This window comes from Mustela erminea, chromosome 1, assembly GCF_009829155.1.
Source record: "Mustela erminea isolate mMusErm1 chromosome 1, mMusErm1.Pri, whole genome shotgun sequence".
NCBI classification, from domain to species: Eukaryota; Metazoa; Chordata; class Mammalia; order Carnivora; family Mustelidae; genus Mustela; species Mustela erminea.
Genome location: NC_045614.1, coordinates 47,667,882 through 47,812,060, shown reverse-complemented (window position 1 = coordinate 47,812,060; position 144,179 = coordinate 47,667,882). Strand labels below are relative to the sequence as shown.

Genomic DNA, 144,179 nt, shown 5'->3' with positions numbered 1-144,179 from the left:
AGGATTTGAAATCTAAGCCCTAGGATTTTTTTTTTTTTTTTGAGGCTTCTCTTCTGCTTGCTCTTATGGCATGAAGGATTCAGTTCTCAGCTCAGGGACTGAGTATGCAGTATGTCATATATTTTATTTCAGTATAAATGTAAAAATCTACCAGCACTGTTCTTTAAATTCGAGATATACTAAAGATTTTTTAAATATACATGACTACTAATTTTCTTGTTCCTTATTATCAACCACTTCTCCATGGATTAAATGACTGTGCGTGTGTGTGTGTGTGTAGAGAGAGAGATGCATATATTCATAAATACATCTTTGTACAGCTATCTATAGATAGAGAGATGTAGATATGTCTAGACATATGCATATTTCATACATCTAAAATCAAAACAAATAGTTTGGTTCATCACTGATACATCACTCAAGTCTTTGAATCATCCAGTATAGGGAGAAAGATGTTTATAAAAGATTTAGAAAGGAAGACAAAAAATTTCCATAATGGTTTAACCTACACAGACACAAAACACACAAAAAGCACAAAAACACAGAACCTCAAACATTTATTTACTGGTGCTGAAAATATGACGGGCTGGAGTGTGAGGCACAGCAAAGTTTTAAAAGATGAGCAAGGACAGATGTCTTTCATTTGCTTCTGTTTTCTATTCCAGAAACACTTTCTCTCCTCAACCCTGCTCTCTGAAAGAGGCTGAATACATGTATTGTGTTCACGGACTCCCATGCACTCTGGTTTCTGGCTGGGCTGAACCAGTTGGAAAACCCAGCAGAAGATGAGAAGCAAGAAATGCATTCCCCTGGCTCCTTTCTCTGGGTTAGACCTTCACTCTTTAGCCCCACATTCCCTCAGTATCTCTTGAGGCTTCTTTTCACTCTTCTTAAACCTCTGGAATTGGTTTCTCTTCAAATAAACATGCATCAAACTATCCTAATCAAAATGGCCATCTGTTTCCTCCTACAACCTGATACAGGTGACATTCCTACCTTCCCAACCTTCACAGTCTGGTCAAAGAACAGGGACAGTTCCCATGGAACGCTGCAGCTGCCATTAAGCAGACGCAAAGACATACGTGGTCAAGAGGAGGAAGGCATCATTTTGCATTCAGATCTAGAAAGATTTCAAGAAGACCATGGCATATGAGATGGTTCTTCAAGGACTGGCAGGCAAGACTGGTGGAAACAAGGTGATCACACAAGGTAAAAGGTAGAGGAAGCCCAAACCAAAAAAGCAGCTGAGTACATAGGCAGTTTACAGAGGTTTTCAGCTAGAAATCAAGTATGTCCAAGTGAAGAAGAGGCAGTCAAGCTTTAGAAGACTTTAAACTTCTGGTTGGACAATCCTTACAAACTGTATCTGCGGAAAATAAGAACTTACCAAGAACTTTCACGCAAAAAGTATATGCTAGCAAAGTATTATATTATTGTGTTTATTTAATAAATCTTTATCCCACTAGACAGTAAACTTCATCAGACCAGGGCTATTTCTGTTTTGTTCTGCTATATCCAGCACCTAATACAGAGCCGGGCACATATTACATACTTAATTGATATCTGATGAATGAATGAATGCTTGAATAATTAAAGATACTTTAGCCAAAGCACTCTTTGACAGAAACTAAGGAAATATAATGGAAAATGGAATATGAACTAAACTGTGATTGATGAGAATGGAAAGGAGGATAATATTGGAGCTTGAAAGGTAAATAAGCAGATGACTCAAGGCTTACTAAAGCTTACTCACGTACTGGTGAGCCTACACAAGATGACCAAGTGATAATTGATTTCTATGTGTATTATGATACAAGGTATTTTTGAAATTGTCTGTTTTAAAAAGTGGAGTATTTGATGGAGATTTAAGTTAATTAAAGCAATGGTGTAAAGACATGGCAAAGATACTCAATTTTGTTTTTCAGAGTCCATAGTCTCTCATGGTTCATCTCCCCCTCCAATTTCCCTCAACCTCCTTCTCTGAAAAACAATCTGAGGGTTTTGAAGGGGTGGGTGGGGAGGTTGGGGGAACCTGGTGGTGGGTATTAAGGAGGGCACGTATTGCATGGAGCACTGGGTGTGGTACATAAACAATTAATTCTGTTACACTGAAAAGAAATTAAATTTTTAAAAAAAGATAATTTGGGGAAGCAGGGGTAAAAGGCAGAGTGACAAATACTTAAAATAATTCCCTTTCAAAGAGAGAACTCCATTTAGAATAAGGAAAAGGGGGTTTCATCATCTGATCTGGAGACCCTAAAGGCTCATATTCAGCAGAAGAGAAAATGAAGTTTACACAGAAGGTGGAATCTAGAAACTCAGATGACCACAAGTTCCAGATGTAATCAAGTTCCAAGGGCCTCTATCAGTGCAAACCATCAGAAATTTCTATTAACTCTACAACTTGTGAAAGCCATTCAAGTTGTTCCTCTTACATGTTGTCTAAACTCAGAAAAGTTCTTTACCTCTTTATACCCCAATGCCTTCCGCCACAATGCATCACTGGATAGTTTAAATTTTTTTTTATTTTTTATTTCTTTTTTTATAAACATATATTTTTATCCCCCAGGGTACAGGTCTGTGAATCACCAGGTTTACACACTTCACAGCACTCACCATAGCACATACCCTCCCCAATGTCCATAACCCACCCCTCTCTCCCATCACCCCTCCCCCAGCAACCCTCAGTTTGTTTTGTGAGATTAAGACTCACTTATGGTTTGTCTCCCTCCCAATCCCATCTTGTTTCATTTATTCCTCTCCTACGCCCTTAACTTCCCATGTTGCATCACCACTTCCTCAAATAAATTTTTTTTAAGATTTTATTTTATTTGACAGACAGAGATTACAAGTAGGCAGAGAGGCAGGCAGAGAGAGAGAGAGAGAGAGAGAGGAGGAAGCAGGCTCCCTGCTGAGCAGAGAGCCCGATGCGGGACTCGATCCCAGGACCCTGAGATCATGACCTGAGCCGAAGGCAGCGGCCTAACCCACTGAGCCACCCAGGCGCCCCTTCCTCAAATAAATTTTTTATTTAATATCTGGAACATGGTAGGTGAAGAATAAGTCACTTATACTTTTTTCTTCTCTCTTTTCTAATGGTAGTATTTCATTCAGAGAAAAACACAGAAATTAACAGACACTGACATACCATGTTAGAAGTTATTGATTCTACCTACATATAGGACCAGTACCACATGCCTCCATTATATGAACTAGGGCTCTCAGCTATAAATAGTAGAAAAGAACACAAATTAACCAAGAAAAATGGAAGAGTTTTTTAAGAATTACAGGGACTTCAAGAAGGAACTGGAAATATGGCCTTGAAAGTAATCATATACTCTCTCAACATCTGATCTCACTCTTTATATGCACCTGCTCCTTTTTTTCTCTCTCTCTTTTTCTGAAGACTTCTGTTTCTCCAATCCTTCATATATACTCTACTGATTCAGTCACTCAGAGAAACTGAATCTCTCCTCTTAGTCCAAACCCAAATTCCCAGGAAAGGATTCTGATCGGCTCAGGTTAGGTCTAGTGCCCAAAATGTTCAATTAACTGCATTCAGCAAGGTGGGATTATGTGCCATATGGCTGCTGGACAATCCCCTCCATGGCTCAAAGGCTCTGTTAAGAAACTGGGAGTTTTTATTTTAAATTGGGCAGACTGGGGTGCCTGGGTGGCTCAGTGGGTTAAAGCCTCTGCCTTCGGCTCAGGTCATGATCCCAGGGTCCTGGGATCAAGCCCTGCATCGGGCTCTCTGCTCAGCAGAAATCCTGTCCCCCCCCCCCCACCCTCCCGCCGCCTGCCTCTATGCCTACTTGTGATATCTGTCAAATAAATAAATAAAATCTTTAAAAAAAAAAAAACATTTAAACTGGGCATAATCTCAAAACCTTACCCAAGAAAACTATCCTATTACTCAAGAATTCTTATTGCTTTTGCCATAATCAGGTTACTATAATTTTTTTAAAGTAGACCTAGTAAATGTAGTGAAAAGAAGGGCCACACATACCCCAATGTTCATAGCAGCTATGTCCACAATCGCTAAAGTATGGAAAGAACCAAGATGCCCTTCAACAGACAAATGGATAAAGAAGATATGGTCCAAATATGCAATGGAATATTACGCAGCCATCAGAAAGGATGATTACCCAACTTTTGCATCAATGGGGATGGGACTGGAGGAGATTATGCTGAGTGAAATAAGTTAGGCAGAGAAAGTCAATTACCATATTGTTTCACTTGCTTGTGGAACAGAAGGAATAACATGGAGGACATTAGGAGAAGAAAAGGAAAAGTGAAGGGGGGAAAATCAGAGGGGGGAGATAAACCATGAGAGACTGTGGATTCTGAGAAACAAACTAAGGGTTTTGGAGGGGAGGGGGTTGGGTGATGGGTAAGGGGATGGGTGAGGCTGGTGGTGGGTATTAAGGAGGGCACGTATTGCATGGAGCACTGGGTGTGGTACATAAACAGTGAATCTTGGAACACTGAAAAAATAAAATTTTAGAAATAAAGTAGAGCTAGTAAACAACAACTTAATATTAAGACAGTAAGTGTTAAACCCCTCTGAATCAGTAGTTTCTCTCAAGAAAACTTACTCTAGGAAAAAATTCATTGGAATAAAGATGCTTATTCCATATGGTTCTCCAATATTTGTTTCCTTTTTACCCCCCCAATATGTGTTTCTTAAAAAAATTTTTGATAAGTATCTAACCATAGAGGATCATTAATTAAATGATGGAATGTCAACTTTAATGGAGTATTAAGAACTCACTAAAAACAGCCATAATTAAGATGGCAACAATGCTTTTGATAGCAAGCATAATTTTGTGTTTTTCCTCGGTTTCAACTAATAGTAACTAACCAAATATAATTACAAATATTTTTGAAAATAAAATTCTTTGTGAATTTTGTACAATTTTAGATTAAAAACAAATTTTTAAATAGGAATTCATAAAAACACACCAGTGATTAATATAAAAGATTAAAATTGTTTTGTTAAAAGAACAAAGTTAAGGGTGATTTTTCCATTTTGTTACAAAATTTGATTACTAGCAGTAAAATCAACAATTCCACTGCAACTATTACAGAGTTTAGTCTCTGTACCAAGTAATGTACTATGTGTTTTATATAAATTACTTGGTTTAATTCTCAGAGCAATTCTGTAAGATTGATATTATAATTGTCACTGAGAGTTGAGAATTTACAGTTTTGAGAAGTCGATCCAATTGCCCAGAATGGTGCAACTTCAAAGCCACACACCCATGAATGATTAGACTCTGAGTCTGCATAATTCCATTCTGCATAATTCCATATCGGTTACCACTTTTCAAAACTAGCTTTAATACTGTGTGTGTTACATGGATGTATGTGTTTAAAAATATGAGTGGAGGGCATCTGGTTGGCTCATTCAATTAAGCATCTGCCTTTGGCTCAGGCCATGATCCCAGGGTTCTGGGGTCAATTCCACATCAGGCTCCCTTCTTAGTGGGGGAGTCTGCTTCTCCCTCTCCCTCTGCCTGCTGATTCCCCTGCTTGTGTGCTTGCTCACACACTCTCTCTCTCTCTCTCTCCCTCTCTATCCAATAAATAAATAAATAAATAATCTTTAAACATATGAGTGGAAATTTCAGAATCAAAATTAAAATAAAATAATAGATCCATTTTCCAGTGACAGCCAACAGGAGAGTGAGAAGAATGGAACAAATCACAATGATCCCAGCATTCTCCTGGGGAGGGTCAAAGCATTAAGCATCGAAAATTGCTTAGTTAACAACATTTATTTACTCCAAAACACTCAATTTTAGATTCTTTCACTTCCACTCCCTCATTAACTCTTCAAAAAAGAAGTCTCCCCTCCCAAACTAATCTCCACCAGAATAATTAAGCTGATAGCAGAAGAACTCATAGTATAATTTATATATGCTGAAATAGGAATATGGCATTTCCTTATCATGATTTTCCCCCAGGCAAAACGAAGCAAGTACAACATGTTTTGAAGTCATTCCATAGATCAAATCACTCAGAGATATAATATAATTAGTTTTATGACAGTAAAAATTTAATTAAATTAAGGAGGAACAATTATGACAAAAAGGATGAAAACATCAAAAATTAACATACCGTTGACATTAATATGTCAAAATGAGAATGTGATTATGGATACAAATATTTAAATTGATATAATTCTCACAAAGAATAAAAAATGTGCTGTCGTGAGCATTCTATCCTGGCTGTAGTGGAATCACAGTGTTGTTTTAAGTTACCAGAATGGGAAAAGTATGTTTTCCCCATAGTTTCTATGAAACATTTTACAAGACAGATTTAAGAAGAGAACATCTATAACCCTATCCAAGGATTTCCTTGGTACATTTACCCCCCATAAAAGCTCTATCTTTTTGCATTTTTGACATTACATGCTCTTGAATAATAGATTCAATGTTCTTAGCTCTAGTTTTAGCACAATAAAAGTTGTTTCTCACACTGGGTGAATTAATGTCTACAAAGAACAATTTTATCAACTATAACCAAAGCAAGTTTGTTTTAGCAACTGTTGCAGAGTGCTAATGAGTTAATAGAGGCTTAATAACACAAAGAGCAAACATTAACCATAAAGTGATATCGTATTCAAGTAGAAGTGGAATGAACCAGAGAAAGAGAAAAATTTTAGCACTGTCTTTTGTTTATAAATCAAAGTTCTGACATAATCTCTTCCAAGGGAAGCAACTTCACAGGTCCAGGACTGACATAAAGGCTTTTATTGTGGTTTTTCTATTTGTCTCAAATAATTGCTGTATAGTATCTGTAACATTTTTTTCCTGCTTGTTATTACTGGATGGCCCATTGAGAGGAACTCACCCCCATAAAACGAATACAGGAAATTTTAAAAGGTTAAATAGGAAACCAAAATAAAAAAGTAGAGATGCTATTGCAGAGCCAGGATCTCAAATAATAATAATATTAATAAAATAACAATAGTGGAAGTAATAGCAATAATATTTACTGAAGAATTTCCTTGACTATCTTTTTTTCCAATCAAGCCATCCAAGGGTTGGATGGTGGGAGTTAGATGTGAACTAAAGAAAATACCCTTACTGCAAGAGACATAATTACCACTCCACCACCCAAAAAACATGATCCAGGTTAAAAATTTAAAAACTGATAACATATATCATACAAATACAAACAAACAGAAAGCAAAGCTTCTGGTTATAATATCAAAAAGGAAGAATATAAAAATATTAAATATTTTTAAAGAATATAAAAATATTAAAAATATTAAACATAACAAATATGGGCAGCTTATTCTGTAAAAGAATAATTCAAAATAAAATTAAAATAATCACAAATGCCTATAAACCAAAAAAAATAGCAGCTTTCATAAGATAGAAAATGTGTGATATAAAAAACAATGGGCAAAACACACACTACAAAAAGAATTTAATTAACCCCATCAATTAAGGAATAACATACCCGGTCATTAAAAATAAGAGTATAGAATTCAATAAATAATTAACAGGTATATGTGTTAAATATCTAATGCTGAATCCTGAAAAGAGAAAATATAGCTTCTTTTTCAAAAACTAATAAATATTGGGGTGCCTGGGTGGCTCAGTCGGTTAAGCATCTGCCTTCAGCTCAGGTCATTTCCCCAGGGTCCCCCAGTGCCAGGCTCCCTGCTCAGCAGGGAGTCTACTTCTCTCTCTCCTTCTGCTTCTGCCCCTGCCCCACTCATCCTTATGCATGATCTCTCTCAAATAAATAAATAAAACCTTTTTTAAAAAACCTAATAAATCTTAAAATCAATCATACATTGAAAAGCACACAGAACATTAAATTCTGAAAGGTGGAAATAAGTTTTCTTCAGAAAAATTAAACATTAGTAACATCAGAAAATACCAAGTCCCTTTCACTCAAAAGTTTAAATGCTGTTAAACATTCATCAAGAAAGAATGCTAAGTTGCACAATTTCTTTTAAAAAAATCATAAAACACAGCTATGACAGTATACAGAGGAAAATTCAAAGCCGTAAATACATTTATCATTAAGAAACAATGAAAAATTATATGAGCAAACATCTAAATTTTTAATATATAAATAAGGAAACAAATTAAAAAAGCAAAATTGGCAAACAGAAAACAGTACAACCAATCAATGTATTCCCAAACATTTCAAAAGGTTGCTCTTCAAAAACAAAATTAAAAAAACTACTAACTAACTTAGTAGGAAAATGGGGATGTCATAAAAGACACACAGTAAGTGATAATATAAAATATATTACCTCACATTTTTTAAATTATAAAAGTCAACTTTTCTTAATTTCATCCAAGTTTGAAAACCTAGATGAAACCAAAAATTTTCTAGGAAAGTAAGTTCCCACAACTAAGTGATTAAAAAATCTGAACAGATCAATTCCCCACCCTCCCCAAAGAAATTATTTTTAAAGATACAGGTAAAAGTGTCAAACTGCTACCCAACTTCCTCCCTCACAAAAAAGAAAACAGAAACAAAAACAAAACACCAGGGCCAGGTAAGTTTGTGGAGTGGTTCTAATAAATTCTTAAAAGTGATCATTTCTAAATCAATTTAAACTGTTTCATAAAAGGAAAACTTCCAAATTATTTTTTTAATGAAACAATTATAGACTATACACACAGCAAGCTACAAACTAATCTCACTTATTATTCTCAAAATAAAAATCCTACAGAAGATGGAAAATAAGCACAAGAAAAGATGCTTCAAATCATGCCATCAAGAAAATGCAAATTAGGGCGCCTGGGTGGCTCAGTGGGTTAAGCCGCTGCCTTCGGCTCAGGTCATGATCTCAGGGTCCTGGGATCGAGCCCCACATCGGGCTCTCTGCTCAGCAGGGAGCCTGCTTCCCTCTCTCTCTCTCTCTGCCTGCCTCTCCATCTACTTGTGATTTCTCTCTGTCAAATAAATAAATAAAATCTTTTAAAAAAAATGCAAATTAAAACAATAATGGTATACAAAACTACAAACAGATTAGAATGGCCAAAATCCAAAATGCTGACAACACTAAATGCTGGTAACAATGTGGAGGAACAGGAACTCTCAGTCATTACTAGTAGAAATACAAAATGGTACAGCTCCTTCAGAAGACAGTGTGGTGATTTCTTACAAAACTAAACATTTTTTGCCTGCAGTTGCACTCTTGGTATTTACCCAAAGGAGTTGAAAATTTATGTTCACACAAAAACCTACACAGAGATGTTTATAGCAGCTTTATTCATAATTACTAAAGCCTCAAAGGAATCAAGATGTCCTTCAGTAGAAAAATGGATAAACTCAAGTATCAGACAATGGACCATTATTCAGCACTAAGAAGAGATGAGCTATCAGACTTTGAAAAGATATGGAGAAACCCTAAGTGCATATTGCTAAGTAAAAGAAGTCGATATGAAAGGTTACATACTCTCTCCAACAAAATGATTCCTGGAAAAAGCTAAACTATGCAGACAATAAAGAGATCAGTCATCCCCAGTGTTAGGGGAAAGGGAAAGATGAATAGGCAAAGCATAGAGAATTTTTAGCATAATGAAACTGTTCTGTATATTAAAATAATGGATACATATCTTTAGACATTTGTCCAAATCCACAGAATGTCTGATACACACGAAGAGTGAACCATAATGTAAACTATGGACTTTGGGTGATAATAGTGAGTCAAAGTAGGTTCATCAATTGTAAAAAATATACCACTTTGATAGGGGGTGTCAATAACAGGGGATGTTGTGAGTGTGTGGGGGCAGGAAATATATGAGAAATCTCTGTACCTTCTATCAATTTTGCTATGAACCAAAAATAGCTCTAAAAATAGTTTTTATTTTTATTTTTTAAGGATTTAATTAGTGTATTTATTTGAGAGACAGAGAGAAAGAAAGAGAAAGAGAAGAAGAGAGCAGGGGGAGGAACAGAAGGAGAGGGAGAAGCAGACTCCATGTTGAGCATGGAGCCTGACACAAGGATCCATCCCACGACTCTAAGATCATGATTTGAGCCCAAGTCAAGAGTTAGTCACTTAACAGATGGCCACTTAACCACCAGACACCCTAAGAATAGTCTTTTTTTTTTTTTTCAGTCCTACATAAGCTATTAGGAAAGAGAACCATGCAACACTTTAAAAAGAAAATACTTGAGGGGTGCTGGGTGGCTCAGTTCGTTAAGCATCTGCCTTCTGCTCAGATCATGATTTCAGAGTCTGGGGATCAAGCCATCCAATGGGCTCCCTGCTTCTCGCTCACCCTCTCCTTCTGCCCCTCCCCACCTCTCATGCTCTCTCTCTCACTTAAATAAATAAAGTCTTTATTTAAAAAAGCAGAAGTCATTCTATTAAAAAAATTAATAAACATGTACTTGATAAAAATCAACAACTCACTGAAGAAAATCCAATAATATAAAAAAAGCTAGACACATTCTTTTTTTTTTTTTAGCACATTTTTTAAAGATTTTATTTCTTTATTTGACAGAGAGAGATGGCAGTGGGGTACAAACAGGGAAAGTAGCAGGAGGAGCAGGCTCCCCACTGAGCAGGGAGCCTGATGCGGGAATTGATCCCGGGCCCTAGGATCATGACCTGAGCCGAAGGTAGATGTTCACCCAGGCACCCCAGCTAGACACATTCTTAAAAAGGTGCAAAAATAGAGAATATGTTACTCTGAAAATAAATAAAAAATAAATTTTAAAAAAAGATAAAATATGTATCTCAGACCCAAAGCTGATACCATGTTTAAGAGTGAAACACTAGACGCATTTTAATACATCTCCAGAACAAAACAAGGATGCCTAGCCCACAGCCTTGATTTGACTTTGTACCAGCTAATGAAATTAGACAAGAAAAGAAGTCAGAATAATGGAAACTCACAATTTTTAAACAATGTGAGTGCATACATGGAAAATCCAAACTACTATAAGCAATAATAAAATTCAGTAAGTTAAGTGCATGTGAAATTTAAGAACTAACTGCCTTCATATATAAACACAAAAACCTGTTAAAAGATATTATGGAAGAAAACACTTCACTCAAAAGAGCAACAAAAAGGATAAAATGCCTAGAAGTAAATTCAACATAAACTATATCAAAACTGATAAAACAAAACTTTTAAGTATAGGCACCTTCATTCATCATGGGATGGACCATAAATTGGCACCATGTGTAAGGAGGGCAAACCAATAATACCCATTCAAATTGCAAATCCATATACCATCTGAGTCACCAATCTCACTTCTGGAAATTTATCCTATAGATATATTTGAACATGTACAAAATGATGCAAGATAAAATTCATTTGTTGCTTCATTGCTGTAATGGCTGAAGATTAAGAGAAACCTATTCAAGTATAGGAAAATGGTTTAGTGTAATTCGTATGAGACAATAACATGCAGTTGTATGCATATGACAAAGCTTTCCTTACATTGATAAGATCTCCAAATTATTATCTAGGTTAAAAAGCAAAACATGCAGTTTATAGAATACTCTATCTTTTGTACAAAAAGAAAAAATATATATATATCTATATATATATATAAACCTTTTGTTAAAGAAAATTTAAATAAAAGCCTTAAGAATGCCTAAGAAACAAATTGAGTGTGGAACACACAGGTGAAGTAAGAAGATGAAGACAAGCTTGGAGAGGCATCTAGGCACAGTAACATTGCAGATCATTTATTAATCACACACATGTAATATCTAGTTAGATGGTTTTTATGTAGTTTATATTTTAAAATGTTCTTAGCAACATTATAAATTATATTACTGTGCTAGTAGTCAACAAAAGGTAGGTTACACTGCAGTACCTAACCCTAAATTTCAGTGATATTTTGTAACAAGTTTACGCCTCCCCACACTCCATGCCCATCATGAGTCAACTGGCCAGGGTTGTGTTCTACATGGTTCTTTATTCAGCACCCAGGCTGACAGAGAAACATTGTCAGTCCCCATGCAGAACAAAGAAAAGTATCCTAGAGCTTCTCATACTGGCCATTAAGTCCTCCATCCCAGAAATACTACGTCCTTTCTGCTCACAGCCCATTGCTAGACCATAAGGACCCCTACAAAGCAGAGAGAGGGCTGTTAGGAGAACAGGAACATCTTCTGGTGAACTGTGGTAATGGCTACCAAGACCATTTCAGAGAACTTTACAACATCTCTTTAAAAAAGAAAAAAAAAAGTCACGTTAAGACTATAGATTGTGGAAATTACACTTCTGAGACCCTAGTCTAAGGAAATGTATAGTGTTAATAAATAAATGGCTAGTAATATTCACATCTGGACACAACAGTAACCAAGATCAGGAGAACTATTCCTTCTCCCTTCCTGAGACAGCTACATGCCCCCAACTACCACCGCGCTGCCCACTTAAAGCAAGTTGTAAATAAGCTGTAAACAAAAGATCAAACAAGCCCAAATGGACGTGCAGTGGTTTGCTTTTAATGCCTGGGGCATTGATCAGGTTTCTTACGTGCACCAATTGTGAAATGTTAAGTCGAAAATCCTCCACAATGAGGTAATTTAAGATATTCATATTGATGGTTTCATCTCCAGCCAAGGGGTATGAGCTATGCCATAATTCTAACCTAAGCTCATTTTAATTTCAATAGCAACAAATATCTTCATTTAGTCAGATCTTCACTAACAATGGAGAGTAGATAATTAAGGCAGATGAAGATATATTTAAGATTTTTTTAAAGGGAACCTAATCTCACTATAATTATAGGAATATATACATACATGTAGAGATCTATTTTTTTTTAACAGGAAAGTCATTTAGATAATCTGAGGTAAAGCTGCACTTACCATGATTTTGAAAGCCACTATAATGGATAGCTTAAGTGTTTAGACCCTTGAGTCTAACAGACCATGAAGTTTGATAGGTCCAGGTTTGAATCCCAGTTTTGTTCTTTAAAAGTTGTTTGGGGCGCCTGGGTGGTTCAGTGGGTTAAGCCGCTGCCTTCGGCTCAGGTCATGATCTCAGGGTCCTGGGATCAAGTCCCGCATCGGGCACTCTGCTCAGCAGGGAGCCTGCTTCCTCCTCTCTTTTCTCTGCCTGCCTCTATGCCTACTTGTGATCTCTCTCTGTTAAGTAAATAAATAAAATCTTTAAAAAAAAAAGTTGTTTGAATTTGGGTCAATCACTTAATACCTCTAGATTTCTGTCTCCTTATCTATTAAAAAAAATAAATGAGTGGTATTTGCACACATCTCATGATGCTATTATAAAAATTAGAGATAGTAGATGCCTAGCATTTATTGATAGGTCACATGATGACTGTTGAAAAATGTTCTATGTCATCTTTATTATAGCTGGTATCTGTGTTTATTTTTTACTAAGTACTTTTACATACATCATGTCATTTTTAATATTTAAACCTAAGAACATTCACATAACTGAATAAGGACATATGCTTTTCATGCAAAGGAAGATATGACAAGTACAAGAACAGAGGAAAAAGGTGCTCCAGACAGATCAGGGGTGGAAACTACTACATGCAACTATTCATGGGAAAAGTAGTATCCACACAGGTCAGAAAGAATGGGAGGGTTTCCATGGTGAAAGCTACCAAAGTTCCAAAAGATGATTTCAAGTAGAAGAAAAGGCCCACAAAAGTGTACATTCCGAACAATGAGAACAATGAGCAGTGCATCCTGGAGACATGCTCAGGACTAGTTGGGAGGAAGTCAGGCTAGCAAGATGGCGGGGGGCAAGCAGGCGGACTGAGGAGACACCCAAATATTAAGGCGGAAGGCCACATCTCATTAGCTAGGTCTGGGTGCAAGAGCAGACTGGAGGGAGGTGGACATGTTGACTCCAATAACATTCCAGGAGAGGACAAATAAAAATGGAAAGGTGAAGACAAAAATGAGGTATGTGATGGTACAAAGAAGTGTATTTGGCAGAAGGAGAGAAGAAGCCTAGACCAGAAAGACAGGGAATTCTTCCTGGAGGATGGACTGATAGGTCAGTGATGACGATGATGATGATGAGGAGGAGGAGGAGGAGGAGGAGGATGGTGATGATGGCAGCGAGGACAGCTCATTTAAGGAGCACTTGCCATATATGAGACTCTGTGCTGAGGGCTTTACATACATTTCTAATTCATTTCTAATTCAATTCTCAGAAAATTCTAAAGTTGTTTTTTTTTTTTCATTTCACTATGAAAATCTCATGATAAAACCAAGGTTCAAAGAAGTTAAATGATTAACCCAGAATCTCAAAGCAGGGAAAGAGTGGAGTCAGAATTCAAATTCAGCTCAGATTGTGCTGGTTCTATTGCTCCTCCTTTACCACTGGAGCAAAGGGTGAATGGAAGATACACATATTTCCTGGATCTATTTTAAGGGCATAAGAAACCACACCTTTTTGCTTATTGGGACCTAACTCTTGGGGCTGTAGTTTTGCTCCAAGTGACCTGACTATAAATTCCTAGGAGGTGGATATGCACCTTTTATCTTTGCATCCCTATATAGTACACTACATACTATTGATTTATTTATATTCATTCATTCATTTATTCCACATTTACTGCCTATTTCCTATGAGTCAGGCCCTGTGTTAGACACTAATATTAAAAAAACAAAGTAGGACTCACAGGAATCTAAAAATGAAGGTCATTGTTGTGGACAGATTGTGGGTTCATGGGCATTTTTTACACTACCCTTTCATCTTTGTGTCCATTTGAAATTTTCCATAATAGAAAGTATTTTAAAAAGAAAGGAAGAACAGATTCCACTGGAAGTATTCTTGCCAAGATTACTGATGAATTCCTTGTGGCTAAACATAATGAATACTGCTCTGTCCTCATTTTCCTTAAAGCTATCTCCCTGAACACTAGAAAATAATTGACAGAGAAGGACTAGTCAGAGAGATAGGAAACCACGGATTAAGGAACCCACACTTCCTCCCGTTTTCTACCTACCTCTCTAGCTGCTGTATCTCAGCCATCTTTCCACATGTCCTTTTCTTGCTCCCGTCCTTTAAATGCCAATGTCATACATGCCTTCGTTCCTATCTTTTTTTTTTTTCCCCTTACCTGGCTCTTTCTTTCTCTATGTTCTCATCCTGTCTCCAGACTTCCAACATTACTCATAGAGTGAACTCTTCCCAACCCATATTACAAGATCAGATCTTGCTCCTGAACATCTAACATGAATCCAAATGTTGATGGGGTATATACATTTTTAAATATTTGACAGGCGACTCAAATCCAGAATGCTGGAATTACTGTCTTCATCTTCCTCCTTGCCCACCCCCCTACTCACAACTGCTGCCCTTGCTTTTTATATAACTCAGAGCAATATAGGTATCCAAAGGCATCCAACAGTGGATGACCCCCCCAAGATTATGACCTCTTAACAATCTGCTTAATTTACCCATGTCATTTCTTCATTTAATAGACAACAGAAATTTGAATGAATGAAACTCAAGACATGACCTTAAAACATCCATCTTAGAGAATAAACCAAAACAGTATTGAATATTATTTCAAATATTTCATTATATCCCAAACTGACTCAAAATGTTCTCCTTGAAAAGTTGACTAAATACAAATCTAGCTTGTGACAGTGAGCATGTTCCTACTAGCACAGTATAAAAAAAATTGCTAGACCTCAACAGTTATGTTTTACTTAAACATTCATTCAATGAGTGGTTAGTTTTAATTTTGTGCTAGAGGTTAAAAAAAATCTGTTATTTTGAGCTGCTACCTCTTCAATATTGCAAGCTCTCAGTAGTGAACTCACCCTCAAATGTAATGCAGGCAGATTTTATTAGAACCTTGAAAGATGAACCAGATTACCAAGATCCAGGATGTTTTGGAGAAAACCATGTTGAGGTATCAATCATTCATGATAGCTGACTTTCAGTAACTAACAGTCTAACATGTGTATGAGGTAGACCTGCACAGCAAGTGTTTGAAGACCAAACGTTCCTCATATAGTCAAGTTTCAGCTCAATTTCAGAAAACATGTTATTTACTAGGCAAAGCTTCTCCAAAGTAACTTCAACTTCTTTCTTAAAGATATTGGTAGACTTATTTTCAAGGCAGATGGAAGGTTATACTGAATGATCTTTAAAAATTTTTTCTTAATTATGAAATACAAGGATTTTGACCTCAAAAAGATGGGACTGAATCTTCAAATAGTGATGTCATAACTCCTAGCTGTGTCAAAAACCTACAATAACTATAATATGTCTATGTCCAATATTACTTCTAAGCCTTGAGGGGCCACAAGTGGCCTTAAGAATAGAATGTGGTTCAAGGAACCAGAGGGGAATGCAATATTGAGAAGTCAAGTAATTTCACCTTCTATGCACCTTGATCCTGTGAGATCCTCCCAGCACCCAGGGTACCCATCAAGGACGGCAATTTGGGACCCTCCTCCTTCTACCCAATAGTAGTTAGTGCTATTCATCAAAATGTAGCAAGCTAGGCTCCTTTCACACTGTCTCCCACTATGTAAAAGATCCTCATGGGTATGTTAAAGAGAGGTACAAGTCTAATATCACAGACTGGAACAATCTCATGTTTGCAGAGTAGAAAGCGTGACTAGTCTAATTCCTGTATCTGTGCTTATGAAAGAGAGACTCTCTTCTTCACCTAAAGCTTTACCTATATCGTCTGGGATTTGAAACAATCTCTGGTCTGGGATTTCTACGATCTGATCATTATTTTGAAGACCTAAGGAAACAGGGGGGAAAGCCACCCTATTTAGAATCAAATCACAGACCACATGCAAAATACACGTCTTCAACATCCCCCCACATTCCTCCCCTCCCCACCACCCTTGCCTTCAGCACACTGACCTGGGTCCCAGTTGTCCCAGCAACATCCTATGGTCCAGGCTTCCCAGCCTCTAGCTTTGCAAAACTCCCCTGTTCAGGAACAGATCTGATAAACTGGAAAAAAAAATACTAAAATGATTTTTAATGCCTGTTTACAAGTAATTGATCCACACAGATTTTCTGGTGATTTCAGCCCTTCGATAATGGCTAAACAGTTCAAATGTCAACTGAAATCGTGTAGACCACCTGCTCCAATAGACCTGGATCATCAGTCTCACAGGGCTGTAGGAAAAGTCATACTCCCAATCTTCCCTTTCTACATAATGATCTGTAAGAATAGGAGATCCTCATCTTAATGTGCTTTGTATGATCTATCACCCAGATTTTTTACTCAGCACAATCTCTGGCACTCCGTTAGCCACGCATATGTCAGCTGCTTCCCTGAACAGCTCTGTCTTACACGACACTGTTCGTCAGTTTCTGACCCCTGCCCTACTTTTACTTCTTAAAGATCTACACATTTTCACACCGCCCTTCTCCCTACCTATAACTAAAGTTTTACCTCATGGGTCTTCACTCATCTGTTAAAAAGTCTATCCCATGTCTGGGTGGCTCAGTCAGTTAAGTGTCTGCCATGGGCTCAGGTGATGATCTCCAGGGTTCTGGGATCTAGTCTAGAGCTGGGCTCCTTGCTCAGCAGGGAATCTGCTTCTCCTTCTACCTACCACTCCCCCTGCTTGTGCTCACTCACTCTCTCTCTCTCTCTCTCTGACAAATAAATAAAAAATTTAAAAAAAAAAAAAAGTCTATCCAAATGTAAAGTACACATAGACCCATTTCCTGACCAGGTTTTCTTTACATCACATACTCTCTCAGAGCTTCCTGTACTCCTTTCATACAAGTTGCCAAAGCTCTGATTACTTTTATGCTAGTTAACATTTATCCCCCTCTAGCAGGTGAGCTACAGGGAGGCAAGGACTATTTCTGCTATGCTCAGCGATGGAGCTCCAGAGTCGTCTTAGTGGCCGACCTAGTGTGATCTTATAAATATTTGTAAAATAAATGAACAAATAACTTGACAAAAATGGACAATTTCAAAACAGTCACAATATGGTCATTCTGCCAAGTCAGGGTTGTGAAATAACACCCCAAGAGAAATTCTGGTTAGAGAACAGAGAGGGGGGAAAAAAAGAAACATGAAATGGCCTAAACTTTTTGCAAATGAAAGGAAAACTTTGACAATCCATATGCTTTAGGACTTGGAAGACAAATCCACTTGCATGCTTTATGTGCCTGGAGGCTGTAGTCATTTGCATAAAAATGAATTTAAAATTTAAAAAAAAAAAAAGGCAGCTCTACTGTCAGCCATTAAATAAGAAGCTGAAACCTAATAAGGAAATCTTAGAAATTATCATAAGCTGAACAGGGAGCTCTTTTTCAGGGGTTTGTTTGTTGTTGTTGTTGTTGTTGTTGTTTTTGTTTATAACACAAGGATTAGACTCCACACAATCCCAGAAAAATCTGTGCAAGTATTAACCATCACGACAGAAGTACTGAATACTTTTCTCACAGGGGTTTGTAGCCGGCCACATCCTCAGTGACCAAGAGAACTCACTGTCTTCTAAGGTGGGTTAGGCCAGAGCAATGGCTCTCACTGCTTCAGAACTACCTGGTCATTCTACACTGTTGGTGGGCCCAACCACAGAGTTTCCGATTCAGGAGGTCTGGGTGGGAATTTTTATTTCTTACAAGTTCCTAGCTAACTTTGAAGTTACATGCCGGTTTAGAGATCACACCTTAAGAAGAATTAACACATTTTGGAATAAAAGGGATCCTTCTCCTCATTTCCTCATTCTACCATATCCCCCTCCCCCAAAAATTCACTCTATCTAACTCTTGGCTTAGTTCAGACCGTCAAGTAAAGACAGCAGGTAGATCAAGGGTAATCTCCTTAAAAGTTGGGGGGCGGGTGCCTGGGTGGCTCAGTGGGTTAAAAGCTCTGCCTTCGGCTCAGGTCATGATCCCAGCATCCTGGGATCGAGCCCCGCATCAAGCTCTCTGCTCAGCGGGGAGCCTGCTTCCTCCTCTCTCTCTCTCTGCCTGCCTCTCTGCCCACTTGTGGTCTCTGTCAAATAAATAAATAAAATCTTTAAAAAATAAAAAAAGTTGCGGGGCGCCTGGGTGGCTCAGTGGGTTAAGCTGCTGCCTTCGGCTCAGGTCATGATCTCAGGGTCCTGGGATCGAGTCCCGCATCTGGCTCTCTGCTCAGCAGGGAGCCTGCTTCCTTCTCTCTCTCTCTGCCTGCCTCTCAGTGTACTTGTAATTTCTGTCAAATAAATAAATAAAATCTTTAAAAAAAAATAAATAAAATAAATAAAAAATAAAAAACAAAAAAAGTTGCTACTTGGAGCCACATTATCTCCTCTGGGACAGAACTTTTCAGTCTACAGGGCCAGCAGAGCTACTCAAATGGATTTAATTCTTGGTATACCTGGATTTAAAAGAACAAAAATGGCTGCCACTTGAACACTCTCCATGGGCTCATGGTTACATGCTAAGTACTATACACAGCTTAGGTCATACATACCTTGTTACAACCCTGAGGTACACAAAACCCATCCTCATTTTTCACATAGTCCAACTGTGCCAATTTACCCACTCTCAAATGGTCACGCCAAAAGCAGTACTCCCAGTATTTCACAGTCATCCAGACATGTACACGTTTCCAGCTAAGGTCAAACAAGTGGATGCTCTGCCTTCTTCCAGCTCTTGTGTGTAAACAAGTAACCTTTCAACAGTCTATTTGGTACCTCATTTTTCACATTTTGGTGATTTCACTGCTTAAAATGGCCCATGAATAATGTTGACACGCTGTCTAGTGTTCCCACGCGCAAGAAGGCTGTGATACAACTTATGGAATACATAATGTGTTAGATAAGCTTTGTTCAGGACTGAGTTACAGTGCTGTTAGCCATGAGTTCAACATTAAAAAAGTCAACAACACATATAAAATAACATGGCTTTAAACATAAAAACACACATAAAACAAGATTATGTATTGACTGGTTGACAAAAATGTGATCAGAATCTCATAGGAACCTAACTGTATTCACTATTCAGTGTTTACAGCAACTTTATAAACATAACTACCGTGAATAATGAGGATTGACAGTACTTATAACAACATAGGAGATATTCTTACTTCTCTTTCACAAATAATGAGATTGCAGCTCAAAGAGGTGAGAACACATGGCAAAGAAGGAGCAGAGTCTGGGTTCTAGCCAACTTCTGTCCAGCCATGCTATCCTACTACACATTGGAATGCGGGGACTGAACATCCTAATGCATGAACTGTGGGTTCAAATGTGGACTCAACCCTGACTTGACACCAAGCAGTTAGCTCCCTGTACCTGAATCTTTTTGTCTACAAAACGGAAATACTTGTTATGCATGAATAAGTTAATATGTGTAAGGCACTTGGGGCACCTGAGTGTCTCAACATGTTGAACGCCTGACTCTTGATTTTGGTTCAGGTCGTGCTCTCAAGGTCATGAGACTGAGTTCCACATCAGGCTCCATGTTGGGCATGGAGCCTGCTTAGGATTCTCTCTCCCTCTGCCTCTGCCCCGCTAACCTCAACTCCTCTCTCTCTCTCTTTCACTCTCTCACGCATGTGCGCAAAAAAATATATAAATGTGTGTATAATGTACTTAGGACACAGCCTGAGTTTATTTCAAAACTAATAGTCTATAGGAACAAGATAAGACCTTACAATTGGACCTGAGGAAAATAACCAAGTAGGTAAAGAAACTAAGTCCAGCTAACCAATCAGGTCCTGAGGTCCAGGAAATTTACATTCCTTGGGTACCATGTCTCCCCCACGGATGGAGACCAAATGGAAAATCTATAGTTCTTTGTACGTAGCCATGTATTATCTCTCACACAGTTGTGCGACAGAAAGCACATCGTGCATGGATTAACAAGCTTATTCTCTCCATAATAACCAAGCCTGAAATAATGCTATTTGTCAGTTTCTTCAAATCTATGGCTTTGTAATGTCACTAAGAAAATAACAGTTTCCTGGTCCTTTCCTAGGCACAGAATGAGGTTTTATTTCCATCTTCAGAAAACCAACCATGTAATAAGGTACTGATTATCATGTTATTTGGTACTATATAATACTGAAAGGTACTTACTCAAAATAAAGGTTTACATTTTTCTCTTCTGCTTTCTAGAATATACTAATACTTCAGTGTCATAAGTTATTTAGAACATTTAATAAAATGACACTTTGAAACGCCTAGCACAGGGGCACCTGGGTGGCTCAGTCAGTTAGGCCACCAGTTCTTGGTTTGGGCTCTGATCCTGATCTCATAGGTCATGGGATCGAGCTCCACTTCAGGCTTCACACTCTGTGGGAGTCTGCTTGGGTAATCATTGCTCTGCCCCTTCCCTTGCTCTCTCTCAGATAGATAGATAGATGATAGATAGAGATATAGATAAGATAGATAAAATCCTTAAGACACTTAGCCCAGTGTGAGTCAGTATCGGGACACAGTATCATCTTTTATAGGCTAGTTAGAGTTCTGACAATTCCTTTAACTTTCTATTTAACATTTAGTCAAGATGCTAACCTACTGCATCCGGAGGAGGAGGAAGACAAGAACCCTGTTGGCCAGTCCTTCCTCTTGCAAGGAATTCAGCTTTGGCCTCAGACTCACTCTAGAACTAGGTCTGTCAATATCTGCTCTCTTGACATTTGGGCAGGATAGTTATTGCAGGAGAAGCAAGCAGTTGTCTTGTCTACTGTAGAATTTATAGTGGTGTCCCCGGTTTCTACCCACTAGAAGCCAGTAGCACTCGCCAGCACTGAGAGCAACCAAAAACATCCCTAGAGGTTGCCAATAACCTCACCCACCACCAAATTGTGTGTGTGGGGGCGGGGGGGGGGTCATCACTCCCTCTAGCTGAAAATCCCTGCTCTGAGAATGCAGAAGGTATTTACCTGATAGGCACCAACAGGACCATCCTGGTATCCTTGAAATCTGAAATGTTTTGTCCGCACCCATGCCATACCCATCTGTTCAGTATTTCTGCTATCAGCCATAAGAGGTTGAACAAACCCCCTGGGGTATCACCTCCCACCACAGGCTCGTGAGGGGTATGACAGAAAATGTCTATGATCTAAGTGATGCAGTGTATATAGCACTCCCTGTGGGGGCGACATATGGTGACCACAGTCTCTCATTCTCACAGTGCTGGTCCCGTGCCACTCGGAGACGGATACTGGGCACCTGACCAGCCTGCTCTCAAAGCAGCTGTGCCTACGGTATTCCAAGTGTGACACACGATTGCTCTCATTGTTATTATTAATACAAACTTTCACCCCGTAGCTACCTATTTAACCTGGTGTTTTTAGAGTCAAATCCATCCACATACAGAGAAACCAAGAAAATATTATTTCACTCTCCTTTTAACGGAAGATCTCTGGTTAATACCCTTGCAGTCTCTTGAACAACTCGGGACAATGCTTTGCTTCTACATGAGCACTTACATTGTTTTCCTGCTCTGTGCAGTCGCAAATACATGCTGTGTCTTGATTCAAATCATATCCCAGGCACTGATCCCCCCACCCCAACACACACACACACACACACACACACACACACACACACACACACACTGTTCACAGACTGGACCTAAAGAGGTTGATTTAGGACATGAAGCTAGCACCCACGGCCTCTAAAACTACTCTGAAGCTTCATTTCAGATGTAGCCCATCGCTTCGGGAAACTAAAAGCATAAATGCCTTCACCATAAATAACAGCAAGCAAGTGCCATATGGTCTGACAGTTGCATGTGGTTACATATCACATCATTAGCTCTTGCATTAAACACCCTGATTAACAAGCGAGTGAAGCTGCCTCCACTTGGAGATTTTAGCCAACAGTGTCAGCACCTTAGCCAGGAGGTGGGGCAACACCAGAAGCCATACAAGCCAAATATTGCCCCCAAACATAGTTTGATCCTTCACCAGGCGAAACCTACAAGCAGTATGGCTTCCAGCTTCAGCAAAAATCCTAAGGAAAATATCACAATGTCCTCTTGCCAGATGTTCCTCTACCTCTAGGGAAAAAAGTGAACCCTCTCAGAAGGGAGGTAACAGCTAAGCATATTCATTCCTTGAATGAATTTTCTTTTGTTACATTTAGATGGAGTCTTAAATAAAATCACCTTTGCTGGAGGAAATGAAATAAACTCAAGACATTAAGGTTCAGATATATGAAAAGAGATACTAGCACACTGGGAAGAAAAGAATCTGTTTTAGTAACAGCTAGCCTTCATAAAGACAGTATTTGCCATGAGCTGGGCAGATTCTAAGAGCAGCTCATGAATTAGTGCATGTACTCATCACCACACCCAGCTGATATAAGTGTCTTATTAGAGTCATAGGTATGAGGCTCAGACAGGTTGAGGAACTTGGCCAAGACTGGCACAACCAGAATTTGAACCTAGGAAGTATGTTCCACAGTTCATGTACTTAAACACTGCCATAGATTGTTTTAGGATTTGAATCTTATTCTCAGACACTCACCTCAAGGCTTAATCATAGTAGACCAGCAAGGTTACTGGCTTTTTAACCTGGAGAAACTCAACTTTTTCAAAGTACAACTTCCTAATCTACAAAATGGCAATAATTACAACCCTTATATGCAGAGATAACACATGAAAATTCTAGGCAAATGTGAGAAATCATTAAGTACAGTGTCACAGCACAGCATGGTATAGTGTAAATTAGTGTAAAGACTTTACAAGATCGGAGGGGGGGACTAACTTTGCTGACCATCAAAGCACATACTGGAAGGAATATTTTAAGACATGAGAAAATGTGCATAATTTCCTAGAAAAGAACAAAGCTGAGAACAAAAAAATATGTGCACCTTGATATATGTAAATACATTTACAACCATATGTATAGACAGAAAAATTATGAAATTTTATAGAAAGTTTATCTTGTATAAAACATACACACATCCAGATGTACACCCACACAGACATACATGCACCTACATACATATGTATCTACTACACACGCCCCTTTAAGACTACAGGAGCATAAAGGAAAATATTAACAATAGTTCTCTTGCCATAGTGCCTTTCCGGTTTCCAAACTTTCTCAACTGAAAAGATGTTGCTGAATAATTAGCAATGAAACCAAAACATGTTCATTTTTAGTATGTATCATAGACAGGCAATGTGAAACCTTCTAATGTGTGAAATCATTTATTCTTAACTTAGAAAACTGGGGTAATAGTGAAGCCACAGAAACCCCCATTTGAACAGAGGTGGTACAGAGCAAGTCCCATGTTCATTAGCACACTGTCCACTTTCTCAGGTTTCCAAGGGGTTACCAAAACAATGCAATCTTCCCAGGAAAAAATAAAGGTTAACTAACTAGAAATATGGCAAAGTGCTCTGCCCAGAGATTCCACTGTCTCTGAGTTGGCCTGCCTCTTGAAAGGACTCATTTTTGTGGTAGGAACTCTTCCTGGATCATTATCAGAAAGCAGTGGGCTTCTCATCCCTTTGCAGAAGTGGATCTGAAATCCCAAAGCATTTTTGCCTGTTCATTTTGCTATGATTTAAAATAATCTCTGAAACTGGTGAAAACCATAATGTGCATTTTTAGCATCCTGCCTCTATCCGACAGCAATCAGGTTCATTTTCCTCCAGTAGGGCCAGAGTCAGATAACATCCTTCCTCAACTGCCTTTAATGGGCCCCTTTACATGCCAGTGCTGTCTCCACCTGCCTCGAGGGTTTCCACCATCAGGCTGAAGCTCCCCTTTTCCCTCTCATCTCCCGCTGCACCCATATCTGTATCCTGCATGGTTTTCTCACCACTGTCAAGTCGTGCTCCCTCCTCAAGGAGTCCCTGGCCTCGTTTGCTGGCGATCCCTCTCCCTGAAAGCTCTCCTTCCTCTACATCTCTCAGCCTATAGAAATCTTACTCAGTCTCCAAAGTCCAGCTAATTGCTCAAGAATTTTGTGCTTTTTAAAAAATATATCCTTTTACTGGAAGCTAAGTTGACATGTAATATATTATTAGTTTCAGGTTTAAAGTGATTTGACAATTATATACATTATATAATGCTCACCACAGCAAGTGTAGTTACCATCTGTCACCATACAACGTTATTAGGGTCTTATAGACTATATTCCATATGCTGTACTAATTTTTAGCCCCATGACTTAATTACTTTATAACTGGAAGTTTGTACTTCTTAATCCCCTTCACCTATTTCATCCATCCTTGACCCATCTCACCTCTGGCAACCACCAGTTTGTTCTCAGCATATACGAGTCTGTTTTTGTTGGTTTGTTCATTTGTTTTGTTATTTAGATTCCACATACAAGTGAAATTTTACTGTATCCGTCTTTCTCTGACTTGTTTCATTTAGCATAATGCACTGTAGGCGCATCCATGTTGTTGCCAAGGGCGAGATCTCTTTTTTATGACTAATATTCCAGTGTGTGTGTGTGTGTGTGTGTGTACACATACCACGTTCTCTTTATCCATTAGACACTTACATTGTTTCTGTATCTTCGCTACTGGAAATAATGTAGCAATAAATATAGGGGAGCTGGATGAATCATTTTAATTCTTCCCAAAAAAGATATACTTTCTCCTTCTTTGAGCACTTTCTCTCCCAGCACTTTCTGCTTGTTTTGTTGTTGTTGTTGTTGTTGTTGTTGTTCCTGAAAATATTCATTTCTCTATACTGTAGAGAGTAATTCAAGACCAGGACATCAACCTTTTCCCGCCAACATACAGAGCTTACCATACAGGAGGACTTTGCCAGAAAGTAAACAAAATAAGCTAGCATTTATACAGGACATTAATATACCAAGTGCTTCCAAGCACATTATTCCAAGTAATCCTCGCAGTCCTTCATGACAGATGTCACCAATATGATTATCCTCCTTTTGCAGATAAAGAGACCAAGTCTGACTTGGAGTGGCCTGAGATTTTGCCAGTGGTGTCTTTCTCAAACAAATCTGCTAGCATTTTACTCCAAAAGATTTTTTCATTGGTGCTTCCTGATGTCCACCCACATTAATTAACCTGCTTCTTGGAGAGGCCAGCCCTGTGTTGGCAGAGACAACAGCTTTCCCTCCACTAATGAGTCCCCAGAAGGAAGGTTACAAAGTGTTGTCTGGGGCTGCTGGAGCCAAGTTGGCAGAAAGGCCATTGGTCCCTAAAACTCATACTTATTCTGGTGGCTATAAAGCCCACCTGGCTGGAGTGACTTGCCATTCACACCCCATGTCCTCTCACTTTCAAGTGTCCTTTCACTCTCCAGGTGGTACCTAAATGAATGTGTCCAGGAGCCTAGCTGCTGGAACCAGGGCCCTTTCAGAGCTCTGGCAAGCAGGTCATTTCTAAGGAGACGGCGTTGCCCCTGATACTTGCAATGTGCCCCTGCCATTCTTCTGATCTGGAAATCTTCTAAATCATAGTTGTTCCTTTGGGCCAAAGACTTATGGCAGTCATTCATTCAACAAACAGTTGTCTCACCCCTGCTATAGGACAGATTACCATGGGCTCTGAAGACTGAAAAAGACAGACCCACACCCCGATCCACAGAATGGTGTTATCTTTCCAAAAAGACAAGCCTCGTACATGATCATGTGTCAGCTTGGGCTGTTGTAACAACAAACCATAGACTTAAGGAACAGACACATATGTCTCATAGTTCTGAAGGCTAGAAGTCCAAAATCAAGGTGCTGGCCAATTTGGTTGCTTCTGAGGGTTTACTTGCTAATCTGCAAATAGACCTCCTCATGCTATATATATCCTCAGGTAGCAAAGAGATCTCTCCTCCTATAAAGGCAATGATCCTACAATGGGTCCCCACCCTCATTACCTTATCTAAATCTAATTACCTGGCAAAGACCCCTCTCCAAATACTGCTCTGCTGGGATTTAGGACTTCACCATAAGACTTCCGGGAAGGATACAAATCCTCAACCCGGAGCATCACATTCCCTAAAAAGATACTTAAACATTAATGTGCCCTCACAAATCCCCATGAACCACACCTCCATAATGCGAATCCTCTATTAATTGATTTAATTATTTATTCACATAATAACTGAATATCTACTATGTGCCAGACAAGTAGACATTCTTTCCCCTGTTACCTCACCTAACCACGCTTTGAAAAAACAATCAGCCAGTCCATTTAAAGTGTCATGTTTTCAAATCTGAATTGTCTTTCCTAGAGAGTCCCAGATTTATACTCCTTCCCTAGGTCACGGTGCTATGTAAAACCAAAGAAATGTATTTTCAATATATCATGTCCCATAGTCAGTGATAGAACCCAGTGAGCTACAGATGCATTCACTGTGTCAACATCATTAGCTCTGGCTCCATCTGACCCACTGGAAACTTAAAGAAAATAAAACCTCATGCCTGTATTAGCTACTCTCAAATGAAGGAGAAGAACAAGAACTCAGTGATGGGAAGACCAACTCCAGTGGACAAATGTCCACGTGTTCCCAGTGTGCAGACCCCTGAACTTTCCCCAGTGGAGATTCTGACTCAGCGAGTCTGAGACAGGGCTCCACAACCTGCAGTATTCATATGCCCCTGAAGTGATTCTAATGCAGACTTCCAAGGACAGATGATTAAGTCTGAGCTCCGAGGAGGAGTGGCTCACCAAACACAGCACTCCTAGGTGAGAAACTAGCATATTTTAAAAAGATACAGGTATGAATATAGAGGCCATAGATAGAGTTGTACATATAGATCTCAATCCTTCTTGTCCCTTGGCACTAAGGCTAGAGGCCCAGAATGTTCCAAACGGTTTACTATCATAATGAAAGATGCTAAAAGGAACCTGTCTTAGAGATGAAGACTAGTCAGAAGAGACAGACACTCCACAAGGTTTATCTTACCTGCCATGATGCCTTAACTATACTGCAAAGAGAACTCTTGGGGCACAAGGCCACTTTAATTTCACCTCTGACTTCCGTCCCGGTCTCTAAACCTTGAGGGTGAAAAGAGGTAGTAATAGAGGATTGGCTGATATACAGCTTGTCAGTGTGCTAATGGTCTGACGCCACACGCCATTTCACAAAGGCCACTCAATGGCCCTTTGATATTAGAACCCAGTTACTCTCAGACAGAGATAAATTTAAAGTAATACCCAGGGGACAAGTCTATACGAGGTCAATAACTCCTGCTGGACCTGGGGAGTCTCCTGCTGGAACCAGCTACCTGTACAGAGAATGGGACTTGTTTACTAGAGAACCAATGACTCGCCTAAAGCCTGTGTTGAGCTGTGGCACCAAAGAATATTTCCATCAGCACCACAGAGCCCAAAAGAGATTCATTCATGCCAATGTTATGGAGGATTATTTCGCTTTCAAATCACCAGGATTTGAAGTCATCTGGCCAGGTTATTTACCCAGTTTAAATCTTACCTATGAGAATCCATCATTACAGACTATAATCCTAGCCAGTCTTTTCAAATTCTCTGCACTAGATATCCATGGAGCAGGAAAATATTCCAAAATTTTCCCAGAAAATAAATTTACTGTTATCAATTCTCTCATATACTTTCTTCCTTCCAAGTGATCACTGAATAATGTGTAATTTAATCTTCTTTTAAATAGACATGCTCCTACAATCATTCTATTATTAGAAATAATCAGGTACATAATAGCCTCTTTTAAACAGCACTAGATAATACTTCCAAATATTCTATTCTAATATACTTCTATAAAACACCCACGTAGAAGATCCATAAATAATACTAAGAAAACAGAGACTTTGGGACTTGGCAGCTATCGTTCATATTATAATGAGAAAGCAAAAAGTAGCAAACAATATTTTATTAATTCTAATATTTAATTAACCACACTGTATTAAGTGTAAGTCCTCAGGTGAAGGAATGAAACAAAATGGGCAATTGGGATGCATTTCTCTTAAAAAAAAAAAAATCCTCCCTACTTCTTTATACATGTGTGACAATTTGGTTTGTCATGGACCAAAATCCTAAATTAATATATATACTAAAGAGTGTTTGCATGAAGGAAACTTACATATCCAGAAAGTATGGCTAGTTCAAAAAACAAACAAGCAAATACTGTCATACAATCAGGGGGAACAATGTTCTTAAAATGGATCCTCAAGCTGGCCAGCCAGTACCAACCCTGGCCACCGACTCCGCTATATTGAACACGCTTGGGGCAGGCACATACTCTCCAGTTCACCTGCCCCACCACCCTCCAACACACAGAAATTCATACTTTTCTGCTCTTCTCTCTGGCCCCGAAGGCACATGAGAAGTCATGACCCTGCCTCCGATATTAACTATGCGAGATTAAGTTCCAGAGGCCAAACTCATTTTTTGCCACTTTAAGATACCAGAAAGGGAAAAGGAAAAGGAGCATACAAAGGAAGAGCAGGAGGCTGATAATGGTGGGTTCTCAAATATTAGCAGAGACAATAAATTAACTGCCTCCCCGACCCCTCTCTGACTTTTCCTTCACTTCACCTCAAACTCTAGCCGCTGATATGTGGATTCCCACTGCATTTAGCTATAATGTCCCCTGCCCCCTGGCCCCTAATAACAGACCCCTGCATCCCAAGCTTAAAAGGACCTACCTTTCTCCTCCCTCGTGGAGAAAATAAATCTCCATAAAAGCTGAGTTTAGGCCCAAAGTTCCTTCCCCTGACATGGCCTTCTGTGTTCATATTATGAACACAACTTCCTTGTGGTGAAGTAAACCCTTATTTATGAGTTCATTCATTCATTACCAAATATTTTAAGTGCACATACAAAAACTCAGGTATCATTTTGGCAATGATGGTATAGCAGCAAAAAAGTAAAAAAGACCCCAGTGTAAAAACATTTGCTTAGAAAATACATATAACTTAAGGATCATTTTAGAAAGTGGGTCTGTGCCATGAAGACAATAAAGCAGGATGAGAGAGAGAAGGACAGCGCCACCATCGATACAAACAGCCTCTCTAAGGAAGGGGCAGTGAGCCTGAAACATAACTGATAAACAGAAGCCATCCATTCAAATATCCGGTGGGAGAACATAGGCAGAAGTCCTGTGGTAGGAACTAGCTTGGTATTTTTGAGAACAGGAAAAAATGCCAATGTGACTGGAGCCTAGGAGTGAGTGGGAATGAGAGGAGATGACATCAGAGAAAAAGATAGGGGCAAATCCTAGAAGGTTTGGCAGGCAATGGTGAGTTGTTTGGATTCCGTTCTAAGTGCAAGAGGAGCCAGTTGGAAGAAGTTAAGCAGGGTGGGGGTGGGAAGCATGATTAAATTTCCATGCCACGAGATCTCTCTGGCTGCTGCATGGAGAATAGATTGTGGAAGCAAAAGTAGCTTCAGGGAAGGCCAGTCTGCAGGTAATTGCAACCGTGCAGATGGTGGCAGCATGAACTAGGGTGACAGCAAGGGAGGTGGGGAGAAATGGTGAGATTCGGGTTATAGTTAATGGTGGAATTGGCAAGACATGCTTCAATGAGTTGATACTTTACCTGCCTCCATCAGAGAGCATTTTAGGTGCTGACAGAGGGGTGATGTAGGTCTAACCAAAGGCATACTCCCTAAGGCTAACAGTGCATCACTCCCCATTCCTGTACTAGCGCTGGTAGTTAGTATAGCCAGCAGCCCTATTTAAAAAACAGACAAACACCTCAGTGTTTGTTACAAGAGCTGAGTAACAGTCTTAGTCCTGCAGATAACTCCCCATACAATCTCAAGATGGAACTTTCTCCTCATTGAGGTTCAGGTATCTCTTAGCAGAATGAAGCCAGTGAAAAAGATACCACCTTATGCCAGTCAGAATGGCAAAAATTAACAAGGCAGGAAACGACAAATGTTGGAGAGGATGTGGAGAAATGGGAACCCTCTTACACTGTTGGTAGGAATGCGAGCTGGTGCAGCCACTTTGGAAAACAGTGTGGAGATTCCTCAAAAAATTAAAAATAGAACTACCCTATGACCCAGCAATTACACTACTGGGTATTTACCCCAAAGATACAGATGTAGTGAAAAGAAGGGCCATCTGTACCCCAATGTTCATAGCAGCAATGGCCACAGTCACCAAACTGTGGAAAGAGCCAAGATGCCCTTCAAAAGATGAATGGATAAGAAAGTGTGGTCCATATATGCAATGGAATATTACTCAGCCATCAGAAAGGATGAGTACCCAACTTTTGCATCAACGTGGACAGGACTGGAAGAGATTCTGTTGAGTGAAATAAGTCAAGCAGAGAAAGTTAATTATCATATGGTTTCACTTACTTGTGGAACACAAGGAATAACATGGAGAACACTAGGAGAAGGAAAGGAAAAGGGAAGGGGGGGATCTGGAGGGGGAGACGAATCATGAGAGACCATGGACTCTGAGAAACAAATTGAGGGTTTAAGAGGGGTGGGGATGGGGGAGTGGGTGAGCCTGGTGGTGGGCATTAAGGAGGGCACATATTGCATGGAGCACTGGGTGTGGTGCATAAACAATGAATCTTGGGACACTGCATCAAAAACAATAAAAATTTTTAAAAATAAAATAAAATATTTACTTAAAGAATAAATTCATGAGTGAATAATTAGACTTGCACATAGAGAAAAAAAGAAAAGAAGAGAAAAAGATAACTGAGAAGTCCCCCTAACAGCACTGTCGCGCCAGGAGCCTGAATCCGTCACAGGAAGCTCTCCTTTCATACTTTGAAGCCACAGCTGTCAACAGTGATGACAGCCAACACTGAATGGTGTTTTACCGTGTGCTGGGCACCATGCTAAGCGCTTTCGATGTGTTGTCTCAATTATCATCTCAACACAGTGAGAGAAGTAAGATTGTCCGCATTTAATAGACAAGACTAAAGATAAGTAAGTGAAATAAGTTGCCCAAGCACAGCACCTAGTAGAAGGATAAACTGGGATATAAACCTAGACAAGTGAAGCCCAGGACCTAGGCTTATAGCCACCTTAATAAGCTTCCTCCCAGTTAACAGCAAGGCAGCCCCTGCTCCGCTGCCAACCCCACTTCACACCCCATCTCTGAACCATCATGTGCCCCGGCCAACACTGTCCCTTCAACTATCTCTACCTTGCCCAAGAAATCTTCGCGTAAAGGGCTTCTGAGTTCCTCATCCCACCATCTTCATAGCATGCTCTCTGGTTTGACTTCCTTCCCCTTAAAATGTGTCTCTCCTATGCATGGACACATTTTCCCACAGAAGACTCAACCATGACAAAGTTCCCTGAGAGTCTTTCTTCCCACTGAACAGATAATTTCTGAATATTCGGCTTAGGGATGCACTCATCTTTTCTTCTAGGCATTTATGTGTCACACCGGGAACATCTGGTTAAACAGTATAGGGTTATAGGTCAGCAAGTAGACACAGGAAACAGGAAAGCTACGAGGAGGGTCCAGCTATGCCATTTATTGGCAATGTGGCTTTGTGTGTGTCCCTTAACCTGTCCGAATCTCCTCCCTGCATCCATGCAAGTGAAATAATAACATCTGCTCTGAGCGGTGGAGATCAGATTGGGTTATCCAGACACAGGACTTGATAAAATCCCTAAGGAACATTTCAGTTCCTTAAAATGTGCAAATCCTAGAAATTGTGATTTTTTTTATGGGGGAACAGACTCAACTGAATGACATGGGATGAGATGCAGGGCATCCCAAGGCCCTAAATGACAAACTATTGTGCGGGAACCACCTAACTCCAGTGACTGGGCTGACAACCTGGAGCTACCACGTGGTTCTACACACAGGCTCTGACAATGTTCAGCTTCACCAGTTCACAGCGGTGAAACTGTGCGCACCTTGCTGGATCTAAGTGTCATTGCCTTCAGGGTAAGTGGAAATGGCGTAACACATTACTGGGTGGAAGTAATATATATCAAATGCTCACCACATTGCTGGGCACAGGGCGAGCTTTAGGAATACTGATGAGAAGTCATACTCTCCCTTCACTGGACCGTTATTTATTAAGCACCTACTCTGTGCAATGCATGGTTCTAGGAGCTTTGATACAGCAGTGAATAGTTGTCATTCTCATGTTGCTAATATTCTAGTAGAAAAAGATTGATGATAACCTAACAAATCAGTCTGTCAGGGAGTGGTAAGAGCCATGAAGAAAAGTCAAGCAAGGTCAAGGATTAGAGAATGATGGGGAGCTACTCTACACAGGGGGAGCAGGGAAGTGCTGATTACTGGGACAAGCCCCAAGCAGGAGCTCTGTCCAGCACTATTCTGCAGATAGGAGTGGAGAATTGAATGGCTCTATCACTGCACCTTGGTTTAGGCTAGCTGATTTTTTCTATAAAAAGGCTCACCGTAGTACAGCTTGTTAATAGTCGAAAGGTAATTTCCATTTGGCAACACTCTAATGAATAAAACATTGTCGGGAAGAGCAAGCAGAACGTGATCAGCTGGAGGCTATACACAGAGCATCAGAAACGAAAGGCTCTGACCCTGGGCCACCACTGAAATGAGAAGCACATGTTCCCAGACACTTAGGAAGAGAAAGATGTTTCCGTAAGTAAATAACACACTCTTGATCTTCCATTCGATTTCAGAAGTAACTGAGCTTTTTTCAACTCAGTCAAAAATAATTAAGAGGAAAATGGACTCCACTGGAACATCTCAAATTAGAAACCTTTTCATATTGTATGGTCTTTCATGCCTCTGGCATCAGAAGTCTGGGAAAGTGGAGCTAATCGCAATTTTTTCCTTACCCTCTGTACTCTTATGAGTCTTCTGAGATACCTGTGACACTGGCATTCAAATCAATCCAGCAGACCCTTATTGATCTTTCACTACATACCAGCTCACCAAGATAGAATAGGATCCAGTTTTGAATGAGCTCACAGCCAACTAGGGTGACAGCTGTATGAACAGGTAATTGCAATAAAGCAGGAGGAGTGAAACAGTGAATCTTGGAGTGCCTGGGAGGCTCAGTCGGTTAAGCGTCTGCCTTCAGCTCAGGTCATGATCCCAGGGTCCTGGGAATGAGCCCCACATCAGGCTCATCAGGGAGCCTGCTTCTCCCTCTTCTGCTCCCCCTGCTTGGGCTCACTCACTATCTCTATCTCTCTCTATCTCTCTGTCAAATAAATAAATACAATCTTTAAAAAAAAAAAAAAAGAAACAATAGGTATTTAAGGTATAAGAAAGTAAGAAAGGAGAGGGGCATTGAGGAATGCTTCCTAGAAGTAAAAAACCAGTTGGGCTTTGGAAAATGAACATGGACAAAGCAAATGAGAAACTCACCAGAGGGAGGCAACAGCATGAATAAAAACAAAGTTCTGAAGCAGTATGGCTCTTGAAAGAGCTATGAATAGATCTTGGGATTCCAGGGGCATAAACTAGAAATCGACTAATGTCAAGACAAGAAGCTCAAAATCGAGGCAGGGATCAGGTCTCAAAGAACCTGTTTGTACTGCTTTCTTATTTCACACATTTAAAGAGGGTGCTAATTGACTGTCTATTTAAAAATACCCATTAAAACCCATTAGTTAATTTTGTTCCTCACAGTGGTTCACACATTCATCTCCATCTTTAATAACTTGTTATTCATGGCCTGAGATCTCCTTATCCTATCCCCTCTGGAGTCATACCTTAATATATGAAATTGAATTTATGGCTAGTGAAGGGTAACAGATTAATAGCACTATAAATTAATCTATTCATCCATATACTAAGAGTAAAAAACCTAAAAAGAGGCAGTTCAATCTAACACCATCTATTATTGTGCCTTAAAACTCAAGCTCAGAAAAATGAGATGAAAATTTATAACCCAAGACAGAGGACTGGGGGCTAAGCAACAGCTGTGACCACAGGGAATACTATGCAATATTCAGTTTCCAGAACACCCTTAGGAAGACACTTGAAGGCAAAAAAACTGTGTTACATTAATATTAGATCAAATAACAGTGTTTTACTGCTTCACTGATAAAAGAAGCCATGTTAAAATGTGACACTCCAGTCAACTATCAACAAATAATATGATGATGGTAACAATAAATGAGTGAGGAAGGGGTGCCTGGGTGGCTCAGTAGTTAAATGTCCACCTTTGGCTCAAGTCATGGTTCCAGGGTCCGGATAGAACTCTGCCTCGGGCTCCCTGCTCAGCGGGAGGCCTGCTTCTCCCTCTCCCTCTCTGCCCCTGCTTATGTCCCCTCTCTCACTGTGTCTCTGTCAAAAAGAAAAAAAAAATCTTTAAAAAAAATGAGTAACAAAGTAAATAAGTAAGTAAATAAGGGACATGCAAGCTATTAAATTCTTTTTGGAAAGGAAAGGGGGGGATTTAATAATCCCTCATTAGCCATAGTTTGATCAGAGTCATCAAATACACAGCCTGTGTGCCACCATGCTCCATCCCATTCATATGACAGATATTACTGACCCACTGGAATTCCTTCCTCTACAGTCCTCAGCCAGTTGCCCCAGGCTGCCATTTTGAAGCTGACAAGCATAGTGTGCCACCCTCAGCCAAGAGACTCCTACCTTTTTTCTGACAAAACTATATATACCCTATTGGAATCCATCTCCACCATTACACCAAAGTTGTCTTTCTAAAAGTCAAAGCCAACCATATTATTCAGCCATATTAAGAGCTTTCATTGGCTCATCCATGCCTAGAAGGATAAATACCAATTCCTTATTAGTGTAGTCTAGAAGTCCTTTCACAATTTGGACTTACGTCACCTCCATTTCTGGCCTCTCCTCACCCTGCTTTGCTTTTCTATACCTGAATTCAGATACCTATGTCATTCCCCTGCTATTCAAATCTTTTTTTTTTTCTTTAAAGATTTTATTTATTTATTTGACAGAGAGAGATCACAAGTAGGCAGAGAGGCAGGCAGAGAGAGAGAGAGAGGGAAGCAGGCGCTCTGCCGAGCAGAGATGCGAGACTCGATCTCAGGACCCTGAGATCATGACCTGAGCCAAAGGCAGTAACCCACTGAGCCACACAGGCACCCCGCTATTCAAATCTTTTAACAACACCTAGATTTTATACATAACATTCCATTCTTCTTTATCTGGTAAATGACAACTCGTGCTACAAAGGGCATGAGTCAAAGTGTCACCTCCCCAGTGAGCGCTTCCTATTGTGGTCATCTGCTAGCATTCATTCCTCCTGATTCAAGACACATCCACCCTCCACTCTCAGGACAGAGGGCTCAGGAGAGGCTGTGTGAGAGCTCACATGACCTAAGCCTGGTCAATGACAATGGCATCATTCTTGACCCAGAGACAGGTTCACAAATGGTCATGTGACACCAGCTGGGCCAGAATACATTTCATCCAGGACTCCTTCACACTATTAGGAAATAGGCATGAATTTTAAAAACCCAATGAAGAGGGCGCCTGGGTGGCTCAGTGGGTTAAGCCGCTGCCTTCGGCTCAGGTCATGATCTCAGGGTCCTGGGATCGAGTCCCGCATCGGGTTCTCTGCTCCGCGGGGAGCCTGCTTCCTCCTCTCTCTCTCTCTGCCTGCCTCTCTGCCTACTTGTGATCTCTCTGTGTCAAATGAATAAATAAAATCTTTAAAAAAAAAAAAAAAAAACCAATGAAGAGTCACCCTGCTGTGTAGATCATTTTTGCCATCATATGGGAAGAGTCTGCAGAAGTGTGAAGTCTTCACTGAGGAAGCGATAATCAAAACAGGAATAACAGGCCTGTTTCTTTCTTTTTCTTCATTTTTTATTTGTCAGAGAGAAGAGAGAGAGAGAGAGAGAGCACAAGCAGGGAGAGCAGCAGGCAGAGGAAGGGAAGCAGGCTCCCTGTTCAGCAAAGAGCCCAATGTGGGACTCAATTCCAAACCCTGGGATCATGACCTGAGCCAAAGGCCGACACTTAACTTACTGAGCCACCTAGGCATCCCAACAAGCCCATTTCTAATGACAGTATTTGGGTCCCTGGACTTCGTTTTCCTTAAGTTTGAGTTTTTATTTGCCAACAGAAAGATCTGACATATTTTCCTAGTGCCTCCCAAAAAAGAATTAATCACTATTTTATTGTCCCACAAATCTCTTCTTAAAATCCCCAAAAGAGCAATTACGATGACAGCTGTGCCCATAACTAGAATGTGAGCAGTGCATGTGTCTTATTCACCTTTGGGACACCCATGCATGACAGAGTCAGTGCAGATGTCTGTTGGAAGAAGAGGCTGAAGAATAAAGCCCTCGCCCAGACTTCTAGCTTCATTTTCATCTCAGAAGAACCCTACAACAGTTAAAGACCAATGGCCCCACATTTTCCTACCCTCTTCACAACATTCAATGATACCAAGGGTAGTCATGGTTCCATATTAGCTTATAAGTCTCTCAAATCGTGAACTATGCATTTCAGTGGAGTTAGGCACCACATCAGAACCTCTGTAAGGCTAGTCTCTTAATGTTTATGTAGGAACTGCAAGGAAATCTAATGTTTTTATATGTAAATTATGAAAAATAAAATTCAATCCAATCTTTCTGACTGACAGGACCAATGAGAGATTTCAAATTGGTAAAGATAAATAGCAAAATGTTTAAAGAGTTATCTCAAAGTAGTAGGGTATCAGGTGATTTATTTTTCTACTTTTTTTTATTCCTTTCCATATTGTCTTTCTCATTTTATTTTATAATGAGTATAGGAGTATATATTAAAATAAGAAAATAAAAAGTTCTTTTCATTTTAAAAATAAAATAGAATGTCTCCTTTGGCCCAATACAGAGGAAGATGGAAAAGTCCCATCTTCAAATGAATCAGAGACCCAGGCACCACTTAAGCCACATGCACCAGCCCCTCCTCTTCAGACCCTGACATTTTGGTCAGAATCATAAATAATTGTTCTTATGCCCCCCCCCACCCAGTTCACTGGGCTCTGCAGATGCAACCCTTGATGTCTACTTTAGAAAAACGTGTCCCTCCAGTGATGTAAACAGCAGTGCCACAAACCATATCTGTCATCTTAGAATATTCACACTCAAAGATTTAGAAAAAAGAAATATATACCATGAACAGCCACATGACAATCAAAATGAATCATATTTGCAATTAAAATTTCATACAGTCGCTCAGGGCCTGTGTCTTGAGGTTTCAGTTAAAAACAAACAGACCCAAAAAAAGTCAGTTTCCTTCTCCCTCAGTTAACATCCCATGGCAGGGATCACCAGCTTCCTGAAGAAACTAAGAAGCTAAATATCACGTGGCAACCCTCAAGAATATGTTTTAAAAAGGTCCCACACATGGCTGACTGCAAGAAAATTCTGCAGGTAGGATGAAAACAGTCATCAAAATGGCCAACAATGATCTCATCCCCCTAGAAGCAATCCTTACCTGTCCAAGATACACATGGCTTCTTCACCTCTTCACCTGGACTTCCATAACTGCCAATCTCATGCCCACCTTTAATGAAGTCTTCCAAAATCTTTTTCCCCTAAGTTCGGTTGATGTTTATCAAGCACCACCTTTGGACCAGGTAGTGGTTTGCATGGGAATGTTCAAAAACCAAATCTGGCTGAAAACCCTGCAAAACCTTGGTTTGTAGCATTTGCCAAATTCCATGATGAATTCCTCCATCATGGCCAATTTCAAGCTAAGAATGGAAAGTCACTGAACATGAAATTGGAAAGAGAAGCTCCATGCACTTCACTGTATTAGGGTATCCCCACTACAAGCAACATAGATACACAAATAATTTCAAGAGCATGGATAACAGCAAAAGGTAGAAAAACAATGAGAAGTGGTGATTTTTGAGTATTTGTTTTATTTGTCTTTGAATTCAATTAGAGTTTTGTGTAATTTGGTTTTTAGTAATTGTTCTATTTAACAACTTCCTTTCAAAATTCCTTACATATTTAACATTTAGCACTCACAAGTTATTATGAGCCACAGTACTGGTGCTGAGACTTGTGATAAGGTGTGGATACATGAATAAAATCTAGTCTCTGCTCAGAAGCAGCTTTCAGTCCCATAATAAAGAGAGACATAAGGAAATTACAGCAAAGTGAAAACTGCTAAGAGGAAATGTCTACAAAACACTGAGAGCACAAACAAGCCTGAGGGGAGAGGCAGGGAGAAATTCAGAATATATTGGGCAAAAGATGCAACATTTGAGTTCAGTCCCAAAACATGCTTAGAAGTGGATAGAAAAGAGTTTGGGCAGAATGACAGAGACACTGGCATTTCAGTCCAAGGAAAGAGCCCATGCAAGAGTTTAAATGCATGAAAAAGCCAGATATTCTCTAGGGATTTCAAGACATTTGGAACATAGAATTCATGTGAAGGAGAAGTAGAAATGAATGTTCAAGTACTTTTCCCTTTATGTCAAAACTATCCTCTACAACAGCGGTCTTAAAACACTTGAATGGCATGGTTCTTAAATAGAAGATTATTGTAATAATGCCCAACAAGCATTTGGGGATAAATGTGCCACTTCACATTCCATGGGAAAAAGAGTGAGCTTCTTGAAATACACAAAAGATTGCAAAAATGAATAAGATACCTTACCCACCCTTGAACAGCTCACAAGAACCACACAAAAACAATAGTTAGAGAAAGACCGTCTCTACAGTCTCTCTTATATCAAAAACATGGACACATTGAAGGGGCCTGTGGTGGACTGCATGATATGACTCCTAGATCTCCTTCACTGGTGAAGGGATTATTCACCTGGACACTGGAATGTTACTAGAAGATGATCCTGGACTGTCAGCTTTCTTTGAAAAATGTCCTCCTCCAGAGCCATACCCCCTATGCAGAGAAGTTCACATCCAATAGAGATGGTCAGTGAAGCACTATGAAGGCCCTGACCCCTTGCCTCAACTCAGAGCAATACTGAAGGGAACGTCTCATAGACTAGTGAGAATTTGATAAGAATGAATCCTTTTGCCCAGTCCTTCTTTCCTCATCTTCCTTCCACTGGTATTGACCCTAATAAACACCATCTGTCTCACTGTCTCCTTCCAGAGAATCCAATGTGTAGCAAGAACCAAAGAAGACCTAATTCCTTCCTTTATTCAGTAAATATTGGTTAAACTCTGACCATGTGCCAGGCTCTCTGCAGGGCACTCAAGTTTCAAAAGTGAACAAAATAAATTAAAACAAAGTATACAGCCCTTGTTTCATGAAGCCTAGTGAAGAAGACAAATCTGAATCAAAGAGTCATACTAATGAATGTGCAGAATATACAATTACAAAAATAATTGCTCTGAAAGCAAAGAATACAGCTCCAAGAGAGCATGTAATAGAATGACTGAACTATGATGGGGACTCAACTAAGGGAAAGAAGTGCCAAGAATTATAAAAGGTCTGCTATTTTCCTTGCTTGCACATTACAACCTAGCCTGCCACAGCTATATGGATGCTGGTAGAAGACAGGTTTCCAAGGTCAGAGGTGAAGGACAGCTTATTACTCACAGCAAGAGACACAGCATCAGCATTTTTGCCCCATTTCCCTAAGCCCCAATTCCAAAAGAGTGATATGAAGACAGTCCAGTGACACCTGCCCATATGGTATCTTTTATCATAAAGCAAGGAGTGCTGAGTTTAGGGAACCCACATCTTTTATACTGGGCAAGAAGGATTCTTGCCCCTTGGTCCAGGGGGAGACATTTTTTTCTTTCTTCCAAAGCTGGCCACTATTCAAATATCCATGAACTGTCAATCTGAATAGTTAAGTGCAAGACGTAAACATGTACAAGCATGCAGAAACATGATAAACCTATACAGAATTATGTCCCAAAAAGCAGGATACATAAACCTGCCTCACTCTGTAAGATATCTTTACCTTAAGTTCTCTATATCCTTAACTAAGGCTTATTAGAGACACATTCATGGTGGATATTTGCCTTCTGTACAGTGGGATCTTAACAGTCTTGGAGAGACACTGCATTTCCTTCTGGAAATTTCCTTCATTTGTAGGCTCTCTGGAGTTAGTATGTAAGATAGAAGGATCTCCTTTTTTCTATCTTAAAGGAGTTAAGTAACTTAGAATTTGTATGTATAAATGCCGGTTGTTAGGTAATGTGTAGGCTTTTAACGATATACTTGGACATCTAAAAGCTGGAAGCATTGAGTTGCAACAGAAACTTTTACAACCCAATTTTTGGTACCCTAGCATAGAGGTCAAGAACCCAGAAAAAGAGGCATAGATATTTACTATGAATATAAATCTTTGGGCATATAAACTAGAAGGAGATTCAGAAAAGATACCATCATGTGGACCCAAGGCTGCACTAACATCATCTTCCTGAAATATTTACCCTTTGAATTAAGCTTTTAACATTGCAGAGAATACTCCCATTACATGAATAGACACTATGAGGTCAGAAAAGCTTTACAAATCTGAAACAGGTAGATCTATGTTTTCCATGCATTACTCTGGGCCCCAGAGCTACAGACAGAATTAGGGAAGTATGAGACCTAGATTTAGAGTAAATGCTCTAAAATTATTCTAGAATACTTCTACTACCTAGGAAGGAACAAACTGCCAAGTAATCTTTGTAAAAGCAATTTTTACCACTTTTTTGCTCTTATATATACCCTATGTAATACTGTACTATGAAATACAATTTAAATGCTCTGGTACAGTTCTCAGTGTCTCCCCAACCAACACCATCAAAAGCAGCCTTGTCCGTCACCTGGGAAGTTGTCAGACACAAATTCTCAGGTCCCAGTCTTGACATACTGAAACAGAAACTCTAGAGTGGGGCCCAGGGATCTGTGCTTTCACAAACTCTCCAGTTGATTCTAAGTATAATAAAGTAAGGAAGCACTGCTATAAAACTATCTAGGGATGTTTAGAGATGAACAGTGCTGTTGAACCCAGGAAAAACAGATATACCGTACCACCATCAGCCTAGTGACTTTAATCTGAACCTTTCCTCCAGCAGCCATAAAAGAAAACGGTTGACAACTTTTACTTTATTTTGCAGTTTAACAGCTTAAGCAATAAACCCAACTGCCTGAATTATCTTTCTTATCAAAACAAAGCAGATTCTGGTCGGGTGTGATATATAGTGGCAACCACCAGATTCAAAGAAAATCAATATGCAAATCAATATATTTAACTCCAAGTCTCGTCTGTCAAGCCTTCCATATAAACTGGTTTAATTAGGAGCTCAGTGAAATGCAAGAATAGGCCCAACTCAATATCCCATGCCAAAGCTTTACCAATAATAGACAATTTTCCAAAGGAAGACACAAAGGATCAATAATAAAGCTGTCTTATCTTAAAAATTGAAAGCTGACAAACCATAAGTGACTCTTAATCTCACAAAACAAACTGAGGGTTGCTGGGGGGAGGGGGTTGGGAGAAGGGGGGTGTGGTTATGGACATTGGGGAGGGTATGTGCTTTGGTGAGTGCTGTGAAGTGTGTAAACCTGGCGATTCACAGACCTGTACCCCTGGGGATAAAAATATATTATATGTTTATAAAAAATAAAAAATTTAAAAAAAAAAATTGAAAGCTGAGCTTCCCTCAGAGACAATTTGGTAACTCAACCTATCATATGTCCACTAGTAGGAGCTTACAAATGGAAGAAAACTTTACTTTTATCTATACAGAACCCTCTTCATTAAAAGGTCAACTAATCTTTAAAAGCTGACATCTCGTAAGACTACATCATCCAGAGGAAGCCACTGCAATGGTTCTCAGTATGGGCTGCTCATTAGATCAATCATTAAAAGGCCCCATGATCAGGCTATACATCCAAGTTCAATGGTTCTTTTAACATGCATCAGATAATAATAAATAATAAACTAAAAGGCTTATTAAAACATGGAAAATAATAAATAAATAATAATAAATAATATTAAAACATGGAAAACCATACCTTAATAACAAATTCCCCCTACCCCTGACCAGTTAAATCCACATCTTTGAGGCTAGGACTTCAATTCCACCATCTTTTAAACTCCTGTAAGGGATTCTGAGATACGGACAAGGTAAGAATCGCCAGTTCATGGGCTGACTCAGCCTGCCCACATTTCTGAGATCTGTCCAGCATGGAATGTGTACAAGAGAAGAAAGGGAAATAAATACAAACACCTGGGAAATTTTATGCATGAGCCTAAGATGAGGGATATTTTTCCCAACATATCCAATGTTCATTAACCAAAATAATGTTACCTGTGTCAAAGTGTTTCTAACCACTGAATTACTGGAAAACCGGTGAAGGATGCTGATATTGGTGGGGTTCACAAAATATTATAATCCTGTGAGATGGCCTAGGCACAAGAGAAGACCATCTCAGCAGATCTCACTTGCAATACTGCATGAGGCCACGGACCACACAGTAAAGTTTACCAGGTGGACACTGAATTGGGACAGTCATGAAGAGTAATGACTGTGAGTGCCTGAGTGTAACACTCACCTGTGTTAGGGTATGGAAGGAAGATAGTGCCATAGTCGGGTCAAACGGTATTAAGTGAAGAGTCTAAGAAAGAAAAGAGAAGACCAAAATCAGATCTCCTGGTAAGTTTCACAACAGACTTATTAGATGAATGTGTTTAGCTACAAAATTGAGTAAGAAAGTGACCCCAATACAAACCTCATCTGGCCCAAGGATGTTGGAGTTCTTAAAAATACAGTGATAAAGCAAAATAATAATAATGTTAATAATAAAAATAATAACTAAAACTTACTGGGCCTTTTTTATGAGCCAGGCACAATTTTAAGAACCATACATACATTGGGGAACCTGGGTGGATCGGTTGGTTAAGCATTAGACTGTTGATTTCCATTCAGGTCATCATCTCAGGGTCGTGAGATCAAGCCCCTGCCACCCCTGCCCACTACAACATGACCCTCTGCACTCAGGGTAGAGTCTGCTCATGTCCCTCTCTCTCTCTACTCCTCTCTCCACTAGCGTGCTCTTGCAAATTAATTAATTAGCTAATTAATTCTCTTTTTTAAAAAAGAATTTTACATATATTAACTCCTTTAATCTTTACAATTTATAAAATGGGGGCTTTCGAGAGGCCAAGAGAGAAGCAGTAACTTGCCCAAGGTCATGAAGCTGTTCTAGGTGGAGCCCTGATTTGTACCTGGAAGACTGGCTCCACAGCGCATTCTTACAAACACATCAGAACATTTTGTGTGCCTCTCTGCCTTGCCCAAGAGCACCTGCAGAAACTATTACACATTTCTAACATTAGTTAAAACAGCACTCATTGCTGACTATTAAGTTAGAGAGAAAGATCTTCAATTATACCTGTTATGTCAAATACATGCGCTGAATATTTGAGGCACTTAACATTTCCAGATATCTAATTTTTCTTTTCTAACCACACAGTGAAATTGTTAAAGATAGCATAAAGGTACTATTGCTTCTTTACTATTCCTTAGCAAAAACACACAGCAAAGACAGAAAAAAGGCACGCAAAAATCTCACGTAATTGTGACTGTCCCCAAACTCCATCTTCATTTGCCTGAAAACAAAAAGCATCTGTGGCATATAAATTATTATACTCTTTGAAATGATAAAAGAGTAAAAATGCCTCACCTATTTGAACACCTATGATAAAGGATTACAAATCCAAACGGATTACATAGACAAAAACAATAAACTGGTCAAAGAATACAGTCAGCTACAAAATAGAATAAAGTGACCCAAATAAATAGTCCATTTAACCCAAGAGCCTTCTAGGGGCCTCAGAGGAACTGGTAGATTTCACCAGAACCAGAACCCCCTGGCAGGCCTCTCTGCCAATGCTGATGCAACATCAGCTATGTGCAGTCAAGCTTTTCACCAGTTAAACTGACATAAGGTACACATTTATTTGTTTATTGTCATTTTCCCTGTTAGAATATAAGTTCATTGCAAGAAAGAACTTTTCTTCCTACCATATCATGCCCTCCTTTTTTAAGAACAGGGTCTCAAACATAACCGGTACTTAATAAATACCTCTTAAATAGAGGGATCATGTTGCCCAGAGAAAAAGAAAACAAGCAGTAATGCAAGGGGGCGCTGCTGAGCAGGGAGCAGTAGTGCTGAGCACTTGCACTGGAGATGGTGGGTACATTGGCTTGAAGTTGGCACTGTGTCCGAAGAGCTTTAAAGATATGCTTTCCTGCCCTATAATCAGCAACCATATATCTAGGCTTCTTTCTGATTTGAAAAAAAAAAAATGTGATATTAAATATTCTTTTACCAAGAGGCGCCCAACATTATTCTTTTTTTTTTTTTTTAAAGTAATTTAAAACAACCTAAACCTCCAAAAGGAACAAAGGAGTAAAGGAAGCAATGGAACATCCACACAATACAACTGTTAATGACAGGGAAAAAAGGCTTAAAATATAACATAAAACAAAAAGAAGAGAAAATAAAACTTTACACACACTGCAACACCAGTTATGCCTGCACAGGTACAGGTGTACAGAAAAGAGACTCAGAAGAAATAGACCATTAATATTCATGGTTGTTTTCTCAGGCTGTGGGAATAATCATGTGGGGATAAATTGCTTTTGTCTTCATGCATATGGGTATTTTTCAAACATTCCACGATTTACCCAAAACAATTTTTTAAAAAACATTTTTAATTGTATCTTCCTTCACTTGAGACAAAGAAATGATCCCAACTAAGGCAAAAGGTTAATGTACAAAATTTTCCCTTTCCTTCTCATGGATAAAAATATTTGTTTCAAGTTTATCGATTTTGAGTTCCCAGAAATAAGCACTAGAGCAACTGGATGGTAAAACACTTTCAATTTTAGCACACACTGATTGATACATTAAGCAGTACTTTTCAAACTTGCACTTTGCTACAGTTGGGTTGTTTTTTTTTTTTTTTTTTTTCCCAAATGAAGCCTTAAATGGAATAGCAACATATAAAATGGAAACATTAATGATCTATTCAAAGTAGGGGTCAGCACCCAGAGTGTAGAGGCTGTCAATCTTCTTCTGTCCCTGCAAGGACAGCCTCAGGGACCTCTGAGCTCCTGGAAGAGAAGTCAGCAGCCACCACACTGGAAGCTCTGCAAATAAAAATCTTTTCTACTACAACAACAACAAATTCTGCCCAGGTCCTTGAAAGCTTACGCTAAGGTCCTCTCCCCGACTCCCTATTCCCACAGGTGATGAATAATCATGTGTTGCAGATTTTGAGGGACAGCTTCTGTGCTTGTGAGTAACAGCTACACAAAATCCTGTGTGATCATGATTGTGAGGCTTTTCGAATCTGCGTACGATAACGTTAAAATTTCACAGCACCTAAGGAATACAAAGATAATAAGCCCTAGTCAATCAAGGATTCTTTGACACTTGCTTAATGTTTCATTTAATACCATGACTGTTGTGATGACAGCATACTGGAGGTAGTGCAGTCCAGGTTACCTGGATCTTCATTACATGGATGACTGACATTAGGCTAGTTGTCTCAAGACCCAACTTTCAGGCTTGCTCTCCACACCTCAGGGGAGTGGTATCTAAACTGTGTTCCCTGGATCCTATGCTCCCCTGGGGTACCTGGGAACCACCACAGGGGAGTTGGAGGAAAAGGGGGTATGAAAAGACCTGTTCTGCTTCTCCTCGATTTTGGTGAAGACAGTTTTATTCTTCATCTGTCTTACATATTGGCACTTCATACAATATTTGATTTGAAAAGAGGGCACCACTGATAATATTTGGAATTTGAAAATGACCACATATAGATGTGTCTTTCTGATGCATTACCACCCACTAGGACCTGCCCTTGGAGGGAGGTACAGGTAATTCCATGATCCAGAAATCAGCCCTGCTAACATGTGAGTATATAACAGTCAAGCTTATTTCCTTTGCAACCTTTTCAAAAATATATAAATAGACCTCGAGAACATTGTGCTAAGTGAAATATAACTCAAAGAGAGACAAATACTGTGTGATCTCACTTATATGTAGAAACTAAAAACATTGAACTCAAAGACACAAAGAATAGAATAGTGGTTGCCAGGAGCTGAGGGTAATGGGGAGATGCTGGTCAAAGAGCACAAACTTTCAATTATAAGATAGTAAGTTTGGGGGATCTGAGGTACTGCATGGTGACTAGAATTAACAATAGTGTATCACATACTTAAAAGTTGCTATGAGAATAGGGCTTTGATATTTTCACCTTAACAACGGCTAAATGGTAATTATGTGAGGCAAAAAATGCATTAATTAACCTTATTATAACAAACAGTTTACAACAAATTCATATATCCCATCATTAAACCTTAAACTTGTACAATGTTTATGTCAATTATATCTCAATAAAGCCAGAGAAAAATACATCATTTTCTATAATTTTTATAAAACTTTTTAATAAAACTATATGTACTTTTAGTTTTGTTTTCCAGTTAATAATATATCTTGGGCATATTTTCACACCATTAAATATAAATCAACATCATTCTCAATCTACAGAATTTCACTGCAAATGTCTATCATAAATCTGTCTGCTCTTAAAATAATTTTCTAAACCACTGAGCAGGCAGGCAAAGTATTTTGCTGGGTCAGGAAGAGAAAGCCCTTCCCAAGACCTGAAATCATGGTCCAGAGTTAGTTACCAGATCTGACTCCACACAAAGCTAGGTCTGACAGCTGAGGAATGACCCATTAAATACAAAGCCATGTGCAGTTATAATGAACAGCTATCTCCGATCTGTAGTCAGTGTCACAGCAATTTAATAACCCCAGTTAAATGGTGAAATCTTTCATTGTTTCCTTAGGAAGAGCTTGTCTGGACTATTCTTATCGAATTCTATGCTTCATAACACTGAATGAGGGGCCAGGTAGAGAGGACTCTGAATGTACTTCTGAAGTATGATTCTCTTGGTGCTCCACCCCCTAAGATTCCTGAAATCTCTTCCTGTCTTTCAAGCCTGTCTTGAAACTGTCTTTCAAGCAGTTTCCTAATGCAACACACATGTGGGAAGGACTGTCCCTGATACAAAATGCTTCAGCACTACCTGAGTCATGGTGTTTTGAAGTTCCATTCAAAATGACTGTGAACCAAGTGTACTTCAATAGCCACCAGAAAGCTCTTTTTTTTTCTAAAATGACATTCCCAGGAAAATTTCTCTGGACATAAGATCCAAGCTCCTCCAAGAGGATTGGTTTAATGAATGATGATGTGGGGGTATTTTAAGCGAAAATGTGTAAAGCAAGGGCCAGAAGAGCTATGCCTCTACCACTCCCAGCCACCTTCAGTCGCTGCGAATTCATTTATCAAACAAAAATGTCACTTTCTAACTTGAAACTTTGCAATGGTACCCAGGGGCACACACAAAGAAAAGCAGATAGAAGAGCTGGAAGGCCAGCAAGAGCTCTCGGTTCAAGACACAAAAGAAAGGCTAGTATGGAAAAGGAAAATGTCAAAGATGAGATGGGATTTAGGCAGGAACCAAATCATCTAGGCTTCTAGAACATGGTAAGAACACTGGTATTATTTCAAGTGGGCTGGGAAACCATTCTGTGGGTTTAATCAAGTGACAGAGTCTGACTCTGACAAATATCTTTGAACTGTGACTTCAGCTTCCTTGTAACGAATGACTTGAAGGAATATGCCAGGTTTTCACATTAGGACCACAGAAGTGAAGGACCACAGGCTCTATCCTGGCTGCCCCAGTGGCTTTGCAATACTCCTTAGTCCTTCTCTTTGCCCTAGGAAGCTGTCTTTTAAATGTACACCATTGGTTTCCAAATGGAATGAGTTCCCAAGTGGGATCACATCAGCACAAAATCATTCCTTATTTCCAAAGCACCCAAGAATGCAACAACACACATGTGGGATATAATAACCACTCATAATATAATATAATATAATATAATATAATATAATATAATATAATAACCACTCATGCATACAAAAAGTATTTATAAAGTACCTATAAGCCAGGAATCAGATGATAACTAATACTGCACATGTGGATGTTTTATAGAACTTATTAAGGAAATAAAGATACTATGATGTCAAAGGTGATTTTTGCTGACGTTGTAGTTCAATGGGTAATATCAAGGAGATTCTGCATGCTCTCACCTTGGTCAGCAACAAGGCTTTCTCTTCATGCCATCCTCAGTTTGGCTAGCCTCAGAAAAGGGATGAGTCAGATGGGAACCTAGGAACAGACTGGGCAGAAAACAATGTGGGCAAATGCAGCTGGACCAAAGGCAATCAGTGGTTCTTAAGGGTAATGGTAACTGTGTACCCACACTTCCATGCTGCTTCCTGGCATTAATTCTGGAACATCCAAATTCTTGGAGGGCAAGGGGTGGGGGAACTCTTCACAAGTGTCCCACTTCTCATAACTTCTCCTTCCCACATATCACGTCTTCTTCAGGATTTGGAAACTCTACTTAAAGAATGCACCAAAATGGTTCTGTCCCATTCTTGGGCAACACCTTCTTTGCAGTCTGATAGTCACACGTGATGTCCACCTAGTCCACAGAGAGCAACTCAGTTCTGTATGTGAAGGAACAGACTCCAAGGAGGTTCTCTGGATAGCAGTTGGCATGGAAACATGCTACTTAATATTGATCCTTTCACACTAGAATCAAAATCAAGTATAGCAATAAAGGCACAAGGATCTCTATGTCAGTCTAAATCATCTGCATTTTTGTGTGTCTTAGAAGATAAGGGATAAGAAAGTGCTCTTCCACTGCTTTCTCTGGATATAACTTGATCTCTGTTCCTGCCACCTTTGGCTCCTTGATCTAGGGCACCAGCTTCTACAGAGCCCAGCGGCTATAAAAGTTTTCAGAATTAACCCTTCAGGTATCAGTTATCACTTCAAAACCAACACCATTCTCAGCTCCCAAGGAAGGTATGCAGTGTCCTAATCAGATGGAGGGGTAAGGTCACTAGAATGCCAAAAACGGGTAAATCACATGTGTTTTCCAGGCACAGTCGAGAGTGACAGACAAGGTCCCCAGTTCTCTAAGGAGCTTGTGTTTCGGTGAAGGACAGGGAGGGATGTTAAGCAAAGAAGCTAAAAACTACACATGAATTAAAAAATAAGCATAGGAACCCAAAAATGAACACAAGAATTTCACGAACTGCTATGAAAACAATAAACCAGGGTAATGGGATAGAAACCAACATGGTGGGGCAAAGGAGTTGTGGCTACTACTTCAAAAAGAAGGGTGTACCTGTTTCCTAAAACTACTGTAACAAAGTTCCAAATGCTGGGGCATCTGAAATAACAGAAATGTATTCCTTCACAGTTCTGGAGGCCAGAGGTTAAAATCAAAGTATTGGTGGGGTCATGTTCCCTCTACAACCTCTAGCAGAGGTTCCTTTCCTACCTCCTCCAACTTCTCGTAGCCCCAAGCATTTCTTGGCTTGGGCATTATTTGAGAGTGTAACTTCCATATCTGCCTTCATCTTCACACAGTTATTCTCCCTGTGTGCATCTCTGCCCAGATTTTCCTTGTCTTACAAAAAGACACCCATCATTGGATCAGGCCCAACCTTAATGAATTCATCTCAATTTGATGACATCTATAAAGACCTTATTTCTAAATGAAGTTATATTCAAAGGAACTGGAGGTTAGGACTTTGATGTACCTTCAGAGGGCACTGGTAGTGGAGGGTGTGGGCGGGGCCACAATTCCACTGATAATAAGCGGTGAGAGAAAAGCTCTTTGCAGGAGTGGCATTTGGGCCAAATTCTACAATGATGGTGGGTCGTTGGTCTGGCTGTTTTTAAGGTGAAAAGTCTCCTAAGCTGAGAGAGAATAGAAAGTACACTGGCCCCCACCTCAAGGCAGCTGCTTAGACAATTTCTCAAGAGAAAGAATAATTATGATGTAGTAAGTTTGGGGAAGGAAGAAATAAAAGTGCTAAGAAAATAATCATGAACACAGGAAACCACTATTCAGGTCCCTATGGCAACATTCCTTGTGACTATGAAGAAGCACAAATACAGCAACAAGAAATACTCAGGGAATGGTACAGAGAACCACACAGCATGCCTATTCCGCAGCCATCTAAATGGAGGTTTACAAAAACGATCCAGAAAAATGGAGAAATGCTTACATGTGAAATCAGAAAGTACAGTATATATTTTTTTAAATTATGCAAACACATACGTACCTAAAAGACTATCAGAATTGCCACCCCCATGAAAACACTGTGATGTTAAGGTATTTAAATTATGGGTTTTATACTCGTAGCTCATTTGTGGGTGTTTGGGTTAACATCACTCTTCACAATAAAAACTAATTTTGTAGGGAAAAAATTACATTTCAAAAAAATTGTTGTGTATTATGTAAATATCACAATCATGTATTTACTATAAGAACGACTTAATTACAGGGTCTTTCTGTATTTACTTCTGGTTTATTTTCCAAGGAATCGAGTATTTGGGATGTAGCTGAAGTCCTCTGTGGAGAGGTGATGTTTTAAAACCAAGAATGCAAGGCAAAGAAAAAGTTGTCACAATATTCTTAAAACAACAGGGCCTGATGGAAGGAATGCAGTTGTCACCCAGCACTGAAACAGAGAGAGAGGCTTCCACTGCTGTCAAAATCATCTCTCGACAGGAACAGCTACTGGTTCCCAACAGAACCAATAAAATGGCTTTCGCTCTACCATGAGAAAATTTAGATACTACTCCCTTTCCCACATTTTTTTTTTTTTAATATTTTATTTATTTATTTGACAGAGACAGATCACAAGTAGGCAGAGAGGCAGGCAGAGAGAGAGAGGAGGAAGCAGGCTCCCTGCTGAGCAGAGAGCCCGATGCGGGACTCGATCCCAGGACCCTGAGATCATGACCTGAGCCGAAGGCAGAGGCCTTAACCCACTGCGCCACCCAGGTGCCCCCCTTTCCCACATTTTAAAAAGTACTGCATGCTCACAAAATGACGGGGCTGTGTAAATGTTCTTACAAGGAAGAGTTGAGATTAATAAAAAGCTGGGGACAGGCTGAAAGACAGGCCGGCGCACAGTCACATGTGTGGATCAGTAACCTCGCCAATGAAACATAATGGTTGCATGGGGGTGGGAGGGGGAACGTCTCTCTCCATCTGTACAAAAACATGCCATTTTAAAGTATCCCATTTTCTAATGTGCCCATCGAAAATTTCAGTGGAAAAATAAGTTGGTTTTATCTGGTGATATCATACAATGTATCTAACATGGAGAGGAGGTAAATTTTAGCATCAAGAAGACTGTTAAATTCCCAATCATAAAATGAGAAAGGTTGGATCCCCTGCCTGTGTTACCAAACCTAAGTACTTGTACTTCCATTAAGTTAGCACTCAAGCAAAGCAACAACTGTTTTTATTTTGTCACTTTTTAAAGCACGGTTCAGTTGACACGCTGCACTTTGAAGCCCATTTTATAAAAAATTAAAACAAATAAAAAATAAAACTCACAATGAATCAAAATAACCAGATGTTTCCAAAGGCGGGGTGGGGAGGGTGGGGAGCACTGCAAACTTGTTTTAGTGTCCCAGCTCACTCACTATTTAACTGAGCTCAGGCAAGTCACAGTCTCCTTCAGCCTCAGGTTATTTCATCTGGAAATTAGAGATAATCATGCCCACTTAGCATGTTGGGAGAATCAAAGAAAACACAGTATCTGACATTGTTCTGTAAGTGATAAAGTCTTTTAATAATACTATAATATAAAATAAAATAATACATATAAAATATATAATATATATCTGTGTATATTATTTATAATATAGTTAATATTATATAAGTATTATATAATATATAATATGATATAAAAGAATATAACATAATAATAAAATAATCGTATCACCCTCTAAAGATGGTGATTAGTATCAGGCAATGGGATAACCCTGCCGGGTTGTCTCCCCAAACCCTTAAAATTTGTTTTAAGGCATTACATACAGAAAATTATACTGTCCTTCTCTCTTCAAGTTTTTACTTCCCAGAAAGTTAAGGTCTTACCACCTGTTTAATACCACTGTAGGACTAACTATCAAATAGCAGGAACCCAAATATCTTCAAAGTCTTTACTCGGCTATACTGTAATTTGCTCAATTATTTAACCTTCTGGAAATGAGAAGGTACTGAGAAAGACTTTCCATATTCGAATCTTTTTTTTTTTTTTTTTTTTAAATTCCTAAGTCAATTTATTTTTTTTTTTAATTTCCAGCATAACAGTATTCATTATTTTTGCACAACACCCCGTGCTCCATGCAATCCGTGCCCTCTATAATACCCACCACCTGGTACCCCAACCTCCCACCCCCCGTCCCTTCAAAACCCTCAGATTGTTTTTCAGAGTCCATAGTCTCTCATGGTTCACCTCCCCTTCCAATTTCCCCCAACTCCCTTCTCCACTCTAAGTCCCCATGTCCTCCATGCTATTTGTTATGCTCCACAAATAAGTGAAACCATATGATAATTGACTCTCTCTGCTTGACTTATTTCACTCAGCATAATCTCTTCCAGTCCCGTCCATGTTGCTACAAAAGTTGGGTATTCATCCTTTCTGATGGAGGCATAATACTCTATCCCCAGGGGTACAGGTCTGTGAATCACCAGGTTTACACACTTCACAGCACTCACCAAAGCACATACCCTCCCCAATGTCCATAATCCCACCCCCTTCTCCCAACCATATTCGAATCTTAATAGACTTCCCTTCAAGCTCTTTAGCCCAAAAAGCCGAAGCAAGGATTTTTATTTTCAGAGGCAAATGTTGTGAAAGTTGCACCAAGAAAGACCTCTTAAAAACTGAATATTTTCCTCTGAACCAATGCAGGATATTTAAGTGAAAGAAACACCTTTAGATAGATTGGGGTTTTTTTGTTTGTTTGTTTTTGTCTGTTTGTTTGTTTGTGTTTGTGTTTGTTTTTAACAGCAAGTTTGTGTGACTACTTAGTTGTTCCAACATGAATTCTTCAGGTTGGTACAATTTTGGAGATTTTCTTTGTGCAATGAGAGTCATTTAAAAATTTGTGCAACATTAAGCTCTACATTTTCATCATGGCAAATCATTCTTCATACTCAACAACGCAGTCAGGAGTGACTTGTGACTATTTCCAGTAATCTAATTCACCTGCAAAGGTTGACAATTTGCCACCCTTGTCAGTGTTCAAAGAATATGCCACAGACTCCAGATATATTACCCTAAGAGAAATTGCAAAAATATATTGCTCAAGATCAGCATCTTTAGAAAAAGTGATTACTTGCTGACAACATGGAAGAGAAGCTCACAATTGGATATATGAGTTCTAAATGTGTTTATTAAATATTGATCACAGCAACAATTCTAAAATCCTGTTTTTGCAAATAACTTACAGAATGCTTGCAATAGTACAGGAAAAGGAAAACAGAATAAAAACTGTATTTGTTCTTTCAGATAACCATTATTTATTGAGCCCCTGTGTACTAGGCACTGTTGTAGATGCTGAGGACCCAGCAGTGAACGAGTTTATCATAATGTATCAGTTGTGTTTAAAAGCAAGGAGAGTGATAAACAGTTCACATTTGACACAATGTTCCAGGTTCTGTGTTGAGCACTTAAGTAATTTATCTTTTGCTCTGTGTTATTACTACAAGAAAAGTGCCATTATACCAATTTTACAGGTAAGGAAATTGAGGCATTGATTAAATAACTGACCAATGTTATAGAGGCCGAGGGGCAGAGCAGATCTGGAATCTCTTTCTTTTCATCCAACTCTGCATTTCACTCTGCTGCTCCCACACAACACACTGTCCTGCTATTATCTGCTTTACCCATTCCCTGCAAATCCAAAATAACCCAGAAGCCTTTACCACCTGAGCAAAACTGGGACACACCTGAGAATAACAAGATTCTATTCAAACTTGTCTCCTAAAAATTTCATCAATGTTGAATCCTCTAGGCCCTTCTTCAATAGAAGACTGTAACAAATCGTCCCAGGACACTCTGCCACCTACCCAATTCGGTCTATTTAATTCTTTGCCTATTTCCCAATATAGGTGACACTTGAACAATGTGGGGGTTAGGGCTGCCATTTCCTGACCACACCCAGTCACAAATCTTAGTGTAACTTGTGACTGACTTCCCAAAAGCTTAACTATTCATAGCCCACTGTTGACTGGAAGCCTTAGCAGTAACATTAAGAGCCAAATAATACATATTTTGTATCTTATATGTATTAGACACTGTATTCTTACAATAAAGTAAGATAGAAAAAAAAATGTTGTTTCAAAAGTCCTAGAAGATACCATGCTCAAAACAAGAGATGAAAACCTGACATTAAAGATGCAGATCTTGGGGCGCCTGGGTGGCTCAGTGGGTTAAGCCGCTGCCTTCGGCTCAGGTCATGATCTCAGGGTCCTGGGATCCAGTCCTGCATCAGGCTCTCTGCTCAGCAGGGAGCCTGCTTCCTCCTCTCTCTCTCTCTCTCTCTCTCTCTCTGCCTGCCTCTCTGCCTACTTGTGATCTCTCTCTGTCAAATAAATAAATAAAGTCTTTAAAAAAAAAAAAAGATGCAGATCTGATAACATTTTGTGTTATTTAGGTAACATTAGCTGCCAAAGCAGATCAACCCTGAAACCTCAGTGATGCCACATGATAGAAATTTATTTCCTTTTCAAAGATACCCAATGCTAGTGTGTCTGACAGTCCTACGCATGGTCCTCTACCCATTGAGATGACAGATAAAGAAAGATCACGAAGGCAAGCCTGCTTCTTTGTCTCTTTAAGAAATGACACACCACTTCCACACTCACATTCCATTGGCCAGAACTAGTCTTAGAGTCTTGCCAGATGCAAAGGGTGCTGGGAAATGTAGTTTTGGGAGGAGACCAGTTACCAGCTGGAAAGGGACCATGAAGCTTTGGGGGTCAGGTGATATGCTGGCCACACATCCTAACCAGATGGTATGGAAAATTACAATGACAAGATCTACAAATAATCCAACATGTGAAAGAGAAATGAAGGACAGAAATCAGAATAAAGCTGGGAAAAATTGGGATCTGTTAGTAAGAAGTCAGGACAATCGACAAAAAGACTGTCTTGGCCACTTCAAATGGTTACCTCAAAAGAAGATGAGAAAAAAAAGATTCTGAAGTAAAATTGTTTGAAAAGAGCAAAGAGCTGAGATCATAATTGTTTCAATCAATAATATGACAAAGGAAACTAATTCCATTTAAAATGATGTCCTGTTTCCAGAAACTGTGTGTCACTTTACAAGCTGAGATGTGGCACACATTTAATTGCTGTTTTGTCAGAACCACTAATTCTCTTGATTGTGTTGTGAAAACAAAACTACTGAAGAAAATCTTTGTGAAAGCCCTCAAAGAAAAATTAATATTTATACACAGCTGTCCATTTGAAACCATACAAGGTTGAAGTCAATAATTAGCATGATCAGAAAAGTTCCAACAAGTGCCCTTATTTTGAGGTTATTTTCATATAAGCTTTTCCCTCTTAAATAAATCTGTTGGGCACGAATGTGAGATGAAAATAGTGGGGTAACTTGGCAAATCAAGTTCTCATATGTAAAGAGTACATCATTCAGGGAACACCAACCATCTGGACTTGGGTTTCATCCAGTTAAATAACAAGGATTTAAGATATTTTTAAATCCTCATAATACTTAGAGCATAAGCAGTAAGGTTTTGGGAGTCACAAACCTCAAATTTGGGGGATGAAGACTAGGTTTGCCTGGCTTACTCCATTCCCTATTTTCCAGATGAGGGCATGGAATATGTGACTTGGTCAGATCACAAAAACAGATAGTGATGAAACCACATCTGAAACTTAGGTCTGTTGACCAGGAACTGTTAATCAAGCTCCAATACTCACTAGGCTTGCCTTTAGATCCCTCTAGCAGAGAGCTCCCTGTACACCAATATCAGCTATTCCTACAACTCCGGGGATCCAGCTTGAAAATGGGGTCATTAGTACAACAGCAAGACAGATTAATCTCAATAATCTATAGCACTGTGGCAATGACAGACACCAGGCAATGGGCCAGAAGCATGGAAGAGAAGCCTGTGGGTCAGATTCTGCCAGAGAAAGGACAGGACTTTAGGGAATTTAAAGGTCTACAGAAGGCAAGTATAAGTTAACTTCTGGTATGTACTCATTCTACTGTCTGGTCTCTTGACTTGATCCCTGCACTTTAAATGGACTCTGCTTCTGCTCAAAAGCCTGGTATTCTTCCAGTTGTCACTCTTCAGAAGAGGAACCTCACTGCTTATCATTTATGGCATTGCTACATCCATCCATCCATTCCACAAAGTTTTTCTGAGTGTATATTAGGATCCAATGCTCAGGTGTAAACAAACCAAATAGTAAACAATACACAGACTTGGTTTTTGAGAAGCTCCCAGTGGAAAGAGGTACAGAAAAATATTATATTCTGTGATTTTCCTTACACGCCCTCATGGAGAACACCAGCCTTGATTACGTTGCTTAAGAGAAATGCAACACTCAACACCAAAGACCACATGGGCAACCCAGTCATCTATTAAGGACTTAAAGTTCCAAGATAGGAAACTTCATGCTATAGTATAAAGCCATCTACTCTAAGGGTGGTCTGCAGCCCTAAGTTCAAGCATCGCCTTGGAACTTATTACAAATACAGCATTTCCAGGGGCTCCTGGGTGGCTGTCAGTTAAGCATCTGCCTTCAGCTCAGGTCATGATATCAGGTCCTGGGATTGAACCCTGTTGGTCTCTGCAGTCAAATAAATAATTTAAAAAAAAAGTGTAGCATTTCCAGCCCAACTCCAGAGCTAGGGAATTGTGTTTTACATTTTAACATAATCCCCATGTGATATGTCCCTGTGTATAGTCAAGTTTAAGGTGGTGAATGGTATATTAGAACTTACGGCTACAACTGGCTGTATGGAAAAGAGATCAGAGGAGAAACTGATTTGTGAGCCAGAATTTCTCAAGTGAGTTTTGAGGAACAGTTTTCTTATAGTAAAACTCATCCTTTCAAAAGCACAGGTTGATGGTTTTGACAGAGTCATGTAAGCACCAGTGCTACCAAAATTAAAAAGAGTGGCCACCCCAAAATTCGTCTTTGTGCCCTATTGTTTTCTATATCCTCCCCATAACCCTAGGCCCTAGAAATCACAGATCTTTCTGTCCCTATAATTTTGCCTTTTACAAAATTATCTAAATGGAATAATACCGTATATAATCTTTGGTATTAGCTTTTGTGACTTAGCATAATGCTTTTGATTTTCATCCAGTTTGTGGCATATATCAGTCATTTGTTTCTTCTTATTGCTGAATAGTATTCAATTATATGGATGTACCACAACATGTTTAGCCATTCACCAGATGATGAACATTTGGGATGTTTCCAGTTTAGGGCTATTATGAATAAAGCTGCTATGAACACTCCAGTACAGGTCTTTGTCTAGACCTGTTTTCATATATATATTTATTTATATATATGGAATAGATGTGTGTGTGTAGATATAGATATAGATATAGATATAGATATAGATATAGATATAGATATAGATATCTAGGAGTGGAATTCCTGAATCATTTGGTAAATATGTGTTACTCTTTATTTTAAAAAAGACAAAAACATTTCCAAAGTAGCTGTATAAGAATTGCATTTGGTGAGCTAGAATTTTTTAATGATGAGATTTTACCAGATAAACAAAGATCCTGAGAAGTGAAAGAATATGATGGGTTTCAGGAAAGAGAAATAGTTCAGTAGGGATAGAGGGTAAGGTAGCTGTAGAAAAGGAGATGGATGTAATGTAGGAAAAGTATACTGTATGGACAGCTCTGTACTGCTCTCAAGTCATTTTTATGAGCTTGCTTTGAAATTCAGAAAGCCTGGATTTTGGATTACAGAGATCATCAGGTTGTTTGTTTTCCTACTGCAAAATTTTCTTTCCATCATGTAAGTTAAATGGAAAAATACCAATTTTCCCAGAGTGTGGGAAAGGGTCTACCCACATGTCTATCCTAATCTGCTGTTTATCTAGAATTATGAAGCATGGGAATTAAAATTATTTATAAAGAGGAATTAATTGATTCTATCCTCAAGAGTCCATCCAGGAGAAGGCAGGAACCCATCACAACTAATCTTTGGATCAAAACTGCTCTCTATCCCTGCTTTGCCTCTGTGAATTAAACAATACAAAAAACTCAAAATCTTTTTTCTTTCTCTAAAAGCATTTTTCAGGGCTCTTTAACTTCTATTTTATATATATTTTATACATATAATATATAACACTTATATTTATACATGTCATATATAACACTTCTCTGGAAAATCAAAATGTCCTATGGTGCCAAGGAAAAAATTGGTCCAGAAGCTGCTTGGTAGGTTGGGCTGATGTGCCACACACTTTTTTTTTTCTCATTCTTTTCTTTTGTTGAGTTTCCTTTAGACTACGTTGACTCAGGCAAAATAGGACTGCTTCAAAGGATCTGGTAGGACATTACCTTTTCTCCCTTCTTTTCTTTTATAAACATGATGATCTCATGGTGAGTCACTGCCATTTCCTCCAAAGTTCTCTCTCTGTACATGGTGTTACTGGCAGTGATGCCCCATCACCTTGGAGCCTTGGTATTTACTAGGCCATCACCTCTCCTGCAGGTCTTCCTCTGTAGATGGGACTAAATCTAAGATAATGAGTTTGGGAGCTTCTTATCTGAGATCAGGAAATGACCAAGGACAGGTGAGAACTGACAGCCCCACTCTCCTTCATTTTATCCCCACTTATCTCCATATACACTCTATAGGAGTTCCAGGTCCTGAGCATGAGACTGCTTCCTTCAATGATCAGGAAATGGCAAACCCAATCATGTTCTGGTTATGTCTTGTGATTTCGCTACATGCCTTCGAGTACAAGTACAGATCTTGACCAAGATGCTCAACAGGAAGGCAATATTCAACATTCATGGACTACATGGGAGTCTAATTATCTTTCACTAATTTAAGTTCCCAAGATAAGAAAACGCACAGTGGAGAAGAAAGCCATCTATCCATGGCTGCAACAAAAGCACCATCTTACAGCTTGTTAGAAGTGCAGAATATCTAGCCCTGCTTCACATCAAGTGAATTATGATATGACTTTACATAAGATCCCCAAGTGGTATGTGTGTACATTCAAGTTTGATGACAATTTCCTCACACTGTACGGACTAACAAAATACTATCCAAATAGAAAGGACATCTGAAAAGAAGATAAAAATGCACATGGCTAGAGATGGATGGGAGGTAGGAGGGAAGAGGTTCGAGGGGGGTAGAGGAGGATAAAGTTGACCAGTGTTCACGAGAGCACCATGTTATCTCAACAGATGGGCATGAATATTACCAGCTAGGAGCCATTCCTATTGTATCCCACATGATGAGTGAGGGTTGATGCCCCAGCTGTGCAGGCAGCTGTCTGCCATGAGGCTATACACCCAGCTAAATGGGAAATCTTTTCAGAAATTTATGAGCCATACTCAAGCAGCATCCAGAGCTCTGAAACTCCCCATCAATCATGTCACCCCTTGCATGGTCCTTTCCCTTGATTTAGGCAAACAAATGCAAAGAGGCCTGGACCTCATGAGTCCTTTCCCCCTAAATATGCACACCAACCACACTACCTTTTGGTAGAGTAATCCTTGCCTCTCTGTAAGAGAGACAATCTTTGTTAACATATGGAGGGTCTGAAATGAGAAACTATAGCAAAAACGATTCATCCAAGTCTCACAGAATGACCTTATTTTTTGAGTAAGAGATACACACCAGTCAACTAGAAAACCACACCCAAGAATTTTGACATAGGAATGCTCCCTGTGGATATTCACTTTCAATGCACCTCTGATTACGAACGAGGAATGGCAGATCAAGGTCAAACCATCTATTGGCGGGAAGACTGATGTTTGAATTCAGGTTGTAGGACCACTACTTCAGTTCTCTCTTCTCCATTCTCTTGTTAAAATGCATGCAATAAATAAATATATAAAATGCCTAAGGCCTTCTCTTTGAAGCCCAACCCCGCCAGTCAGAGCAAGTATGACTTTGGGCAAATCATCTAACCTATCTGAGCTTCTAAATTCTTTCTTTGCAAATGGGAATCGTTGACAGCTGTATGAGACGAGATCAGGCTTATCCAGGGAGGTTTGGCCATAGACAATGATGGCTATAGGAAAGCAGTGTGAGTTAGTCCAGGGAGGTACTTCTTGTAATTTCTGGCACATAAGAGACTGTCGGCAAATGGGAGACAGAAAGAGGGTTTTATTACTCCTGTCTTTCTTGCCACACTAGCGTTAATATCTCAGCACAATCCCTGCCAGTTTTCCTCCAAATAATTTGACTCACTCATAATCGCAGTACACAGGTGCTGTCACATGGTGGTTTATTCACGGTGCTGTGCCATCTTCAGAGTCCTTATCCAACGGATCCAATGATATTTCACTGCGTGGATACACCCACCTGGAAAACACCATTAATCTCATTGTTAGGTTGTTTACAATTTTTTGCCTTTAGGTATTTATCTGCAACAAACATCTTTTGGCACTCAGGTTTGTCCATGTTTTGAGTTAGTTCCTCAGGCTAAATTCCCCAAAGAAACCATTTTGGTTCTTTGAATATAAAGAACTCTCTGAAATTATATTTCACTGTAAAAAATACTTAAATCTCCACAAAACTGGGATTATCAGATTCAGAATTTCTTCACACATACACACACACATATATTCAAAAAGAAATAAGATTCAAACCTCTTTTAGACAATGACAGAATATATTTGGATCAAACCATTTTGGGAGGTATATTTTAGCACAAGGGAAGAACAGAACCTATAAGGAATCTGATAATTTCGTGTTAAAGGCGAGAATGATGCAGACAAATGCAGTATGGCTCAGAAAAGGAACAAAATGTCTGAGGATCGGATTTACAGGGAAAGACCTAAAACTAATACATATGTATAGCTTGGCTCAGTTATAAGTAAAGGAAGAAATTTGAACAGCCTCTAAGCTTCAGAGAAGTAAACATCAGAATAGGAAAGAAATTTGCTTTATCTTGCATTGTATCTATTTGCTTAACAAAACTCCTAAAAAGAAGATTCTAGAACACATTTCATCCAAATCTCCCTCCCCTAGTCTTGGCCCATTAATATCAGACTTAATTATTTGCCATCACTAAGAAAGGAGGAGGAGGAGTCATCTTCTAGGTCATGAATGAGTCTTACCTACACTTTCCACTCTGATCTTTTCCTCTGCTCTGAACTAGCTGGGATACACCAGAGAGCAGGTGGAAAAAAATGATGTGGGATTATCATATAGCTACAGAGTTTCACAATCTAAAAAATATCAAATTACTGTCTCCTCCTTTTCTTTCTGATTCTCTGTTTCTTCCGAATGTGGACTGTGGGACAGGTAGACCCGCCTCACACTCAACAGAGGGAAGAAACATGAATGTGCCTGCTTTATGGAATGTATCTTTTATTCAACCTAAGAAAAGTTTATCAATATGCATATTACCATGCCATTTGAACCTTATATGCCATTGATATAAGGGTGTCATAATACTACTCAGCAACAGTTTTTAAAGAACAAGATTCAAGAATGCCATTCTGACTTGTATAATTCAGAGAAAGATTATAAGACAGCATTCCAACACATTACCCCACAAAAAGCACACCAAATAGCACCATATGTAAGCAAAATAATAAAGGAAAAGAATAGTTCAAGAGAGCAACTGTGAAAAATAAAAAAAAACACACATTTATTTGAAAAGGGTCCTACTCAAATCTGTTTTACTATTTATGAAGTGGTTAAAGTAAATGAGAAATGAAGTATGACTCACAACCCTAAGGCCATAATATTAAACTTTCTGTAACCCCAGAACTATATCTCCAAACAAAATCTTACTCAGAAACTCAATATACAAAGAAAGTCAGGAAGTAAGGTGGAAGCCAGAGTACAAATCTGGGAATTCCACCAGGCCTGGTTAACTCCACAGAACCCCAAAATGGGTAGGGGGGGACCCCGGTGTGACACCACAGTCCTAAGAGAAGCTGGAAAACAGAGGAGTTTGAGATGATAGTGATGGCAGAAAATGAAAAAGAATATGGAGAGACTCCTTAAAAGGGAAATTAAAATGGAAGAGAAAAACAGGGGTGTAAGACGGGGCTGGCCAGCAGAGAGGGGAAGAGAAAGGAAGAAAAACAAATCAGTGTGTTTAATGTTAACTCTCTCAACTTTTTGCCCAGAGGAGTTGCTTTTTAAAGTGCTCTCTGGGGGCGCCTGGGTGGCTCAGTGGGTTAAGCCGCTGCCTTCGGCTCAGGTCATGATCTCAGGATCCTGGGATCGAGTCCCGCATCGGGATCTCTGCTCAGCAGGGAGCCTGCTTCCCTCTCTCTCTCTCTGCCTGCCTCTCTGTCTACTGTGAACTCTCTCTGTCAAATAAATAAATAAAATCTTTAAAAAAATAAAAATAAAAATAAAAATAAAGTGCTCTCTGACTGTTAAGACAGAAAATGTTTTTTGGGTTTTGTTTGTTTGGTTTTTTTTTGAGACCCATGATAAATGGTGTCAGATAATGGCACTGGACCAGCAAACTTCGCTAAAGCAACGGTAGGACAGAACCACATTTCACACACATCTCGCTTCTCAACCTTCAGAAACTGAAATACATGTAAAATATAAAGTAAGACCTTCTAAACAATAGTCAACACACCCCAAGATACATTCAGAAACAAACACCAAAAATATTAGGAATATAGGAACTCATAGAGCAACCAGAGGTAACACACAGCCTTGCAGGCAGGGCAATCACCTTCCACCGGATGGGAATTTTGAATTTCCCACCTGCCTACCCATACGTACCTCTGAGCCAGCCACATCCAACTTTCCAGATCATTCCAGAGCTCTAAATCCCTGTGAACTATTCTCTTTGATGATAAACATATCCCTACACCTCTCTTTTATCAAGTCCATATAGAACCAAATATCAAATATGGTTGCTCCATCCTCAGACTTGACAACACACTTTGTTCCATTTGTTGTCCATGGTAGGGCTTATCATAATATTAGATAATCACTTGTGGCGTGTTTTCCCCTCTCTTATTAGACAGGAAATATCATAAATAAGGGGACTGAACTTCATTCTCGGTACCAGCCCACTGTCTAGCACACAGTGGCTATGAAAGTCTTTGATGAACAATAAAAAGCAACATGTACTGAGTGTTCATTATGTGCTAGGCACAGAGCTTTAAGCCCTTTACATCCATTAGCCCATTTAATCCTTAAAACAAAACAAGATCTTCCTTCTTATTTTTGTCATTTTACAGATATGCAAACTGAGACATCTAATTGTTAAACACCTTGACCAGTTACATAAGTTCAGGAACAGGTGATGCCAGGACTCAAACCCAAGCAGTCAAACCCAGAGTCCCAGCAATGAACCGCTAAGCTGATTGACTAACAAGCAAGAAAGAAAATGAATGTAACATAGGACAAAACTGAGAGATTTTAAGGATCCTTTCAATCCAAACATTCTAGGTTCCCAATGATATAAAAGAGTCCTACTTTGGGGGTGCCTAGGTGACTCAGTGGGTTAAGCCTCTGCCTTTGGCTCAGGTCATGATCTCAGGGTCCTGGGATGGATCCCTGCTACAGGCTCTCTGCTCAGCAAGGAGCTTGCTTCCCCCTTCTCTCTGCCTGCCTCTCTGCCTACTTGTGATCTCTGCCTGTCAGATAAATAAATAAAATATTTTTTTAAAAATTTCTGCTTTGATTCTTTTTATTTATTTATTTATTTATTTATTTTGACAGAGACACAGTGAGAGAGGGAACACAAGCAGGGGGCGAGGGAGAAGCAGGTTTCCTGCTGAGCAGGGGCTCAATCCCAGGTCCCTGGGGTTGTGACCAGAGCCAAAGGTAGACCCTTAACAACTGAGCCACCCAGGTGCCTCCCTGCTTTGAATCTCAGAGCACTTCTGCCCTTTCTCTTCCTTGCCTAGCCACCCTTTCCATCACTGTGCTTTGCACACATTTGAGGACTTAAGAAACTCTGAAATAGACATAAGGCCCCTTCCCAACTCAGCAGCCTGGATGTGTAACTCCATAGGTGGGTAGACGTCTATGTAGTGACAGGAACGTGGGTGGATGATTCATAAGCCACCCAAAGTTCCACCTCTAACAGCTCCTATCCCTGCCACTCAATCTAAAAGGTTAAAGGTTGAGTGTAAATAGTAAGGGACAGGAAAATTTTAAAAAAAGGCTGGCAGGCTTTGGTTCATAGAGCCAAATAGTAATAATCCCTCAAAACATTATTTTCCTTCTGGCGGAGCTCTCAATGGCCATTATGAGTTCAAAACACAACACTGTGTATATGCATGGGTGAGTCAGTGAGTTCACGACCTGATGTGAGTCACTCTGCCTTAAGCAGAATGCTAGTTCTGATCCCTTTCTTTTGGAAGGAGTTCTGAAATTATGATGAAAGTTGAGATTTATTTGCAAGGATACCTTTCCAGCAGCTCTCTGAGGCCTGCCCAAATATTTGCAATAAACAGGCACATGGGCCTCCTCTGATAAGGAAGGAGGGAGGAGAGAGGAGGGAGGGGGAGGGAGGGGGAGGGGGGAGGGGGGAGAGAGGGGGGAGGGAGGGGGGAGGGAGGAGGGAGGGGGGAGGGAGGGGGGGTGGGAAGAAATTTGGAAATGTGAAGTATCAAAAGCAAATAGGAATGGAAATCCTATGCCCTCAGGCGTGGGATGCTTGGATGGAAGCAGGAGTAGTTGTGTAGTACTATTGCTCTTGGGTATTCTCATCAATAGCTTCCAAGCTATTGATGTTCTTTCTTGGCTTTAAAAGGAGGGGGGCAGTGGTGCAAAAAATAATTACTGAGCTTCTGTTACGTGCTGGGCTCTGGGCTGTTGAGATTATTGTAGTCAATGAGGTAAGCATAGTTTTTTCTCTCATGGAGCTTATAGTTCCATGATAAATCAGCTACAAAAAATCAGCAGTGTAATGTCTCGTGCAGACATTCAGGGTGCTACAGGCTAACATGAGAGCCAGAGACCCCACTTCAAGGGCAGGGAAATACCCTCCCCCTATTCGGAACTTCTATTAAATAAGTAATAAAGTATTTGCTAGGCAGAGAACAGAAGAGAAGAATGTTCTGGGTAAAGGTTATGTGCAAAAGTGCTGAAGCTGAAATGAACATGGAACATTTAGGACTCGGAAAGTAGTTCAATGAGGCTAAAGCACAGAAAGGGTAGAGGGAATGCAGGGAATTCAGAATCTGGGAGGGTTCTTTGTTTATCCACTGATCAATATGAATTTATCAACTCCTATCATGTGTAAATCCTGCTTTTTTATGGAGTTAGAGGAATATGAAAAAAAAGATACATTAATTCAGTCTACTTTGGGGCTTTCTTCCTTATTTCCTTGACCAAGCTGAAACTGGCCATCTCACTTACTGTGTTGTGAACCTATCCATAAAGATGGTGTCTTTTCCAAAAGGCTTAATACCCTGAAATCAAAGGCATCATGTCCCTGTAGGAAGCAGTTCTCTGTGCACTCACAATTTTTACAGCAATAGTATGATTTCATTAAAAAAAACAACAACAACTTCAAGATACGTCACCTCAACATATGGTATTATTACTAACTACATACTTTTTCTTTCTACCTGCATAGGTTTGGGGATAAAGCAAGAGTATCTTACTTACAGAATGTTTTACGGAGCATTTTCATCTATTTGCCTTCATGGGAACTAGACAGTCAACATGGGGATACACTACTACAGATGGGAAAATAAATTTACCAAGGTTGTGTAGTTTCCCCCAAAATCATGTTAGTAAGTAGAAAAACAAGATAAATATCATGGCTTCTCTCAGTCCCATATCCTTTCTTTCCAAAAAGGTGTCTCTCAAAAATATGATCCACAGGGTGCCTGGGTGGCTCAGTGGGTTAAAGCCTCTGCCTTCAGCTCAGGTCATGATCTCAGGGTCCTGGGATGGAGTCCCACATCGGGCTCTCTGCTCAGCAGGAAGCCTGCTTCACCTCCTCTCTCTGCCTGCCTCTCTGCCTATTGTGATCTCTGTCAAATAAACAAATAAAAAAATAAAAATAAAAAAATATGATCCACAGAACACATGGTTAAAATACAGATTCCAGAGTCTTGCCTCAAAATCTCCGGAATCTTCTCCGTAATTCCTCAGGTACCCTTAAAGTCTCAGGATACCACTCTTCACCAAAATCCATCAGAAGAACCCATTTTAATTGTCAGAACACTGCAAAACATTGTTCAAAATCTGTACTTGAATATTTATAACAGCATTATACATAATAACCAAAATCTGGAAATCCCGCCAAATGCTGGTCAAGAATAAGGGAATACCATACGGCAATGAAAACGAAAGATCTACAAAAACATGTGTTCTGAAATCTCACCAACATTAACATGGCATAAAAGAAATCAGGCACCAAATAGTACTTAACATGTGAATGCAGGTTTATATGGTACAAACAGGCAAAGCTAAGCCATGCTGCCAGAAGTCAGGATGACAGTAATCCTGGCAGCCGTAGGGCATGGGAGGTGAGGCGGGGGGTGGGGCAGATGCACAAGGGGGATCTGAGCGTGCCTGCAGTCTTCTGCCTCTTCATCTGGATGCTGCTCACATGGATGCGTCTGATGTGTAGAAATCCGTGCAACAGCACACTTAGGCTATGTTAATTTTTCTGTGGTATATATTATACCTCAGTGAAAATAAGTTTCAAATGTAATAAATGTCATTCCTAAGTCTTAAAAAAAAACTAGAATTCCCTTTAAAACCAACACTGTGCTTGTGTCTAAAGGTTGTCCCCACCGGTGTGTCAGTTTCACCACCATGGAATGGGCCAGACATCCATCACTGACGTGGCTCCCAGTGTTCCATCTCAGACAAGTCTGGTCCTCATCCTAGCAATAGATTCATTATACCTGATTATGTCTACTGGTTTCCCTGGTTATCTAATACCTATTCACTGCCCACCCAAATCATATGAAAAACAGCCCCCCATAAAAGCAGACACCCCACACTACCAACTTTCCTTCCCCAAATGACCAGTATGTACGGTGTTTGATTACTTTCTTTCAAACACTTTTGTCCTGTATGTACAAGTATACTTTTGACACAATTAGGATGGTCTGATAATTTTAGATCCTGATTTTTTCACTAGTATTATGTTGTGAATATTTTCTGGCTCATCACAAATACTCAAAATTATGATTTGAGGGATTCATTCACTGATACTGAGAGTCTACTAAACTCTTGTAACATGTCAACCCTGTGCTGTGTATTGTAATGGAGTTGAAGATGTGTGAAACATAGATCATACCCTCAATAACTTTTAGGAAGATGGTGTGATTTGGGGTAAACTAGCTCTTAATCTCTCAGAGTCTATTTTGTAATCTATAAAGTGGAAGCGGTAGTACCATCTAATCAGGGTGCTTGAGAGAATTAAGATAATACATGTGAAATGCCTAGCATTTAGTAGACAAATAGTAAGTATTTGTTCCCTTAGATAGGAAAGGTATACATATGGAAAAGTACCAGTATGAGGAATTAGAGGACTGGACATTTACCAGAGCAGGAGGGAATCTGAGAAGAAAGATCTTTTCTATAGGCTAGAACCTTGCTACTCCAAGTGTGGTCTGTAGACCAGCAGCATCAGCATCACCTGGGATCTTGTCAGAAATGCAGAATTCAAGACCTGCTCCAGTCCTGAGTCAAAATTTTATATATATATATATATATATATATGTATATATATTTAAATATATATATATTTTTAAGATTTATTTATTTTAGGGAGATAGCATGTGAGCAGGGTGGGGGCCAGAGGGAGAAAACCTCAAGAAGACTCCCCACTGAGCATGGACCCAAACACTCAGCTTGATCTCACAACCCTGAGATCATGACCCAAGCTGAAACCAAGAGTCAGATGCTCAGCCGACTGAGCCACCAGGCACCCCCCAAAATTTCTATTTTAATAATACTCCTGGATGTTATGTGTGCCAATTAAAGTTTGAAGAACACTTTGCTAGATGGGTTTTTGGTGACATGCAAAATTCAGATACTCAGGGAGAAGGATGGGGACAATGGGCATTCCATGGCTAGGGAGAGAAGGGAAAGTGAGTTTAATAAACCACATTACGGGATGGTCCTTAGCAGCTAACTTACTTAAACCAAAGAGCTGTCTGGGGATGCAGTAAGAGATGAACTAGACTTGAAAGCGTAGGTTATATTATCCATGGCCTGGGATTCTAGCTAGAGATTTTGCCCTTATCTCTCCTCTGGTCTAATGTCTTTGTACATTTCCCTCTTAAGTTCCGATTTCCAATATAGCTACAGTCCTCCAAAAATACGATTCTTAAAGTGTGAGTGGCTGACCATCTAGAATAGAACCCCTAGGAAGCTCCTTGGAAATTCAGATTTTTGGGTCCCTCATTCCCCAGCTTTATCTAAGTGTGGATCCTGGAATTTCAAGCCTGAGAACCACTACTGTTATCCAATGTCTGTCATAAGGACTCACTGTACAATGTAATCACATTAAAATAAAATAAAACTGTCCTTAGAGCTCTATTGCTAGTTTTAAAACAAGTACTAAAATTCAACCCACATGCGCTGCTTAAGAAGAAGGAGCATAATCAATTTTCCCCATATCTCTAATACCAAGAGCAGTAACCGGATGATCAACAAGCATTTGCTGAATGAATGAATAAATGCATGGATGCATGAACGAATGAATGGCTAAGCACATAATTTCAGAGATTACTCTGAAGTAAACAACTATGTGTATAAATTACAGCTGCATTTTCATACTAAAAGTAATGAGCAATGAAATCAAATGTATTCATTTTCAGAAAGAATGAAACTCACCATTGCCTGCCACAAACTTCTTTTGAAAAACTGACATGAATATAATCAATATCCAACAAATAGACTTCCTTATAAATTGACTCCAATCTGGCTGGGAAGATACTGGTTTGGTTATTGTCAACTGCAGTCTGTGTTGGAGCTTTGGAGATGCTGGGAATTTTTCTGTAAAACAATGCATGCATCTAACAGAGATTTTAATATTCTATCTTGAGTTGGGGCTTGAGGCAAGACCATCAGAATTCAACACGATGCCATCCTTTCTGTTCCAAGAAAAAGCAAGGAATTATTTATGTTTTCTGGAATTTTCTCAAATAGTCATCTGAGAAAGTAAGTATGGAGCTGGTGAAAATTCAAACAATTTGGACTGTGTTTGAAAAATGGATGAGACAAAGAAAGTATTTCTTCCCATTAGCCATGATTAATTGCATAGAACAAGAGGGGGTTCAAGTCACTGTATGGAAACAGCTCACTTCCAGTGTTGATAATGGTCAACAAGCAGTGTCAGCACCCCATTTAAGCAAATTGCAGTACCGGAGTCTCCAGCAGGAAAATCTTTTGCAGTCGCTATTAGTCAGGATGCTTACCTCTGCAAAGACGGAAAAATCTCTCAAACTGCATAAGCAAAAATGAAAATGAAACCAAAAATAACACCTTTCTGAAATTGCTGGGTTTTTTCTGGCTTTATATGAAACTTGATCGAGGCCTCGGTTAATGTCATCAAGACCCAGTATCCCTAACTTGCCCCACTGTTCTTCTCCACCTTGGCTCAACTCTCAAGCCCCAGGCAGGGCCAAGATGGCTGCCAGCAGCTCCAGGCTACTGCAGCTTCCAAGGTTCAAATTCAGTATACAAAACAGCTTTTCCTCCCCGTAACTGCTGAACTCACTTTAATTAAACTAATTTGGCCATCTTGAACTAATGACTAAGGCTAGAAAACGATCACATTACACAGACTGACTGGGACTGGGACTGGGTCATGTGCCCACACCCGGAACAGTCAGTGCGGACATGGGGATATAGGGCTGTGATAGGTCAGGCTCTCAGGTTCTGCCTCAGGCATCAGGAGTGGAGCCCCACCAAAACAAGGACTAACAAGCAGGAAGGAAGAGCCCCCCACCCCCAAAGGAAACTGGCTTCTATGACCAGTGAAGGAAGAAATGGAATCCGGGCAAGCAAAGACAGCAAATGTATACTAAATGATTTCCAAGTGGCGGCTTTTATAGGCCAAATTTGACACCAAAGTTGATCTCGGGGCAAGATCTCTGGCATTCACAGATGGAGGGTGCAGCATACATTCAGTGCCATCACCCTGCATGGAAACTGTGTTGCATCCCTCCCTGGTGCTTAAAATCCACAAATGGCTCGGGGCGAGTTTCAGCTTACAACGGGGTTTAAAAGGTGTTTGAAGATGTGGCCTCTCTCTCTCTTTATCCTCATTCTGACTCTCCAGTTGATAATATTAAACTTCCTTTGCCTTCTAAGCTTCTCCATCTCTCCTACCTCTAAGCCTGCGTACGTACTATTTCTCTCCCTGTCACACATCAAAACCCTTCACAAACTCCTTTGCTGGGACTCTTCCCAAACATTCTGGTCTCCCCTATAAAGAAGCCTAAGCTCCTGTTACCCTCTGTTATCTTTGCCCACAGCATCCAAGTCTCCTGTAATAGCTCGGACCCCATTTTACAAAAACGTTTAGTCGTCTCTTGCCACAACTGTATCATAAACTCAGTCAAGACAGGAATCATGTCCTCCGTCCTTTCCTTCTCCTCCATCCCACCCAAGAAAACAAAGCTCCAGGAAAAAGTTTTCTATATTAATAGATAAATGAATGGATAGATGAAGGAGGAAAGCTTTAAAAAATAGTACTATGAACACATACATTGAAATATTTTAGCCCTACTAGCTTATATATACATATGTATGTATATGATATTTGTATATGAATTATGTATGTCATGCATTAGATATTTATGGAGGGTGTACTCTGTGCCTGGCTTGGTTTGAGGTTCTGAAGATCTATCAGGGAAAACAAATAAAAGCAACATTAAGACCTAAAATAAACATTATAAATAAATAAACTACCCAACATGTTAGTATGTAATAAGTTCTTTGGGAAAAAAAAAAATCCAGCAAGATAAGGAGATTGAGGAATGCTGGGTTGGCAAAAGGCAATTTGTAACAGGCTAGCCAGAGCAGTTGCCACCAAGAACGTAATAGTTGAGCAAAGCCACGAGGTGGGGGAGGCATGAGCCAGGTATATGTGGATGTAGGACAGGTGTGCACCAGGCAGAAAGACAACCAGTGCAAGGGCTCAAATGACAGCAAACCTGGCTTCACACATGCCTGCTGAAGGACCCTAGTCCCAATCATCTTATTGCTAAGAAGAGTGAAAACCACTTTCACCTAACTGCCAAAAGATAATTTTATCTATGTTTAATTACTGAATGTGAAAACACCACAGATAGGCCAAAACTTTTTACCTTAGCAGACTGTCCAACTCAAGAGGTTTCTCCAATCAGCCAAAAATGTGAGAAAATAGGAAAAAGGAAAAAAAAAAACCAATTTGGCCACTGGGTATTGACTTAGAAATGTTCATTTACATTAACTTTATTCATCTGAGAATTTAATGGGCATGCCTTAATTATCTGGAGAGGCAAATGCCTATTAAAATGGGAAAATCATGTAATGGCTATGATAAGTTTCTTTTTATTACTGCTTTAATAACTGCAAACTTCAATGTGTACCAACAATTATATTACTATTAATGCCTATTTTATTCATTAGAAGTTGAGAAACATCTAAGCAGCTAGCTTGAATATTTTTTTTTACACTTGGTAATGATAAGCTTTGTTATTTGACTTCTTCCCATCTGGCTTGCCTCAACAAAATGATAAAGAAAAGAGTATAACAAGTTTAATTACGTGAGCCATGTTTCCAAGACTGATACTGTAGTAATGAGGACACATTCAGGCTCACAGTCCTAAATTTGCTCAAGAGTTGGTTACAGAATAAGCCTTTTATTCTAAACTTCCTGAAATGGTTCCAGTGATTGTGAGCAGAAACATCTCTTAAAAGCTAAAAATAATACATCAAATGGCAGCAAGAGAAATAGTGCTCATGCCTGACATTTACCGCTCCTTATTATATGACAGGCACTATGGATTATTTCATCTAATCTTCACAACATTCCTGGTGAAGTGTGTACTGTTCTTATTCCCACTATACAGATGAATGAAGTCCAGAAGTTACTCTCCAGGTGGTGGGAGTTGCATGGTATTACGTGATCCCAACCTCTTCACCAGAATGGATAGCAGTTGGGTGAATACCTGATCAAAGCAGGACTGATGAGAATATTCCTCCTGGGAGACATGAGCTATTTAGTGACTGCAGTTGGCTAGAACCTCCTGGAACCTACAGACAGAGAAAGGTTCTCCGCTACAAGAAAAGAAGAAAGCAGAGATGGAAGACAGTACAGATAGAGGAGACAAAGATGTTCCTTTGATGACGAACACCTTTGCCATACTTGTTTCCAGCACCACCTCATGCTTCAGGAATTTTCTAATAGAGTCCCTGTTGTGGCTTAAGCTATCTAGGGAGGATTTCTTTAGCTCCCACTTAAACATATTCTTTAGTGCTGGCTTTAATTCATCGGAGAACTTAATAGGAATGCCTTAATCAGGAACCATAATGTGTCCCATGAATCACCATCATTGAGAGCAGAGAAGTAAGGAACAGGCTAGTCACAGCAACAACTGAAAAATGAGTATGTTACCAGGATTTTTTCGCCCACAGTGTATCTCACATCCAAACCATTACTTAGCATTCACTCTGCACCATTTTTATTTGTTTTGTTAAGATTTTATCTATTTGACAGACAGAGATCACAAGTAGGCAGAGAGGCAGGGAGAAGCGAGAGGAGGAAGCAGGCCCCCCTGAGCAGAGAGCCCCATGCGGGACTCGATCCCAGGACCCCAGGATCATGACCTGAGCCAAAGGCAGAGGCTTTAACCCACTGAGCCACCCAGGTGCCCCCACTCTGCACCATTTTTAAAAGGCATCAGCACAACACTGTTAATAGTAGCACCTTAGAATCTGATACTCAAGCCACTATGCTGTTTAAACATTTTTTCCAAAATCTAACCCCAAAAGAGGCTTTATTGCCTTTCACTCACACACATATTTGAGTTCTTGCCACACATGACCACTCTGTTAGTTTTGCTCTCAATCCTTGTTATTGTTTTCCTCTATAGCACCTATCACAATTATAATTGTGTAAAATTTATTTTTCATTTGCCTCTATGCTAGACTTAATTCCATGTGGGCAGACTAAATATGTCTAAAATAATAGCTGCTATAGCGGGGACTCTTGGGAAATTTTTAATCAATTAATTAATCCTCTTTCCCTCCTTCTCCCCATTTACAGAAGCTCAGAGAGTCTAAGAACCTTGCCAGTGCTCATGTAGCTAGGACATGGAAAAGAGATGTTGATACCCAGCTCTTCCTAACTCTAAAACGCATAATACTTTCACTATACTTTCACTCTCCCCTGAGTAATGTCCATGTGTCTTCTTTAATTACATGAAATCCCACTTTTCAATGGCTATAATATTTTAGTAGCCTTTTAGGGATGTTGAACTTAACATATTTTTGGCAATGAGAATTGCATTGTAAAACAGTCACATTTTTTCACATCCAACATAAAATTCCATTATGTTACTGCCTAAAGATCTAGAGCAAGAATTAGATATGGTACAAACCACCTTTACTGCACAGGTTATCTTTGAAGCATCGCTTTAAATCCTTTTTAAATGGAGAAATAGTTAAGTACATAAGAAGAGCAGTTTCTAAACAGTACAAAGCAAGGCCAACAGGTAAAAATGAATGGAAATATGTAGAGAGACCAATAATGAGTAAGAAAAATAAAAATCTTAAAATGAAAATGGAAACACAGCATCCCAAAATTTATGGGATGTAGTCAAAGTAGTTCTTAGAGGGATATTTATAGCAATAAATGCTTAGATCAACAAAGATCTCAAATAACCTAATGTACACCTGAAGGAATTAGAAAAAGAACGAACTAAGCCCAAAGTTAACAGAACAAAGAAAACAACAAAGATCAGAGCAGAAATAAATAAAATAGAAACCAGAAGAACATAGAAATTCAATGAACCCAGCTGGTATTTTGAAAAGATAAGCAAAACTGACAAAATTTTAGCTTGATTAGGGGGAAAAAAAAAAAAGAGTAAGACTCAGAATCACAAGTCAAAGAGCAGACAATACAATGAATAATACCATTCAAATAGCAAAGATCTAAGAGACTACTTAGACAAATTATATGCCAACAATTAATTTAGAAGACAGATAAATTCATAGACATATACAAGATACCAAAAGTGAATCATGAAAAATAAAATAAAATGTGGAGAGACCAATAATGAGTAAGGAGTTTTTTTTTCAAAGATTTTATTTATTTGACAGACAGAGATCACAAGTAGGCAGAGCAGCAGGCAGAGAGAGAGGGGGAAGCAGGCTCCGTGCTGAGCAGAGAGCCCAATGTGGGGCTCGATCCCAGGACCCTTGGATCATGACCAGAGCCGAAGGCAGAGGCTTAACCCACTGAGCCACCCAGGAGCCCCGAGTAAGGAGATTTAATCAGTAATCAAAAACTGCCCAAAAAGAAAAGCTCAGATTCAGATTGTTTCACTGATAAATTCTACCAAACATTTAAGGAAGAGTTGATGCCAATCTATTTCAAACTCTTCTAAAAATCTGAAGAGAAGGGAATACTCCCAAACTCATTCTACAAGGCCAGCATTACCCTGACACTGTATATGGACATTACAAGAAAAGGAAACTACAGGCCAGTATCCTTGATGTTTTGCTAAAAAGTAAGCATTCAGGGGCACCGGGGTGGCTCAGTAGGTTGAACACCTGACTCTTGGTTTCGGCTCAGGTCCTGATCCTCAGATCATAGGATCAAGCCCTGAATCAGGCTCTGCCCTCAGCAAAAGTCTGCTTGGATATTTTTCCCCTCTGCCCCTTCTTCCACTCATGTTCATGCTCTCTCTCTCTCTCTCTAAAGTAAATAAATAAATCTTTAAAAATTAAGCATGCAAAACAATAATAATTACAAAGGGCTGGAAAGGGCGTAGGATTCTGCTTTATGGCCTCTATACTCTGACCACAAGCATCACACAGTGACTGGCACATATATTTGAAAAGTATTTTCGGAATGAATCATCAGCCTCCTCTCAACCTTGTCCCCACTGCTCCATGCATGTACTTTCTTCTTCTCTCAGTCTTGTCACTCATATTGAAAGCATCCCTTTCCGACAACCTCATAAACCTCTGTGCATGGTGTTTCTATCACCTATGAACACCTTCTCCCTTTCCTCACCCATTAAATTTGAATTTTACCAATCTATCAAAGACCAATGCAAATTTCAGCATAGTAAACCAAGCCTGACTTCCCTAGTCCATAAAAGTCTTCGAAGACCTGTACTTCTTTGGGACATATTTATGTGCTATGCATTCAAATTACTTGAAGAACATTTTTTAAATTTAGGTGCCCAGGAGGACCCATTTTAAAACTAGTGAATCAGAATGTAATTTGCAGATCTGTATCTTTTAAAGCTGCCTACTGATCTACAAATCAGCCCTAGGAGACCCTTCTTCTGTATCACATAAACTTTTCTTATAGAGGATACCTGCTTGTGCTGGTTTGTAAACACTCTATTGTGTCAAGGGTAAATGCTGAGAGGATTAGGCTGTATTATAATCATCTGTTACAGCCCCCACAATCTTCTGTATGGTACCAGGCATAGAAGCATCACTGGATTTATGGAATATGAGTTAACCTGGGCTAAAATTACACATTATGCTGCATGACCCATACAGTTTCAATCCTCATCCCAAACCCCGTGCCTATAACAGGACTTAGAATACAGTAAGTACGCAATAAATACTTAATAAATTAAGATGAATTAAACAGGCACAGTTTTGCTACCCATACTGATTTACAAATGGTCAAATAATCCCACTTTATGTTCCTGAATCTCTTTCATCCCCATATCTCAAGTCATAACCTGTTTATCCTACCAGCAGGGATAATAAATTAGGATAGTAAAAATTAGATAGTAAAAAAATGGACTATTTGAGTCGAAAGAACATCTTCAATCAATCAATTCAATTCCCCTACTCAGGCATGAGAAGAAAGGAAATCTTGGTATTTGTGACAACATGGAAGGAACTTGAGGGCTATCTCTTCAGTGAGATAAGTCAGACAGAAAAATACAAATGTGTAGGTTATTTGTATATATACAAATATATGTATATATATTTGTGTGTGTGTGTGTATATATATATATATATATATATATATATATATATATATATATATAATATACCTGGAATCTAAAACAGCCAAACTCATAAAAACAGAGTGAAATAATGGTTACTAGAGGCTGAGAGAATTACGGAGATGTGGGTTAGAGGTACAAACCTGTGGGGTGCCTGGGTGGATCAGTCAGTTAAGCATCTGCCTTCAGCTCAGGCTATGCTCCCAGGGTCCTGGGACAGGGTCCCATATTGGGCTCCTTGCTCAGCAGGGAGCCTGCTTCTCTTTCTCCCTCTGCCTGCTGCTCCCCCTGCTTGTGCTCCCTCTCTCCCAAATAAATAAAATCGTTAAAAAAATAAAAATTAAAAAATAAGTAAAAATTAAAGTAACATAAAATAAAGGTAAAAACTTGCAATAAATAGGTAAATAAGTACTGGAGACCTAATGTACAGCATAGCAACCATAGTCAACAATGCTATATTATATATTTCAAAGTAGCTACAAGAATAGATTTAATTGTTTTCTCCCCCTTGCTCCAAAAAAGGTACTTATGTGACATGACATGGTGATAATCATATTGAAATATATAAAACTATCAAATCAACATGTTACATTCCTTAAACTTACATAATTTTATGTCAACTATTAAAAAAAAAACTAGTTCAACTCCTTTATGTAATATGGCACAAATTCATATTCTAAAAGGCTAAGTGACTTGTCCAAGATCACAGGTTCAATTACAAGGGGACCTGATATTCAAAACTAAAGCTATGCAATCATACAATGCTGGGTATTCATGCTCTCCCAGGGAACAGTTCAGTATTTCTCCTTAATTGTCCTTCTACATGGTCAACCCATAGCTGCTCTCAAACAGAAGACAAATGTTTACACAATCTGTTTGCTCTTTGGGTGAGCTTTATAAAGCAATAAATAGACTTAGTAAACTTCCTAACTTAACAAGAAAGCTAATCCATTCAGTTGTCCTCATCTCTTTTCACTGTGGCCCGTCTGTACCTTAGGTGCCTTACTCAATAATTCTTTGAATTATAAGGAGAAACACTCTTCACGTTGACACCCCCTAATATCCAAAGAACTAGATGATTGAATTACCCGCTCTACAATAAATTTTTGCATCTGCTACTGGTACAATCTTACTAATTTCCTGAATTTCTGGATGCCTAGAGACTTTACTGAAATACATAGCAAAAATGGATGTTACCCTTATAATTTATCTGTAGATTTATTTTTCTGTATATTTATTTCAGAAAGGACTGATGTGTGCAATTTCCCCAAGGTTCCAATGAGTTTTTGACTTTTGGCAATATGGTGTTTCTAGTGTAGTTGATTAACAAAAGAACTAATGGAACTTTGAAGTTCAATTTGTACCACTAGCTTTTTAACTTTGTATTTTAAATTAATTTTAGACTTCAGATAAATTGCGAAATACGGCACCATCTCCACCTATTCCTCATCCAACTTCTAAGAATTTACAGTTGTACAATTATATGTAGTATAATTCAGACACATGGTATTGGTATACTACTATAAAACAGAACTTCCATCACTTTTTCCAATATTGTCTTTTATCTGCATCAGAATCCCACATTCTATTTAGTTTCTACTTCTCCTTTGGCTCCCATAATTGGTAACAGTTTCTGAGTCTTTCCTTGTCTTTTGTGATTTTGGTGCTTCCAAAGAGTTATGATCAATTGTTTCTCTGAAAATCCCTCAGATTGGGTTTGACTGATGTTTTCTCATGATCATATTGAGCTTATACATCCCACATACCACATAATATTACTGTCCTTCTCTGCATCATATCAAGAGACTTAAGATGCTGGTATCTTTTAATGGATGTTTAAAGACTTTCTTAAATTGATGTCTTGCTGTTCTCTCCTCCATAAAGTTTTAATACTTCCCTCTGTAGTTGCTAATCACCTTGAGGAAGATACTTTATATAAGTCCCACACTCAAATGTATGGGACTTACATTTAGCATTCAACAGTAGGTGTTGTTATCTCTTGTGATGTTTGTGTCATGCTGATTTTCTATTTCTTTTTCATCTATATAGTTAAAATTTTGCTTTAAAGGAAAAGCTGTTCTTTCTCCTCCATTTATACCTTTCATCAATTATTCATAAAAGTATATACTCATAAATATTGATTCTATGGATTATGATTCAGTACTATCATAGTTTTCTACTCTAACTGTTACAGCTTCAGCCAGCGACAGCTCCTTCAGCTTTTCCTGTGTGCTTCTAAAAAGCCCCATGTTCCTCTGAGCATTTCCTTACTTTTTGACACCACATAATGTTACAGGCTTGTTTTGTATTTTTCTCTACCTCAACCCTAGAATAAACACTCTCCAAGGAGCCCTTGCTCTTTTTTTTGTAAAGAAAGATACTTAGAAGTCAAGGTCTGGGCACCAGTTGTGTCCATTGTTACTGGGTCACCCCTGCTTCTAGGCCTTCCCAAAGGCAGAACTAGGCCGTTCATGTATGGGAACTAACCAACACATTCACACTTATCTACATTTCTCCATCCATCTGTAAGTATAATCAAAACCAGGAGTTCATAATAATATTTCATATTCCAATTCCAATATGTACATAAAGTAGTTTGAGAACTGCTAACCAATCCCCCTGTTAGGAAACACATTTACTAACTAGATGGCAGCATTTTCATGACATTCTTTTTGTCCTTAGCTTCACAGTATCCAGTCAAGATATTGTTTTCAAACTGATTTGTGTTAGTTCTTTTTATTTTCATCCTAGTCACATAACTCATTTGTAATACAGATAGGTGCATATGCTAGTGGTGTATTCCATTTTGGTGTCCTCCTACAGATGGTTTTTAAGGATACAAACAATGAGTAGTAAATAGTCCTAGAGATCTAATGCAGAGTATAGTGATATAAACAATATTGTATCATTATCAAACCTGTAAAGAAACCAATTCTTAATTATTCCAGCCACTAAAAAGAAACGATAATCATGCAACTGGATAGAGGTGCTAGTTTTTGCTACAATGACAATCATAATATATAAATGCATCAAATTAACATTTTGTACACCTTAAATTTACACAATGTTATACATTAAATATATTTCCATTCTTAAAAAGTCCTTTCCTACACTATGATTAAAAAGGAATTCACCTACATTTTCTTCTAGTACTTGCATGGTTTCATATTTGACATTTAGGTTCCTCATCTATTTGTAGTTGATTCTTGTATATGGTGTGAGATGGGACTGTGTCTGTTTTCTAAAGAGCTACCCAGTTGTTCCAGCACCATTTGCCAAAAGATCTATCTTTATGTTTCTGATTTAAGATGCCATCTTTGTCATATCCTAAGTTTCCATATGTATTTGGGTCTAATTCTGGAGTTTCTGTTCTATTACATTCATCTGTTTATCCATTCATGTGCTAGTAACACACTGTCTTAATTATCGAGAACACAGAGAATGTTTCCATCTCTCCTGGTGCTTACTCCCCCTGCATAGTTGTTCTTTTCAGTGTTTTCCTTGCCATAAGTGCATGTTATTTTTTTTTTCCATGGGAGCTTTAGTAGCAACTTGGCCAACTCCTTAAAAGAATTAGGTGGCGTTTTTATTGGGATTGCTTTGGTATCCATGACTTTGGATAGTATATTTAAAATATTCTGAGACACCATGAATGTGAGCCCTCAAACATAATCTATAAAGAAAAAATGACAAAACGGCACGAACCATTTAAAAATAACTTCTTGGGATGCCTCAGTGGCTCAGTCGGTTAAGCATCTGCTTTTGGTTCAGGTCATGATCCTGAGGTCCTGGAATCAAGTCTCACATTGGGCTCCTTGCTCAGTGGGGAGCCTGCTTCTTCCTCTGCCTGTTGCTCCCCCTGTTAATGTGCTCACTTGCTTACTCTCTCTCACAAAATAAATAAAATCTTTATTAAAAAATAAATAAAAATAAAAATAAACTTTGACAATAGAATTGATAATTGTGTGCTCAATATGGTAAGGCAGAAGAACTTCAAAAAAAATCAAGTCCTCCTTAGGGGACCCACTCCAGAGGCTAACTTCTTTTTAATGTATATGTACTGCCAATATCATTGAGACTTATGATTCTTCTTCCTCAGAATTGTCTTTTGAATTGGTCCCCTATTTCTTGGCCCACTGTCATTACCCTAAATCAGCTGCTTGGCTTTTCTCTCTTACACTTTGACAGCAAAATCCAATGATATGTTATGTTAACCAACTTGACTTGAATTTAAATAAAGCAAAAAAAAAAAAAAAAAAAAGGAAGAAAGAAAGAAAGGAAAGGAAACAACTTAAAGACTTATATTCAAATGCCAGACTTTCTGGGTTACTGCTCTGGCTCCCCTATGTGCTCCATGCTTATGTATACTGCAGCACTGATCAACACTGTTGATGAATTCCTAGATGGCAAGCACCTACAGAACTCACTCAGTCCTTTTAATTTCATTTAAATTCATTTAATTAATATATAGTGTTATAGTGTTATTAGTTTCAGAGGTAGAGTTTAATGATTCATCAATTGCATGTAATACCCAGTGTTCATTACAGCACATGCCCTCCTTAATGCCCATCACCCAGTTACCCTATCCCCTCATCTCCCCTCCAGCAACTCTGTTTGTTTCCTATAGTTGAGTCTCTTACAGTTTGTCTCCCTCTCTGATTTCATCTTATTTTATTTTTCCCTCTCTTACCCTATGATCCTTTGTTTTGTTTCTTAAATTCCACATATGAGTGAAACCATGCTAATTTTCTTTCTCCGACTTATTCTAATAACCTCTAGTTCTATCCACAGTATTGCAGAAGGTAAGAGTTCATCTTTTGATGGCTGAGTAATATTCCATTGTGTACATATACCACATCTTCTTTATCCATTCATTTGTTGATGGACATCTGGGCTCTTGCCATAGTTTGGCTACTGTGGGTACTGCTGTTATAAACATGGGATGCAGGTATCCCTTAGTATCACAACATTTGTATTGTGGAAAACCCAAAGACTCCACCACAAAACTGCTAGATATCATCAACATGGAAGGATATAAAAATCAATGCACATAAATCAGATGCATTTCTACACATAACAATGAGACAGAAAAAAAAAAAGAAAGAAAGAAATTAAGGAATCAATCCCATTCACAGTTGTACCCAAAACCACAAGATGCCGATAAATAAACCTAACCAGAGAGGCAAAGGATTTGTACTCAGACAACTATAGAACACTTATGAAAGAAATTAAGGAAGAGACAAAGAGATGGAAAAACATTCCACGCTCACAGATTGGAAGAAAAAATATTGTTAAAATGTCTATAGCACCCAAAACAATCTACATATTCAATGCAATGCCTATCAAAATATCATCAACATTCTTCACAGAGCTGGAACAAATAATCTTTAAAAATTTTGGAACCAGAAAAGACCCTGAATAACCAGAAGAATGCTGAAAAAGAAAACCAAAGTTGGTGGCATCACAATTCTAGACTTCAAGCTCTATTACAAAGCTGTGATCGTTAAAACATTAAGGTACTGGCTTGAAAGAAGACACACAGATCAATGGAACAGAACAGAAAACCCAAAAATAGATGCCCAACTCTATGGTCAACTAGTCAGCCAGTCTTAAACACAGGACCCAGCACATAGCACAGTCCCCACAGCTCTGACCAAGGGGACTATTATGGATGATAATAAGAGATTAACATAAAATGACCTTGGTCCACAGATATGTCACTAAAGAGAAGTAGAAAATAGACTTTAAAAGTATGTTAAGGACAATAAACCAGAATTTCCCTTGCATGTGTAGGGCAAGAACAGCAACACAGTGCTGTGCTTCATGCTTGAAGCCTAGTGGAAATGATAACAGATGGCAGTCCGAGAATACAGTTTATCAATTCCTATCTTGCTCACATTTTCTTTAATACAAAGAACAAGGTCACTACTAATCTCTATTTGGTGTTACTGCAAATAGCAAGACAGCCCGTTCTCAAGATACTTGACAACAAATGTTGGAAATTTGTCATAATATATATGTTTTATTATATATAACATATATATAATATGTAGGATTTAAAATATATATAATTGTATTAGATAATATATAGTGTATATTATGTATCTTATATATAATATGCTAATATATAGTGTATAACACCATAATAAATATTTATATATGATTTTAAGTATTATCTGATTATATATAATATATATGATGTGCATAGTACATATTATCAGCATAAATATACTAATCTATGGGGACTACACTTTGAATGATATTTCTCAGAGCTGTGCAGAGAACATACTGCCCATCCATACAGGTTGACCGTAACAAAAAATACAGGATGTTTTGAGTGGAAAAAATAAAAATGTTAAAACAGTAACGTTACCAACTGTATGAGAGTTTTTATCTACATAAAAACTTCTCTGCAAGGAGGAGCCTGGTGGCTCAATGGGTTAAGCGTCTGCCTTTAGCTCAGGTCCTGATCCCAGGGTCCTGGGATTGAGCCCCACTTTGGGCTCCCTGCACATTGGGCTCCCTGCTTGATGGGCAGCTGTTTCTCCTTCTCCACCACTTGTGCTCTCTCTCCTCGCTCTCTCTCTCAATAAATAAATAAATAAGTATTTTTTTAAAAATTTCTACAAGAACATCAAAAAATGTACTATCTTCGTTTGGGGATAAAGAAAAAGAAACAATCTTTAAATTGTTTTAAAGAAGTTTAAATTGTTTTATGAAGTTTGACACTTCATAATCTTTTAAAAAACATGTGAATATAGTATTTGTTCAAAATAAATACAAACACATACGAATAGGCAGATTCATGTTTCAAGTTAGAGTGTGGAGGACTCACTGCACGTCTTCGCAGAGGTGAGACTCTGATGGTGACCATCCCACCAACAGATCCTCAGCAAGTGCCTAAAAAAAGTCACATGGAAAGAGATTGGCTCAACCAAGTCAAAACCTTTAGTCAACAGGGATAAAAACACTGCCAGGAAGCAAGGCGAGTAAGCTCTAGATGGCCACTGCACATATCGTACCTACAGTCACCAACACTATGACATACTACAAAATTTGTTAAGAGGATTAGTGGTGGGGCACCTGGGTGGCTCAGTGGGTAAAGCCTCTGCCTTCAACCCAGGTCCTGATCTCAGGGTCCTGGGATCTAGCCCCACATCGGGCTCTCTGCTCAGCAGGGAGCCTGCTTTCCCCTCTTTCTCTTAGCCTGCCTCTCTGCCTACCTGTGATCTGTCTGTCAAATTAATAAAATTTAAAAAAAAAAAAAGAGGATTAGTGGTCACGTTAAGTGTTCTTACAATACAACTGCTAATAATCAGTTTTTTACTTATTTGTTTTTAAAGATTTTTTTTATTTTGGAGAGAAAGAAAGCACATGAGAGGTGAGGGGCCGAGGGAGTAGGAGAAAAAATCTGAAGCAAACCGCACTGACAGCAGAGCCCCATGTGAGGCTTGATCCCACAACCACAGCATCATGACCAGAGCTGAAACCAAGAGTGAGACACTCAACTGACTGAGTCACCCAGGTGCTTCAGAAATAATGTTTTTATACTAAGAAACAAATGGCCTGGCCAGTTCTTGACTTCTATTTATGGACCAAGACCAAAAAAAAAAAAAAAAAAAAAAAAAGGTTAGCAGTTCAATCCCAGGGAAGTCTTCAGTTTGAGAGCAAAATAAGAAATCTGACCATGTAATGCATAGAGTAACCAGGCCCAGAATATGCTAAAAATGAATTCAAGTTTAAAGAAATAATACAGTTTATTAATTTAGTCATGAAATTCATGAACTTTCCAATGTACTCATATAAGCCAAGAGCTGACAATATGGCTGGTTGAGCAGCTTTCAGAGTCACGGCAAAAAGCGGCAATTTTCAACTTTAATGTTTGTGGGCCCTGCTTCCAAGCTTGCAGGGAAGCTATACTTTTACCAAGGTCAGAGTGACTTCAGCCAACTTCAAAGAATGGGCTCTGTTTCTGCCCTGAGCACTGCTTCATTAGCAAATAACCTAAAAGAAATATTTCAAATTGAATATAAGAGGAGGGGCACCTGGGTGGTTCAGTGGGTTAAGCCTCTGCCTTCGACTCAGGTCATGATCCCAGGGTCCTGGGATCAAGCCCCACATCGGGCTCTCTGCTCAGCAGGGAGCCTGCTTCCTCCTCTCTCTCTGCCTGTCTCTCTGCCTACTTGTAATCTCTGTCAAATAAAATAAATAAAATCTTCAAAAAAAAATAAATAAGAGAAAAAATCTCCGAGTTCCATTCTCATACCTCCAACGTTTGCAATCTTGCACATACTAGAAGCATAAGATGAAGTCTGTTGCCTTCCGAAATGTCCTTATGTCATAAGGACATAAAGGACGAAATGTCATAATGATGTCTAATTCTTGATGTCACAAAAAGCACATACAACCCTGTATAAAACATTCCTTCTCTGGAGAACCCTCTTCTTTGCAAAGATTGTGTACCCAGGGCAGCTCTCTATACTTAAGCTCAAATAAAACTCCCATCCTTTTATTTTTAAGGTTTAATTTATGCATTTATTTGACAGAGAGAGAGAGAGAGGAAACCGGAGGTGGTAATGGGTGGCAGAGAGGGAGGGAGAATCAATCTCAGACTCTCCCCTAAACCCAACACAAGGCTTGATGTCAGGACTGTGAGATCAGGACCTGAGCTGAAACCAGGAGTTGGATGCTTCACTGACTGAGCCACCCAGGTGCCCCTCATTTTTTTTTTTTTTTAAGAAATTCTGACGTTTGCTCCTTTATTGATGACAACTGCTAAAGAGCATTTTTCAGAGTGCCAGTTTCTTAAATAGCTGATGATTATCAATATGCAACTCACCAAATGTCATTATTGGTGGTAGAAGGGACATGCTATTCATCACATAGCAGATGGTTCATGTTAATTGCATGAAGGTTTATAACTCAGCTTTCACCCCTTTCCTTCCCCAGTCTCCACTTTATTGTACTTTGCTGCAGGAAGTCTATACATTTTTGTTTGTTTGTTTGTTTCTAGTTAATCATATTAGCAGAGTTCTGGAAATAAACATACTTTTAGACTCTAGGCTCATTTATACTCTTGAAAGCAGGAACTATAACGTATATGTTAAAGTGTAACCTGGGGGGGGGGGGCGCCTGGGTGGCTCAGTGGGTTAAGCCTCTGCCTTCAGCTCTGATCATGATCTCAGGGTCCTGGAATCGAGCCCCGCATCAGCCTCTCTGCTCAGCAGGGAGCCTGCTTCCCCCTCTCTCTCTACCTGCCTCTCTGCCTACTTTTGATATCTCTCTCTCTGTCAAATAAATAAATAAAATCTTTTTAAAAAATAAATAAAAAATAAAGCGTAACCCAGGGAATTAAGTGTTGAAGGGGAAGTCTACATGTCTCCCCTACACTCTGGTGTATAAAATCTAGGAAATTCAGAGTTCCCAGTGTGCAGCATGGGGTGCTAAGGGATCGGTTTGGACCATTTGCAGGAACAAAGAGTAATACTGTGGACAGGTTTCTGACCTAAGCTGCTCTAGAAAATTTGCCTTTGCCGCTTGTTTTGTCAGTCTTTAGGATAGTGGAAGAGCCAGCTACTGGAGAGAAACCTGCGAAAGTGCTCTTAGAAAATCCTTGTAGATACTCCTCCTTCTGAATCAAGGAACAAACCAGAGTGTTCATTCCTTGATTCCTTTGGAATATGGAGTGTTGTGTAGCAACAGTGTATGATAGGATATCTGTCATATTTTAACTTATAACAGTCTACTCAAAGATCTCAGCAGCATCATGAGCTGGAGGGATAGTACTTGCTATTCAAGGGAATTTCACTATCAAGTCACAGAACTTTACTATAATACTGAACAATCATCCCTTGATCTGATTGTAAGCACCTGCATCTTTTAATTCCAGGAATTATGAAACCATGTGTACTTTGCACCCAGTTTTTTTTTCTTTCCTGAAATGTGAGGAAATATCCGAGCTATATATGTACGTAGGTCTAGAAACAAGTATTTTCCTAAAGGATTTTTGCATACCACCTGAGGCTTTTTTTTTTTTTTTTTTTTTTTTTTGGTCAGCTCACTGCATGCAGGTGAGCAGGTAAGTACATGCATGCAAGGAAAGAGAAATAAAGGAAATCATTTACTTCTAATATACTTTGAAGTGCTGTAATTACACTTATCTTGAATGTATTGAACAAAGAAAGTCAAAGATAACCTAAGCCCCAAACCTACTGTATATAAATCAGAGCCAATGATCTCTAATAAGGCATAAAAATGTACATACCATTTCATTTTTTTTCTGAGCATCTGTTTTAAACATAACAGTATGCTACCTGCTGTGGGGTACCCAACACTAAATTATTGGGCTCCTTTCACTCCAGGGGCTCCCAATGGGCAAGAGAGGGAGTGGTACAACTGCCTAAGCATGTTTGAATCAAAGCATAATGGAATGTGCTCTCGTATCAGAAGATCCTATAGAATCAATCCAAATATATTTCCACAAGGTCATGTTCAAAGTCATTCACATGAAATTTGGGGTTTTCCATTTTAGACACAACAAGTATGACCAGAGCCCCAACTGGATTTGACTTTGGAAGTAAAGCACCTGTTCCTCTTTCAAACTTTACTGTCTCAGGGAATGGCACCCATCACCTAATCGTCTGAGCTCCGAAAGTAACAGTCAGCCTTTGCTTTTTCAACTCCTACTTCCAATCCTTAAGCCAGCCCTCAGCACTGCCCTCCAAAATATATATCCCAAATTAAGCCTTCTCTCCTTAGCTCACATATTACTACTATGACACAAGTTACAATTATTTTTTTACCAGAATTTCTACAATACCTTCGTTATTGGTTTCAGGCTTCCATCCTTTTTTTTTTCCCTCTACAATCTCCACCCAGCAGTCAAAGCAACTTTTTAAAAACATGAGTTGGCCACCTAGTTTTATAAGTAAAGCTTTATTAGAACACAGACATTTAAGTATTGTCTATGGTTGCTTCATGGTGCTAACCCTTTTTTAAAAAACACAGATCAGATCAGACCATCTCCCCCTCCAAAAGAGTTCAATAGTCCTTCCTCTTTATACTAGGAAGAAAACTGAAATTTTTCCTTTAGTCCACAAAACCCCACATAGTCATAATACAACTACATTAAATAAATGGGAGTAAGTCACACTGGTTCATCCACTTTGTTATCTTTTCTACACCAAGGGTGCCACATACAAACAGTGAGGCATGTACATCTAAAAGCTCATTATTAAGGTATTAGGGGAATTGTTGAGATGAGGTAGACATAACATAGGCATTAGTGTGACACAGACTAGGCTTTAATTCCCAGCTTCAATAAAGGCTCACTGAATTCCATTTTCCATTTGCCAGTAGGAAAAATGCAATTTATCTCAGTGTGCTAGAGAGGACTGAAAGAGATTATTTATGTGAACACACTGTCACACTGATTTTTACAAATTTTGGTCATGTTCTTCCTGGTCCAAACACTCTTCAGTTTTTAACCTGTCCTCAAACAGGTCCTTGATATTAAAATTCCAACTGTTGCAATAAGAAAATACAAGAAAACAAAGTACATTTTAAATGTTTCATGTCTCACACGTAAATTCCTATTTTCCTTTTCTTTTGTTTCTTTAGCCAACTGAACCATTTTCTTCCCCTAGAATCTACATCCTTTATGGAAATCAAACACTCCTCTTGACCAACCAGACTAGATGTAGTTATTAGCTAATATTTTTACTTCTAGAATTGTTTGTTTGTTTTTTAAGTAAAGCCTGGCAGATGCAGTAAGAAGCCAACAGTCTTCACTATTGCTGTGGATCCAAGCAAATGCCTTTTGATGATATCAATTTACCTTATGATGCATGGAAACAGGAATATTTCTGCAATACCTCATCTAGGGAGGCTCATTAACTTAGCTCATCTTGAGCTCTTAGTCAAGAAATAGAGTAGTCTGGTAGGAAACACTTCAAGTTTGTGAACTTGGTTCTGATTGTTTTAAGACAGAATTCTAGAAAAGACAGTCCGCTGTCTTTGGCTTACCCCCATAGAGTCACATGGCCCCGTCACTTCATAAGCAGCAGACCTTGAGATAGGATTTAAATGCAAGTAGTTTATTTGGGACAGAATCCTATAACACACCAGTAGGGGATGGAGAATGAGAGAGGGAAACAAAAACAGTCAACAAAAGGCAATATGCTATTGGATGTAACTGGAGCTTATTATTACCACCAGGAGCCAGGCTACCTCAAAGTTATCCCCCTGAGGCATGAAGGAACTGCATATTTACAGACTCCAGTAAATCACTGCCTGATGGCTGTTCTCTAGGGGTAGTAATTCTCTGACACCCTAAGCCAAGTGTACTCAAACCATCACAGAAGCTCATAGGCAAAGAGAAGCAGAAGCTAACAACTGGAAATCTGGCTCATATGAATGTTAATGAGAAGAACCAATGGGCTGTAAGAGGGACATAGACAGAGTCTTTCACACAGATAGGCTAAGTCACCAGACCCTGTGGGGTCCATGCAATTACCCACTTGAATGTTGAGGCCAAGGCTCAGAAAGAGATGGGGACAATATCAAGACTAGGAATATTGATTCACTCATCAAACATTAGTTGATGACTTACTACAAAAGAGAGGACCTAGTCCATCAATAAAACATGTAGAATCCTTACTTTGCTGTCTTTCCCCATGCCCTTCTGCATACCCCACTCTCAGCAAGCCAGGTTTGTCCACAAGCACATGCATCCTTACAGAGACTGCTTGCTAACTTTCTCCCCTAAAAAGACTTCTTTTCCTATTAGGCTCACCTCAGCAAACTGTATCCCTGTAAAATTTTATAAAGATCTCTACTATAGCTTACCAAGGTGTACTTCATCCTTTCATGTCTATCTGCCACCACCTGGTCTTGGCTCCAAGGGAGCGCAGAGACTCTAAAAACCCAGCGCAGATAAATGTTCAAAAAAACTTTAATTGCACAGAAGGAAAGTACAAGAAAAGAAACAAATCAAATCAGAATAATGGCATTGTACACAGAATGGTAGAACCTATTTATAGACATGGAAATATGTTCACAGAATATTACCTTGAATATACACATAAACTAAGAAAAAGTATGGACAGGTAATATACAACCACATTTTAACACCGAACTTTGTCTTTGGTTTTTTAATATTTTCTAATTTTACTTCCATGAAAGTATATAAGCTGTATAATTTAAAACGTAGAAAGATCTTTAAGGCTCACTGATGGCCCATCAGGTTCAGACCAATTATAGCTTTCAGATTTCAAGGCCAGAGAGGGGAGCCAGTGAGTGAGTCATCAAACAGGATCCGAACACAATAGGACTTGGAAACTGAGGTAGCTCCTAAGTCTGATAGGGACCTTCATCTCTGACTTAGTTCTCAGAATGGGACCATGTGGGACTATATAGGGGCTGGAATATGAGGCTGGGGATATAGTAAATAAAAGGCCAGATGGGGCCATTGGGGCAGGGGGGGTTGGCGATGAGAGTGTTCATGGCTTCCTGAGCCCTAGTGTCCTGGCCTCGTCCTCAGCCCCTGCTTTCCAAACTGAGTTATTGATTGTCTATAGAGCATCAAAGCAACAAGGCTTGGGAGATGAAATAACCAACATCTGAGGGATCCATTTCTCTTTATCTTAAAATCCTAGAACAAGTAAGCGATCACCTTCTTCCAACTCCTCATTTTATAGATGGGAGCATCAAACATCAAAGAGGACCATTTTCAACAGGAAGCCACTATTTCAATAAACATGCCAGCTTGGATAGACTAGGGGTAGCTACTAGAAGTGCTCTTTGAGGATTCTGAGGTCAAAGTCAGACTCAACTATAGAAGATTTGTGGTTGCTTAGTAATGTCTGCCATGGCAATGGCTAAGAGGTGGCCCACATGCCATTTTCTCCTTAAACACTTTGCAGCAGCAGGATGATCCGGCAATCATGGCAGAAGGCACTCACTGAAGGAAAGTGACATGGCACTAAAGACAAGTTTTCTAATTTTGTAATATAAGAAAACCTATACACTGAAAGATGAAATGACTTTGTCTAAGTTAACTACAATGATAAGCAATAGATGATAGATTCCAATACCAATCTGTCTGACCCCAAACCCATGTTCTTGAACCCTGTGCTACAGGTTCTTCGTTGGCTGTCCTTGTCCACCACCCACTCATGCTACCCACTCCGCTCTGACAGCCTCAAGACTCATCTGCTTCTGATTTCAATACCCAGAGGTGTTTGTCTCAGACACAAAAACATGACGTCCCAAGTCAATCTTCTCTTTCAGGTCCAAAGTTTGCCATTTTCTGAACCTTCACCACTGAATCTTTTTTACATGTCATTTGGCTCCAGCTCTTCCTTTCAACTTGCTTGATTTATACAAATGTGGGAGAATGACTCACAAGCTACATGAAGACAAACCCAGCTGTGTGCCAGAGATAATTATTTCAGAGTAATTAAAATGATCTATGGGCTGCCAAATTATACACCAAAATGTGATTCCACACTTTCTCCCTTATCTGCCTCGTTCTTCCTCTGCCTGTCAAAAGAAACTGCTTGCTAGGGTAGGGGCTCCTCAGCCCTAATACATTAATCATCGCTGCTCAGCAGCCTTATTAGACGGTCATCTTCACAGGGAGACTTCACAGCTTCAGAGAAAAACTCCGGTCTGAAATCAGGGAAACCCAAGATGATCACTTATGCCACTTGCTGGAGGTGAGCTCCCCAGAAAGGCATCCCAGGCATCTAGAACCAAGCAGAACATCACACAGCAATAGGAGCGGTGGGGAATAAGGAAGGAGACAGAAGAGATGGGGAGGAAGGAAGGAGCTGGGTCTCAGTAGAGCTGCTCCTCCCTAATCCTCTGCACCCACTGCATACCTCCTGTTTTAGCCCCTCAATATCACTGTGTCAAGTTCCCCTCCAACCTAGGTCAGGTCCCCTCAAGTAGAGACTCAGAAGGAGATTCTGTACACATGTTTTATTGTAAAAGTGCTCTCAGGAAAACCTACAGGGGCATGAGGGAGGTCGGGTAGGGTAAGGGAAAAGCTAGGCAAAAATGTACTTTCAGGAAAGATTTCAGTCTGGTCCCATAAATTGTATCACAGAATTTGAGCTATTCAAAGTAACAGTGCGAGGGCTGTGATATGCCTTCATCCGTGAGTCACTGCTCAGGGCCACTCCTGTGAGTGAGTGATGAGGGGGAGGCTGGGGAGTGGGAAGGCATGCACCTCCTGGCTTAGTTAGCACTCACAGCAGCCAACAACCTCAGCAAAGGAGTCAGGTATGAGCCATTTGAAGCCAACACCCATAACACCTGGGAGAGGGGTGTCCTGGTGAGATAAGGGACATCTGGGTGGGACACTCACAGCACCTGCTCCACTCTCTTATAGTATTTCATGGTGTTGGAGAGAATGTCCAACCCGCCAATGATATTAAATTGGCAGTCCTGAAATGGGTTTATGGTCCCGAAAACACTGACTTCAGAGATTATAGAATCCCAGGGAAATTGTTTGCAAAATGTCCATATACATGAAATTGACAGGGCACAAAGAACATAGGTCTCATCATATTCTCTGGAGTGTATCTGAACTCCTGGGTTCTGAAGTTCACCTGTGAATTTCCTGAGAGGAGACTGTATCGCTAATTCAGCCTCTTCCATGAAGCCTCCCTGACTCTTCCCTTTTCATCTGGTGCTTACCTCAGAGGCATAGTTGGGGACCTGGGAAGGGGACAAGGCTACTACTTTACATCTTCCTAACATAATAACTGTTCACTTGAAAATAGGGATGATAATTAAATCTAAAGTTTACTGAACACTTATTATGTGTCAGTTATTTTTCTATATCCATTATTCATTTAGTTTTCAATCCTATCCCTCTGAGTAGGAGCTATCATCTTATTTTCTCATATCAAAGATTGTAACACTGAGAAATTAAGTCACTTGCCCCACCTCTCAGAGTTAGGAAGTAGTGGAGTCAGAATTCAGATCCAGGCAGTCTGACTCCAGAACAGCAAGGATGTCGAAGGGAGCCATGCAAAATATGTGGTTGAACCATCACATTCTAAACCCTGAAATAGGAAAGAAGTTACACGAAGTCAGTGGCTTCTTAACGCGCTGGTCTCCCCATTAACAATGGCCAAGCCTCCTAAGACACAGTAAGTATTCCAGAAGCACTGGTTTTATAAGTGAATAAATATCTCTATCTTAACATGCCTTCATATGTATATATGAAGCTACATATACGTATGTATATTAAAATTATAATATTCTATAAGTGAATAAATATTTAACTATTTAAGTTAAATGAGATAAAGTGAATGTCAAAAGGTCTTCCTCAGTTCCTAGATTTCATATGTGCTCAAGTAGTGGTCATTTCCTTCCTATAAAAGTGAGAATGTTCTTGTTGTCCTTTGTTGTGCCAGGCCCATCAAAGTCTCTCAGAAAATACTGCTACGCACCATAGTTAATCAAGTGAACCAAACGGGTATCGGAAAGGGGAAGAGGACACCAGGAAAATGAGAGGGAAGGGAAATAGTGAGGAGAGAAAGAAGAAATCCAACTAAAAATAGTGGGGCGGGGCCCCTGGGTGGCTCAGTGGGTTAAGCACCCACTAAGGTAGGTCAGGTCATCATCTCAGGGTTGTGAAATAGAACCTGGTGTGGGGCTCTGTGTTGAGCATGGAGCCTGCTTAAGATCCTCTCTCCCCGTCTCCCTCTGCTCCCCTGCCCCACAAAATAAAAACAGAGAGAGGGGAGAGGGGAAGAAAAAGCCAAGCTTCTACTACTAGCAGGGTACCCAGTACATCCAGTCAGCGAGAGGCAGCTGACTCGGCTGCAATTAGATTGGAAAGAGACCAACGGAGCTTACATCTGTAATTGGATTTTCCAACGCAACTCCAGATCTGAAAGGGAAAATGCTCTCCGGAACTGCAAAGACACTGAATGAGAACGCGTTTCTTGCCCTTCTGTAAGCCCCTCTCCGCAACCCCCTGCATTTCCACCAACCCGCTCTCCACAGCTCTTCTCCTCCCCTGGTTTTCAGCATCCTTTAGCACCACAGCACCACCTACCGTCCCCAACGCAGACAGGAAGAGCATGTGCTGGTTAGGAGCAGAAGGAGAGTTTAACATCACCAGCAAGCCCTGGAGAGGGAGGACACCATTCATCAGTCCTGTGACAGGCCCGGCTGAGGCCAAACTGCCACTCAGCACTTCAAGTGGCAGGCTCTCTCCCCTCCCCTCTTTAGGACCAAGACCCTCCTCCACCTAAAGCATTTTCTCACAATAAATGAATAAGTCACATGGAAGGAAAGTCTCCCAGGAAATTGAACACGGGCTAGCCACAGAGTTTCTTATATTTGCACTAGGATGACTTGTGGCTAAAAGGAAAAACTGCTTGTCAGAGCTAATTACTCTAGGAAGTGACCCAGCAGGCTGATGTGCTCTCCATCTCTAAGAGCACACAGACAAAAGACCACCACTGTGGAAAGACTGCATTTGGCTGTAATCATACCCATCATTAGAAGATGAGTTATCCGGATGCACATTGTTTGCTGAGCTGGAGAAGTCAATCCCTCTGCAGCTACCGTGGCTAGGATCATTCTCTTCGCAGGTAGCTGCCCACTTACACCTTCAAAATACACGCCTACCATCACGTCCACCTGGGACCTACAGGTCAGCCAGGAAAATGGTGATTATGCCTGGTATTTCCCTTTTCTGCTTAGCTCAAACTCACTTTTTCCATTCTGCTGTGTGATGTTGGTCTGGGAGTCTGCAAATGTTTCTTAGGTGCCCTTGCTGACGACCTACAGTTAGGTTCTGCTGTGAAGGGACTGGAGAATTGCAGGTGACTCCCTCCAGTGTTCAGCTCATACTGACCTTATTCCAACAACATCAGATAGCTCCTGTGTCTTTGAGAATTCAGGGCAGTAGACCCACAATATTCCCACTCTGGGACCCCCCCAAGGGGTCTGAGTACCAGATACACAGCAAGCCCCAAGTCTGAGTACCAAGCCCTAAGCACCATGGCCGCTCCCCCTAGAGCACCTAGCTCTTGGTAGCATTACTTTTCCCCTAGAACGGTGACCACTTCGTGCAGCTACCACTTCATGATACTTAGATGTCCCCTTCTCCTTTTATTCTTCCACCACCACCAAACCAACCCCCTGGGTTGTCGCCTCTCAGTCTGAGACACCTGGAATGCTTTGGGTCTCTTGATTGATACAGTATAGGCTTCACCATGACAGCCAAGAAGATGAAAAGGCAAGATGGTTTTTGAAGACCAAGAACTGGCTTATGACTGAAGATGAAAAGGCAAGATGGTTTTTGAAGACCAAGAACTGGCTTATGACTCCTACCCATTCTTTCACTAGATCTTAAAAGTTCTCACCACGAGAAAAAAATTGTTTCTACAGGAGGTAATGGATGTTAACTACACAGTATGGTGAACATTTTGCAATATACACATACGTCAAATCAGTATGTTGCACACCTTCAACTAATTCAATGTTATATGTCAATTATATCTCCATAAAACCGGGGGGGGAAGATTGCTTGGTATTGGTTTCATTATTTTTTAACCACCATCAACAAGTGTCCTAATGAGGGAGTGATTGAGAAAGAAAATTCCATATTCTGGGTTGATTCAAGGAAGCATCAGCCTAACACTGTGAATTCCTGGAATGATAGCAGAGAGATGAAATTCCAACCAGAAGAAGTCTCAGCCATGAGATCTCTCATGAGTCAGACAAGAACACAAGGGACAATAATGCTACATGTCGTCACTGCCCAATATATGCAACATGCTTTGCATGGACAACCTTGAAAGGTGGATATTACAGTCTCCACTCTGCTGATAAGGAAACATATCTCAAGAAGTTTAAAGGGAAGGGAAAGGTGCTCACAAAGTTAAAAAAAAAAAAAAAAAAAAAACTTGCCCCAAATCCTAGCAGTAAGCAGTACCTTGACCTTAGTCTAGCTGAGTGGTTTCAGAATCCATGATCTACCCCATTAAGATCATCTGACTAAAAGAGTCAGAAAGGCCTCTAGAAAGACCAACAAGGTCCCAAGCTAAGGAAGGAGCACATTGTCCAGAAACAAACACAGAATATGCTTTGAACATATATTTTTTGTATATCTCAGAACACATATGCTTTGAACATATTTTTTGTATATCTCAGAAACAAACACAGAATATGCTTTGAACATATATTTTTTGTATATCTCAGAACCTTCAGGTATGAAGGGGTCATACGCAGCAAGGCTACGGTGACGTCTCCGCAAACATCAAAGAGCTTAGGTATTATAGACTCACACCTCAGGTCCTCTCTCTCTTTTCAGCTCTGAAGAATTCTAATAGAAGAAAACTCAGTAGGAAACATGGCCCCCCTAAGACTCTCCCCACCAGGCACTCAACAGCCTATTTTAACTGACCCCCAATCACCAACTTCACCACTAAAAACAGATGCTATGTCCTATGCACAGAGAAAACTGCAGCCTGGTGTCACCTGTATGAGAAAGCATGTTGTAACGAGCCCGGGGCAATCATGGGCTATGTGTGTGCATATTAGAGATTCATTCTGAGTGTTCAACTGAACAAAGTAATTGACCATTGTTAATAAAATAAGCAAGCACTTCCTGTATCATAATTGTCTCAGCTAAGGCTCAGTTCACTAGAACCCATCAGCCTCAGTCTCAAAATGAAACTAAAAAGTCGGGGACACCTGTGTGGCTCAGTTGGTAAAGCGTCTGCCTTCGACTCAGGTCATAATCCCAGGGCTCTGGGATCAAACCCCATTTCAGGCTCCCTCTAAGTGGGGAGCCTGCTTCTCCCCATCTGGCTGCCTCTCTCCATCTGGCTGCCTTTCTCTCTCTCTCTCTATCTCTATCTCTGTACAATAAATAAATAAATAAAATCTTTAAAAGAAAAAAGAAAAAAGTCAGAGAGGCCTCTAGAATAACAGAACAGCTGGAAACAGGTCCCACAGAACTTGGGCTGTACCAGAAATCCAGTTGTGGCCATACAGGGAAGTGAAGGGGGGATTTACCAGACAGTCTAAGTCCATCTTGATTACCTGCCTACATTGGCTTTAAGGGACTATTTTACGAAAACTTCATCATGAAATCACTGTGAAGGAGGCCTCCCACCCATGACCTCCTTTTACTCTCCCATCAACTTAGTGAAAGAGACTTTACGGCCCCCCAAGGAGCACAGGCCAAAAAGAGAGAAGCAGCCTAACCCTGAATGCATTATAAAAGGTGACCCCTAACCAGAAACACTGAAAGGACTTTTATGTTACACCATTAATGTGACTAACCCTAACAGGCCATGTATCCTCGACAGAGAAATTCCCAGCCCTTAATCCTTCTCCTCAGGTACCTTTCTGAAAGCTGCAATAGGAACATAAAAGAAATAGCAGAGTGGGTCTAGAAGAATCCTTCTGGAGGTCCCCCTGGGTGAGCATGTCGGGTCAGAAGCAGTGACCACAGCTTGGCTGTAGAACGGGCGAGCACTTTGGAACCACGCCACGCTAGATCCTTTCAATTAAATAATGTGCCACTTCGAAAGCATGCTGAGGAGAAACATGTCTCACTTGACCTGTCAGTCACTCCCTTTTATTAATAACAGACTGTTTGTGCTTTGACTGCTGTCCTCCCGAGAATCAGAAGGAACGCTGACATGATTTGGTAGCATTTCAAGGTCAGCAACATCTCAACAGTGGGTGACAAATATTAAAAAAAGAAAAAAAAAAAACCATAACACATACTCCCACGGACTGGCAGCAAGAGCAGAGGAACAAGAAAGAAAATAGCACTCAGGTGACATCATACCTGTGCAACCAAGCCCCAGTGTGCAATACTGGTGTGCACCACTAGGGATGGCACCTGAGGCACAAGGTGGCATGAGAATGAAGTTCCCATTGTTTTTACTAAGTATTTTTGTAGCTGTTGTCATAAGGGTGATGCTGCCACTCTGACAGATGAGCTTGAGAAAGCAGGAGCCTGAGCCTAACAGAAGTTCACATCTTGCCCAGGTAAAGTCTGTGGAGGGCATTCCCGATTGTTGGCCTTTTCTCATCGCCTGGTGAATTAGGAAAACAAGCTACTTCCACCTGTAGCTCTGCCATCTCCTCAAAGTTCCTGGGGTTCCCCTTCCAGTGGGCTAAAGGAGTAAATGTGTGTATGATGTACACCCACTTCTTACCACTGTGGGCCCAGCAGGGACACTGCACTTCCACTCACACTTGACTGGCGAGATCTAGTCTTTAAGCCACATCTAGAAAGAACGGAATCTGGGAAATGTGGTCCCTGATGGCGTAACGCCAGAAACAATTCTATACCATGGACAGACAGATCAAAATACTGGAGGACAGCTGGCTGCCTTTACAAAAGACAGTGGGCCTTCTGGAAAACAGCATGGAGTTTCCTCAAAACATTGAAAATAGAGCTACCCTATGACCCAGTGATTGCACTACTGGGTAATTACCCTAAAGATACAAACGTGGTGCTCCAAAGGGGCACATGCACCCGAATGTTTATAGCAGCAATGTCCACAATAGCCAAGCTATGGAAAGAACCTAGATGTCCATCAATAGATGAATGGATAAAGAAGATGTGGTACATAGATAAAATGGAATACTATGCAGCCATCAAAAGAAATGAAATCTTGCCATTTGCAACAATGTGGATGGAACTAGAGAGTATTATGCTGAGCGAAATAAGTCAGTCAGAGGAAGACAATTTTCATATGATCTCCCCGATATGAGGAAGTTGAGAGGCAACGTAGGGGGGCTGGGGGGGGAGGAAATGAAAAAAATGAAACAACATGGGATTGGAAGGGAGACAAACCATAAGAGACTCTTAGTGTCACAGAACAAACTGAGGGTTGCTGGGGAGAGGGGGGTAGGGAGAGGGTGGTGGGGTTATGGACACCGGGGAAGGTATGTGCTACGGTGAGTGCTGTGAAGTGTGTAGACCTGGCAATTCACAGACCTGTACTCCTGGGACTAATAATACACTATATGTTAATTAAAAATTATTTAAAAAAAAAAAAAAAGACAGTGGGCCTGGACTACTTCTTCCAAAATGCAAAGTAAATTTACTCTTATATAAAACATAAGTCATGATTCAGTGCAAAGGGAAAATTATGTCTGATAATAACACAGGTACTATATGATAGACCACAATTTTGAGTGAATGAAATTTAGACAACTCAAGAGTAGATAGAGTACTATGTAAAACCACAACAAACAGGAAAGAAACAGCCTTCTTGCTATTAATAGAGATGGCATTTTTTTTTCTTCTAGTTTTCTATCCTCTTTAGGACAACCCTAATTTTTTTTTAAAGATTTATTTATTTGACACAGAGCGCGAGAGAGAGGGCAAAGCAGGGGAGCAGCAGGAAGAGGGAGAGGGAGAAACAGGCTCCCTACCGAGTAAGGAGTCTGATGCCAGGTTCAATCCCAGCACCCTAGGATCATGACCTGAGCCAAAGGCAGATGCTTAAACAACTGAGCCACCCAGATGTCCCAGGATAATACTAATTTCTAAAGACATATTTGGGAACAGCATTTCAGGTATGTTCTTAGAGAAGCAACTGGCTACTTGATCCTATCAGCAACAGGTAGAGAAGGGACTCCCTCTCAAGGACAATATTCAATATTCCCTGGGCTATTCAGGCTGGTAGAAAGAAAACACTGATATGATCTTCAAATATGTCAAGCGCAGGCCCAGGGATATTCATAAGAAAAGTCTTACAGTTGCATTTTTTGTCTACAGACATTTATTTATCCAGTAAGAGCTTATTATTGGTCTCCCCTTAATCAAGCACTCCCATCTCTATCCTATTTGTTAACAGGCTTTCATCTCTTCCTCTTTTCCCTCTTTCCCTCTGATAATTTCCCTCTGAAAATTCTTTGAGAGCTATTTCTTTTACTTCTCCCTTTGATGTCTTGCACAGAAACTGCACTTTCCAGAGAACTGCATTTAGTGAATGTATTTGTCAGCTTTTGCTGCAATGTAGCTGTGTAATAAAGAGACCCTAAATTCACCAGCTAAAAAAATAAACATTTTTTTCTCACTTGTGGGCCTGCTAGGTAGACAATGTCTACTGAGCTTGGCTACATTTGCCTCCATGTTGTCAACTACATTCCGATCAGATCCAGATGTCACCTTATTCCCCTGGAACCAGCTACCCAAAATGTGTTCTAACACAAGAGGACAAACCAAGCTACACATGTATATTTGAAGCTCTGCTTACTGGCACATTCTCTCACCTTCTCTTTTAGTTCTATAGACCAAAGCAAGTCACATGGCCATGTTTACTATTAATGCAATGGGAGAATATTCTTCTCTCATTCTGAGGAGACACCAAAGTTATGTGGCAAAGGTACAGATAGATATAGTATGATCTTACTGGGAGAGAACAAAGAATCCAGAGAGAAATAATCCAATCTACTTCTCAGACAAAATTTTCATTCCAAAGCACTGTGAGAAAATTTAGCACAGAGGCAGTCATCTTGACTGAAAAAGCAATGAATGAGCAGATATAAAGATCTTTGACAAATGGTATAAAGCCAACCTAAGATGACCTCACTTGGAAATAACCCAGATACAGTTAACATTTTATAAAAGATTTCCACTTGCATTTCATAAAGCGCCTAATACCAGATTATCTCAGAACTGAAGGTAATAGAAAAGCTCATTTATCTCAATCCATTAAGATTTCATTGGCATCTACTCTCACGGCTACCTTAGGAAGAAAGTTTGGAAAAAGTGGTTCCATGGAAAAGTGGTTCCCTGGAGTCCTGCAAGGACAAAGATTTTGGGACCACATCCCAGATCATCTCCTGGGTTTTCACAATGGATCTTCAATGTCTGAGGTATCAAGGGGCAACAACATGTGAACATCTTACTCGACATAAAGAAAAAATATTACATTAATAGTAGCATAGTTGGTTCTTGATGGTGGCCATAATCTTGAGGGTAATAGAAATCTAGAAAAGTCCAGACCGAAAAACTTTTAAAATAATAAACTCAATCCTTTTGCCAAAGCAGTAGATTTCACACACATGAAAATATTCATGCCCCTTTAATCCCATCATTAAATTTCAGAAATGTAACCCAGGGTATAAATGCCCAAAATACATATAATTTGTAGCAAAGCAAGGAATCCCAAACTCACACTGCATTAATCTAACTATAGTTTTAAGATTAATACAAGCAATGGTCCCACCGATGAGTGCACATCTGGAAAATGAAGTCCAATTTGAATGCAATATTTTTTTCAGAGAGGGAAAGAAGATAGGGGAGGAGCAGAGGGAGGAGGAGAGAGAGACTCTCAAGCAGGCTCCATGACAAGCTTGGAGCCCAACATGGGGCTCAATCTCACAGCCCTGAGATCAGGACCAGAGCCAAAATCAAGAGTCAGACGCTTAACCACCTGAGCCACCCAGGTACCCACAATATTTTCAAAGTATACAAATGATATTAAAGGTACAAAGTTCAGGGGTGTCTGGGTGACTCAGTGGGTTAAAGCCTCTGCCTTTGGCTCAGGTCATGATCCTAGGGCCCTAGGATCGAGCCCCACATCAGGCTCCCTGCTCAGCGAGGAGCCTGCTTCCCTTCCTCTCTCTCTGCCTGCCTCTGCCTGCTTGTGATCTCTGTCTGTCAAATAAATAAATAAAAATCTAAAAAATAAAATAAAATAAAAATTAAAAGTACAAGGTTCAAACATGTAGAATTCTGCTACTCTAATAAATTAGCTCTTTAATTTTACTTTTTCGTCCTTACCCATATTTATATTTAATGGCGAAAAAAATGCAGTCTTAATATGGCCACAATTTTATTCTCAGCCTATTCATTTAGCATAATTTTCACACATTTTCCTAGGTTGCTATATTTTTTCACATTAGAAATTTTAACATTTGCATAATAACTCATCAAGGTATTACTTGATATACCATAAAACCATTTCTTCATGTTCAACATTTTAATCAGATCCATTTGTTATCTACAAAGTTCAATTAATTGAGTAATCAAGTTTTTGTTAAATGTTTATTGAAACTGAAACCTCATTGGTTTTGTTTTGGGGTTTTTTTTTTGTAATCTCCAAATCTAATAACATTATCCACCTTGCAAACTTCCACCTAAGACATAGCCTTTTCTCAGAGTTCTGGTTCACTCAAGAGGAACTATGAAGTCCTTTGGGTTGGCATCCAACCCAAGCAAAGACCAATTCTGAAGTGGAATGTAAAGTTGCTATCATATATATTAAAATCTTTGACATTATCTTTCATTAGAAATCACACCAGGGTGCCTGGGTGGTGCAGTTGGCTAGCCCGACTCTCGGTTTCAGCTCAGGGCATGATCCAAGGGTCACGAGATTGAGTCCCACATTAGGCTCTGTTCTCAATGTGAAGTCTGCTTGAGATTCCCTCTTCTACTCATTCTCTCTCTCTCACTCTAAAATAAATTAATAAAACTTTAAGAAAAAGAAAAAGGAAGGGCGGGAGGGAAGGAAGGAAAGAAAGAAAAAAAATTACACCCGTGGGTCACCGAAAGGAAGAAGGAATAGTACTTTTTTTTTTTTTTTTTAAATACATCAAAGACTCTTTCAACTGCCCTGCCACTGAAGGCAGCAGAGCTGAGGAGAAACCTGTGAAGATAACTGCATTGGTTATCTGTCGCTGCATAAAAAATTACCCAAAACACAACAGCTCAAAACAAACATTTCCTATTTCCCAGTTTCTGCACCACGTGGCAGACAGGACAGGGGCAGGAGCGGCAGTCACCTGAAGCCTAGAACAGGTGGGGGATCGGCCTCCAAAGTAGGTCACTCACATGGCTGTTGGCTGGAGGCCGCCTTCCTCCATGGATGGGATTCCACAGAAATGGACTGTCACTTGAGTGTCCTGCTGATGTGGCAGTGAGTTTCCCTCAAAGTGACTGATCCGACAGAGAGCAAGGACACTGCGCGACCATTATGACCTCAACTCCGGAGTCGCACTCCTTTACTGTGCTTTTTCTATCTCCCTGTTTATTAGAAGCAAGTCGCAAAGTCCAGCACACCTCGGAGGAGAGGAGAATTAGGCCCCACGACTTGAAAGCAAGAGTAAGAATTCAAGAACATATTTTAAGGCCACCACAGTAACGGCTGACCTATCAAAAAGCAATGGGAAAAGTATGGATTTGATAGTCACATACACCTTTCAAATTCTGGCTTGGCCAGTTACAGCCTACACAAACACTAAGACAATTACTCGGGGCAATGCTCTTGACCTCTTCCTTCATTGCTATCACGGCTATGCCTCAGATTATTTGCTGTCTGCTTGCCTTGCTAGATTATTAGGAATCTCAAAAAAAGGTCATGCAGAATTGATAAATGTAAATATAAGAGCTCATAACAAGTTATAATAGCCTGGCAGTTAATATAAAAGTGTAGAAATAAATAACAGGTGAAACAACTAAAATACTGCTTCCTATCAAAAATGAGTTAGGGTGGGAGAGCTTTGGGGACTTTTAAACGCTATTTCCTTTTTAAAAAAATATTTGTGTATATTTGTTAAATAAATGAAATAATTGTTATTAAAAAAGAAAAAGTCATATAAAATGGTGGGTTTGGGGGCTCCTGGGTGGAGTTGGGTGTCTGCCTTTGGCTCAGGTCATGATCCCGGGGATCCTGGGATGGAGCCCTGAGTTGGGTTCCCTGTTCAATGAAAAGCCTGCTCTCCCTCTCCCTCTCCCTCTGCAACTCCCTCGCCCCCTGCTGCTTGTGTGCTGCTTTCTCTCTCTCTCAAAACAAGTAAATAAAGTCTTTTTTTTTAAAAATGGTGGATTTTTCATAGTCATAAATAAAAATTGGATATTAAAAATGACCACCATCAAAAAAAATGATTATTACTCAGTACTTTTTAGGTAGAAAATGACCTCACTTGAATCATACTCAAGTATGATTAACTCAAGGTTAAACAAAAAATTGAATGTATTGGCTCACATAGACAAAGGTACTTCAGGAATGGCTACATCCAGAGTCTTACTTGATAGAGCTCTTTTTCTTTCTGTTCTATCTCCGCTTTGGGGGTTCCTTTTTCTTTTGTATTTCCCTTTTTGTAGTGGCTCCTTTACTTCAGACCTAGAACTGCCTCTCTCCATGTGTTCAGGAAGAGGATTGCAACCATTTCCATATCATCCTCAAAGCTAATCATCCTAAAGGTAGAGAAGCACTCTCTCTCCCCAAGCATCCACATACCACATCTTGGGGAAGATTCTAATTAACCTTTCTTTGTCATTACCATCTTCAAAACCCTCCAATGCCCTGTCTTCACAATTCAATCTAGTAATGTCCTCACCATAGACTATAAGCTTCTGTATTATTTGGCCCCTGGCTACCTCTCTTCTGTCCTTATTCTTATTACTGCACCCTCACTCATGTTATTCTAGTTACAATGCTAAAGCCCCAGGGCCTTTGCACCTACAGTTCCCTTTGTCCCAAAATACTTTTCTTCATATGCTGATATGGTATAACCTCTCTCTTCATTCAGACTAAATTTCATCCTGGAAGAGTTCTATGAATACCCTTTCTAAAAATGATACCCACCATCTCCATTGCTCTCAATCCTCGTACATGCTTTGTACGTTTCTAGGTAAAACCATTATCTGACATTTTGTTGTATTTCTGCCTACTGGATTATTTTAAGTCTTTTTCAAGTACAGTGTAAATCCTGTAAGCAAAGAAAACCTATTTTGCTTACTGTTGTGTTCACACTAACACGTAGTAGGTGCTCAGAAAATACTGAAGGAATGAATGAAAATGCCCACCTGTAAACGGATCACTGTGGCTAGAGAATGGAGCATCCTGGCCAAAATGAATGGCATGTCATTCCCAGGGGGATCAAGATTGATAGTATAACCAGAACAACCTGGAGATGGAAGTGAGTCTCCAACAGAAAAGCGGGTACAATTGATCAGAAGCAGAGGGAAGGAATGCAGGTTTAAAAAACCATAGCTATCCCCCAGATCATGTTTATCCCAATCCCATGCAAAACCCTCCAAGTCAATGTGAAAAGGGACGTCAGAGAAAGATGGAGCAGGTTTTAAAGCAGTTAGATATATACTCTCCAAGGCCAGCAGCCAAAAGCCACTGTGAAGCTCATGCCAATTTCATAGACAAACACACATAACCCAAAATTACCCAAAGACAAAATTTATCAACATGCCTAATAAAAACTGCAACAAACCCCAGCACTCTGAATTAATGATCACCAATGAGTGACATGGCATGAGAAAAGTGAAAAGCATTTTGTGCAAAAGCAGACATCGAGAGAGAGGCATTAAATCAAACCGCAGTACCATGAAAAGGCAAAGTAGAGGTGGAAAGGATAATTTCTCAAAAAGTAACTTTCCGACCGAGAGAATGGATGGTACTATCCGTTCTTTATAGGAAAGTTCCCAACAATGCATTTCCTTGTCATCATGATCTAATGTGGGTTACCAGCTATTACTCTCATTCGTCATGTCCCCCATCCGCGCTGTAGTATAAACAATATCAGGGATTTCTTCCCTCATATTTCATGGCCCTTCTTGGAGGGGGTGGATTTTGCATTCAAGTGCAAACCAAAGTGTTCCAAATCTATCTAGGCTCATAAAAACTATAAATGACCAGGTCTGGGGCACAAAGATGCCCAGTGGTGCTGTAAAATTTAAGTCTGCATTGCTGGAAGTCTCCTTGGCTTTAGAAAATTTACTTATCCTTACAATCTGATTTAAATTAGTCTGGTCCCCATAAAACCAGATTGCTTCTCTCACCATCTATACTATTCCTTCACGCTCCAAGACAACTCAACTCTGATCTCCCTCCGTTTTGGAGCCCTATAAATTGTACCTACACATTATTGAGTGCCTAATACTTCCTGCTCAATTGCATACAATGTCTCAAGCCATCACAAAATAGTCCTTTGAGGTAGGCACTGTCATCCCCATTTTAGAGATGAATCATAGCTCAGTCCTGTTCCGTTGCTTGCCCAACCCCCCACAACTAGTATTTGGCAGAATGAATAACCCAACTCTGATCAGATTCAAAAGCCCACACTCCTTCAATTGTGTCACATGCCCTACCCTGCCAGCTACAAAGTTTGCCACTACTTTGAGTATTTTTTTTAAGAAAAAAAAAACAATATTTTAAGAAAAAAAATTTTGATCTCAAATAAATCAAGTAGGCAGAGTGATCAAATAGTTAAATCAAATAGTAGATCAAGTAGGCAGAGAGGCAGGCAGAGGGACAGGGGGATCCAGGCTCCCTGCTGAGTAGAGAACCCCATACGGGACTCGATCCCAGGACCCTGAGACCAGGACCTGAGCCGAAGGCAGAGGCTTAACCAACTGAGCCACCCGGGCGCCCCAAGTATTTCTTGACTAACTATTGCAACTGCATCATTCTAGTTCCACCTTTATTACTTCATACCTAAATTGCTACAATCAGATCCTGATTTTTCCCAGAACCCAACTCTTCCAACTACAGAATCTCCTGGAATCCTACCATCTTCCCATCAGGAAACTTCAGTATCTCCCAATTCTTCATCAGAGTAACTAAAGACATTTCTGCTAGATGCTATTTTATCTTAATATTAATCTAACTATATCAATAACCCCTATTTTGGGGGGCTGTTCATGATTTCTTTTTATTTGAGTATAGCTATACAGCTGGTGCACAATGTTACATTAGTTTCAGATGTACAATGCAATAATTTGACAAGTTCATACATTATGCTATGCTCATGTAGCTACCATCTGTCACTGTACAATGCTATTACCATATCATTGACTGTGTTCCCTACCCTGTACCTTTTCTTCCCATGTGGAGCACTTTAACTTGAACTTTAACAGGAACTCCTGTCCCTCCAATACCTCTAGGCAGGCAAAGCTCGCTGTGATCTAGCTCTGACTACTTCAGCTGGAGGACACCACTTCCTGCCTCTATCATATTGAAGTACTCTACCTCCCACAGCCTTGTGACAGAGCAAGAGAGAGACACAGAGACACACAGTTAGACAGCGATACTGAGACACGAAGAGACAGAGATAGATAGATACACAGAGAAAGGGATAGAGAAACACAAAGCAACAAAGAAGGATAGAGAGAAAGACAGGGAGACACACAAGGACACAGGAAAAGACACAGGGATACAAACAGACACAAAGCCTCCAAGTCAGAGAAATAAAGACAGAGATAAACATAGAGAGGCAGAAATACTGAAATAGAGAAACAGAAAGAGAAAGCGACAGAGATAGAAACAGACCTAGAAACAGAGACACAGGCACTGAGACAGACCCAGAGAAAGAGAGAGAGATACAGCGACAGAGTCAGAGCAACTCACCCCAGAACTAAGTGCTGTGTGTAACCAGGTACCTGAGAGGGTTTCAGAGTGATCTTTTATTGAGCTTTTCCTATCTGCCATAATGCTCTCAGCATAATCTTTACAATCCGTTCAGGAAATAGGTACTCTCATTATCCCCATTTAATAAATGAGACACGGGAAACTGGTACAGGTTGATTTTCTCAACTTGGAAAAGAGTACAATTTCAGATCAGGTATGCACAACTCCCAAGTCCAAGACTGTGTCCACCAGCTGTTGGGAAATATTTTTCATTATCAAACGGGGGGAGGGGGTGAGAGAAGGAGGTTATGGACATCAAGTAAGCAGAGGTCACGGATGCTGCCTAACATCCTGGGATACACAGAACAGCCCTCCACATCAAAGACCTGCCTAGCACAAAACATCAATATAGCGAAAGTTGAGAAATCTTGGTATAAACATACTACCCAATTCTAACACCGAGCTTCCTCCATAGGCTTTAGCCCACACCACTCCCAGACATCAAAGGCCTCTGAATTATGTACTTATTCATTATTCAACAAACATTTACTGAGAATTTTTTTAATCCATAGGCACTGCGGAAAAAAGGATTTCAACATGGTACCTCGTAGTCTATTACAAAAAGAGATAAGAGATGGGGTTCCAGTTAGGGAATGAGTAAATCATGGGAATAAAAGACACAACATAAGGATTATAGTCAACAGTATTGTAATAGGATTGTACGGTGACAGATGGTAGCTTCACTTGTGATGAGCATAGCGTCACTTATAAACCTATCCAATCACTATGTCGTATACCTGAAACTAATGTAACACTGTACGTCAACTATACCCAAAAAAAATTTTAAAGAAGAGAAGTGAACATGAAACTTCACATCATTGTGCCAAATGCCATGATACATACGTGTGCAAAAAACTATGGGAGACCTAACTAGGAGCATTTAACTCGGGAAATATGGGGCCATCATCCCCAATTCTTAATCCTAAAAACCTCAAAAGTCTTGAAAACTGAAATGACCTCTGCACAACAAAGGAAACAATAAAATGCAAACGCAACCTACAGAATGGGAGAAATTATTTGCAAACCATTTATGTGATAAGAGGTTACTATTCAAGATACATATAAGTAATTGTACAACTCAATAGCAAAGAACAAATTACTTCATTTTTTAAATGGGCAGACGATCTGAACAGACACTTTTCCGAAGAAGACATAAAGATGGCCAACAGACATAGGAAAAGCTGCTCATCATCACTATCATTAGGGAAATGCAAGTCAAAATCACAGTGAGATAACACCCCCCACCTGTCAGAACGGCTAGTATCAAAAAGACAGGAGGTAAGTATTGGTAGAACGTTAAGAAAAGACGTATTGATGGTGGGAATGTAAACTGGTACAGCCAGTATGGAAAACAGGGAGCTGGTTCCTCAAAATTTAAAAACAGAACTACCACAAGACTCAGCAATCTTACTTCTGGGTATTTATCTGAAGGAAATCAAATCAGTATCTTAAGATTTATCTGTACCCCTATTTTTTTTCACTTCAGCACTATTCACAGCAGCCAAGATACGGTAACCACCCGAGTGCCTGCCGACAGATGAATGAAGAAAGAAGTGAAATTTCACATATATTGAATATTACTCAGTCACAAAAAAGAAGCAATTCCTGCCAATTGTGACAGCACAGCTGAATCTCCACAGGTAATCAGAGCAATCTTTTTCTTTCTGACAGATTCAACAGTACTTTTTCCCAGAAGCCTATGTTGGACTGGAAGAAAATTGTTCATCTGCATATCTCTCTCCCAAACTTCTTGTGAGAACTGAAGTTGCTGGTGTCTATTTCCTCACCATGTGATATTTATAAGAAAGTCCCATTCTCGAAGAATTTTATAGTCCATAAAGAATAGATACAAGTGCCTTTTAAAAAAAAAATTCTATGCCTGCTATATTTAACAAGAAACTACGGGATTCAAGAGTTCCTTCAAGAGTTTAAGCTTGAGGATGACAGTTACACAGTTAACGTTGGCACAGTGTTGAGAAATCAACATTAATGAATGCTTGGCACAGATTTTGAAATTGAAGGTTTGGAAATGGACTCACATGTGAATACTGAGAGGACTCCATGCAGGTCCTAAAAAGTAGCAAACCAACTTGCTTACCAAAGAAATTATCAAGTGAAAATAAGCTGTCTCTGAAGAAATGCTGAGGTTTACCAGTGATATACCAGTGTGCTTTCCTTGGGTGATGGGGAAGTGGTGGTGTTAGATAGAGGTAAATAAAAGGACATTAATCATGGTGATGTGGATGCTATTGTGAGCAGAGGTGGGAAAAACCCACAGAGACAAATATGATAAACGGATATCATGTCTGATGATTAGCCTTGAACAGTGTCCATTTGTTTATCACAGAGCAAGACGTGAAGGCAGTTCACTCACTTAACAAGCTACCACCTGGACAAAAACTAATGATAAAACCAGCAGTACTGGACAAAGACTGTTTAAAGGTCATGTAGTATAGTGATGACTTATCACTTGAAAGTGCTATTTGTGGCTCATCATCAATGTCCAATAAAGGTAAGACTGATGTGTCTTCCTCAAACAACCAAGTAAACGAAGCATTAATTCCATGTAGAAGAAGAGGTATCTGCTGCCTTCATTTGAACCAGTACACACTTGCTGTTTAACGGAAGGATTTTTTTTTTTTTTTTTTTTTTTTTTGGACAGACAGAGATCACAAGTAGGTGGAGAACCAGGCAGAGAGAGAGGAGGAGGAAGCAGCCTCCCCGCCGAACAGAGAGCCGGATGCGGACCGGATCCCAGGACCCTGGGATCATGACCTGAGCCGAAGTCAGAGGCTTTAACCCACTGAGCCACCTAAGCACCCTTAACTGAAGGGTTTTCTTAAAAAATATTTAATAATGATCCGTTCCTTCCATTCTAAGTCAAAACCAAGCCAAGCTTTCCTATTAATGGTTCTTTCCTCTTCCTAACACATATCCATACCACTCCACAACTAATTCTACGGAGAAGCAATACTTAACATATATCTGAGTTCATTTTTAAATTAGTGAAGGCTGCTCATTGTTATCAAAAAGACAAGCTCCACTATATCCTGATAACCTGCAGCTACAGGGGTTGAGAATTTACGTCATAGTCTCATAGCTCTTCCCTTGACTGTATTCCAGTCTCTGCTCTTCCATGATTTAATGTGAAACTTGAGAAACTTACTTGAATTTGATCTAAATTTTCCCCTGTGTAATGGCTATAATAATGCCTAATGTACCTTGTGCCAAGGTTATGAGAATTAAATGACAGTGGCTATAAAAGCTTGTTAATAAAGATAAAACTGTACGTATAATAAAACCTGAGTTCCACTTATCCTGAGACATATTCCTCAGAACACTAGTCTTGAGAAAATTTGATGGAAAAAAAAAACCAGTTTCTGAAAAGATGCTTGTAAAATGCTATTTTATCTTACTCTTGGAGATTCCAAATACATATAAAAGGACTAAAAGTTTTGGGTGGCTCTTAAAATTTGAAAAAAAAAAAAGTCTTGTGATTAGAACTTGACACTAGGCTCAGATACACTTCAGTTTCTGAACATCCCTATTTCCTGGTTGAGGATTTTGAGCAGATTATTTAACCTCTGAACCTCCATTGTCTCATCTACAAACAGAAAGGAAGTAATCCCTCCCTCATAAAATTTTAAGGAAATTCTATGAAGTGATGTGGGTTTTGCCTTATTGACTCTATTATTATTAAGTTTTGCCTCCCTCGGCTGTTTCCATTCTCTTTTGGCCTTGGCACCTCTTTTCCCCTGGAGATAGACGAACATTCCTCCTCCAGCACACCTTTGGAAAGGCCCTGTCATAACTGAAGTAACATGTTTGTGTTCTTACTATCTCTCCATTCTTCGTTTTATAAATTCTTACCATCATTAGTCTTAAACCAACCATGAGACTTCTCCAGAGAGAAACTGTTCCTTTGCCTCAGGAAATGAGAGAGTTTCCCCTAGAAATGGAAAACGTGTCCAATGACACAGAACAGTACATGATTAAGTGCAGGTGAGGGTTTCTGAGAGTAAGAGGACCCGGGTTCAGAGGCAGGAATAATCCCAGGAGGATGAGGTGGTAACAAACGTGTCGTAGGGACACAGCACCGGAGGTGAGTCTTGACATAGGGCAGGATTTGACAGCTTTCGAAAGATGTTTGGGAAAGGGAGGATAGTTCAAGTTTTAGGACTATGTGCAAGGCCTTTCGACACATATTTTTTCACTTTAGCACATGGAAATTTAAAACGTTTTCCTTATGTAATAAGCTACTTGCCTTGGCTGACATCCCTATCATTTGTTATGCTTCTCTTAAATCAGCAGGAGTGATATGACATCTCGTCTCCTGCTGCATGGGTTCCCAAGGAAAAAACCATGAGGGACACACCACCCAATGTATTCCTTCCTAAAAGAGGCTTCTCTGCTAAGACTGTCTGCTCTTCAACGGTCTTCACCTGGGTGGGAGTGTTCGGGGGGGGGGGGGTGGCGTTTAAGAGAAGGAAAGCTCACCATTTACAATCCGATAAGTACATGTTTAAACCTTTTCTCAAAATTTTAGGACAAGAAGAGCCCAAGTATTTTGACTCACATGCCAATTCATGATCCATCATTAGTGGCTGCTCCTAGCCCTGTGCTGAGGAGGATAATGTGACCCTGTCTGTGCTCAGCAAGGAAGGACACTGGGATGGGTTTAGCGACATCTCCTGAGAATGCAGCGGAGGGTAGGAGGGTAGTCTATAGTGCCATATGGCCGGCACCCACTCCGGGAACCCACTCCTCTGTCCTGAGCTCTACGTCGGACCGCCAGAGCCAAAGGCCCTGGTAATGACAGAGCACAGAGAATCTGGTGGGGTGGGGACAAGAGAAGCAAGGTATCTGCTTCCTTTCCCATGACTCCCATATACATCCTTCTTTTTGATGTTTACCAACACCCATCCCCCCTGAAGTGGCTGAAGGAAAAGGTGGAAAGGAAGGGTGCCAAGGGCAGTCCATTCAGCTGGACTTCTCCTGTGACTACCTGCAGACCAGACTCATAGCCCAACTTTGAAATAAGCATGGGCTCTTGGTGAGCAGGGACAATCTCTGATTCATCTCTAACTGAGACCTGCCCATGTCCCTTGTTCACAGAAGGCACAGGATGGTGGAATGATGACAAATGCTTAGACTCACCAAAAGGCCTTGCCAATTGGCACTGAAATTTTCAGATTCCAACAGCTTAACAACAGCTTCCCTGGGAGGTCTTCCCATGAGCTGCCTCATCCAACTTTCCTCTGGGCAAACTTCATATCCCCACTCTTCTTCTTTGCAAAATAGGTGGGCCTTATAGGTTTACATCTCATCTCTACATGAATGGTCTTCTCCATGAGAGGGACTATTGTATTTCTCTGATTTCTCCTGAGCTTAACTTGAGTGTGGCAGATGATAGAGCTCAATAAATGTGTATAAAGGGATTGAATAAAATAAACTAACTAAAAAAAATTCAGTGGATTAACTATTTCTAAAACTAGGAATGAGGAAACTCCTTGGAGTGGGAAAGTTTCCTACACTCAATTTTCAAGTGGGTTATGAGTTTGTTACAATCCTTAGTTTGTTAGCATTAAACATTTCTCAATTCAGATTGAGAGGTGGGAAGAGGATGAAAGAAATCAGGAAAATAAGAAACCAAAATGAAAGAACAGAGACAGAGAGCTAGAGAAACGAAGCGTGGCCATACTTGTTTCTAGTCATCTGGCCAAGACATGATGTAATTCGCATGATGCTGACAATTATGAAAGATCTAACAACAAGGGCCTCAAGTAAGAACTATGCACATATCCAGACAATGTATGGTGTGGCTTAGAAATTGTTAAATTAACCTATAAACCTGCTGTGTTTTTAGTCTAAGATCATAAATCCTCAGAGATTTTGGCTTCATCATTCGTTTCAAAACTTAGAAGATGCAAAACGCTTTAATAAAAATGATATATGCCATTTATAAAAGATCATGCAGATGGCTTGGGATGGGAGGAACACAACCAAATGGATATGAACTAACTTTAAATGGAAATTCATTTACAGGAAATTGTCTCTAATATATGAAACATCCATGTCTGCCAACGTTATGAAAATGTGGACATCCTGTAAATACCCACCTCATGCTTATTGTTTTTGAATTTCCATGAAATCTCATTTTGAGAAGTTAGTTTTCTGCTCAGTATAGTTATGACATACAATCAATTCAATAACATAGCACTGAATTTTAAAGTAAAGTTAATGGGCTTGGATATTCAAAGCGTCAACCTGATTTCTTTTTCTCATCCTGAACACCCGCCTTTCAGATGAGATTTATGTATCCCATGCCAAGTATGGATTTAAAAATCAAAGTAATTGAAGCCATTGTATACAAGAAAAATACTTTGGGGACCTTTACAACGTTTCCTATAAATGCATTCTGAAATATGAAGCCTGAGACAGGTGTAACCTTGAATATGAATGCCTCCAAGAACTTCCACAGATTTCTCTAGAAGAGACATCATTGACAGAACAGTTTCCAGTCCCCTTTCACGAAGGGAGGAGGCCAAGAAAAATGGCCCCAAGAAGTCAAGGAATTGTCAAGGTCCACAGTTAAAGCCAGAGCCAGAAGATACTCAAAATTCCCAATTTAGTCCGAACCTTCTTCTGCTCTAGCATTCTAGCTATACTCTACCAACCAGAACACCAATAAAATTCTCTAGGCAACCAGAGTAAGGTTTGTATGAAGTTGTTCACAGTTTTGCTAATGAAAACCAACTGTGACACAACAACAACTCCACAACAACACACCTTTACATCTGTTTTGTTCACCGCAGTACCTCTAGCATGGGAATAGTGGCTGGTATCTGCAGGCGCTCAGTTAATTGACTTGTTCAATGTATGAGTGGTCTCTTGTTTATTAGACACTTGGAGGACACTTCACATACATGACTTCATTTAATCCTGCACTCAAATCCTGCTGTTATGAACTCAATTGTGTCTCCCAAAGTTTGGATGTGGAGTCACCCCCAATGTGACTATAGGAAGACACATGGCTTTTAGGGAGATAATTCAGGTTAAATGGGGTCATAAGGGTGGAGTCCTAACCTAACAAGACTAGTGTCCTTCTAAGAAGAGGAAGGGACAACAAGGAGCCATATAGAGAAAGGACCTTGTGAGGATACAGTAAGAAGCCATCTGTCTGCAACCGAAGGAAGAGCCTTGAGGAAAAACTGACCTTCTTAGCATCTTAACTGTGGGCTTCCAGCCAATGGAACTATGAGAAAATGAATTGTTTAAGCCACCCAGCCTCTAGTAGTCTATTCCAGCAGTCCTAACTGACCGATAGATACACTATCAGATCAACAGGATCTTCATTCCATTTTTAAATTTTTTATCCCATTTTATAGATAAAGAATCTGAGAGACTAATAATTTCACTAATGTTACCATGGCTGGTTTCTGGGTTTCCGGAAGGTTGATAGTTAGATGATGAGTGTCAAAAAGAGAGGAGATAAAATTTTAAATAGAATTTGATGTGCAGTAAACTTAGAGGTCCACCAAGGAAATTCAAAAATAAATAAGGAACCGAAAATATAAGTGTTGTAGATAACAATAAAGTAGCTCTTGGTTTCCCCATTTTCTTATTCTCCCCCAATTTTAGGCCACACATTGTCATGGCCTGTTTCCCTTTCCAATAGGACAGTGTCAGTTTTGGAAATAGCAACCTCTGCATGGTGTCTTGAGTGGCGATGGGAGTAACTCTGACAGTCCAGAAAGGATCCTACATGCCTCGCAGTACTAGGACAGTTTTCTCCGTCTCCCCTGTGGATCAGCAACCAAGGAAGAACTGCTTCTTCCCCTCAACCCGCCAGCTTCCAACCAAAGTTGACCTCAGTGTCAAGTAAGGTATCTTATTCCTTGATGTTCCCCAGTACAAAACAACATAAATTCCAAAAATCCTTTATGTTGAAAGGTGAGTATATTCATGTAAGTCCGTTTAACTAAAAACATAGCATCCATTACAAGAGTTCAGGAAAATGGCTCACTAATAAAAACTCTAGTCTTGTACATTCAACAGAATGAAATTTTCCTGTACCATCTTCATCCTGAGCCTAGGACCCTCCTTTCAGTTTAAGGTGGAAACTTGGATATATATCCCGTTTTGGGGAGGGGGATGTAGGAAGCAGACAAATGCACAAGAAAAAAAAAAAAAAAAACCCACAAGCAAAACATCCCATTTGACTTACACACAATTCATTTTATCAGCAAGCTGGTGCTTGGTAAATATTCACAGTCCAGGACTCGACCAAACTTATACTCCTTTCAACGTGACCACACTCTGACCCTCAGAAAATGTCATTTCTCAGGAAGGGTTTTGAAGCTTCCCAAGGGTAAGAAGTCAGAGTTCTCTGACTGCACCCAGAAATGGGCCTTGTTGTCTCCTATAAAGCCACACAAAGAATCACATACCTCAAAAGTATACTCTGAAGAGCTTGGAAAAGAAGAATTCTGAAGGGAAGCAACAAAAATAGAGAAGCCAGTCTTGCATAAAACACATTCACCCAGTCCAACGTGCTGCATGAGTGTCTTGCTGGAACTAAGAGAAAGCACAGTTGAGAAGGCCTCCTGAAGTTATCATAGGCTTAATATTCTTGTCCAAGCAAACCAGAGGGGGCAGCACAGTACCCCCAAGACCAAAACAATTTACCAACAGAACATTCTGATCAGGCTCTCCCAGCCACTCTCTTCAAGAAAAAGGTTAGTCCTCCCGAGACCTTATGTTACAAATTGGTAAAGCATTTTGGCTAGATGTCTATGTTTACAGCAAATACAACATTGCTATCCTAACAGCTAAAGAATTACACACCAGCTCCTCCCAGTAGCGGTGAGATTCTCCATTTCATTTGAAATAAGGAAATAAATGTCTCTACAGTTTAACATTATCCCAGATTCTGGATCACACAGCAGTGTAATTGGCAACCTTGCCTTAGCAATATTGTGCTCAGGGAGAAAAGCCATCCATCTTTTCAGTATACTTTTGTAGCCATTAAAAGTGCAGAACTGAGCTGAAAAGCCACTTAAGAAAAAACCTGAGAGGGGACAGGACTTAAAACCATCATTAATGCTGTCTTTCCAAGCTGCTAACTTGCAGCTGGAACGGAATACTTGAATCAGAACTGAGGCCCCATCTGCAAACACATTGTAATCCACTCCCCTCAGGAGACAAAGGCACATTGTTATCATGTAGAGATACACTATGTTCAATTAATACCAGTTTATCCCCTACCCATAGTACTAAAGTTCACCTAACACACTGAAAAGACTTAAGATATTTAGGTTCATAATAAATTTCATTAATATGTTCAGAAAGAAACCACCAAAGGTTCTACCAGTCCTATCTGATTCTCCCCCCTTGGGGCTAGCTACTCAATCAGAAAGTGGGTTTTTTGTTAATGAAAGGTAACAGAGTGAATCATTTAAGAACACAGGCACAGGAGTTAAGAGTGTGCAAATCCAACAGAATTTCTATATTAACAGACATGTTCTTTACCTGTATTGTCCAATCTGGTAGCCATTAGCTATGTGTGGCTATTCAGCATTTGAAATCAAACACAGACAGGTAAGGATCTGGTTTCTCATTTAAATTAATTTAAATTTATATAGCTTCATGTGTCTAGTGTCCGTATGGTCCCCTTCGTCAAACTCTTAGTGGGATCACACTATTAAAAGACCCTTTAATCACCTTACACCAAAAAAAACTTTCTACAATATAATTCTTAGCATATTATTCCTCTACTATCTAAATCCCCTGTACTAGGCCCCTATGATTTTTAACAGAATAATACAGTCTGGCTTTAAAGACCCCTTATAGAGGCGCCTGGGTGGCTCAGTGGGTTAAAGCCTCTGCCTTCAACTCAGGTCATGATCCCAGGGTCCTGGGATTTAGCCCCGCGTTGGGCTCTCTGCTCAGCAGGGAGCCTGCTTCCCTTCCTCTCTCTCTCTGCCTGCCTCTCTGCCTACTTGTGATATCTGTCTGTCAAATAAATAAATAAAATCTTTAAAAAAATAACAAAGATGCAACATGGGGGCTTAAGCGGGTAGGAGAAGAATAAATGAAACAAAATGGGATTGGGAGGGAGACAAACCATAAGTGACTCTTAATCTCACAAAACAAACTGAGGGTTGTTGGGGGGAGGGGGGTTGGGAGAAGGGGGGTGGGATTATGGACATTGGGGAGGGTATGTGCTTTGGTGAGTGCTGTGAAGTGTGTAAACCTGGTGATTCACAGACCTGTACCCCTGGGGATAAAAATATATGTTTATAAAAAATAAATAATTATAAATAAATAAATAAATAAATAAATAACAAAGACCCTTTATAATCTGACCCCAAGCTGATGTTTCCCATTACCTTCCACTGTCCCCAGATACAATCTACTGGGTTGACCAGATGGAACAACTTGTCCTCCCTCACACCAGTGATGCATACTGTTTATTCCATACCTTTTTGACCATATGCCCATCTAAAATGTTCCTTTTCTTTTTATTAATTCATCATGCTTATCCTTTGAAGACTATCCCAAGACATCTCTTTCAAAAGGCCATCCCCTCTGAGCTACTTAATAGAAGAATGAGACATTTAATAATTGCATACCCTTTACTTTCTTTAAGATTTTATTTTATTTGAGAAAGAGAGTGAGAGAGAGAGAGCGAGCGCGCACAAGCTGGGGGAGTGGCAGAGGGAGAGAGAGAGAAGTAGACTCTGCACTGAGCAGGGAGTCCAATGCTGGGCTGGATCCCAGTATCCTAAGATCATGACCTGAGCCGAAGCCAGCCGCTTGACCACCTGAGCTACCCAGGCACTCCCACATATGCTTTATTACTACTCTACTTTTCATGCATGCATTTCTTGATTGTCCCCAGGAACCAAAGCTCTTTAAAGACGATGAGTTATACCTTTCTGTCTCCCCAACAGTGCCTAGCATGGTACATGCACAGATTAGAGGTTGGTTACATAGGAGACTAAGAAATACCGTTAAGCATGAACACAGGTCCTATTCAATTACAACATTAGGATTTTTGGAAATTTCTGCCAGTTAAATCACTAAAGGTATTTGAAATACCTATCTCAAAATAACTGCATTTTGAACAAACACCAAAGAAGATGATCTGGGTAAATAGTTGATTATCAAACCAACGTATACTTACAAACAAAACCCTGAATTTGCTGAACTTCTAAATCCTGCTCCCGAAACTTCCCAAGTTGGATTTAAATTTGTCCTTCCATCTCTTGTGGTTTTTGCTTCCTCAACTATTTTTCCACCTGTCCCTGAACTCCCCCTTCCCTTACCCTCTGGAGTCTCCTTTACGCAGTTCTCAATCCTTGACTCCCTATCACCGTCAGCCCCACTTGGGAAAACTTCTTCACGCTTTTTCATGCACCTGATCTACCACCCTCTAAAGCCTCTCTAAAACCCCATCCCCCACTATTTCCTCCCTGTCCACTGAGAGGACCCTCTACCACTTCCCTTAGCCAACAGATAGCTGAAGAAAGAGAAAGATGAAGGTGATCAGAGAGAAAATATCTTGAAAGCTCACGTGGGCTAGAGTATTAGCAGTGGTTTCTGGCACAGAAGAGAGATCTTTGATTTCAGGAACAGCTGTCTTCAAAATAAGGCTCCAAATAGCTTTTTGTAATTTGTACTCCCTTTTCAGACATTCTCTAATGCTGTGGTTCTCCAACTTTGGAGTGCATTAGAATCATCAGGAGTCCTTGATGAAATGCTCATCTCTGGGCATCACTGCTAATGAATCTGCATCCATATGTCTAGAGCTACCCAGAAACCAGCATTCTAATGATGGCTTAGCCCCTTCTCTCACAAGAGCAAAAACCACACTGACAAACATTGCAAATGTCTCCTCTTCCGCTCTCAGACAGACTTCTGTTTTCTCTCTACATGCCAAGACAACAGAAATAACTAACTGCAGCAAAAAGACTTAAATCTCTCGAAATAACAGACTGTTTCCCAATGAGGGTAATTAGACCAAGAGGCTGGAGCAGGGCAAGACAAACGGGCGTGGAAAGCAAAGACTAAAAGGCTCACAGTAACCAGAGGTCAAAGGAAATGGCAAATGATGAATCTGAAGATAAGAGCTGGGAAATTCAGTAAAAGCAGAAGGGGGGGGGGTGCTACTATAAAATCTTATCATATGTGCAACATCACATTTAATTGCAAAATGTCCATTCTTAGAGGAGAAACTCACCACATTTTAACACAAAGTATCTAAGCTGAATCAGATGGAGTAATATGGTCCAAGATTCATCTAATCAGGTCATTTCCTGAGATCAAAGAAAGAGAACAAAGAAGGAAGGGTAATTTCCCAGCCTAAGCTGGGTCCTGCCATCAGAAGTAGGAGAACAGAACATTTGCAGGAAATTGCAGGTGTTAGAAGAGGAGAAAGAGGATCCTAATAATCACAGCTAACATGGCCACACATGCTTGGGCAGATGTTTATACTGACTGTCCCAGCATCATTATTCATATCACCCCTTTTTCCTCCCAGAAGTCTTCATTTAGCAGCAAATTATAAAGTCACCCTAATAATAGCTAATAACCATGTGCTAGGCACGGAGCTATGTGCTCTACTTTCATCATTTAAACCATTGCTATAGGGGACTGGCATTAATGTTACTGCTACGCCTTCCATTGAGCTGAGGAATGCTGGAAGTTACTGGAAGTTAAATTACTTGCCTATCACCACACAGTCAGTAAATGACAAGACTTGAACTCATATCTGCAGAGGCAGTTCTCTTAATCCAAAATTGGTAAACTGTAGGCCACAGACCAAACCCAGACCACTATCTACTTTTTTAAGTTGAGTTTTATTAGAACATAGCCACCCCATTTACTTCCATATTGTTATAGTGCTTTCATACTACAAAGACAGAGCCAAGCAGCTGCAACAAAGACCTTCTGGATCTCAAAGCTGAAAATATTTACTACCTGGCCCTTTATGGAAAAGAGCTGCTGATCTTGATTCTTCCAGACAAGTGCAGGAAAGGTCGCTCAAGCACAAACTCACAAACTTGAAGCTCCTACCAGGGATGGCCCAAGGTCAAGGAGAACATGACAAAAGAGAAAGATATTTTTTCCAGTGTAGATATTTCCAGTTTGGGCAGGAGGGTGGGCTGTTTAGGGTCTTTTTACCTTAAGATTTATAGCAGATTGCACATCAATGGCTGCAATAAACAGAGCACTCTTTGTAACAAAAAACAAACAAGCAAAACAGTGAGGGCACATCTAGGGACACGGAAACCGGCAGAAAGAGCGTCCAATGGCCAAAACATAAACAATTTATGCAACGAAGGAATACCGAATTATAATCTTAAGTATAAATACTTGTAAATCCATAGTGATACAAGGGAAGAAAGGAACTAAGGAAAGAAGGAACAAAGGAAGGGAGGGAGGAAGGACAGCGGTGGGGGGAGGAGTGGGCAAGGGGAGAAGAAACCAAGGGAGTAGAGATCAGGGGAGGGAAAGGAAGAAGGGAGACAGGAACGGAGAAAGGGAGAGAGGAGAGCTGCTGTGCAGAGTTCCAGATAACCCGTGTGGATACGCCAGGCTAAATGAGGAGGAGCCAAACTCCTCATTGCTTAAGGATGACCCAAACATAGCGACTTCCTCCCAAAGGGTAAAGGACAAAATGGTGTAGGGAGAGTAACTTTGCAGCAGACAAACCCGACAAACATGACCCCAAGCAGGCAATCAAATTTCGTATCAACAGTGATGAGTCATGTGGATAACCTCTACCCCTGATCTGCTGTGATAAGAATGGCATTTTCTCTCTGTGGTCTTCTGGTCTTCCTCCTGGACCTATAAGCCCATTCTAATCATGAGAAAAATATAAGACATGTCCCAACTGAGGAGCATCCTAGAAAACACCTGACCAGTATCCTCAAAACTGTCAAGGTCATCATAAAAGGAAACTCTAAGAAATCATCACAGCCAAGGGAAGCCTCAGGAGACATGACCACTAAGTATAATGAGGGATCCTGAATAGGATCTTGGGGCAGAAAAACGTCATTAGATGGAAACTAAGGAAATCTAAATATAGTATGCTCTTTAGTTCATAATATTTACCAATATTTGTTTACTGAGTATGACAAATGTACCATATTAATTAATATAAGAGGTTAAAGCTGGTATGGAATATATGGGAACTCTTTCTACTTTCTGCATGATCTTCCTGTAAATCTAAAACTATTCTAAAATTAAATTTATTCAAAAAAAAAGATGACAAAAATAGCACCTACTTTTCCACATTTAAACTCACAGAGAATCTAATTTGGAAGAGATTTCCTTTCCCTGTGCAGTTTACATACTGTAATTCTAATTTTGTCTGGAAGGTGCAAAGCACAGACTTCAAAATGATTCCCACATAAATAATGCAGCTTGTGATAAGTGCCTAAACAGAATAAATTAAACCCGGTATATAGATTACCAAGTTACTCTGAGTAAAATTCTGTAGAAGAAAAACACCACTTGGGACAAAGGAAGCACTGCTTACTGAAATTCTAGAAGATATCACTCAGGCTTCAACAGCATAGACAGTCTACTTTGTTTGGCTTTTGGATGAATATGAATAGGGCTAATGTCACCCACTGTACTCTGAAAATTGATTTTCCTTCTCAGGAAAACTCTGAAGGAAAGAATACATCCAGTCAAACCTATACGCCTTATAGTCTTCTCAATGCTAGAATATCTAGGATTTCTCTACAGATCGCTGTTAAAGGTCACTGGACAAGATATACTAAGAAAATACATGACCCAAGTCCTATATCTCTGTCTCAGCCACACTGACTTCTCTCCATGCATGGATAGGCTCAATTATCTTAACATGCTCTTTTCATTTTTATAACACTGAATACAACTGTACCCAATTACTTGTGCCATTATCCATCGAATGTCCATCTTATATCCATATTCAACTCAAAGCCTTAAGAAAACCACATCTATTTTGTTCACTTCCAGATTCTGAGGATTCTATGTCCCCAAGTCCTGTCATGTAGTAGGCACTCGATAAATATTTGCTGAATGAATGGATTTATCAATTGTAGGTTAGTAGAGTTTAGCTCAAGTCTACAGAAAACCCCCTCATTTCAAATCCATACACTTCCCTTGGCAGTTTATTTAATATATTTGTTGTGAGGAACATCAAAATCTTGCCTTTGGCTCCTTGGCTTCATTTGTGCTAAGTCAGTGTTATAGGTTCAAACTACTCAGTAATGGGAGAGAGAAGTGATTAGCATTACCTTCATGTTCAAAGTGTCAGAGGAAAAATATAGAAAGCAAAGAGTTGTACATGAGCTCCCATCTGCATTATTGATTTCTGTTAACATCCTTACTTGTCTGGAGGCTAATTTCTCCTGGGTCTTGGCTAATTTTTTTAGACTATGTTACTGCAAGTCTATGCTAATTCACACAGCTCCTTCAACCAGAATCTTATGTTTTAAATATCTACCTCTCAAATAACACTGACCAGCCTAGAAATGCTCACAATTTATAGAAAACTTAGAGAGTCAGTGTTTTGCCATGGAAAGAGTATGCAACCAAGGCTCACAGAACCTCATTGAAGTCTTGACTTAACCCCTTTTACTGATTTCTTTTAACAGACTCCACTCTAGGCACACAGTGCAGCTATAGGCAAGTCAACCTCACTATCTTAACCTCATCTCTAAATTTAGATGGAGAGATTAGGTCAAATATAGAATAAGCATAAGCAACCACCATCCTGCCTACTCAAAATTCTGCAAAATCATATAAAAGTTATTAAAACAAAATAAATCTGTAGCATTGCACCTTCTTTGGGTATTATTTGCTGGATAAGAAATTGTGCATTTAAGTTCTGAGTGAGCCAGAAATTCCAGGACTCCCTAAATATAAAAGGCATTTAGGATCAATTCTTAAAAGATCCAAACCTGGAGAAAACTACAGATGACAATGTGATGTGCAAGAAGACTCACTAGAAAGGGTATGTGGCTCAGAAGAAGCCTAAATCCAGGCAGAGGTCATGAAGAGGTGACTAATACAAGGAGGTGTTCACTTCATCAAGAGGACTAAGGGAGAAAAGAATTGGAGTGGTAAATGACAACTCATATTTTACTCTGTATATTTAGGTATTTACCTTGATTACAAAGAGAATCTATTAGAGTTTATTTTGCATGTAAATAACTCTGAAATAAACTTATTAGTAGAATTAAATGATGCCTCATTCCAGCTCTAACTTCCTCTTCTTCCAAATAAAGGTTCACAAGAAAAGTAGAAGCAAATTTCCCAGGACTACTCAACCCATCACCCAGAAAAGAGGCAGCAAATGAAGGGACAGTTTTCAGGAATGTTACAAAATGTCACATTTTGTAATCAGAGTAACAGACTCTCAGTGTCCCCAGGTGAAACACATCTCTGTTATTGCTTCTTTACACTTAAAGATTCCCCTTACAACCTGAGCAGAATAATAGAAAAACCTGACTCTCTGCTGTGAGTTTAAGTAACATAAGGACAGATCATGGGAATTTTCCAAAGAGAGAGCTGGTACAGGGCAAAGCATAAAAACATTTCTTGGTTCTCCTCCCATTTTGAAGCCCTGCTTTCCAAAGGCTGGCTATACTCAGTTCCGAAAAACCTCATTTCAATTAATCTTTCTGATTGTGGGTCACCCCACTCCATGGCTCCCAGATTACACAGCAGAGGACACTAGAAAAATAGAGCTGATATATGGTTAGAAAAGCAAAAACTACAGAGAAGGCAGGTAGCAGAGTTATTACCCCTACAGTATGGATTTATCCAATGAATATCAAAAGGTCACTTCTCCTAATCTAACTTAGAGCATTACAGAACTCCCATTCACTACTGAGCCATTTCAAACTTACTTTCTAGACTAGGCTAGAAGAAGGCTGAACATAAACTGTCTCCAGATGTCTTGAGTTTTCTCTTAAAGGATAAGAGAAATCAAGAGTTAAGTCTGGAACCATTGCTACCTTGCCCCCTTTACCTTTATACCATGGCTATAGCTCTACTTCTACAATATGGCAAGTCTCCTAGGAAACCAAATATAAAAGGCAAGTTTATGAATATAAAACATGTCTCCATGCTGCAGTGACAGACCAGAGAGACAGGCAGGAAATGAGGTCAAGGTGTTAGTGTCTGGGATAGGACAAGAGAAGCTGAAATGCAAAGTAAGCAGAGAAAAGGTCTGAAAAGGACCAAGAGAAAGAAGAGTTTATTGCATCTTTACCAACTTGCTGTGGGGAATGGAGACTCTAAGGCAATACAAACATGAGGTCTTTGACTCATCCGTCCTGACTTACACATTCCCTTAAACAGCAAGACACAGAAAGCAATTTTACTCCACATTACACTGACCATATAGATGTGCTGCTCATGCCATTCTGTTCTGTGTACTTTCTCCAAATAGATCCAAAATTCTAAGCCCAAGGATCATGGTTCCATGTGCCCTACCAAAGACATTAGCTCACATTATATACACGTATGTATGCATATATGTGCATGTGTATGTACATGAAACAAGTCATGATTACTGACTCCCTGCTCTATTCCTTGTTCTGGGTGGGCCCATCCTTTTCAGGCAAAGTTAAGGATGAGGAACAAAACACTAACTGTCCTCTGAGGTTCCCCTGAAACACACTAACCTCCTCCAGGGATCAGAGGAAAACACTTTCACCTTTTCTCCGTCTGTTTCTTTAAATAGTTGACAATGCCAATAAGTAGAACAGGAAAACACAGACACCTGTGTGCTTTATTACTTGCGCCAAATCGAGGGGAGTCAGTAGGTCAAGGAAGAAATTAGCAATATCCAAAGGTCTTAAACAACAGTCTGCAGCACTGGGTGTGGTGAAAAAATAATGAATACTGTTTTTTCTGAAAATAAATTAATTAATTTAGAAAAAAAAAAACAGTCTCCACACACCCTTTTTGTTATTAAGTCAATTTCCTACAAGAGTTCATTTTGTGGGGGAGGAGTCAAGATGGCGGAGAAGTAGCAGGCTGAGACTACATCAGCTAACAGAAGATCAGCTAGATGCCTTATCTAAAGATTGCAAACACCTGCAAATCCATCGGCAGATCGAAGAGAAGAAGAACAGCAATTCTGGAAACAGAAAAACAACCACTTTCTGAAAGGTAGGACCGGCGGAGAAGTGAATCCAAAGCGACGGGAAGATAGACCCCGGGGGGAGGGGCCGGCTCCCGGCAAGCGGCGGAGCAACGGAGCACAAAATCAGGACTTTTAAAAGTCTGTTCCGCTGAGGGACAGCTCTCCAGAGGCTAAACCGGGGCGAAGCCCATGCGGGATCAGCGTGGCCTCAGGTCCCACAGGGTCACAGAAGGATGGGGGTGTCTGAGTGTCACAGAGCTTGCGGGTATTGGAACAGGAAAACCGGCTACAGAGACAGAGCCGACAGTAAGCTCACAGCTGGGGGTTACCTTGAACCGGTCGCAGGCTCGGTGAGCTCGGAGCGCGGCCGGAGGTCAGGCAGATGGGAGCAACTGGGCGCTATTCTCTGAGGAGTGGGGCCCCGGGCTCTGGGCTCCTCCAGGCCGGAGACCAGGAGGCCGCCATTTGTATTCCCGTCCTCCGGAACTCTACGGAAAGCGCTCAGGGAACAAAAGCTCCTGAAAGCAAACCCGAGCGGATTACTCAGCCCGGCCCCTGGTAAGGGCGGTGCAATTCCACCTGGGGCAAAGACACTTGAGAATCACTACACCAGGCCCCTCCCCCAGAAGATCAACAAGAAATCCAGCCAAGACCAAGTTCACCTACCAAGGAGTGCGGTTTCAATACCAAGGAGAGCAGCAGAATTCCAGAGGAAGAGAAAGCAAAGCACGGAATTCATGGCTTTCTCCCTATGATTTTTTTTTAGTTTTGCAGTTAATTTAATTTTTTTCATTTTCATTATTTTTTCTCTTCTTCTGCTAAAATTTGTTTTAACTTTTACCCTTTTCTTTTTTAACGTTTTTTAACTACTTTATCTAATATACATATTTTTTCTTTTTTATATTTTTCTTTATTCATTTTCTTTTTTTTCTTTTTTTTTCTTTCTTTCTTTTTGAACCTCTTTTTATCCCCTTTCTCCCCCTCACGATTTGGGATCTCTTCTGATTTAGTTAAAGCATATTTTCCTGGGGTTGTTGCCACTCCTTTAGTATTTTACTTGCTCCTTCATATACTCTTATCTGGACAAAATGACAAGGCAGAAAAATTCACCACAAAAAAAAAGAACAAGAGGCAGTACCAAAGGCTAGGGACCTAATCAATACAGATATTGGTAATGTGTCAGATCTAGAGTTCAGAATGACAATTCTCAAAATTCTAGCCGGGCTCGAAAAAGGCATGGAAGATATTAGAGAAACCCTCTCAGGAGATATAAAAGCCCTTTCTGGAGAAATAAAAGAACTAAAATTTAAACAAGTTGAAATCAAAAAAAGCTATTAATGAGGTGCAATCAAAAATGGAGGCTCTCACTGCTAGGATAAATGAGGCAGAAGAAAGAATTAGTGATATAGAAGACCAAATGACAGAGAATAAAGAAGCTGAGCAAAAGAGGGACAAACAGCTACTGGACCACGAGGGCAGAATTCGAGAGATAAGTGACACCATAAGACAAAACAACATTAGAATAATTGGGATTCCAGAAGAAGAAGAAAGAGAGAGGGGAACAGAAGGTATACTGGAGAGAATTATTGGGGAGAATTTCCCCAATAGGCAAAGGGAACGAGCATCAAAATTCAGGAGGTTCAGAGAATGCCCCTCAAAATCAATAAGAATAGGCCCACACCCCGTCACCTAATAGTAAAATTTACAAGTCTTAGTGACAAAGAGAAAATCCTGAAAGCAGCCTGGGAAAAGAAGTCTGTAACATACAATGGTAAAAATATTAGATTGGCAGCTGACTTATCCACAGAGACCTGGCAGGCCAGAAAGAGCTGGCATGATATTTTCAGAGCACTAAACGAGAAAAACATGCAGCCAAGAATACTATATCCAGCTAGGCTATCATTGAAAATAGAAGGAGAAATTAAAAGCTTCCAGGACAAACAAAACTGAAAGAATTTGCAAACACCAAACCAGCTCTACAGGAAATATTGAAAGGGGTCCTCTAAGCAAAGAGAGAGCCTACAAGTGGTAGATCAGTAAGGAACAGAGACAATATACAGTAACAGTCACCTTACAGGCAATACAATGGCACTAAATTCATATCTCTCAATAGTTACCCTGAATGTTAATGGGCTAAATGCCCCAATCAAAAGACACAGAGTATCAGAATGGATAAAAAAACAAAACCCATCTATATGTTGCCTCCAAGAAACTCATTTTAAGCCCGAAGACACCTCCAGATTGAAAGTGAGGGGGTGGAAAAGAATTTACCATGCTAATGGACATCAGAAGAAAGCAGGAGTGGCAATCCTTATATCAGATCAATTAGACTTTAAGCCAAAGACTATAATAAGAGATGAGGAAGGACACTATATCATACTCAAAGGGTCTGTCCAACAAGAAGATCTAACAATTTTAAATATCTATGCCCCCAATGTGGGAGCAGCCAACTATATGAACCAATTAATAACAAAATCAAAGAAACACATAAACAATAATATAATAATAGTAGGGGACTTTAACACTCCCCTCACTGAAATGGACAGATCATCCAAGCAAAAGATCAGCAAGGAAATAAAGGCCTTAAACGACACACTGGACCAGATGGACATCACAGATATATTCAGAACATTTCATCCCAAAGCAACAGAATACACATTCTTCTCTAGTGCACATGGAACATTCTCCAGAATAGATCACATCCTCGGTCCTAAATCAGGACTCAACCAGTATCAAAAGATTGGGATCATTCCCTGCATATTTTCAGACCACAATGCTCTGAAGCTAGAACTCAATCACAAGAGGAAGTTTGGAAAGAACCCAAATACATGGAGACTAAAAAGCATCCGTCTAAAGAATGAATGGGTCAACCGGGAAATTAAAGAAGAATTGAAAAAAATCATGGAAACAAATGATAATGAAAATACAACGGTTCAGAATCTGTGGGACACAGCAAAGGCAGTCCTGAGAGGGAAATATATAGCGGTACAAGCCTTTCTCAAGAAACAAGAAAGGTCTCAGGTACACAATCTAATCCTACACCTAAAGGAGCTGGAGAAAGAACAAGAAAGAAACCCTAAGCCCAGCAGGAGAAGAGAAATCATAAAGATCAGAGCAGAAATCAATGAAATAGAAACCAAAAAAAATAGAGCAAATCAACAAAACTAGGAGCTGGTTCTTTGAAAGAATTAATAAAATTGATAAACCCCTGGCCAGACTTATCAAAAAGAAAAGAGAAAGGACCCAAATAAATAAAATCATGAATGAAAGAGGAGAGATCACAACTAACACCAAAGAAATACAAACTATTATAAGAACATACTATGAGCAACTCTATGCCAACAAATTTGGCAATCTGGAAGAAATGGATGCATTCCTAGAAACATATAAACTACCACAACTGAACCAGGAAGAAATAGAAAGCCTGAACAGACCCATAACCAGTAAGGAGATTGAAACAGTCATTAAAAACCTCCAAACAAACAAAAGCCCAGGGCCAGACGGCTTCCCGGGGGAATTCTACCAAACATTTAAAGAAGAACTAATTCCTATTCTCCTGAAACTGTTCCAAAAAATAGAAATGGAAGGAAAACTTCCAAACTCATTTTATGAGGCCAGCATCACCTTGATCCCAAAACCAGACAAGGATCCCATCAAAAAAGAGAGCTATAGACCAATATCCTTGATGAACACAGATGATAAAATTCTCACCAAAATACTAGCCAATAGGATTCAACAGTACATTAAAAGGATTATTCACCACGACCAAGTGGGATTTATTCCAGGGCTGCAAGGTTGGTTCAACATCCGCAAATCAGTCAATGTGATACAACACACCAATAAAAGAAAGAACAAGAACCATACGATACTCTCAATAGATGCTGAAAAAGCATTTGACAAAGTACAGCATCCCTTCCTGATCAAAACTCTTCAAAGGGTAGGGATAGAGGGCACATACCTCAATATCATCAAAGCCATCTATGAAAAACCCATCACAAATATCATTCTCAATGGAGAAAAACGGAAAGCTTTTCCGCTAAGGTCAGGAACACGGCAGGGATGTCCATTATCACCACTGCTATTCAACATAGTACTAGAGGTCCTAGCCTCAGCGATCAGACAACAAAAGGAAATTAAAGGCATCCAAATCGGCAAAGAAGAAGTCAAATTATCACTCTTCGCAGATGATATGATTCTATATGTGGAAAACCCAAAAGACTCCACTCCAAAACTGCTAGAACTTATACAGGAATTCAGTAAAGTGTTAGGATATAAAATCAATGCACAGAAATCAGTTGCATTTCTCTACACCAACAACAAGACAGAAGAAAGAGAAATTAAGGAGTCAATCCCATTTACAATTGCACCCAAAACCATAAGATACCTAGGAATAAACCTAACCAAAGAGGCACAGAATCTATACTCAGAAAACTATAAAGTACTCATGAAAGAAATTGAGGAAGACACAAAGAAATGGAAAAATGTTCCATGCTCCTGGATTGGAAGAATAAATATTGTGAAAATGTCTATGCTACCTAAAGCAATCTACACATTTAATGCAATTCCTATCAAAGTACCATCCATCTTTTTCAAAGAAATGGAACAAATAATTCTAAAATTTATATGGAACCAGAAAAGACCTCGAATAGCCAAAGGGATATTGAAAAAGAAAGCCAAAGTTGGTGGCATCACAATTCCGGACTTCAAGCTCTATTACAAAGCTGTCATCATCAAGACAGCATGGTACTGGCACAAAAACAGACACATAGATCAATGGAACAGAATAGAGAGCCCAGAAATAGACCCTCAACTTTATGGTCAACTAATCTTCGACAAAGCAGGAAAGAATGTCCAATGGAAAAAAGACAGCCTCTTCAATAAATGGTGTGGGGAAAATTGGACAGCCACATGCAGAAAAATAAAATTGGACCATTTCCTTACACCACACATAAAAATAGACTCAAAATGGTTGAAGGACCTCAATGTGAGAAAGGTATCCTTCAAAATCCTTGAGGAGAACACAGGCAGCAACCTCTTCGACCTCAGCCACAGCAACATCTTCCTAGGAACATCGCCAAAGGCAGTGGAAGCAAGGGCAAAAATGAACTATTGGGATTTCATCAAGATCAAAAGCTTTTGCACAGCAAAGGAAACAGTTAACAAAATCAAAAGACAACTGACAGAATGGGAGAAGATATTTACAAACGACATATCAGATAAAGGACTAGTGTCCAAAATCTATAAAGAACTTAGCAAACTCAACACCCAAAGAACAAATAATCCAATCAAGAAATGGGCAGAGGACATGAACAGACATTTCTGCAAAGAAGACATCCAGATGGCCAACAGACACATGAAAAGTGCTTCATATCATTCGGCATCAGGGAAATACAAATCAAAACCACAATGAGATATCACCTCACACCAGTCAGAATGGCTAAAATCAACAAGTCAGGAAATGACAGATGCTGGCAAGGATGCGGAGAAAGGGGAACCCTCCTACACTGTTGGTGGGAATGCAAGCTGGTGCAGCCACTCTGGAAAACAGCATGGAGGTTCCTCAAAATGTTGAAAATAGAACTGCCCTATGACCCAGCAATTGAACTACTGGGTATTTACCCTAAAGATACAAACGTAGTGATCCAAAGGGGCACATGCACCCGAATGTTTATAGCAGCAATGACCACAATAGCCAAACTATGGAAAGAACCTAGATGTCCATCAACAGATGAATGGATCAAGAAGATGTGGTATATATATACAATGGAATACTATGCAGCCATCAAAAGAAATGAAATCTTGCCGTTTGCGACAACATGGATGGAACTAGAGCGTATCATGCTTAGCGAAATAAGTCAAGCAGAGAAAGACAACTATCATATGATCTCCCTGATATGAGGAAGTGGTGATGCAACATGGGGGCTTAAGTGGGTAGGAGAAGAATAAATGAAACAAGATGGGATTGGGAGGGAGACAAACCATAAGTGACTCTTAATCTCACAAAACAAACTGAGGGTTGCTGGGGGGAGGGGGTTTGGGAGAAGGGGGTGGGGTTATGGACATTGGGGAGGGTATGTGCTTTGGTGAGTGCTGTAAAGTGTGTAAACCTGGTGATTCACAGACCTGTACCCCTGGGGATAAAAATATATGTTTATAAAAAATAAAAATTAAAAAAAAAGAGTTCATTTTGCATTACTTACTCCATCCCCCACTTCCCCCCCCCAGCTTTCTCACAAAGTGGAGCTGATTAAAGGATGTCTGACTACCCCTTGTAATTATAATTTCCCCATTTGGGCATCATCTTTCTTATTATAATTTCATTATCATAAGGTGGGGTTTCCAGGGACAGGGCAGCTAGCAGCAGAGTGACTGTTCTGACAAAAACCTTGAACTTGGGGCGCCTGGGTGGCTCAGTGGGTTAAAGCCTCTGCCTTTGGCTCAAGTCATGATCCCAAGGTCCTGGGATCGAGCCCCGCATCAGGCTCTCTGCTCAGCAGGGAGCCTGCTTCCCTTCCTCTCTCTCTGCCTGTCTCTCTGCCTACTTGTGATCTCTGTCAAATAAATAAAAAAAACTTAAACAAAACAAAACAACAAAAAAAAACCTTGAACTTCCCTTAGTCACATGCCTGCTATGTTCACATCCTTCTTGACGCCCCCTTGCAGCTGGCTCCATGCTATGTATTTTTCTCCCTGCCTTGTACCAGCTGTTCCACTCCCTGTGACTGACCAACAAAGTAGCTCCCGAATTTGTTTATGCTAATTTTTATTCCTACCATTTCTTCGACTCCTTTCTCCCATACAAGAGATGCCCCCATAAGCAGTATTTTTGATTAAATAGTAACATTAACATATTAGAATAACTACAATTTAGTGAGCATTTCCCTTGTTTCTGGCATCATACTAGATGACACATAGGATATCCTTATAGGACTGAATCTTCATAACTGTCATAGGAGAATGGATCTATTACTATCTGCATTTGGCAAAAAGCAAGTTCAGAATGATCACTTTCTCAGCATCTGCTGGACTCTAAGACCGGTGCTTATTTTTTTTTTTAAGATTTTATTTATTTATTTGACAGAGAGAGATCACAGTAGGCAGAGAGGCAGGCAGAGAGAGAGAGGGAAGCAGGCTCCCTGCTGAGCAGGGAGCCGGATGCGGGACTCGATCCCAGGACCCTAAGATCATGACCTGAGCCAAAGGCAGCGGCTTAACCCACTGAGCCACCCAGGTGCCCTAAGACCGGTGCTCTTAACCACAATGTACTGCCCAAGGCAACCATGAGACCAGGGTTTTGTATCAGGAAAATATTTAGATTTTGGACCACATGTTTGTGCCCCCCGCCCATATTCATATGTTGAAACCCTAACCCCCAGCAGGATGGTGTTTGGAGACTGGGCCTATGGGAGGCAATTAAGTCATGAAGATGGGACCCTCATACAGGAGTAGTGTCCTTCTAAGAAGAGACACCAAAGAACTTGCCGCTTCTCTCCGGCATGTGAGGGCATAGCAAGAAAACAGCCATATGTAAACCAGGAAGAGGGCCCTCACCAGGAACCTAATCAGTCAGCACTTTCATCTTAGACCTCCCAGACTTCAGAACAGTGAAAACTAAGTGTTTACTGTTTAAGTCATCCTGTCTATGGCATTTATCTTTTTTTTTTTTAAGATTTTATTTTATTTATTTGACAGACAGAGATCACAAGTAGGCAGAGAGACAGAGAGAGAGGAGGAAGCAGGCTCCCTGATGAGCAGAGAACCCGATGTGGGGCTCAATCCCAGGACTCCAGGATCATGACCTGAGCCAAAGGCAGAGGCTTTTAACCCATTGAGCCACCCAGGCACCCCTATGGCACTTTTCTTAAAGCAGTCCAAACTAATGGTTTGCCTCCCTCTCTGTTTTCATCTTATTATGATGACAAAGATGCCACAATAAAAAATAATAATAATAATAATAAGGCAGTCCAAACTAAGACAATATATGTAGAACTGACTTAAATTGTTTTTTTTTAAAGATTTTATTTATTTATTTGACAGAGAGAGATCACAAGCACGCAGAGAGGCAGGCAGAGAGAGAGGGAGAAGCAGTTTCCCTGCTGAGCAGAGAGCCCGATATGGGGCTCGATATGGGGCTCATATGGGGCTCGATCCCAGGACCCTGAGATCATGACCTGAGCTGAAGGCAGAGGCTTAGCCCACTAAGCCACCCAGGTGCCCCAATTTAAGTTTAATTTCCTATGAAGACTATGTAAACCTACACAAATCTGAAAATGATTTTTTATATATATCTTGACTTAGACTTTTAAAAATGTAGCCACCACAATCTACGATGGGCAAGAAAACTAGAGCATATAGTCGGAATTCAATAATTATTGGTTCAATTAGGCAGTTGTTAGTTCATGATCCACTATTTCTTTCCAGGATTCTTAGTAATATTTTTCCTTACCAACAGGATTGGATTTATTAGCCCATGCCACTTACTAATATTCATAGAATGGGTATAGCATGGCTTCCAATACCCAAAGACCAAAAATTCTCCCCATTTAACACCTAAAATTCTACCATTTGGGGTTCTTTGGGGCTGTGCCCTTTTGCTAAACCCTCTTTAAGATATAAATATATAAATATAAGTTTATTCACTGAGAAAATAATTCTAAGCTACTGAGAGCTTACTGTGAATTACCACTCCAAATGCTATCTGGCCAAAACGAACTAGAACAAAAGGATGGAGGAGAGTCAGTTCCAGAGGAAGAGAAGGAAAGCCTTGAAATGCAGGATCTGGGCCAAAGAGGCTGACAGATCATTCAAGACAAACCCTTCCCCGTTATGTTGGCCTGGATCAGTCCAGCTGTCCATTATGAAATAGTTCAGCAGTGCTGTGTAGGAGATGATATCATTTATTTAAATAATATGCATCATATTCATAGCCACTGGGGCCTACTTAGCCCCAGTGCACAAAGTCCAAAAAATAAAATTGACAGATTACACACGCTACGTTTGATCAGTTCTAACCGGCCAAGTGAGAGCCCCAACTGTAATAAACTTGATTTAAAGGTAGAAGTATTCAAGTATCATTTTTACTGAATTAGAAAGGAGCTTCTTTTATCCTAATCAAAATTATACACTTTTTTAATTCAAAAAACTTCAGTAATAATTTGAATTGCCAAACTCTTTAATCATAAAAATATTTGCCTTTCAAAATTGACTAGAAGTATTAAAAATGCCACCTTTCTTATCCCTTAGAGGTCGAGTGCTCATTTAACCTGAGTCTTTTACTAAATACATGAAGAGTTTTATAAGTTTAAAAGAAGGGAGAATATGTAGAAAAATGTTTTTATTCTTCTTACTTCCTTACTATCAGTTTATTTTTTAAGAGGTCTTTTCTTAATTTTTTTAGTATAATGTTCAAAAATACTAGATGCCCAAAAGGCTCAGAAAATCAAATATGTTATTTCCTATTCCAGAGCTGAAAGCTGTCAAGACCAAAGTTATCGCTATTGCTGAATTACAGACATTGGAATTAAAATCTTAAGTTAAACAAACATCAATAAGCTGTACCAGCCAGGACAGTTTAATCTTTAAAAACTCAACAATTTAAATTTCTTCCTAAATATAAATAATAATTCTGGGCAAGTCATCATATTTTAATGAAAATCAGAAACCTTTTTTTTTTTTTTTTTTTAGTGATCCAAATGATCTTTTTTTCTCATTTCTTTTCAGTGTTCCAGAATTCATTGTAGAAACCTACCTTTCAAAATGACTGGGTTTTTTTGTTGTTGTTGTTTTTTCCTTTTGTTTTTTAAAAGATTTTATTTATTTATTTATTTATTTATTTAAGAGAGAGAGAGAGAGACCGAGAGCACAAGCTGGGGGTGCAGCAGGCAGAGGGAAAGCTGACTCCCTGCTAAGCAGGAAGCCTGATGCAGGGCTTCATCCTAGGAGCTTGAGATCATGACCTGAGCTGAAGGCAGATGCTAAATTGACTGAGCCACCCAGGCACCCCTAAGTTTTTGGTGTTTTTTCCTAAGATTTTTTTTTTTGGAGAGAGAGAGAGACAGCATGCACCGGAGTGGGGGGTGGAGCGGGGAAGGAGGGGGAGGAGCAGACTCCCCACTGAGCGGGGAATGTTTTGTGGGGCTCGATCTCAGGACTCTGAGATCACCACCTGCGCCAAAATGTCTGCCTAACAGACTAAGCTGCCAGGCACCCCTTAAAGTAACTCTTGATTATCCTATAGCTTAGGGAGAGGAGCCAACTGAAATAGTATCTGAAAAACTACACTGAAGCACTACTCAAAAATAAGGGATAGCAATTTATTATAATTTTCACAGTAAATTCTTTAGTTTTTACTTTTTAAAATATCCAGTTGTCGTGTCTGAATGGTTTGCCTCCCTCTCTGTTTTCATCTTATTGAAGTTACATTGTATGGTAGGCTGCTATGCATTCTACAATCATGCAATGTCATCAGTATACTTTCAGCTAACTCTAGGTATTAACATATTTCCTGAACCTGTCCTAGAATCTACTATACTTTTTGACCTAATTACCTTACTTCATTAAAATCTTAATTAGCAGGAAACAGGGTTGAAAAGTATAAGTAGGGCCGTAAGCTTTAAGAAAAAAAAATATGTAAAGAAGCCAGAAAATAGCTAACATTTATTAAGTGATCACTAGGTTCTGAGCTCTTGACATATTAAGTCTTTAATCCTCACAATCATTCTACCAGGTAAGTACACTTACAAATAAAGATAAGGTCTCTGAGGTATAAAAGTAAGTTACTTCTAAAAGTTCACACAGCTACTTAGCAGACATAGGCAAGTTGCTAAAAGATTAGATGGAACTATCAGACAATGTTACCTGTACAATAGGCTCCCCCACCTCCTTTATCCATGGTCCTGCTTTCTGTAGTTTTAGTTACCAACGGTCAACTGTGGTCTGGAAACAGATAAACCTCTTTCTGAGGTATCAGAAGATCATTAGTCACCTCACACTACGTCACAATATCTACATTGTTCACCTCACTTCACTTCATCATGTCGGCATTTTATCATCTCACATCATCACAAGAAAATGACAGGTGAGTAAAGAATACTAAGATATTTGTGGGTTTTTTTCCTTTTTTTCTAAATTTTTATTTAATTCTAGTTAGTTAATACACAATGTAATATTAGTTTCAGGCTACAATTTGGTGATTCAACACTTACATACAATACTCGATGTTCATGACATGTGTACTCCTTAATCTCGACCACCTATTTAACTCATCCCCCTACCTTGATCCCCTCTGGTAACCATCTGTTTGTTCTCTATAATTAAGAGTCTGTTTCTTGGTTTCTCTCTCATTTTTCCCTCTGTGATCCTTCATTTTGTTTCTTAAATTCCACTTGAGTTAAATCATATGGTATTTCTCATTCTCTGACTTACTTCACTTAGCATAATTCTCTCCACTTCCATCTGTATCATTGCAAATGGCAAGATTTTATCCTTTCTATGGCTGAGTAATATTCCTGTGTGTGTGTGTGTGTGTATGTGTGTGTGTGTGTGTGTGTGTGTGACACACACCCCCCCACATATTCTTTTCTCATCCATTAGCCAATGGACATTTGGGTAATTTCCATAATTTGGCTATTGTAGATAATGCTCCTGTAAACATCAGTGTATATCTACCCTTTTCAAAATAAAACTACCCTATGATCCACCAATTGTGCTACTAGGTATTTTTTTTTCCTTAAGATTTTATTTATTTATTTGAGAGAGAGTGAAAGTGAGAGAGATCAAAGAAGGAGAGGGAGAAGCAGGCTTCCCACTGAGTGGAGAGCCCGATGCAGGGCTCTATCCCAGGACCCTGGGATCATGACCTGAGCCAAAGGCAGTCGCTTAACTGACTGAGCCACCCAGGCGTTCCTGTGCTACTAGGTATTTACCAAAAGATTACAGAGTACTAAGATATTTTGAAAAAGAGAGAGACCACATCCACATACATTTATTACAGTATATTGTTTTAATTGTTTAACTATATCACCAATCATTGCATTAATCTTTTACTGTGTATAATCCAGATAGGTATGCATGTATAGGAAAAAACATACAGTTCAGTCCTATCCACCATATCAGGTATCCAGTGGGGACCTTAAGACATATATCCCCTATGAAAAAGTGGGACTACTATATTTGCAATCAAAAAAGACAACCATTTTTGCCTCTTGATTCCTCTGTCAATACCAACTTCAAAACCACAGAACTATGGGACTATTATATCTTTATTAAGACTAAGTCATAGAATGACACTAAGTCCTGCTGAAACCAGTAGAAAGAATATAACTTTATGACATTTTGGATGGGACAAACATTTCTGAACTGAAGAGAGGAGAGATAGGATGGTTTACCCAAAATGTCAACTTCCAATGAATTCCTAAACTATAGTCTAGAAATAAGCTTCAAACACCCTTAATAATCAAAGATGACAGAACTGATGCAGATTAAATATTCAAATAATTAAATTCTTTATTACATGAGATGTCTTGTTTTATTCAGAGATGGCCAAGATGGAGTAATAGAGACCAAGTCTAACTTCCACCTTAAAAAAGTATAACAATGGACAAAACTTATGAAACAGGCTTCAGACACTAGATAATGAGAAATGCAAAACTGTGATCCATGAAAAAAGGGAAATTAAAGAGGTCATCTCAATGATTGCCCAGGTTTCTAATTAGAGGCAGACTCCTGACCACAGAGCAGGTATGGGGTTTGGTGCAGAGAGTGGCAGGGTCCCAAACATGGAGGTCTCACTAAATTGAGGAAACAGAGATTGAAGTTCAGGGTATTTCAAGTATCTGGAGGTTGTAAGGAACATTTCTAGAAAGGAAAGTAGTTAGACACAAAGAAAGAACTTCAAAGTCTCCACTGAGATTACCTGGAATCTCTATAGAATATGTCTATGTGTAAAGTGAACTTCCATAAGAGGCCAAGAGTAACAAGGGATCTATGAGCAGAATGGTTTCCAGATTGGCACAGATATGAGAATCTATCAAACTCCCAATACCAAGTGGGAAGAGTTCTCAGTGACTATCCAGGGAATTCGGAAGGGACCCTAAAAGGCCCAAAATTAGTGAAAATTAAAGTAAAACTAACCCCAAAAGTAGTGGAACTAAAATATTCCTAAAGTAAGTGCTAACTATGCCTGACCTAATAAAGCTTTACAGTAAGACTGGAAAAGATTAAGCTGAACAAGGACAAGTTAATTGTCTCCCAGAACAAAGCCCAACATTCTTTAAAGGAAGATAACAAAATTGATACTCTGAATAAATCAAATATGCAGTGTCTAGCATTAATTAAAAATTACTAGACTGTCAAGAAGTAGGAACATGTGACCCATAAATTAATCAATAGAAACAGAAAGAAAACTATAGAACACAAGGATTATAGAACACAAAACATTAGAACACAAGGATTTGAAAACAGCTATTACATCTATATTCTAGTATTTAAGGGAAAAAATGAACAAGTTGAGAAGAGAAATAAAAGATACTTTTAAAGGCCCCAAAACTTCTAGAGTCAGAAGTATATTATCAAAAGAAAAATTCACTGATTAACATTAACAGCAAAGACAACATTGCTAAAGAAATGTGAGATTAGGGATGTCTGGGTGGCTCAGTCCATTGGGCATCTGTCTTTGGCTCAGGTCATGATCCCAGGATCCTGAAACAAGTCCTTATTGGGGCTCTGTCTCCCTCTCACTCTGCCTGCTACTCATTCTCCCTGCTTGTGCACTCTTTCTCCGTCAAGTAAATAAATAAAATATTGAAAGAAGAAGAAGAAGAAGAAGAAAGAAACCTGAGATTGAAACTGTGCACAGTGCAATAGAAACTACCAACAAATAAAACACTAGAAAAATATATATTAAAAAAAAAAAGACTGAAAAAAAAACTAACAGCATCGGTAACCTGTGGGATGGTATCAAGCAGTCTTACATATGGGTAATCGGAGTCCCAGAATGGACAGAGAGCAGAAATAATATTTAAAGCAATGATGATCACAAGGACGGTCAACTTGGAATTTTATACACAATTAAATTATCTTTTAAAAATTGAGGTAAAATACAGTTTTTAAAAGACAAACAAAATCTAAATGTGAGACAGAAATCCATTAAAATCCTAGGGGTGCTGGGTGGCTCAGTTGTTAAGCATCTGCCTTTGGCTCAGGTCATGATCCCAGGATCCTGGGATCGAACCCTGCATCAGGCTCCCTGCACAGTGGGCAGCCTGCTTTTTCCTCTCCTGCTACCCTTGCTCATGTTCCCTCTCTCGCTCGCTCTCTGTCAAATAAGTAAATAAAATTTTTTAAAAATATATTCTAGAGAAGAACATAGGCAGCAAACCCTTCAACTTCAGCCACAGCAACTTCTTGCAAGTCACATTTCTAAAGGCAAGGGAAACAAAAGCAAAAATTAACTACTGGGACCTCATCAAGATAAAAAGCTTTTGCACAGCAAAGGAAACAGTCAACAAAACTAAAAGGCAACTACAGAATATGAGAGAAGATTCACAAATGACATATCAGATAAAGGGCTAGTATCCAAACTCTTTAAAGAACTTGTCAAACAACACCAAAAGAACAAATAATCCAGTCAAGAAATGGACAGAAGACATGAACAGTTATTTCCCCAAAGAAGACGCACAAATGGCCAACTGACACTTGAAAAAATGCTCCACATCACTTGTCTTCAGGGAAATACAAATCAAAACCACAATGAAGATACCAGCTTATACCAGTTAGAATAGCTAAAATTAAGAGAACAGGAAACAACAAATGTTGGCAAGGAAAGTGGAGAAAGGAGATCCCTCTTACACTGTTGGTGGGAATGCAAGCTGGTACAGCCATTCTGGAAAACAGTATGGAGGTTCCTCAAGAAATATAAAACAGAGCTACCCTATGACCCCACAATTGCACTACTGGGTATTTACCCCAAAGATACAGATGTAGTGAAATAAAGGGGCCCCTGCACCCCAGTGTTCATTGCAGCAATGTCCACAATATCCAAACTGTAGAAGGGGTTGAGATGTCCTTCAGCAGATAAATGGATAAAGAAGATGTGGCTTAGGCAGCAGCAGCAGATCCAAGATGGCAGCCAGTAGGAGGCTGATGAAGGAGCTTGAAGAAATATGCAAATGTAGAATGAAAAACTCCCATAATATCCAGGTTGATGAAGCTAATTTATTGCCTTGGCAAGGGCTTATTGTTCCTGACAACCCTCCATATGATAAGGGGACCTTCAGAATCAAAATCAACTTTCCAGCAGAGGACCCATTCAAACCACTGAAGATCACATTTAAAACAAAGATCACCCGGACATCCACAAAAAGGGGTAGGTCTCTCTGCCAGTACTTAGCACTGAAAACTGGAAGCCAGCAATCAAAACCGTCCAAGTAATCCAGTCCCCCATAGCACTGGTGAACAATCCCCAGCCCAAGCACCCACTTTGGGCTCACCTAGCTGAAGAATCCTCTTAGAACCTTAAAAAAATTCTGTAACAATGCTTAAGACTTTACAAAGAAATGTAGGAAGACGCGAGCTATGTACTAAATTCTGCCACAACCTATTCCAGTGAATGTGAGCAGAGACGGCCAGCAATGCATTCAGACACCCCGCGAAGCAAGACTCTGTGGAAAATTGATAAATGTCACCACTTGGCTTTTCCTTGTGTCAGTTACTACCTCTTTACATTTTGGGGTTTTTTTTAAGATTTCATTTATTTATTTGACAGACAGAGATCACAGGTAGGCAGAGAGGCAGGCAGAGCAAGAGGTAGGGAAGCAGGCTCCCCGCTGAGTAGAGATTCCGATGTGGGGCTCGATCCCAGGACCCTGGGATCATGACTTGAGTCAAAGGGAGAGGCTTAACCCACTGAGCCACCCAGGCGCCCCTCTACAGTTTTCTTAATCAAAAGTGGTTTAGGTAACCTGTAGAGAAAAAGTTAAAAATTTAAGATGTTTTAGTTCCGCTTTCTTTGTTTTAAAAATTACTGCTTCAATCTACTTTAAAAGAATGGTGTTTCTTGGGGTGCCTGGGTGGCTCAGTGGGTTAAGCCTCTGCTTTCAGCTCAGGTCATGGTCCCAGGGTCCTGGGATCGAGCCCCGCATCGGGCTCTCTGCTTGGCAGGGAGCATGCTTCCTCCTCTCTCTCTGTCTGCCTCTCTGCCTACTTGTGCTCTCTGTCTGTCAAATAAATAAATAAAATATTAAAAAAAAAAGAATGGTGTTTCTTTTCTTATCCAAATTGACCCAAAAATGTCCATTTACATTGAGTCCTTAAGATTAAGAAAAAAAAAGTTGCTGTTCCTTTTCTTCCTCTGCCCTTTCAACTCCCACTTTCCTGCATTTGGTTTGTATTTCACTCATTCACTTCCCCCAGACCCAGAGCTATGTCGTCCGCAAAAGAGAAGAGATTGGTCCTGGCAATTCCGGGGGCTCCTCTATTACCATGTTACACTGCCCTGTGCAGGAGTTGGTTCAAATTCTACTGGCCCCAATTTATAACATCCTTTAAATAAAATTTAAAAACAATCAAAGCACAATTCACCACCCCACCCCCTACCCTTACTACCAAAAACAAAAACAAAACAAAAAAACAACTTTCCGTGAAAAAGGAGGAGGTCCAGTTCTTATGTAAAATCTGGCTGGTGTTACAATAATGCTGATGAAACGAGCAAACCCTGATGTCTCTGTGCATGACTGAATTGAAGCCTGGTCTGGTCTGCTTTGGGAAACCCACATCTGTGGCAATCCCAGAGGTCATTGCCAACCATAGGACACAGTGCACTTGTGTGAAGAATCTCTCACCAGAGAGGCTCCTGAGGCCAAAGGTTGATGCTTCTTCCTGTAGCCACTGTAGAAGATATCTGGTCATTGCCCACAATGCTGAAGCCAGAATGTCCATGTGAAATTCCATGCTCACCTGTCACCAAGCTCCATCAATGTGCCACGGAGCTCGCACTCCCGGATCCTCAGTGCAGCACGACCCCACTATGACCCTCCCTTGACACAGTTTGACACTTTGCGAGGTTGGAAAGGGAGGCACTTGGCTGTCGCTAGAAGCAGTCTGGGGTTGCCGGTGCCCCTGCTGGCCCCTTTGTTTGGAGCAGGAGACCAGCCCCAGAACAAGATGGCACTCCCTCTCCCTCTGCACTCACTGCCTTCGCAGAGTCCACCTGAAGATCATTCAGCAATATCCTTTACATGTGTTTTATATTGTTTTGAATTTCTTTTCTTATGGTTCATATATATAATGGACTATTACTCAGCCATCAGTAAGGAGGAATACCTACTGTTTACATCGACATGGATAGAACTGGAGGGGATTATGCTAAGTGGAATAAGTCAAGCAGAGAAAGACAATTATCATATGGTATCACTCATATGTTGAATGTAAGAAATAGTGCAGAGGATCCTGGGGGAAGGGAGAGAAAACTGAGTAGGAAGAAACAAAGACGGAGAAAAACCATGAGAGACTGTTGACTCTGGAAAACAAATTGAGGGTTACAGAAGGGAGGGGAGTAGGAAGAGGGGATAACCAGGTGATGGACATTAAGGAGGGCATGTGATGTGATAAGCACTGGGTGTTAACACTCAACTGATAAGTTATTGAACACTACATCAAAAACTAATGATGGGGGCGCCTGGGTGGCTCAGTGGGTTAAGTCTCTGCCTTCAGCTCAAATCATGATCTCAAGGTCCTAGGATCAAGCCCTGCATCGGGCTCCCTGCTCAGTGGGGAGCCTGCTTTTCCCCCTCCCTCTGCCTGCCTCTCTGTCTACTTGTGATGTGTCAAATAAATAAATAAAAATCTTAAAATTTAAAAAAAAAAAGTCAGTGCTGACAATGAAATATACCTGACTTTCAAAAAAAAAAAAGAGAGCAACTAAAAAAAACAATTAATAATGTACTGTATGTTGGTTAATCGAACTTAAATTAAATAAATAAATAAAGACAAACAAACACTGAGCGAATTCATTAGCAGTCCTACACTCCCAAAACCGTTAAAGTTGAATGTAAGTAAAATCATACCAAACAGGGGCGCCTGGGTGGCTCAGTGGGTTGAGCCTCTGCCTTCGGCTCAGGTCATGATCTCAGCGTCCTGGTATCAAGTCCTGCATCGGGCTCTCTGTTCAGCAGGGAGCCTGCTTCCTCCTCTCTCTCTGCCTGCCTCTCTGCCTACTTGTGATCTCTGTCTGTCAAATAAATAAATAAAATCTTAAAAAAAAAAAAAATCATACCAAACAGAAACTTGGATCTACACAATGAAGAGTGTTGGAGACTGCAAATATGCAAATAAATGTAAAGGGCAAATACATGTCTCTGTTGCTCATATATGCAAAGAAAGAATGAGAGCCAGAGACTTTCATTTTGTGAGAAGACCAGGCAACAGAAGTTTCCTTTTCCTTTTTTTCTAATTAAGTTTTTTTTGTTTTAATAACAGTATAGTGTTATATTAGTTTCAGGTGCACAATATAGTGATTCAACAATTCTATACATGACTCAGTTCTCATCCAGGTAAAGGTCCTCTTCAATTCCATCACTTATTTCACAGCCACCTTCCCTCTGGTAACCATCTGTTTGTTCT

General features: G+C 39.8%; 1 long non-coding RNA gene and 1 pseudogene across 4 annotated transcripts; one reads left to right on the top strand and one right to left on the bottom strand.

Moving 5' to 3' along the window:
* Positions 1–43,225: 43,225 nt before the first annotated feature.
* Positions 43,226–136,485, bottom strand: LOC116579942. Of its 4 annotated transcripts, XR_004281471.1 has the most exons (5): positions 136,419–136,485; positions 92,928–93,046; positions 61,064–61,177; positions 43,886–43,973; positions 43,226–43,275 (listed from the first exon to the last, which is right to left on the bottom strand). It is a non-coding gene; the product is annotated as an uncharacterized LOC116579942 (long non-coding RNA). The 4 variants fall into 4 exon arrangements; XR_004281470.1 differs by lacking the exons at positions 43,226–43,275; positions 43,886–43,973 and adding an exon at positions 45,453–46,050; XR_004281472.1 differs by lacking the exons at positions 43,226–43,275; positions 43,886–43,973 and adding an exon at positions 48,871–48,925.
* A 4,196-nt stretch (positions 136,486–140,681) lies between these two features.
* On the top strand, positions 140,682–141,143 carry LOC116589028 (annotated as a pseudogene).
* The last annotated feature ends 3,036 nt before the right edge of the window (positions 141,144–144,179 follow it).